Source organism: Nyctereutes procyonoides, unplaced genomic scaffold, assembly GCF_905146905.1.
Source record: "Nyctereutes procyonoides isolate TBG_1078 unplaced genomic scaffold, NYPRO_anot_genome, whole genome shotgun sequence".
Taxonomy (NCBI): Eukaryota; Metazoa; Chordata; class Mammalia; order Carnivora; family Canidae; genus Nyctereutes; species Nyctereutes procyonoides.
The window spans coordinates 61960371-62104549 of record NW_026575051.1 but is presented as its reverse complement, the minus strand read 5'-3'; positions in this window follow the sequence as shown (position 1 = coordinate 62104549).

Here is a 144179-nt window from a genome sequence, read left to right as displayed (position 1 = left end):
TGCTTGTCTTTGGTTCCCTCTCTTTCCCATTTATGCAAGCTGAAATCTTGATGTAGCTGTTCCTCAACTTCAACTTGCAAATGAGGACAATGGATAATGTTTTCAAATTTCCCATGGATATTAACCTTTGGGATTCAGCATAAGAAATCAGTTTTCTAGGAATTCTGAGGAATTCTACAAATCACAAGTTATTCTGTATTTCTTATTACCCTTTATGCGTTTTCAAATACAATTGAGTGACCATAATCATAAATAAGGAGTATCTTTTCTGTAAATGATATTATACTGAAAGTTTCCAAGATTTTCTGTGAAAAAAGATATAATGATAAATGCATGGTTTATTATTACTGTGTATATGTGTGGCACAATCATATATTTCAGTCATATATAGAAATAACTTCACCTGATTTTAACATTGGATCACAGAAAACATTAAAAGAAATGAATGTGAATGAATATGAATACAATACAAACTAATTGATAATCATTTAAAAATATATAGTATCACAACTAAATATTTAAATTATCTTAAATTGATATTTTCATTTTTCTTAAAGTCATATTTTAAAACACACAAAGCATTGATTAACCTGATAGTCTTGCTCTTTGTTTTGTAACAAATAATGCAGTCGTAAAAGATTTTCTTTCATTTTGTGTCAACATTGCTCAGATTGTTAAAAGTATGTCCAAAAGCATCTTTGAGTTGGTTGTTAGGGTTCACGTTTCTTCATATAAGCTCATTTACTTTTTTTTCAGTCATGAAACTTTGGTCTTCTTGGCCTGATTTTGGTTTTGTTTTGAAATCAAATTGCTTTTTCTAATTTAGATTTTAGATCAGTTTCTGACTTAATGTTGGAATATTCTATAACATTCATATCTTCTTCTTTTTGGATTTCTTCTGTTAAAATGTTTTTGAAGAACTTGGCCTATAGGGAATATTCAAACACTGTTCAATGCCAGTGAACATTATTTGAGTGGTGTTCGAGTAATATAACATTCAGATCCCCCAGCAAGACTGACAGCTCCACATTAAATCATGTGTTGAAATTGCCAATTTGAGGACTTGCTTTACTTCTAAAACTTGTTATATCTTGTAATACCATACATAAGATTTGTATAAAGTATGCCATGCATACAAACTGATTAACATTTATTTTATTTGCTAGGATGACTCACCATTAGCAGTAGGCAGAGCCAGGGACATATACTTAAAACAGGACAACCACTACCAACAAGACTGACCATAGCAACCACTTTTCCTTTGTGTTCTCTGAATCAATGAGTCTATATATTGCAAACTTTTAATTGTCTTGGAAAAATTAGTATACTTTTTCCTGTTTTCCTGATTTTCCACTTATTTTTCTCAGAATGCAGGATTTGTAAAACAAACATATTCCCCAGGATATACAAGGAAGGAATTCCCCTTGGAAAAACCAACCTAGAGGCTGGTAGAAGAACAAATAACCAGAGCTCCCAAATGATCTTGGGGAGCGGAGCTGCCTTGCAACCTCAAGTGGCTGGACAGTAACTTGAGAGGGAAAGGACTTCAGTCTTATTTAAGCCATTTTATTTTGAGGTCTCTTTGTTATAGTGGCTCAGCCCTCCCCTTAACTAGTTCAAAAACTCTAAATGGTTTATATTCAGGACCACTTGGCTAACTCCCTCTAGCTTATTCAAAAACTTAGTATAACTGAATTGAAATACATCTTAGAGATGATCTAGTGCAACCCGCTGATTTTATAGATGAGCTCTTGAGTCCAGAGACAGCAAAGTTGAATTTTTTTTGGATTAAAATAAACCATAGTTAATTTGAAAGCAATTCTGTAGATGTAAGTTAATACATAAGAATATGCAAAATGTCTTCACATGTGAATGATAAAACTGTAATTCTTTTGTAATATTTATGCTGGTACAGAGTAGTAGATGTGGCAGTCTTCTTTATCCCATTATCGTGTTGTAAGTTTTATTTCTTAATATTAGCTCAGGGTATAGAGATCTGAATGTAGAATGGAATGAGGGAAGCAAAAGTGAACTAAATTATGTGATAAGCATCTTAAATATATTATTTCATTTATCTAGGCTTCACAAAAACCTTGTGAAGTGTCATTAGACCCATTTTACAGATGAGAAACTGAAACTTAGAATGGTTAAGAAATTATCCTCAGGTTATACAATAGATGGCAAGGCTGTGATTTTGGGATAAATGGTTGGATATACAAAGTTAGGAAAATTTGGGGAAAAATATAATTTCTAACAATTACCCAGTAATTTTTCCTGATATCCTCTTGTTATCATATTGTCTGGTAAGTACACACCACAATCCCTTTCCTCACTGCAGAAGTACTGGACAAATTAACAAAGTAGAATATGAGGTGGAAGATTCTTGTTATTTTAAATATTCTGTTGTCTTTCACCTTTGGATCCTGTGAATTTTTAAAGTACACAGTTAGTAAAGAGATAAAAAATTATTTTGTGCAACCAAAGTTCAATGTAGTTTAGATGAAAATGGGAAATAGAACCATGACAAACTATGACTGAATTTTAAATCAGTATGAAACTATTATAAAGCAATATTGATATCTTGAATCCTAAGTTCTATATTAAGGTCATAGTAATGGCTTAGTGTTTTATGAGCCTGTGTGGTGTTAGCGACATCATCTCTTTAATCTTAACTTTGCCTCAAGCAAAAATAAATCTTAATGTTGTAAACTGTATGGTAACATAACTGCCTTGTTCAGTAGGGATCATTTTTCCCCTAAATGTCACTAATATCTTGCTGTGGCTTAAAAAAAAATAAAGGAAAAGAAATACCTGCTCTACTTTGTTGAAGTGGCAAATATTTCTGCTATCAAAGAGTGACTTATGGAGAGAAGCTCTTCTATTTTGGTTTTTGCACTACAGTTTTACACAATTATGATGTATTAATAAGTCAGGCTAAATGTAAGAGAACAATTCTGCATATTTAGGTCACTTAATTGCTAGATAATTAATTGATGTTAGGGTGTTGCATTTCTACATTTCATTTTTTAAATTTTTTAAAAGATTTTATTTATTTATTCATGAGAGACACAGCGAGAGAGAGGCAGAGACACAGGCAGAGGGAGAAGCAGGCTCCACGCAGGGAGCCTAACGTGGGACTCGATCCTGGGTCTCCAGGATCATGACCCGGGCTGAAGATGGCACTAAACCACTGAGCCACCTTGCCCACATTTCTACATTTTAAAGGGAAGTTTGGGACCAAGCAAATACAAGGGACAGACCAAAAAAAAAAAAAAAAAAAAAGGCTCAGTGTTCTTGAAAGAAAGTCAAAGTTGAAGGAAAATGCAGAGCGTCTAGAAGTCACAGTTTACTGGGCAATTCTAAGGCACTGGTTCCTCTGAAGCTCTGTAAGAAAAGATTTCAAACAGTTATGACCCAGAAAGTCTTAGAGATGAAAATAAAGAAATAGTTCTCAGTGTATAAAGACAAGCAAATCTTAAACCAGTAGAATTTATTAAAGAGGTGAGTTGTTGATTTACAGTTAGAATTCAATATTTCATTTGGCCCTTGATCAAAATTACATGATTTACAATTAGAAATATGTGTTACTTTCTTACAAGGCATTATGTCTTTGTGGGAAAAACTCAACTAAATGAATTCTAAATTTTATCCCTAGGTCTTCTGTGTGCATATCTGAAGAAATTCTATGCATTGGGTCTAAGCCTTTGTGAATAGACATGATTCACGGAGTGACAACTATTGAAAATGCAGGCTTAGGTGGAATTCTTCTTCCAATTAGGTAAGAGACCTTAGACCTTTCACTCTTGTGAAAAGCCATAATTGTAAAGGAAAGACATTTCTATTCTTGCTATCTTAATTGTCACATTCTTTTTGGCTTTCATCTTTTTCTCATTAGGAGCAGTTTTATTTCATTGGATTTTAATTAGAATATGATTTTTCTTAGGTTTTAAATTCTTATTTATAGTATATAGGGTAATAGTATCCTTGCTTTAAAATTTAAAATAAGGAAAATAAAAAAATTAAAATAAAATAAAATAAAATAGGGAAAATAACATTAATATTTTAATGCCAAACTAGTAAAATCCACAAAAATATGAAAATAATTAGTTGCCTATGATAATAAACCCAGACGTTTAATTATTTAACTGAAGACTTTAGAAGCACCTCACATTCCATATAATATGTGGGTAATGCCAGAGAGGCAAGCCTGGGGGGAAAATGATTATAATTCAGTATCAGAAAAGTAAATCATCTGTACTGTATCTATTCTAGAGGAAGAACATAGCTTTGTGAGAAAATCTAGGATGGAAGAGGAAGGTCAGCAAAGCTCGTAGGAAAGGGAAGTCCCAAGAACCAGATGTTGACAGTGTCTATTCATCAGTATCTTCAAGAGCGGCAGAGATAGAGGGACAGAGATATGGGCTGGGCACACAAATGAGAGAGGTGCTCTCTTCTCGTGTTGGGATCATTTCTGATGGCTCTTGAGGTTAGCCATCTTTTGCTATGTTTGTCAGAGTCCCAACAGAAATGAGATAGCACACTCAAATCTAGGTGATTCAAGGAGGCTGTATTTCCTAAGAGAATATTATAAAGTTGTAAGTAGAATGTCAGGGAATTACAAGAGATTGTGCAAGTGCCCAGAGTTAGAGTGAAATTTTCACCATCTGTTGGCTTGAAGTGTGGAGAGGAGGAAGGGGTTATCAGAACCTGGAAGGAGAGAGTTATGTGGATCAGGTTGGCTTGAGAAATGCAGTGACCTTCTGGTCAAGGGTCCCAGCCAGATAGAGGAAACCTCAGAAAAGGGAACAAGTACCCTCATCTCATTCTCCTTTCTCGCTCTGATTTCCCATTAGGCTCCCTAACCTGAAGAATGAAAGTCCAGGATCTATTGATGTAATCCACAGAGATCAGCTTATGTTAGAAGAGTAAAGGGAAAGATATTTAGTAGAATCACAGTATTGTGCTTCTATGCACACACAAAATTTTGCCAACTGTTTTGCCCCAGTTTTGCTGATACCAGGAACATAATGTTATGGGTGAAGGACATTTGCATTCTGGTCAATGGAAAGAAATGTCTTCTTCGAATATTTGTAAGAAGGTGGTATATTTTACTTATGGGTTTGAGAAGCAGTGAGTCATCTGGATGAATCTTGTCAGTTCCATAGATGTGATAAAGCTGAGGTTAGATTGCAGTGAATTTACTACGGCTTTTGTGTTCTCTCAGAAGATTAGTTATTGGGTCTTTTTAGGGGGACATTGAAATTTTAACGTGGATCCCTTCCAAAATATAATCAGATCAACTTGGTGGAACTTGCTTCGTATTTCTACTTAAAACATCTCACGCTGAATCTACTTCTGTTTTGGAATTTTTAGTATTCTTAGATCTAGGCGGTTAATAAAGCAAGTGCAAAAAAAGGTAATAAATGATATATCTTTGAACTATAGTTTCCTGAATCCATAAAACTTGAAATTACTTCATAGATTTTCCAATGTGCTTCTGAAAATTCAGAATATGAATTGACTTTTATTACCATGCTCTAAATGAGAAATTGAGTAAAGAGCCCATTTCTTCATAAAAATGATTTTATAACCTTGTACTCTGCTTTAATGACATCATTGTATATTGAAAAGTTCAGAAGACCCTTAGTGTCCTGCAACTGAAGATTCAAAGTATCACTCTCAATATTGAATTTGATTCAAATGAAAGATTTCCATCAGAGCAAAATTGTTTTTTCATTCTTTAGTTTATTTGGTTGAGAGTGGATTTTCAAGAGTTTAACACTGACTTTATATGCAAAAAAAAATATCCAAAACTTGAATCTTTAAGCTTCATAAATGTTGTGCATAATACATAGTAAAATAAAGAAAGGATTCCATAAATTTACTTGACGTTTATTGATTGCTCACCATGTGCACCACACTGTATTGGGGGCTCAGAATGCAGAGATGGAAACCACCGTCTGTTCCCTCCTAGAGGAAAAGAGAAAGACAGATGGAGTGGCAGCCACAGCACCCTGTGAGGAGAGGTCTAAGGAACGTGAGCAGAGGGATCTCTTTCTCCTCTCCTTCTGGGTTAATTTCCAAGGACATGAATGCTAGACTTTTTGTTCTAGTCCCACAGTTTCTGAGGCTCTGCTCATTTTTTTCCCCAGTCTCTTTTCTCTGTGTTTTTGAAAATGGGCAATTTCTATTGTTCCATCTTCAAGTTTGCTGATATTTTCTCTGTCATCTCCTTATTGTTGTTGAGCCCATCCACCGAGTTTTGACATTTTAGTTGCTATATTTTTCAGTCCTAAAACTTCTATTGGATTATCTTTGTATATTACATTTCTTTGTTGAAAAATTCTATTTCTTTACTGAAAACCTCCATTTTTTTTATGATGGCTACTTTAAAATCCTTGTGAAAGAATTCCAACATCTGCACCATTTAATAACTGACATCTGTTGATTGCTTTTTCTTTTTCAAGTTGAGATTTTTCTGGTTCTTGGTATGATGAGTGATTTTTTATCATATTCTGGACATTTTGAATATTATGTTGTGAAACTCTGGATCTCATTTAAATCTTGTATTTTAGGAGGACTTCTTCTGTTATCATGCAAGCAAGGGGCTGGGTCACTGCCTCATTACTTCCAGATGAGGTGGAAGTGTAGCTTCCCCATTTGGTTTTCCTTGATACCCTGGGGAGTGGGAGGGTAGGAATTAGGCATTTCTCTTTACTGTTTTGTGGCTGTGGGAGTTCAGGTTCCACATAGGTCAACACTGACATCACCCTAGCTGGGAGAAGGAGAGGGGTCTTATTACCTTTCTACACTTGACATTATGACGTGGGGCATCAATACTGCTGGAAAGTCACCTCCTTACCATCAGGTGAGAATGAAAGTCCAAGTACTCATGTGGCCTCCTGTGACGACACCATGGAGGAGAGACTCTGTTACTGCCCAATGGGAGTGAAAGTCCTAGATCCCTACTCAGCTTTCTTTCTTTCTTTCTTTCTTTCTTTCTTTCTTTCTTTCTTTCTTTCTTTCTTTCTTTCTTTCTTTTCTTTCTTTCTTTCTTTCTTTCTTTCTTTTTTCTTTCTTTTTTTTTTAAGATTGTATTTATTTATTCATGAGAGACAGAGAGAGAGAGAGAGAGAAAGAGAGAGGCAGAGACGCAGGCAGAGGGAGAAGCAGGCTCCATGCAGGGAGCCTGACGTGGGACTCGATCCCGGGTCTCCAAGATCAGGCCCCGGACTGAAGGCGGCGCTAAACCACTGAGCCACCTGGGCTGCCCCCTACTCAGCTTTCTTGGACATCACCCTGCAGGAGATGTTTGGTTTGGTGAGGGTGGAAGGCAAGGCTCCTTATTTAGTCTTACTGACAGGGGTATGGGTGGGGTTGCTGTTTTTTCCATGCTCTTTGGCTAGAGTAGGGCTGCTGTTGTCTAAATTGTCTTGATAGTCTTCCCTTTTCTGATCTTTGGCTAAGGTTTTTCTTTCTTTCTTTCTTTTTTTTTTGGTGGGGGGAGCATTTTTTGTCTGCACCATCAGTGTTTATGAGCTTCTAGCTTCTCCAGCTCTATGTCTGGGATATACGAGGCAAAAAAAAAAAAAAAAAAAACCCAGACCAAACCAAACCAAACCAAACCAAACCAGAACATCACGGAACTCACCATGGTGTCATTCCTTGGGTCCTAAGGTCCCTAGCAATCTGGTTTCTCCTTTCAGAATCTTCTTATTTCTGTTTCATATACAATGACCAGAGGTTTTAGCTGTACTATAGTGGGAGGAATAAAGAGAAGTGCCAAATGACATTGTTTTAGTTCCTGGATTTAGCTATGCCTGAAGATAACATTGGGCTTTTCAGTCACAAAAGTTAATAAATTCCTCTTTTGTTTGTTAAACCAGCTTGAATGGATTTTCTGACACTTGCCACCAAGGTTCCTTAGAGTAAGCGAAATGTCCTGGCGCAAAGAGTTGGCACATAACTAGAGCCTTCTTGCTCTGGAATACAGGTCTGTTTGGGATCAGTCCTTAAGCTGAACTACACCTCATCTTCCTCTCACATGGAATTTTTTGCAGTATCTTTTTCAACACTGCAGGTTCCAAGAATCTAAAGTTATAGTTATACTCTGGGCTTTCTTCCACCATCACTTTTATCCCATTAAATCATAAGCCAAGTAAATAAGGGTGGTGGGAAGTAGAAGGCACTACCTTAGCAGTTTGGAATTAGAATCTGTGCTTGCTTTTGTCACTAAAGATATGAGCAACCTATGACAAATCATTTATTCTCTTTGTGCCTCAGGTTCTATTTTTGTAAAATGGAAGGACCTACTCTAGATGTAAAACTTGCACTAGCTTTCAGAATTTCTGTGCCTATTAACAAGAGTGGAAGGAAGTTAGGCAAAGCATTTTACACTTGGTTTCTCTGTGATTTAGTGTAAAATACCAGAAAATTAAGGTTGACATTATTTATCGTGACTTACCTTCACATGGAATGCAAGGAAAGGTTATTGCTGTGCTAATACAATGGAAGGTGACATTTTCCGACAGAGCAGCAGTATGATCGCAGTAAAGAAAATGAGTAAACAGGAGGTATCTTGGCCACCTAAGGTCTCGATTGTGCATTGATGGCATATGAGGGTTAAGAGCTGTCAAATGCATTGCGCTTTGAGTCAAAGTTTAAAAAATTATGCCAGAGACAGTGTTCATTTAAATAATTTAATGCAGGGAGGAAAATGATCAAGACAGAGTGCTAGATAGATATTTCCAATGCTATAATTATTCATAGCAATAATAGCCTCAAAAATAGAGTAGCAGATTTTCTTTACTTTTTTGTGCTTTTGAAAAAGACTTTATTTTATTTTTTATTTTTGGAGCAGTTTTAGATGCATACAAAAAATTGAGAGGAAGGTACAGAGATTTTCCATATATCCCTACCCCCACCTATGCATGGCCTCCCCTACTATCAGCATCCCTCAGTGGGGTGGTACATTTATATAATGGATAAACCAACATTGATACATCATAATCAAAGTTCATAGTTTTACATTATGATTCATTTTGGTGTTGTACATTCTATGGATTTGGACAAATGTATAATGACGTGTATCCATTCTTACAGTATCATACAGAGTATTTTCACTGCCCTGAAAATCATCTGTGTTCCTCCTTTTCATCCCTTTCTCACCCCTTGAAACCCCTGGCAACCAGCGATATTTTGACTGTCATAGTTTTACCTTCTCCAGAATGTCATGTAGTTTGAATGATAGAGATATGGCCTTTTCCGATTGGCTTCTTTTGCTTAGTAATATGAATTTAAGTTTCCTCCATGTCTTTTCATGGCTTGATGACTTCTTTCTTTTTAGCACAGAATACTATTTCATTGTTTAGATGTACCATAGTTTATTTATCCACTCACCTACTGAAGGATATTTTGAGTTCCTTCCAAGTTTTGGCAATTATGAATAAATCTGCTATAAACACCCATGTGCAGGTTTTTGTGTGAATGTACGTTTTCACCTCATTTGGATAAATACCACGGAGTGTGATCGCTGGATCATATGGCAAGAGTATGTTTAGTATTGTAAGAATCTGCCAAACTGTCTTCCAAGGTGCCTGTACCATTTTGCATTCCCACCAGCAACGAATGGGGGTTCCTGTTGCGACACACAGCCTCATTAGCATTTGGTGTTGTTAGTGTTCTGGATTTTGGCCACTCTAATAGGTGTGTATGGTATTATTAATTTTTAAATTTTTTTTTCCTTTCGACATTTGATGTGGAGATATTTTCATATGATTATTTGCCATCTGAATATCTTCTCTGATGTCTATTAAGGTTCTTCAGCCCATTTTTAAATTGGGTTGTTTCCTTATTGTTGGGTTTTTAAGAATTCTTTGTGTATTTTGAATAGCAGTCCTTTATCAGATGTGTCATTTGCATGTTTTCTCTCAGTCTATGGCTTGTCTTATTCTCTTGGTGTGAGAGTCCTTTGGTACTTTGTTCTCTTTGGCATCAATATAAGTCTTAACTTGCTTATGTGGTCCTCTAATATGTATTGAATATGGACTCAGTGGTGGAAGGAAATGCTGGTGAAGGGATTTCAGGAGAACACAGGCTTGTTCTTTCTCTGTAACTCCTTAGGGAAGAGCCAGGTAAGTGTGAGGAAGAGAGGGGCTTGTCTGTCCACATGGCATCTCCATGTGCTGACTGGGCCAGTGCATAATTCTGCAAGCTAGGGTTTGGTCTCAAGTCAGGAGGTCAATTTTAGAATTTAGAAGAGAATGAGTTTTATTATGTTTCTTCTTCCCTTATTTCAGAGACAGCCAGAGGGAAGTTATAAAATTCATGGAATTTAAGATGAACAAAGTAGGCTTACTTTGAATTTGTGGTGAGTTATAGTAGTTATTATTGCAGTTAAACCAGTCTGTCCTAATTTATAAATTAAGTTTTTTCAAAAGAAGGAACTTATTTTTGAGTCAAGGAAAAAAGTAAAGCAGGAGTTTTTCCTTACCAAAAGAAGCCAGGGCAGTTGTATCATACCCAGGCAGCTTTGGATTGTTTTCTCAGATGCTATTCCTCGTGGTTGCCAATATGGTTGGCAAGATGCTCATTTCAGTTACAGAAGTCTTTAAACTAAACACTCACCTGTTCCTTCCCTGCCTTGTTAACAGGCTGTCATTCAAAACTGAATGGTGCAGACTGGGTTTTTTGTTTTTTTTTTTAAATTTGCAATAAAATAAAGCTGCTCATTCAAAAGAGTTAACAACAATTTAATTATTTTACATTTTGGCTTTTAAAAATAAGATTGTTTTTATGAAAATTGGTGAATTGAACAGATATGTAAATGTGACAGCTAATGCAGTGACAATTTATGTTTTAAGTTATTTTCTTCCTTATAATTATGGATTTGAGAGACAAGATTGCTAGCATCACAATTGCCAATATATTTTAGAAGGAAAGGCACAACAGAATAAGTGCTCCAAAGTGTCCTAAAATGTAGTCGGTGCCTTTTAGCTTTATTAGAATGAGTATAATATGATTTCTATTTTATTATTCATTCTCACAGATAAGTAGAGAGTCGCATGTGAATAGGAAGCCATTTTCTTGAGAAGAATTCCAGATGAATCACAGCATCCACTTCTGTTATTGTGATAGGACTCTTCATTCCTTGGACAAGCTGATTGAGTCATAATGCATGGCTGCTTCTTCTCGTTGTCATTAGGCCATCTGCAGTGCCATGAGTACCATTAAAAGTGTTTTTTGTTGTTGTTATTTGGCTTTTTTTTCCCCACAAGAAACTGAAGCAGGAATGAAGCTGATGGAGCTAATAGAGATTTGGGATTAGTGATTTTTTTTTTTTTTTAAGAAAGTCATGGGTTCGTCTAACTGAAGTTAATAATGTCTGTTGAAGTCAATGTTCTGAGACCTCAGTAGGGGCATTCAAGCTGTCTTTGATTTCAGCATTATTTGAGAGGATTTGAATTTACTTTTTTAGTTTAAGTTGATAGTAAAGGAGGTCCCTGGGTTGCCAAAGATGTTTTGGCATCTCGGTTTATTAACAAAGATGTCTGTCATCTCCTGAAATGATCTCCTACCATATCTATATGCAGTAAATTATGAAAGAGGGATGTATTATATAGATAAATGTTTGAAGGCAGAGGATCACAGAGGCCGTTCAAGGGAGGACAGAAAGTGACTTTGGACAAGACTGTAAAAAATTCTGTAGGCAGAGATCAAAGAAGTCTACTGACTATACAGAGGTTAGGATCCTTTCCCCTTAACCATATGAACCAGGACCTTGCCTATTCATTGGTGAGTCATTTGTCTCAGGAGGAGAGGGGACTCACGTGTCAATATTAACAGCTATGGGGATGAGGCAGTGCTTTCTGAGAAAGCAGAAATGAACCAAGTCAAAGCAATCGGAAGTTTTGAGGAGCAGGGGAGTCTGGTTGGCTCAGTCAGTTGAGCAGCCGATTCTTGGTTTCTGCTCAGGCATGATCTCAGGGTCACAGGATTAAGCCCCACATTGGGTTCCATACTTGGTAGAAAGTTGTTTAGGATTCTCTCTCTTCCTCTCCTCCTCTCTGCTGTCTTTCTAAAATCAATCAATAAATCTTTTTTAAAAAATTTTTTTGGGAAGCAGAGAGCAGGAAAGGACAGTTGTACCCTGTGAGCCTTACTTGAAAAGAGGAATAAAAGTATGAGCATTTGCAAGTGACTTGAATGAATTTTCTGGTTAAATTCTTTCATTATTTTTGGACCTCTCTATATGATCTGTCCTCTTACTGTAGGGTGCAAGTGCTGTATCATATTTTCTATTGATTGGACTCAATGTAGAAGAGACCTTGTCCAGCATCTCTAAGGTGATTAGGAATGCTAGATATGATCACCTGGCAATGTTCTAGGAGTTTCTTGGAGGAGATTCAGGAAATGAAACTTCTTATATGGATTATGTGTGTACATGTTTATTTTATTTCTAAATTAGAATCTATTTTCTTTCAGCAACTTCTGTCCCAAACATGGCAAGTAACAAGGTTATCATTTGATTTTCTTTCTTTTTGGGAAAAAAATTAAATGTGTAACTTAAATACCAGGGACTTATCTTAGAACGGCTTTGCAAATATATTCTTTTCTGTGCTGATAACTATGGGACAGTGTTATAAATTGTTACACTGTATTAATATGAAGAGATAAAGTGAGGTCAAAACTTGCCAGGATGACTCCATTGAAGAAAAGAGTTTGATTAAAATTTGGATAGACTAGGAACCACCTGCTTGTTCCTTAAGAGCTATTTGAACCATTTCTCCACTATCATATTTGGAAACTGGAATTTTAGACAGCCAGGGCATGGAATAGCAGAACGTCTAACTGCCCTTCACCAACTCACCCCCAGCTGAGGCCTCTTCTCTTCCATTCCTATGGATTGTTTCTGGATCCCTTCACATATTACTTACTCTTCTCTGGTAACGAGGTAAAGAGAAAAGTAATGAAAGTGAAAGTGTATATTGGTCTGGTTTTTTTTTGTATATTTTTTTTATTGGAGTTCGATTTGCCAGCATATAGCATAACACCCAGTGCTCATCCTGTCAAGTGCCCCCCTCAGTGCCCGTCACCCAGTCAGTCTGTTTGAATGAAAAACAGTTTTAAACAACATAGATTTTACTGTATCCAGATTTTTTTTTTTGCCTCAATTAGTAATGAAGTTCTAGTAGTGCACAGTTGGTTGGGCTCAAGCTATAAGATTATTCCCTCAGCTAAATATAAAATTAATCCCAGCAAGTTACATTCATGCTTCCATTTTTCCAAAGTGAAACAGAAAGGAAGCACTGGATACATCAGATATTCCAAAATCTAAATATTTTGTAATTGTTATCGATCACTAGCTCATGTTGTCTTTTTCTTCATCTATTATAATATTCAATAGGATGAAGTTTTATTATTTGAATGTGTATTATTTGACCAAAATATCTGATCTGTATATTTATATTAGCCCCCAGGTAGTTTGAAGCAGGTAGTAAATACATATGAATATATATGTTTGTGATTGGTTTTATTAAATTCCACCTATGTGTACTTCCAAGAAATTTCTTTTGCCTGTCCATCCCTAAGCATTCACTAACTGTGAGAACAGCATCTAGTAATTTATAGATATTGACATTCAGAGGTAACAGACAGGAAGTGTTAGTTCATTTAAAAAATGGAATACATTTCTAAACATCTGCTTTTTTTTAAGATTCATTCATTTATTTTAGAGAGAGAGAGAGAGAGAGCAGATGGAGGGGTAGAGGGAGAGAGAGAGAAAGAGAATCCCAAGCAGACTTTGTGCCAAGAGCCAAGCAGATGCAGGGCTCGATCTCACCACCCTGAGATCATGACCCAAGCTGGAACCAAGAGTTGGATGCTTAACTGACTGAGCCATCCAGGTGTCCCTGAAAATCTATTTTCTTAAGAAAAAGTCTAAAACAGGAATTGCAAATACATATACTCCAGAAGCCATGAATATAATGTGAATATATTCTAATGTTTTATAGTAATGGCAATGCAATGAATATTTTACTTTTCTCTTAGTTCAGCTCTAAGTTAAACAATAGTACAAGCACATAAGTAACCGGGGATCCTGATCTTAGATGAGGGCAGACAGCAGTCAGGACCCAGCTGAGGTGGAAGGGGGCTACTCAGGTCTGTAATTGGTGCCACAAGGGAATGTGGGCTTAGTGTGGCCAAATGTCCCAATTTTTCAAGAGGTGTCCTAAATTTGGATTTGTGATAATTTACATATACTTTACATAATGGAACTATAAAAATAGAATAAAAAGTTTTGAACATCTCATGACAGTGCTCAAGAGGACAAACAAAACATGTCTTGAGGCCGGACTTGGCCCATGTCTGCCAGTTTGCAACCTCTGGTCTATGTGCCGGTTATATTTTATTATTTTATTTTATTTATTTTATTTTATTTTATTTTATTTTATTTTTATTTTATTTTATTATTTTATTTTATAATTTATTTATTTTTAAAGAATTTATTTATTTATTCATGAGAGACACAGAGAGAAAGAGAGGAAGAGACACAGGCAGAGGGAGAAGCAGGCTCCATGCAGGGAGCCCAATGTGGGACTCAATCCCGGGACTCCAGGATCATGCCCTGGGTCGAAGGCAGCTGCTAAACTGCTGAGCCGCCCATGGATCCCCTGTGCCAGTTATTTTAAAATTATTTCTCCTGTCCTGAGCTGCAGCCATATATAGAAATCTGCTGACTGGATGTTTTTGCTGGCATATCCCATAAATTAATATGTTCATGGGCTCCCCTGCTCTCAGCCAAGCCTACTCTACTCTCCAAACTATCACCCCTCTCTCAAGTGGTCTGTTTACTCAAAGACACAAATGTAGCATTTTTGGATACCTTCATCTTGCTCCTCCAATCAGTTGCTAGATCCTCTGAGGTCCTCCTAAATATTTCTTGATTCTATTGTTTGTCCAACCTCAATTTCTGCTTATTATCTGTCTCTGGGATTGCTATAATAGCCTCCTAATGGTCTCCTGGCTGCCTGAGTGGTCTATTGAAAATGCAAACATGACCTTGCCCTCTCTTGTTTAAATGTGTTCCAATGGCTGGCCTTCATCTCCGAGATGAAATAGATGCTCATCTCCTCAGGCTGACAAAGCCCATCTCTCCCTGCTCCCGCCTACTTCTCCAGGCTCATGTCTCACCATTGCCTGGCTTGCATCTTGTTGATATGAAACTCTTGTTTGCACCATTTTTGATCTTTAATGACTGTGCTTGGCTGTTCCCTCTTTCTGGAATTCTCTGTCCCTCTTCTTTGAATAACTCACTCTCACCTGTTCTTCAGAACTCTGCTTGGACCTCATGTCCTATAGGCCGCTTTCTCCCAGGCTCTGTGTGGGTTTGTCTCGCACCAGTTCGCACACCATTATTAAAATGAGCTGCTCATCCTCTAGGTGGAAACATCCTATACAGCAGGTAGCACATATTATTTTCTTGGATTTCTCAGTTCCCAGGAGGGTTCTTGGCCAAAGGAAAACAAACATATGATGTTTGTTAACCTGAGATGAACTGAGTGGTCCCAGGATCTTTGAGGGGAGCAACAGTAAGGTGGATGAGCATGTTCATCAGTATGCTAGGGAAATACAACTGTTGAGACAATGTGGGCACATACTGCCTCCCCACACACACTCACTCGCATGCTTACACTCACAGAAGGCTAATGTATAAGGATCAGGCAATTGATTGGTGGGTTGAAAGAATGTTAATCAGCTTTGGTTAAAAAAAAAAAAATCCCTCCCTAGCTGATTTGCTGCTTTCCTCCCTAAGACTTCAGAAAAATTGAATATAGGACCTCAAAGCACCTGGTTAGGTATTTTCTTGAGCGCAGCTGCCATGTGACTTTCAGTGGCATCCAGAGGGATCATTTTTAATTTTTAACCCTTTCCTTGGGGCAACCTGCCAAGGACCCCTGAGAGCATTACTGTGGGACTCTCTGGGATGCTGGTATCTGTTAATCCCTGTGCCTTACTCACCATCTGCTTTTTGGACAAGGCCCTGAGGATGCCCAGAAGATGCCCTTGGGAAATGTTCAGGCATGAGGATGGTAAGTAGGTTTCACCCCATGTGCCAGGCCCAACTGAATGGTGAAACTAGTGAAACACAGTGAACCCAAATCTCTGTCCATGAGGAGTCCATAGGCTAGCTGCGAAGACATACAAGGAAGCAGTTGTTATGGAACAGACGTGCCATGACAAGACAGAGAAGAAGGAAGACTCATAGCTTAAATTCTAGAGCAGCTACTCAGTGTGGTAGGAACTTGCCATAACATAAATCACCGCACTGTTTCCTCGGTCTACAAAGTCTTGCCACAAAAAGTGTCAACGGACTTCCGCTCTGTGTGTAGTGATTTAGCCAATTTACATTCAGGTGCAAGTTCCATTTCTCCAGGCATGTGAGTAATAAGGAAATACAGTTGTAGTTTCCTAGAAAACCCTTTAAGGTAAACAAGGAGGAAAATGAGAGTTTATTAGAAATACAGCCTTTGCCATCAGACAGACCCAAGTTGGTAGCCTCAGGAGAGGTACTTTGCCTCAAAGTCTTGTAAGTGGGGTAATAGTGTTTACTTTATAAATTTGTGTGAGAATCATGTGAGAAAATGTTTGTAGACCTCTAAGCACAGTAGTGGCCAAGAACACTGATCCAGCGTGTGTATGTTTTATTCCTCTTCCATGAATCAGAGATATGATCAAGCCTGCCTCTCCCTGGAGAGGTTTGAAGTTAGTTTCACCAAGTAGCTATTACATGCCAACATTGACGGAGTCCAAACACTGCTAACTGAAACGGACCCCAAAGGGTACAATTTGCCAGGTGTGGGTGCATTCTGATTTCTTGTAGAAGCTTGGCCTGATCTGTTTTCTGTGGTTGGAAAATAATGGTTTCAAACTCAGAATTCAGACTGTCAGTTCCTTAAAAGAGTTTCTCTAATTAATATTCATCCTTAGATTCATGACCATGGGACAATCAGCTTAAGCCCAATAAAATATATTTATTTTCTTAGCAGAATTTTAGTCCTATTTGCATGTACAGTAATTTCCTTCAACAACATAATTTTTGCCTTATTTCTAAAGTAATTTGTAATCCATAATTTAATAAAGTAAACCTAAGATGTAAAATAATTCTACCCACATTTAATATGTTTGAAGTGAAAATACTAAAAATAACCAATGCTGGCTCAAAAGGACTTAGTTATTGTTAATTATCTTTTGTATATATTAATCGAAGAAAACTTTGTCATGTCTACTTCTGTAGAGCAAGGGAGGGGATAGCAGTGCAGTAAGGAAAAAGGCAGTCACATTTATTGAGTGTCTACTATTTGTCAGAAAAATTCATATATGCCATCTTGTTTTATCTTTACAACCACCCTAGGTGGTTGGTTGGTGGTGTCATCTTGTTTTAAAAATCAGGAAATTCAGAGTCAATGAATTTACATAACATGGTTGTTAATTAGCGGGGTACCAAGAAGGCAGAGCCATTGTTTATTGCTTAGGTAAAGAAACAGAAGAGCTTTTTAGGATGTTGAACTGAATTCGTTCAAGAGATATTGAGTACCTCTTGCAAGAGAGGCACAAACCAGGCACTGGGAGAAGTAAAATAGATGTGTGGAACTGGTGTCAGCGGTTTGGTGAAAGAGGCCTATAACACAGACCTCAGATGCTAGCTGATGCTTCAGGAACTATCTGCTTAGTGCATCCACTGATGTTTGTTTCTGTTTGTTGATATAATCATTAGAGCAATTATTTTGGTCTTGATTGTAGGTATCATTGGTGAAGTTGAAATAATCTTAAATCTTCAAATTTCATTGCCATAAATATTTTCTATGGCACTGTGACCATGTCCATGTTATAGCACGTATCAGATATCCTCTTAGGTGGACTGTGATGTACTTGAGGTAGGCTCATGTTTCATCCATCCATAGTGCTTGGATGCCTACCCATGGCGTGACACCTGATAGGTGTTCAATAAATATTTGTTGAATGACTCAAGGTATTGCTGGAGCAAATCATTTAAAAAAAATAAGTAAGTAATTAGTCTTAACAATGTTAAGTCTAAACTAAATTCCAATTTTTTTTCTAAATTCCAATTTTAAAGCTTGTTAATTGCTTTTCTCTGCTTAGTTATTAGCTGACACATACATATATACTATCAACAATCTATAATCATTGTACAGAGTTTTTAACAATTGAAAAGACTCTGTGTTTCCTGATATATTTAATAGATTTTGGTGAGCACACTGCGTTGATTATTAGAAGTGTATTTCTTTTTTTACGAACCTTGATTTTTACATTACCATAATTTTCATCTTTGTTTCTAATATGCAGCCTATCACCAGAGTTCAAAAGAAGGCTCCTCTATTAGTATTACTAATACTCACTCTTTATATATATATATACACACACATATATATACACATATATATTTATATATATTTAAAGTTTTTAGATTTTAAATTCAAGTTCACAGATAGTGTATTATTAGTTTTAGAGGTAGAATTTAGTGATTGATCACTTGCATATAACACACGGTGCTCATTACGTCAACTGCTTCCATAATGCCCATCACCCAATTGCCCCATCCCTTCTTCCTCCACCTCCCCTCGAGCAACTCTTATTTCCTATAGTTAAGAGTCTGTTACAGTTTGTCTCCTTCTCTGTTTTTATCTTATTTTTCCTTTTCTTCCCATATGTTCATCTGTTTTGTTTCTTAAATTCCACATATGAGTGAAATTGTGTGGTAATTGTTTTTCTCTGACTTATTTTGCTTAACATAATACACTCTAGTTCCATCCACATCATTGCAAATGGCAAGATTTCTTTTGGATGGATGAGAAATGATCCTTTGTATATACCTACTACATCTTTATCTATTCATCTGTTGATGGACATCTGGGCTCTTTCCATATTTTAGCTATTGTGGACATTGCTGCTATAAACATTGGGGTGCAGCATATGCCCCTTTGAATCACTATTTTTTCTTCCTTTGGATAAATACCTAGTAGTGCAATTATTGGGCCATAGGGTAGCTCTAGTTTTGACTTTTTGAGGAACCTCCATCCTGTTTTCCAGAGTGGTGGTACCAGTTTGCATTTCCACCAACAGTATAAGAGGATTCTCCTTATTCTGCATCCTCACCAACATCTGTTGTTTCTTGACTTGTTAATTTTAGCTATTCTGACAGGTGTGAGGTGGTATCTCATTGTCATTTGATTTGTATTTCCTTGACGGTCAGTGTATTTCCTTGATGGTCAGTGATGCAGAGCATTTTTTCACGTGTTTGTTAGCCATTCATATGTCTTCTTTGGAGAAATGTCTGTTCATGTCTTCTGCCCACTTCTTGACTGGATTTTTTTTGTTTGTGTGTGTGTGTGTTAAGTTTGGTAACTTCTTTATAGATATTGGATACTAGCCCTTTCGTTGATATGTCATTTGCATGATCTTTTCCCATTCCATAGGTTGACTTTTAGTCTTGTTGATTGTTTCGTTTGCTGTTCAGAAGTTTTTTTTATCTTGATGAGGCCCCAATAGTTCATTTTTGCTTTTGTTTTCCTGGCCTCTGGAGATGTGTCTGGTAGGAAGGTGCTGTAGCTGAGGTCAAAGAGATTGCTGCCTGTGTTCTTCTCTAGGATTTTGATGGTTTCCTGTCTCATATTTTAGGTCTTTCAACCATTTTGATTTTATTTTTGTGTATAGTGTAATAAGCAAGTGTCCCAGTTTCATTCTTCTGCATCTTGCTTTCCAGTTTTCCCAACACCATTTGTTGAAGAGACTGTCTTTTTTCATTGGATAGTCTTTCCTGCTTTGTTGAAGATTAGTTGGCCATATTGTTGAGGGTCCATTTATGGGTTGTCTATTCTGTTCCATTGATGTATGTGTCTGTTTTTGTGCCGGTACCATACCATCTTGATGATTATAGCTTTTTAATAAAGCTTGAAGTCTGGAATTGTGATGCTCCCAGCTTTGGTTTTCTTTTTCAACATTACTTTGGCTATTTGAGGTCTTTTTTGGCTCCATATAAGTTTCAGAATTGTTTCTTCCAGCTCTGTGAAAAATGCTAGTGTTATTTTGATAGGGATTGCATTGAATGTATAGATTGCTTTGGGTAGCATAGACATTTTAGCAATATTTGTTTTTCCAATTCAGGTGCATGGAATGTTTTTCCATTTCTTTGTGTCTTCTTCAGTTTCTTTCATAAACATTATATGGTTTTCAGAGAATAGATATTTTACCTCTTTGGTAGGTTTATTTTTAGGTATCTTATGGTTTTTGGTGCCCTTATAAATGGGATTGATTCTTTGGTTTTTCTTTTGATTGCTTCATTATTGGTGTACAGAAATGCAGCAGACTTCTGTGTGTTGATTTTAAATCCTGCGACTTTCCTGAATTATATCAGTTCTCATGATTTTTTGGTGGAATCATTTGGGTTTTCTACATAGAATATCATGTTGTCTGTGAAAAGCAAAAGTTTGACTTCTTCCTTGCCCATCTTGATTACTTTTATTTTTTGTTGTTGTTGTTGTTGTTTGATCGCCGAGGCTAGAACTTCCAGTACTATGTTGAACAAAGTGGCGAGAGTAGACATTCTTGTGTTCCTGACCTTTAGGGGAAAGCTCTAAGTTTTTCCTCGTTGTGGATGATATTAGCTGTGGGTCTGCATATATGGCCTTTATGGTGTTGAGGTATGTTCCCTCCATTTGTACTTTGTAGAGGGTTTTTATCAAGAAAGGGTGCTGTATTTTGTCAAATGCTTTTTCTTAATTTATTGAGTGGATCTTATGGTTCTTAACCTTCCCTTTATTAATGTGGTGTATCATGTTGATTGATTTGTGGATGTTGAACCACCCTTGCAGCCCAGGAATTAATCCCACTTGGTCATGGCAAATAATCCTTTTAATGTACTGTTGTATCCTATTAGCTAGTATCTTGGTGAGAATTTTTGCATCCATGTTCATCAGGAATATTAGTCTATAATTATCCTTTTGAATCGTCTTGTCTGTTTTGAGGTCAAGGTAATCCTGGCCTCATAGAATGAGTTTGGAAATTTTCCTTCCACTTCTATATTTTGGAATAGTTTAAGAAGAATAGGTATTAAATATTCTTTAAATGTTTGGTAGTATTCCCTTGGGAAGCCATCTGGCCCTGAACTCTTATTTTTTGGTAGATTTTTGATTGCTGATTTAATTTCTTTGCTGGTTATGGGTCTGTTCAGATTTTCTATTTCTTTCTGTTTCAGTTTTGATAGTTTATATGTTTCTGGAATGCATCCATTTCTTCCAGATTGCCTAATTTGCTATCATACAATTGTTCATAATATTCTCCTATAATTTTTTGTATTTCTGCTGTGTTGGTTGTGATCTCCCCTTTCATTCATGGTTTTGTTTACTTAGGTCCTTTCTCTTTTCTTTTTGATAAAGCTGGCTAGGGGTTTATCAATCTTGTTAATTCTTTCAAGGAACTAGCTCCTAGTTTTGTTGATCTGTTCTCCTGTTCTCTTGGTTTCCATTTCATTGATTTCTGTTTTGCTCTTTGTTATTTCCCTTCTCCTACTGAATTTAGGCTTTACTTGCTGTTCTTTTTCCTGCTCTTTTAAGTATAAGGTTAGATTGTGTATTTGAGACTTCTTGCTTAACTGACTGAGCCACCCAGGTGCCCCAACCCATTCATTCCTTAGTAAAATGTTCTTTAATTTCCATGTATTTGTGGTTTTCCTAATTTTTCCTTGTAGTTGACTTCAAGTTTCATAGTATTGTGGTCTGAAAGTATGCATGGTATGATCTCAATCTTTTTGTATCAGTTGTACCTGATTTGTGATCCAATATGTGATCTGTCCTAGAGAATGTTCCATTTGCGCTTGAAAAGGATGTGTATTCTGGTCCTTTAGGATGAAATACTCTGAAGATATCTGTTAAGTCCATCTGGTCCAATGAGTCATTGAAAGCCATTGTTTCCTTGTTGATCTTCTGTTTGGAAGATTTGTCCATTGCTGTGGGTGGGGTGCTAAAATTCCCTACTATTATTATTTTATTATCACTAAGTTTCTTTAAGTTTGTTATTAATTTGTATATTTGACTGCTCTCAAGTTAGGGGCATAAATATTTATAATTGTTAGATCTTCTTGTCGGATAGGCTCCTTTATTATGATATAGTGTCCTTCTTCATCTCCTATTACAGTCTTTGGTTTAAAATCTAATTTATCTGATATAAGGATGGCTACCTACTCCAGCTTTCTTTTGCTATCCATGAACATGATAAGTGATTCTCCACTCCCTCACTTTCAATCTCGAGGTGTCTTAGGGTCTAAAATGAGTCTCTTATAAGCAGCATATTGATGAGTCTTGTTTTTTTTTTTTTAATTCTGATACCCTGTGTCTTTTGCTTGGAGCATTGAGTCCATTTATATTCAGAGTAATTATTGAAATACATGAATTTAGTGCCATGCTGTTACCTGTAAAGTCACTATTCTATAAATTATCTCTGTTTCTTTCTAGGCTTTGCTACTTTAGTCTCTATTTCCCTCTTGAAGGGTCCCCTTTAATATATCTTGTAGGGCTGGTTTAGTGCTCATGAACTCCTTTGGTTTTGTTTGTCTTGGAAACTCTTTAACTTTTCTTCTATACTGAATGACAGCCTTTCTGGATAAAGTATTCTTAGCTGCATATTTTTCCCATTTAGTTTGTTGAATATATCATGCCACTTCTTTCTGGCCTGTCAGGTCTCTGTGGATAGGTCTGCTGCCGGCCTTATGTGTCTACCCTTATAGGTTAAGGACCTTTTTTCCCTAGCTGCTTTCAGAATTCTCTTTTTATCTTTGTGTTTTGCAAGTTTCAAGATGATATGTTGTGGTTGTTGACCTTTTTTTTTTTTTTATTTTGAAGGGAGCTCTCTGTACCTCTTGGGGTTGAAGGCCTGTTTTCTTCCACTGATTAGGGAAGTTCTTAGCTGTAATTTGTTCAAATAAATCTTCTGCCCCTCTCTCCCTCTATTCCTCTTTTGAGAACTCCTTTGTTATGGATAATATTGGGTTTTATGGAATCTCTGAGTTCCCTAAGGCTGCTTTTGTGATCTAATAGTTTTATTTCCCTCTTCTTTTCATTATTTTCCATAATTTTATCTCCTATATCACCTATGCTCTCCTCTGCTTCTTCAATCCTTGTGATCATATCCAGTCTGTTTCACAGCTCAGTTACAGCATTTTTTATTTCAGCCTGACTTGTTTTTAGTCTTTTATCTCTGTAACAGGGTTTCTTTGGTGTCTTCTATGCTTTTTTCCAGTCCAGCTAGTATTCTTATGACTGTTGTTCTAAATTGATTAGATATATTGCTTATATTTGTTTTGAGCCAGTCCCTGGCTGTGGTATCTTCCTGACCTTTCTTTAGGGGAAAATTACTCCATCTTGTCATTTTGGCTAAATTTCTATCTTTTGCATGTTATGAAAGCTTGTGATGTTTCCTACACCTCAGAGTAATGTTATATTTAGAAGAGGTCATACACTGTCCAGGGCCTGGCACTGTAGGAAATGTTTCTGGTGTATACTGTGTGTACTCTACTGTTGTGTTTTGGCTGCTCTTTCCCACTGGTCAGTCTTTTGCAGAGTTCCTCCTTGCTTGCAGTGGGGAGTGTTTGGGCCTTTATCTAGGTGTGTTTTGATTTGTTGGTGGAAAACAGCCTGGAAAGAAAAAGAGAAAGAGAGGAAGTGAGAGAGTGAGAGGTGTTGTGTGTGTGTGTATGTGTGTGTGTGTGTGTGTGAGAGAGAGAGAGAGAGAGAGAGAGAGAGAGAGAGAAAGAGTATTACAAAACCCAAATGGACAATAAAAAAAAAAAAACAACTATAAGCCTGATTCCAATGAAAAAGAAAGGAAAAAAATACAGAAAAAGAAAAGAAAAAAATAGAAGCTTGATCCAAAAAAAAGAGAAGAGGAAATGGAAAACAAACAAGCAAAAAAATATAAGCCTGACTCCAAAAGAATAAGAAAAAATAAAGACTAGGAAAAAATACAGCTGGATCCTATTTCCACTAGAACTGAAGGGAACACTTTAAAGCACTGTGTGATCAGGAAACTTGGTGCTTGTAGCATGCTGCCTGTTTTGCATTTTTAGAGGAGAGGTCTGCTGCTCTGGCTCAGAGTTTGTCATGCCCCAGTCAAAACAGAAAACAAAAAACAAAACACTTGCCAGGCATAGAGGCATAAGGTTTGATGTAAGTGGCTCCCACCTCCACTGGGGCCTGCTATGTTGTTTTTTGATGTCTGATTGTGTTGGTGATGAGGTGGTGGAGTTTTGGGGGGTAGGTAAAATGGCACCATCCTACTCTCTTTTCTGGGGACAGGAGATTTCACACCCCCCCTGCCTTGTTCAGGAAACCCTCACAGAAAAATGAGGGCCCTTAGCATGCTTGACTCCCAGTTCTCCTGCATTTTTATCTTTTGCACAGCTGGGATTCAAAACTCCCAACCTCCTGCATTTTATCTTTGGCCTGTGGCTGGGATTCAAACCTGCACATCTTAAAGGAAACTGCTCTGTTTGCATCTGCCACACTGTCTCCCTCCAGCCATGGAAATCCTTCATCCAATCTTCAGATCGATTTTCTGAGTATTCCAAGTACTCTGACCTCAGTACAGCTGTGTTCAAGGGATAAGAAAAGCAGGGTCCAACTACTTCTCTACCATCTTAACTCCTTGATGATGCATATATTTAAATAGATCTTCAGAGTTTGCCTTTCTTTCCATGTACTAAATTGTGTTATAAAGATTTTAGATATACTCATTTTTTTTGTGATGGATCATATTACCTGCAAATAAAGCTAGCATACTGTTATCTGAATAATCTTTATTTAACTAAGTCTGATCTTGTTCTTTTGAAAGGAAAACTAAGATTTCGATTTCTTTCACAAGTTCTTCTGGAGTTGCTTTGACTTTTTTTTTTTTAACTTCAGAATAGCATTAGCAGCATAAGATTATATAGCTGTGCTTTGTAGGTTGCTATTTTTAATATGCCAAGGACCTAAATTCTTATTTCTTTGTAATATTGGTTTTTGCATGCTTATTACTTTTCTTTGTAGCCAACATATGCTAAGTACAGAGGCAGGTACATGAATTAGCTTATCATGATGAAGGAAAGATTAGGGAGGTTATGTTGCTAGGGAGGGACGGATCCTAAGACCAAATCTTTGTGTACCTAAATCTAGAGCATGAGGTCTTAATTTCCAGATTGTACTGTGAATGAATTCTGATAGTTACAATGTAAACAAAGGAAAGATTCTAATGTCTTAACATAAAATTTCATGGATAATTAAAACTATCAAATTTAGTGAAAAAGTAAGGATGTGGGATTATTCCAGTTGTTCAATTCCATTTGTACTTTGACTTATTTATTTATTTTACATTTGTATGGGTTCTTTTCATCTGGAAATACAGTATTTTTGGGAGATACTGAGCAAAGAACATTGGCTTTGTATCAGATGAGATGCATTCAACTGCAGAGAACATATTTGTTATAGCAAAATGGTGTAAAGAATAAAGACATTTATTATTTTCCATATGGGGAAACCTTGAGGTGAAGGGGTTCTAATGTTGGACAGCTAAATAGCTCAATAATATCAATAATCCAGGTTTTTCCATCTTTCTGCTCTGTCTTCCTCAGTATGTTGGCACTTGTTCTCAGATGACCCTTATTGCTTAAAGATGGCGGCAGCAGCTCCTAATGTCTCTATAAACTTCAAAGGCAGAAAGAATTGCTTTATCTAAAACATCTTTTTTTTTAAGAAAATAATTCCCAGAAATCCCCCATCATATCCCCTTCATGTCACTTTTGCAAGACTTTTAACAGATTTAAAACTGACCATTGAAAGTCGGTCACTAGCAGGGAGAAAGGAATTCATGACTGCTTTCTATTAATTAAAGATTATCCCTCCCATCACCCCCCACAGCTGGAAATGGGTCTAGGCTCTCCTAAGGCACATGACTACCAGAAAGTGAAAAAAAAAAAATCATGGTTCTTGACAAAGAAGAATTGTGTGTGTGTGTGGGTGGGGGGGGGGGTATGTGTTTGTGTGTATGTATGTGTATATTGGAGGTTGGGTGTGTATAGGTCTTGAGCAACAACAAATAATACCTAATTTTTTTTTTAATTTTTGAGCAGGAGGAATCAAATGAAAATTTTATTTGAAGAGAAAATCTCATATACACTGAAGTCTAATACCCAGTCTAATACCCATATTAATATGGTTGTAAGGTTCCAAATAGCTATTAGAGGCAATTTGGTTACAATGAGAACTAGAAAAAGGATGATCAGAGATTCTATTATCAGCACTTGACAATGCCGATACATTTTAAACAAAGCCCTTTGCTTTTACTTTCATTCCTGGCAAGTAACTTGTCATTGAAGTCTGTGTGCATAATCCTCTGCACACTACCTGCAGTCATGGGAAAAAATGACGGGAGGGGGTCTTTGTCATTGTCATTCACCTCTCCATTCATGAAATCACTGAATAGGGAGGCACTAATAGTTCCACCTACTTCAACTTACTATTTAGTAAGTTTTGAAATCTTTGCAAGTTTTGTCCTCTGTTACCACCAATATTGAGAGGTTGGTGTGATAGATTGAAAACCTCAAGAAAAATCTTCCAAGTATGTGGATTTAGTGTGATATTTTTCATCCTACAGATACCTGTCATTAAACTTTGCAGATAATATTATCAGTTGCATGCAGAAAGGGATATTCAATAGGAAAAAGATAGCTTTTTCTTCAGAAACTTATTATTGTCAGCAATAATTAATTACTTTTACAAACAAACTTATAGAATTAATGCAGGATGATGTACTCCAGTCACTACAGAGTACCCTGATAGAATTTTAAACATGCTTCTGATTTAAATTATGTATTAATTGGTTCAGGCACCAAGTTGAAAAGCCTGGCACTGATGATAAAACCAGGTAAGCAGTCTGATTAATGAAAGGAGCTGGGAAGAATTTGCTACAGGAGCTGAAGCACTTTGTCTAGTAGCACTAATCATTGTAATTTATTATGGGAAGCTTCTTCCATGGCCCTAAGTCATAGCTGTTATTCCTTCTGTAAGAATGTATTGACTCACATGTTTAAAAAGATTACCCAGAGGGGAGAAAAAAAACTATTTATTTTAAAATTTGAAGAAAAAAATATACTCGTTTTATTATGAAAACCAAGGATGGGGAAAATAAGATGGGTTGCTCAATGATATGTGTATCCATATTTGAAAACTTGGTTCCAATTAGAACAATAGATGCTGCCCTGGGTTACCATTGCATATAATATTAACTGTTGGAAAACATCTCACGATTCTTGTAACAACACTAAGTCTCTGTTATTCTTATATTGTAAATGAGATCATGAAGAGAATGAAGAAACCAAAAGGTGTTTAAAAGGATCTCACAGAAGACAGAACTGGAAGGAAAAGATGGACATTAGTGTTGTTTTTTATTTAATTGTGAAGATAGAGGTTATTTTTATATATATAAATTTATTTTTTATTGGTGTTCAATTTCCCAACATATAGATAGAATAACACCCAGTGCTCATCCCATCAAGTGCCCCCCTCAGTGCCCGTCACCCAGTCACCCCCACTCCCCGCCCACCTCCCCTTCCACCACCCCTAGTTCGTTTCCCAGAGTTAGGAGTCTCTCATGTTCTGTCTCCCTCTCTGATTTTTCCCACTCATTTTCTCTCTTTTCCCCTTTATTCCCTTTCACTATTTTTTATATTCCCCAAATGAATGAGACCATATAATGTTTGTCCTTCTCCGATTGACTTACTTCACTCAGCATAATACCCTCCAGTTCCATCCACGTCGAAGCAAATGGTGGGTATTTGTCATTTCTAATGGCTGAGGAATATTCCATTGTATACATAAACCACATGTGAGGATAGAGTTTGTAATGCAAACATTTTAAATATATCTTTCTGGCCCCTGAAAATTACTTTTAGTTTTTCTCTAGTCATCTGATTTAGAAATATACTTGAGCTATAACTATGAAAAAAAAATTTGCAGTTGTGTTGATAACATTTCCTAATGTATTTCATGTTTTGGCTCAGGTGGAGGAGTTGGTTGAGAAAGAGGAAGATGTTTTGTCTGATTGTACCTTTGTAGCTGTCCTAGCAGTAGAGTTGGATCCTTTTGCACCCCTCTTGTTCTGCATGCTGTCTTTCTTCTCCAGTTTGTTACACTTTCTTGTACTATTACAAGAGTTGCCAGAGTTCTGAAAGTTCCTGTCCTGTGTTCTTGAAATCCACTAGGAATCAATTCCCTGCGCTTTGCCTTCACTGGAGACAGAATCACTTTAGCTGGTGCTGCTAAGTTGCATTTAGCTGCAGGCCTCCATCATTCATTTGCAGTGAGGTCTTATAGGTAGAAGGTATAAGAATTCATAATAGTGGGATCCCTGGGTGGCGCAGTGGTTCAGCGCCTGCCTTTGGCCCAGGGGGCGATCCTGGAGACCCGGGATCAAATCCCACGTCGGGCTCCCGGTGCATGGAGCCTGCTTCTCCCTCTGCCTGTGTCTCTGCCTCTCTCTCTCTCTCACTGTGTGCCTATCATAAATAATAAATAAAAAATAAAAAAAAGAATTCATAATAGTGAGGTAACTGTTTTGGGGGAAATTCCATGTGAATGGAATGTGATATCTTAAAGGCATGGATTGGAAGTCATGAAAAAAAGACATTGCTAAAATGCTTTGAGTTAGCAAGAACAGACATTTTGTGGTGGTGATGGTGCAGCTACTGGTTGTGGGAACGGACAAGAGAAAAAGAGGGAGACATGAAAAAGAAACAGTAGCCAAGCAACTTGAGAAAATGACTAGATGGCCTCAATAATACATGCAACCGATATTCTATTTGAGATTTTTTTTTTGCACTGCTGTGATGTCAGCCTATCAGCAGAAGATCAAGAATATGCTAGATGACATCTGAGTGACATATTTATTAAATCTATATTTGAGGAGCATCTACAGTATGTCTGGTGGTGCTGGTGATCATCAGTGCTCTGATGAACTGTAACACAGGCCACACCTGCAACACAGAGGAGGAGCCCTCAGGAGAGCAGAGGGAGCTCAGGTAGTCTTGCTGGAATGGGGAATGCCTGAAGATGTAAGGTATTCTTGAAGAATGAGTATGAATTAGATATAGCTAGTGAAGAAGGAGAAGAATGTTCTCACCGAGGCATGGAGGTAAGAGAAAGTAGGTTGTTCCATAAAGCAGGAGGGTGGGGTGTACTGAATCAATCATGACCTTAATTGTGTTAGCTCAGGCTGGTGGATATATTCTTGTGTGGCCTTTCCTCTATGTGTGCCCATGGAGAGGGAGAGAGAGAGAGAGAGAGACAGAGAGAGAGAGAGAGAGAGAGACACGAGGGGGAACAGAGGTGCGTGTTTCTTACTCTTATAATACCCAAATTCTATGAGACTAGGACCTCATTTTTATGACCTCATTTAACCTTAACTACCTTCTAAAAGGCCTGTCTCCAGATACAGTCACATTGGGGATAAGGGCCTCAACATTTGCCTCTTGTGGGGATAGAACTCAGTTCGTAGCACTGATCATGTTGGATTTGATATACTTGGCCAAGGATTTCGAACTTGAAGCAAGAGTGACCTATTTTAATGGGAGTTGAATAATGATATTAAAGATAACAGCAACATCATAATTATGATTATAATAAATAACAATAGCTATGCTTTATTGAGTTCTTCCAGTGTAGTGGACTATCTTTTAACTGGTTTACATGTATTAGATTTGTGTGTGTGTGTGTGTGTGTGTGTGTGTGTGTGAATCCTCATAACTTTTGGGGTGAATAGTATTGTAATCCTGTTTTATAGGTAATGAAACTGAACCATAGAAGTTTGCCCAAGAACCTTGCCCAAGGACCGGGTTTGAATCCCAAAAAGGCCATGTTGATACTGACATTCATTTATTCATTCAGTACACATCATCTCAAGCTTTACAATGCTGCTGAGTTGCAGATAGGCCCTCATGGAATTTAAGACCAAACATTAGAGGTAGAGATAGTAGAGAAGTAAGCATACATACATGTTAGGTATGTTTATCACTGTGAAGACAAATGCAAAATGTGTAGAGTTGATTGAAAAGAAGAGAGATCAGAGGCAGGGGGACCAGTTACGAGACCATCAACGAATCACAGGTGACAGACGACCAGAATTTAGAGGAGAGCACAAGCTAGTAGAAGGGGTGTGGGTGAGCAGGGAAGGTTTGATATAGATTTGAGAAATAAAATTTGCTAATGCCATTAGGTTCTTTCCATGTAGTCCCCTGGAATCCTGGGTCAAGGATGAGGAGGAAGAGGAGACAGAACTTTGTCTGGTTCATATTTTTATTCAACTGTGATGTCAGCTGTGTCATGGAGAAAGCTTTTATCTCTAGCCTAGCTCAAATGGATTATAGTTTGATGAAGGCTTAACCACATTTCCTATTTTATTTTATTTTATTTTTTTTTTAATTTTTTTTTTTTTTATCTATTCATGACAGTCACAGAGAGAGAGAGAGGCAGAGACACAGGCAGAGGGAGAAGCAGGCTCCATGCACCGGGAGCCCGATGTGGGATTCGATCCTGGGTCTCCAGGATCGCGCCCCGGGCCAAAGGCAGGCGCCAAACCGCTGCGCCACCCAGGGATCCCACATTTCCTATTTTAATATTAAAAGTATCATCCAGGTTTCTTTGCTTTGTATACAGCTTCTCTCACTCAGTGTGTTTTACATCGTCTTCCCATCGTTAGAATAACCTGTATTTGTGGTAAATGGTCTTTATCATAAAACAAGAAGGGGACATCTGTATTCTAAATCCATTTTTGGATGTCTCATCTTCTTGTCAGCTCTTGGCATATAACATTACAGATTTCTCCAAATATAGCCAGGCTTTACTCAATATCTTGGCTCTAACAGTATTACCTGGGTCCTCACCCATGTCTGCCATCAGTAGATCAATCATGTAAGCCCTACATTCTACTAGTAAAAATGGGAAAACAAATATTCTGAAAGAAAAGGGAGCTCCACTCATCTCTATGTTTAATGCACACAGAAGGCCAAGAAGACACAAAGCTATAGCAGGGCATCCTCCTGGAGAATAAAGGAGAAGAATACAGTATGACCTTAGTCATAAATAGCCATGTCCTCCCTGAAGCTGGATGTTTCTGAGTGGACATTGGGGATGGTTATTACATGTGCTTGCATTGTAGAATTAAAGAAAGACATTAACCCCAATAGCTTTGACCCGATTCTCACTACTTAAATGATGAATCCAGAATAACAGCTCCTGTATTTACAATTAAATCCTTCTCATCAAGAGTAATGACATGGTGACTAAGTAAGGTGTGTGTGTGCGTGTGTGTGTGTGTGTGTGTGTGTGTGAGAGAGAGAGAGAGAGAGAGAGAGAGAGAGATTGAGGTGTGGAGGGTGACACATTTCTGGCCACCCTGTGTGGATGGTGTTGCACTCACCAGAGATGAGCTCTTTTGGGGAGAACTTAGGCTGTATGCATTGGGCAGTCCAGTTTTAAGTCACTGTGCAAGGTGAGCTTCCTGTAGAGAGTAGGAGGCAACTGGATGTGTAGGGCCCTGGCCCAGGAGAGGAGCTGGGACAGAGATAGATTTGGGCATTTTCGGCGTGTTAGGGAGTAGTCAGAGCTGCACTTTGGTCTCCGTGGATGAGGACTTCCGGAGCAGTGTAAGGAGTGCTGAGGGACACGTATTACAAAGGAGTGGTTGCTGATTGCCCTTGTGATCATCCTCCTCAGTGCATGAAAATATAGAGACTTGTGGGAAGTGAAGGCATAGGAGGTGAGTGACACAAAGTCACACTGATTTAGGGTTAAATTTATGGTTTGACCGTTTTAACCCCAGGCACTGATTATGTTTGCCAGAGAGTTTGAAGGTGCCCACTTTGCAAAGCCCTGTGCCTCTAGTACCTGGAGTATTAGCCAGTACGTGGCTAGTAGCAGGTGCTTCATAACTGGTTGTTAGATAAATGTTGAAAGAGAAACAACACCAGAAAAGTTAAATGACCCAACTTTTATGTTGATGCTAAAAAATCATTACAAAGAGGAACACTGTAAATAATTAAATATAAATACGATTCCTATGAGCCTTAATTAATGAGCCAGTGCTAAGTGTGGGTTCTGTTTAATCCAACTCAAGTTATGTATAAATAAATATGTCATCAGAATGTCAAAACATTTTAGACATGGAAAAGTTCTTAAAAATTCAGTCTGAATGTAATTTGGAAAAACGTTTTTTACAATTTTCTTTGCTTTTATGATATTAAAAAAAAATCAAACAAGGTGTACTGTGATATTTAGTACCAGGTGTTAATTTTATGTGCTGATGCCTTTTTAGGTTCAGTGTTGTCTGATGTATCACAGGGTTTCAAAAATGAATGAAAACTTGCCAAAACACTATCAGGCTATGTTATCTCTGTATTCCGACCACCATCTTAGCTTCAAATTGAATTCCAAACCAGTATCCTGCTCAAATGGTTCTTCTGTAAGGATACAGGCAATCAAGAGGGACCCTCTTTTGGCCTCTGCTTTTGGTTGGTAATACTTCCTCTGGGAAAGAGAAATAACTCATAGTATAATCTACTAAGTCCCACAATTTCTCGAGTATTTCAGGCTGTCCTTTCCAAAGTATAAGGTCAGGGAATAAATCACCACCACAGAATGTCATGAGCGACATCAGCCAGAGCCTTTGTGAAAAAGAACTTGGCAGCACACAGATATACAAAGGCAGACATTAAACCTAGACATAGTCATATATAACAATCATGTCAGGAAGGAAAACTTAAAATACTCATGAAATAAAAGCATTTGCTTTGTAGTGACCTTAATATTAACCTCTTTACTTTATGGGTGAATGTTGCCAGCATAAATGGAAATCTCTTTGCAAAAGTAGCGTATTTAGGGATCCCTGGGTGGCGCAGTGGTTTGGCGCTTGCCTTTGGCCCAGGGCGCGATCCTGGAGACCCGGGATCGAGTCCCACGTCGGGCTCCCTGTGCATGGAGCCTGCTTCTCCCTCTGCCTGTGTCTCTGCCTCTCTCTATCTCTCTGTGACTATCATAAATAAATAAAAATTTAAAAATTAAAAAAAAAGTAGCGTATTTAAAATTTTTGAGGAATGCAGCAATATGGAAACTTCGGGTCTATATGGTCTTTATCCTCTTAGTTCCTTGCTCAGAGAGCTTTAGGGTTCACCTGTTTTCAGTTTTAGTGAAAATTTCCCAGTCTGCAAGTTGTGGCCTTGTTCCTGGTGTGGGAATTTGCACATGTTTTTTTTGCTAGAAACATTCCCGTTAACCAGCGAATTCTGACCTTGACTTAGTATTGCCTGAAGAACTGTAGTGTCACATAGTTCTTCTAACTTTTTGATAAGTGAAAACAAATGAGGAAAGCTTGCAATACAACTTGCTTTGAATGGCCATATATTTTGAAACTTGCTAAGGCTGGTATAAAGAAGACAGAAAGCTAAATCAGCCCAGCTCAGTGTGACACTTATGAAGAAAGACTACTTGTTCCAGAAATAAAGCTAAATTTACTTATGCCAGAAAAGCCTACCTTGGGAGCAGAGTCATAAGGGCAAAACTATTTCAGAACAGGGATGGACTATTTCCAGTATCAAAGGAACTCTCTGATGTTCTTCCTTTAAAACTTAGTTCTCTTGCAATCTTACTCAGAATAAGGTTTGCAGTTTAAGGCAAGAAAAGTGGTTGTTTGAAATACATTATACTTTTTGGTTAAACTCTTCCATGAATGTAACTGGTGTGTGTGTGTGTGTGTGTGTGTGTGTGTGTGGGTGTGTGTCTTTTTATCAAGTGAGAATAAGTTCTTAAACCATTAGTTAGGTTGGGTTTTGTTTACATTATAATGGTTAATCTCATATATCATGATTTATCTGACCAATGATTCTTATTTATTTTTGAGTTGTGTTAATGCATCCCTTGGATCGAGTATTGGAATGGCAAGAATTGGTTCATTCACAAAGAAAAGTGCAGCTTTTTATATAAGATGGCTTCATAATGGATGAAAATAGAACCTGTTGAAATCCTGCTATCTTTATATAGTATTAGAAAAAGCCAAGCTTTTCTTTTCTTTTAATTATGTAGCTTCTTGGATGGAGCTCTGGGACATAAAATATTTGGAGCTTAAGAGAACACACAGCAGCTTAAGTCAGTATTGTCAAATGAATGTACAAATGAATAACAAAAAAACCCCATAATGAAAAGTTTTTCTCTTCATTTAATTCTAATATGCTATAACACAAGTGTGTTATTGGGAGTCTTTTCACATGTAATTAAACTATTGAGATACAAAACTTTTGAGTAAACTGAAGGCCACGGAAGGACAGATAAAAGAATGCTAAATCCCACAGAGCATTTTATCTGCTTCCCACTCTTCTCTCTGCAGTCTGATAATAAGATGAAAAAAATATCTAGTACTTAAAGGTCTGGTGAAAGACTGCATATAACTGAATAAACATCTTATTAATCATGGAAATAGCATTTTTATTTTCAAAATGTACTTCACGCTTTTAAAAATGCACCAGTGATTTCTAACACTTGGAAGAGAGCCATTTGCAGCCTTTCTGGGGGTTTTTGACCTGACCTGCATTGTTTAGTGAAGCCACTCTTTCTAGCAGAGTGGATATCACATCAGTTTCCTTTTTCTCTTTGCTGAATCTTTTCACAAAGTTATTTAAAGATATGTCTGTACCACCCCCAAAGTGCCAAACTGTTCCATGAATGACAATCCTCTGCCATTAGAATTGTCTTATATAATGTAATTACGTGGAGCAAGATATCTTGCAAGGTTCATCGGTGTGCTTTCTTGCACATGACCCTTTCCTTACTCTGTTGTAGGGGTTCCTATCACCCTAAGGAGAAATAGATTTCCTGCAGAGACACAAAGAGGCTATTTATAGCAGGGATAATATTTTTAATAGCCACGTCTTTTGATTTGCAAGAGATTTTGTTGGGAAAAGAAAAGGATCTTGAAAATTAAAAAATCTGAAACACAATTGATGGTCTCCAGTGCCCTGAGATTCGCTGAGCACTACATGAGATGCTCTTGTAGTTACCTCTTTATTGATGTCCCCGTGGCCTCAGAAGAATTCTGACGCAGAGGGTGAGTTCCTTGGCCCCCAAAAGGACAGCAATAGTCATGGGGAAAAAAAAGTCTCTAGTGCTTGTTCTTGGGAAGGAATCGAACATAGAGACAACTAACTCCTTTTATTTAAGTATTAACACCAGCCTTTTCCTTAGCCTTCTAAGTGTAGGGGGAAAAAATTCCCCCTACACTTAGAAGTGTATTCAGTGAGTGAATAACTCACTTCCACTGATGAAGTGGATATCATAATTATAAAAACGACAACCCGTTTAGAAGAACAGCCTTCCACTGTAAATGAACTGCCCATCTGTTCATTTTGATGAACATCACTGGTGGCCAAAGAGAAGTCAAATTAGAATCGTAGACCCACCAAAGACTTCAGACTTCACCTACTTCCACATTCTACCCTACATTAGAATCTTGGCTATTGCATACCTGACACGTGTCATTTCTCTCTCCCGGAATAGCTTCCATCCCCCATGGAGACCTCTTCATTCGTATGCCGGTCTTTACCATTGTTGACCCCTCTGGTGGCTAAGAAGATTGTCATTCTATTAAAGTTTTGCTACCAGTTTTAAACATCCTGTGTATTTTCCGTATGGAATAAAATCTAATGCATTATTGAATTGAAGGCCCTGTGGGGTTAACCATCCGGGGAGGGGAAATATTTTGGGGGGATTTTACTGGGCATCTTGGTAGAATTTTCATTTTCAATATGCTGCCTTATTAACACCTACAGATCCACCTGAAAAAGAAGCAACAGTTATTAGTGCCTTTTCAATTGATACAGAAACTAAAGCAGATAGAAGTTAAGTAACTTTCTCAGTATTACACAATCAATGGCACAGTTGGGAGAAGGTGGGAGAAAACATATTCAGTGGAGTGGGCGTTAAGAAGGGAGATTAAGGAAGTGTGTATGCCTGCGAGAGTCTGGTTAAGCAAATCACAGTGTGGCTGCATTCTGGCAATGTGGAATGTGTTTACTTGAAACATCAGGGAAAGTCCCTTATAAGAAAGACTCTTTGAATAAGTAAACTTGCATCATGGGTAGAAATTCCTAAAAAAAAGAACAGGGTGCAGAGTGGTTAGGACTCTCTTGAGGGCAGATGCAGAGAGGTTTCTGAGGGGATGGTTGGCGACATGAACCCACCAATACCAAGACTACTGGTAGCTGGACAGCCCTGCTGAGCAGAGGACCAAGTAGGTTGGGTCTTTGGGTGTTTGACAGAGGAAAGAAGTACTTGGGTTCTCTCTCCTTGTGGGTTCTGCTCTAGGACCTTGCACAGGAAGAGGGGGAAGGGCTGTCTCATTGCCCCATCTTCCCAGCAGTTGGTATAGGAAAGGGAAGGATAATTTTGTCACCCTCTAGGATTTTCAGGCATAAAGACAGAACAGCTTTATCCCTTCAACTGACTTTTGCTGGATTCCCAGTCTTGGGAAGGGGTTCCGAGCACTGGGCTTCTGGGGTCTCATGGCTGGAGTCTCAGGAGACATTGCTGCTCAGGAAAACAAATGGATTTTGGTTGTGGAGCTTTGGGGGAAGGACAGGTGGGTAGGGTCTGAGGCCCAGAGGAGAAAGTGTTGATCTAGATCTTGCCCACAGAGCATTAAATCCTAGATAAAGGTGAAGCTGGGGGCAAAGGATGGTTTGAAATGCCAAGGCCAAAGCATCAGGCAGAGAGCAAATTGAGGTCAGAGGAAAGACAAATTGAGGTCAGGGTTAAGAGAACTGGGAGATGCCCATGCAGTCAAGTTCCAGAGGCATAATAGTGAAGATGTCACAAAAAATTAGGGTGTTGTTTCAGCTGATTCGGTGGCCACGAAGAGTGTTCTTAAAGCAGTGCTTCTCAACAGGGGCACTTTGCCTCCAGGGACATTTGGTGATGTTGGGAGACACTTTTGATTGTCACCACTGAGGTGGGGGAGTGCAACTGGCATGTAGTGGGTAGAGGCCAGGGATGCTGCTAAACATCCTACAATGCACCGGGCAGCCCCACAACAGGGGATTTTTCCAACTCAAAGTATCAGTCCCAAGTTGAGAATCCCCGTCTTTAAGGCCTCAACATGCAGCCCTGCAGTTCTTTTAAGGCGAGTAGAATGTATATTTTGACGCTTAGTTTTCTCTGAAGCTTCTTGCTGACCATCCCTTTCCGGGCTGACGTGCTAGGATGGGCTAGACATTGTTCCAAGACATTGGTACCCACGTCATGCTGGCCAGAGACCACCTTGACTATCATCCCTGCTTGATTTTGGACCTGCCTCAGTTTACTTTCTGGTTTACCGGTTGTGTCTGCCTGGTCGAGCTTTGGTCAGTGGGCCACCGACTCTCCTCCTGGCCACCTGTGTAAGCTGTTAGCCTTTGCTTTACCTGTTTCTGGGATGACCATCTACTGGACAGTTTCGGTGCTGACACTGATCTGGTCCAGCCCCCTCGACAGGTGTGGAAATTGAGGTCCCTCTGCAGTGTACTTGGCCAAGGTCGAATCATCCCTCCTGGCACGTGATTCAGTTATTTCAGAACCGGGCTCTGGATTTCAGGTTTCCGCAGTATCTTCTCTCTTCACGTGTGGAAGCGCTGGGTAAGTTTTATCGCTAATTTCTTCTTGCTGTAAACTCTCAAAACTTTATTTGCCTAACTTCAGATGAAATGCTTGTATTTGGACTGTGCTGTGAAAATAGATATATATTTTAAAAGCCTTCTTGAGAAATCACTGTGGAAGATCAAACTTTCCTGTGGAGAGAAGACACTTCTATTTCCATGAGCGAGGAAGGAAGCATCATGCAGAGTGGGTAGCAAGGCATCTGGGGTTATTGATGTGCTGACTGGAGTTTGTGAAGTGCTGGAATAGCTTTCCTCACCGCTCCGGGGAGGGCCTCTCAATCCATAGCAATCTCCTGTGCATATGGTCAAGATATCACTGAGCTTTCTGATCTAGTTCTTTTCTTGGAAGGAAGGAGGAGTACAAAGGCTGCTCAGTGCTCTTAGATGAGGAAGGAGGTTTTAGGGAAGGTTAAGGTAGAAATAAAAAGATACCAGGTTTGCTACCCATGGGCAAACGCATGGGCAGGTTTAGGGTCAAGATGTCTGCTTTTGTGTTTTGGACATTTTCCCCTGGGGAGGGGGGGGAGAGAGAGAGAGAGAGAGAGAGAGAGAGAGAGAGAGAGAGAGAAGAGAAGAGAAGAGAAGAGAAGAGAAGAGAAGAGAAGAAGAGGAGAAGAGGAGAAGAGGAGAAGAGAAGGGGAAGGAAGGGGAGGGGAGGAGAGGGGAGGAGAGGGGAGGAGAGGGGAGGGAGAGGAAGAAAGGGCAAGAAAGTGTTGGAAATGGAAATGGAAAAAGGGAAATATTTGCTTTTTGCACTTAGGTCAAAAAGCTAGGGTACCAGAGAGCAGCAAAGGGCAGGGCTGAGTGTGGGGCAGGCCCTCCTTTGGATCCTGGCAATGAAGGGCACTTGATTATGTGTGGACACTCGGACGACAACTTCCACATTCTATTTAGTCCTCCAAGTTTGAGGAATTTCACTGTGCCTTTTACTAATCTCTATAAGCACAGTTTTTTTTTTTTTTTCTCTTCTTTTCTGGGTAGATACTTGACAATGTACGGGGAAGTCCTTTTTTACAAGCTTTCCTCCTCATCTCTGCATGGGCCTATTCTGTGTATACAGCATGCTCCAACTTATAAATAGCTCGGTTCCAGAAGTTGCTTTTAGATCAGGATTTCTTAACTGGACCAACGTGTTAACGGGCTCCAAGGGGCCACAGAAGTGCTTTGAGTATGAGCAAAATTTTGCGTGTATGTGCGGATCACACAGATTCTTGCCCTGGAAGTCCACCGTTTGCATGGGATTCTGAAAGGATGCTTTGACCCTCTGATATTAGAAACACTGTTTGGCAATCAGCTGTTTGGAGCTTTTAATGCCTAAGTCCGAAATGGGTTCTGCCTCAAGAAGCTTACAGCCTAGCAAGGGAGATAAGACATGCACATACATCTCTGTGAAGGTCTGACAACATGTTCTGGTCAATCTCAGGAAAAGAGACGAATTTGGGCCGTGGGCATGAAACAGCTTAACGTTTCTTCAGGAGTGTATGGGGGGTGTATAGAGGAGCAAATGAGGAGAGCGACTTTAAGGATGTCAAGGAAGGGAACCCATTTATATGTGAGCCACTTCCAAGCTGGGTATTTGTAAATCTTTTCCTTGGCGATCTGAAGATAGCCAAATTATATTTATGGCTGCAAAGGCCACTTTTTCATCAAAGATGAAAATGTGTATGAAAAAGGAAAAAAAAATAATGAGCCATACTGATTTTGTGGCTCTCTCTGCAGACCACAACCCTATCATTTGATAAGAATGCATCAAAAAGCAGGTGTTGTAGGTCACAGGACAGTGAGCGGATCTGCTCGCCGGGGTCATTTAGATGCTAAGAGGTGTGGGTTGGGGTCTCAGTGCACCTGGAACTTGGAGCTGGAAGCAGAAGGTTTGTGCCCCTTTGCCCACCCTGGTCCCGCTCTGTTCCTTGTGCACACAAGCCCGAGGTGGCATTCCCTGGCCACCAGATGGCACTCCTGCATAGACGAGCCCACCCTGATTTCTCTCCACCAGCCCTGCAAGTGAGGGCTGCTGCATCTGATAAAGGAGCTGATGAAGGAGGCAAAGAGTCAAGCACAGTCGTGTAAGAGAGACTTTCACGGAATCACATCGATGATATTTGAGGTGACAAGAAGCAGGAACTGCCTGTCTGCTTTTCACATTTACATTTTTAAAAATATGAGGAGCTTGAGGCATGACTGTCACCGAGCTGTAGGTGTGGTAGACAAATGAATACGCATAAGACTGAATTTTCAACTTCCCCCAGTGGGAATGTGGCTCTTCTTCCACATTTTCGTTTCACTTCCAGCGAACCCCTGTTTTTTCCAGGCTCCCAAGTGATCTCTGACTTACTTACGTCTTGGATTCTTTGGGCTTCCTTCCTTCTGTTCTATCATTGAGTCCAAGCATTTGTTTCTTCAGGTGATCCTCTGGCTTCCCCAGGCCTCATTCCCTTCACGGCCATCACCTCTGCATCATTTGAATGGCAGTTACATAAATTCCTCAGATACTGTTCTAGACACTATTTTAGACGAGAAAGGATTTCTCGAAGGTCCAGGGATGTGGCCTCCTACCCTTGAGTTCCAGTGCCTGTCCCCTGCTCAAGAACTGACAAGCCTGCAAGACCTCGGAGGACAGCGACAAGGGAGAAGGACTCACTTCCTGTGTGGTCAACCGACTCGAATTGACTGAAATTCTGATAATGGTTGTTGAGTTGGTCTTTCTATATTTGTGATTAGCCAATCGATTTCCTGTCACATAATCTGCTTCCCCAAAGTAACAAGTACACAATAAATATTTGTTGAATGAATGAGTTAATGAAAAGACATGATTCCAAACTCTTCCATGATGTTCACCACCATAATCCCAAATAGCCCAATAATATAGAAATCCTGCAAAGCAACAGTCTTTAAGTATTTGTGGAAAGTTCCTTAGATGGTTCTGATTGTTTCCAAGGAGGGGGGAAAAGATTAATATGACAAAAACCTATGTACCCTGCTTTTTCTTTCTTTCTTTCTTTCTTTCTTTCTTTCTTTCTTTCTTTCTTTCTTTCTTTCTTCCCTGCTTTTTCAAATGATACCATTTTGTCTTATTTGCTTCAGATATATTTAAACAATTCAGTAGGTATTTCAATCAAGTTTTTTGTGTAAAGAAAGAGTAAAATTGTTAAAAGAAGTACGTAGTGTAAAAAACAGTACCACTCCACCTTCCTTTTCATAATTTCTTGTTCTCCAGAGGTAACCACTTTCAACTATTTTAGTACTTATTTATTTGGCTTATCGTGCTACTTACTGATTTTTCAATTTTGACTCTCTGCTGTAGAAGATGAAGATCTAGCTGTTTTTCACCTCTTCAATACCTCTCCATGCAATTTTTGGGACATACTTACACAAAAAAAAATATTAGCTATTTATCTGAAATAGAAACTTAACTGGATGTCCTGTACCTGTATTTTTATTTGCTAGAAATCACATTCTTGACTTCCTAACACACATGAACCCTTCCTGTCACAAGTCCTGAATACAGTTACATCTTAATTTTATCTTGTTGATTTTTTTAATGTTTACTGAGAGGTATGCAAATACTAATCAAAGCTGAGCTAGAGAGCATATAAAATATCATTCATTTTCCTTCCCGTTTTTTATTCCCTTGGCTTAAAAATTGGCTTTATATTTGCTTATTTTTTTTTCATATCTACCACTAGTTTACCCTCAAACTTCCCCCAGTTGTGTATTTCTCATCTGAATGTGTTCAATTAATTTTGCTTCTTAAGGAAGTTTCTTCTGGCAACTTCTGCTCTGGTCTCAGCAGATTGTTCTCCAGAGCTGCTATATAACTGGCAAATTGGGGAACCTTCATCCTCTTGATCCTTACCACTACCCTCCTGGGAAGGATCTTCTGTTTTTTTGGACCCCTTATCTTTATTTTATTTTATATTTTATTTTATTTTATTTATTTTATATTATCTATTCATGAAAGACACAAAGAGAGGCAGAGACACAGACAGAGGGAGAAGCAGGCTTCTTGCAAGGAGCCCAATGTGGGACTCCATCTCCAGACCAGGATCATATCATGAGCCAAAGGCAGATGCTCAACTGCTGAGCCACCCATGCGTCCAGGGCCCTTTATCTTTATCTTTGTTTATTCCTTCACTCCGATGGGAACTCCATGAGAAAGTTTGCCTGGAAGATAGAGAGGTTGAGAATTTGCCATGTGGAAATAAATTGCTTCTATACTCACACCTTTTGGGTGAGAGTAGGCTCCTATGCTGGGAATTATTTTGTAAGTATTGTTATATTACTTTCTAATGATGTAGATGGCTAAATGCTATCTTGAAATCCCCTTCATTCTGCCCCTGGTGTTCAGAAATTTTACATGATGTGTGTGCCCTTGCGAGGGCCTGGATTCATGGTGGATATCTCAGCCTCCAGACAAAGTTAGGGAAAAAAGTTCAAACTTGGTTAACCAGTAAATAACATTCAGAACCAGTTTCCATCAGGAATGGCAATTTTTCTGCTATTACCTTTAAATGATCAACTTATGTAATTTTCTTATTATTTGATATTATGCCAAACACTTCACTTTAAAAGTACTGAAATCATCCCTAATAAAAGTCCAAAATATTTTGGAACACGTGAACACGTTACGTTTTTGCCTGCCACTGCACATACCACCCCTCATTTGAAATTTCAACCTAATTTAAATTTAAAATCAAAAGTTCTAAAAAATTAAACTAAAAGGTGCCTCAATTAATTAAGCATCTGACCCTTAATTTCAGTGCAGGTCCTGATCTCAGGGTCCTGGGATGGAGCCTTGTGTCAGGGGGGAGTCTCAGTGAGGAGTCTGCTTGAGATTCTTCTTCTCCCTCTGCCCCTGCCTTCCTCACATGCTCTTTCTCTCTCTTAAATAAATAAAATCTTATATATATATATATATATATATATATATATATATATATGTATACGTATACATACATACATTTATATATATCTAAATTAAACTTATATATAAACTTATATATATAAACATATATATAAACTTATATATATATATATATATATATATATATATATATATAAATTAAACTGAAATGATTGTTGCCTGATGTTAACTTTTGTTAAAAGCAGAAAAAAGCCCAGCCAAGTATTAGTTATGACCACCCATATTTAAAATACCTGAATCAACATAATTTTCCCGTTTTGTTTTTTAATGTTTTTTAAAGACTTTAAAAAAAAAATATGAGTGAGTGAGACAGAGTGCTTGATTGGGGGAAGGGCAGAGGGAGAGGGAGAAGCAGACTCCCCTGTGAGTAGGGAGCCTGATGTAGGATCATGACCCCCCGAGGGGAAGGCAGATGCTTAACCCACTGAGCCACCCAGGTGCCCCACAATTTTCCTGTTTTAAAAGCTCTGAAGTTGGTCAGATTTAATTTTGTGGAGAAGGGGTGCTGAAAGCCACATACACTTTGGAGCCTGGTATGGTTTTAATTTTAGTTGACCCAATCAGTGTGAGCTTAGAAAACATACTTAACTTCATTGAGTGTCACCTCTTAAATGGTTTCTTTTGGGGAAAGCAAATAAAAAATAACCATTTCCAAAGTGCCTTGTGCCTGCCACCTAATACAGACTCATGAAAAGCAGTTAGGGCCAGGTCTTCTAGTCATATGCTCTGAGTGTGGCTGTGGCGGAGGATGGGTACCAGGAAATAACAGTAAAGAAGGCACTCCAAAACCTTGCTCTTTTTCTTCTGTGAGAAAAATCTGAAGAACTTCAGAGAAATAATATATATCTTATAGCTGTCAAATATCTCATTAGAATTTTTGGGTATAATGAATGTTTAAATATTAAAAAGAACAATTTGGGAAAATCAATCATACATTATTTTTGAGAAAATTGCTTTAGTGGCACTGAGTTGATCAAAAGAACATTTTTTTTCCAAAGATTAATGGATTTTTAGATTATTGCTGAATAATATCTCCCAAAGAAAGTGAATAAACATCTATTTTCTTAACTGTGGTGCTCTTCATAGTGTTATAAATTAGAGATTAGTAATAGTTAATACTTCCATGAATTATCTCTACTGCTGAAAGTACCATGTTTCACATGTAATACGTGGCCTTTTAAAAATATACCTTATGGTTGGCAAAGGAGTAAAGAATTTCTCATTGCTCTACCGCTGAGCTTAAGTGAGGAATATCTAGCAACAGAATACTCTGATAATATGGAAAAATTTTATTTAGCAAACATCTGTCAAAAGATATTTCTATTATCAAATGAGATTTTTCTTTTCAAGACAAGACGATTTTTTTCCACCTTTATTTTTCTCCTTTTTTTAAAGATTTTAATTTATTTATTCGAGAGAGAGAGAGAGAGAGAGAGAGAGAGAGAGAGAGAGAGGCAGAGAGAGAAGCAAGCTCCATGCAGGGACTTGATCCTGGGACTTGATCCTGGGACTTGATCCTGGAACTTGATCCTGGAACTCCAGGATCATGCCCCAGGCCAAAGGCAGGCACTAAACTGCTGAGCCACCCAGGGATCCCCTCCTTTTCTCCTTCTATTGTAATCCTTTGAAATACCACTGGGATTTAACATTTGGTTAGGGAATTCTATTTTTAATTGGATTATCAAAGGAAAATATTAAAAATATGAATGATATGAAAAATTATAAGTATCTCATTTTTCATTTGTAAAGTAAAAATGAAGCAAATCTACTAGGTTCTCCATAGTAAAAAGCAGCTGTTTTTTTCTTGGACAGATTTTAGCCAGTGCCTTTTCTTTTTAAAACTTGAATTTTAGTTGAGGGCTCAGCTTTACTTTTTATTTTTTAAAGGCAACTGAAATTCCAAGCAGAATTGCTGTAGTGGGCCTGAGTTTCTTTCACATCACAGCATGGAATATTTTCCATGCCACTAATCCCCAGTAGGTGCATTTCACCCACCTTAAATGGGATATTTCTAAACATTACCATTTCAACCAAAGTTATTTGATAGATCGCTATTATTTATTGATACTGTTATAAGTCTTGCTGCCAACATAATCTTAATAAGTCATTACAAGTCCACTGGGTAAGCTATTTTTCCATTTCTTAAGCTTTAGTGCCTGTGCTGTATGGATTTGGCATTTAATAAATCACTGGAGGGCCAGCAAACACATTATATTCCTGTAGTCGAGACTGTCTAGACAAAAGTGCATGGAGAGATCTTTCCACTCTAAGTAGCGGGAGAGCATTTGTTTGCCACAAATTGGTTCTGAATCAATTGCTCAGAAACTTGGCATATCCAGGCTTACTTGGATACAGGAGGAGGGCAAGACTAAGTGCTGCATGGGGTGCTTTTCTGCCTTCTAGTTTAATTGAATAACTGAGAAGCAATGCCTAAGAAACAACACTCCTGCGGGAAAATAGCCTAGAATTTCACCCTTTTTAGATTTAGGAGTTATTATACCAGTCCGTTATATGACCTTTGTTTACAAAATGTATGAAAGGTTTCTTAAAACAATTAAGGAAGTGATACTATTAAGAGTGTATAGCAAGGAAAAAAAGAGAATATGATTTCTTTTCTGGTAAACGTATTACATATGTATATGTATGCGCATATGTATTTGTCTTCCCCATGTAGCTCTGTGTGTGTGTGTGTGCGTGTGTGTGTGTGTGTGTGTGTGTGTGTTGGGGGGGAGAGGGATAGGGAGAAGGAGGGAGGGAGAGGAGAGAGAATCTTTAGTGAGTCTTGATGATCTGGGATTATGTTAGGGCTCGATTTTGCCCTTTGAACTAGACCACTAGTAGTCTCATAACTATTGCTGTTCTTGGAAGTCAAATCAGAACCTGAGGGATTTCTGAATAATATGAGTTTCAATGTGTCTCTTGGACTGGTCGACCAGACTATGCTGTTGCTGTTATTTCTTCTATCTTAGTTATCTTTGCCTCACTATTCTTTTCTGCTGGTTGTGTAGCACCTAGAATTTCCACTTAGAGTTCCCTCTGTGATTGATTTTCGTATAGATAAGGTGTTTTGGGCAAAGAAAAAGAGTTATGAAAGTAACGCTAAGATTATTCAGGCCTCAGTGACACCAATAACATAGAATTTGTATTCAGAAACATTTGGATTACATATCCTAACCATACATTACCATAACATTTGGCCCCTTCCATGGATTTAAAACTATCTGGTTTTATCTTTACATAAAAAGAAAACTAATACTTGGCCAATATTTGGGAAGTGTTCATTTCACAGGCGACCTGTTAACGTGCACTGGTTCAGCTGTGTTAGAGTTCATTTGACTGCTTTATGTATGAATGTATTTTTCAGCTTAAACTGTCCATGTGTATGAATGCTGCTCAAATTCTGTCTTCATTCCTGCTTTTCATTCCAACATATTTGAATGTTGAAGAAGTTATTAGACAAGTAAATAAATCAGTAATATTTGAAGGATATGGTTGGGCAGCAATGACATTCAAATTTAAGTCTCAAGTTACCTGAGGGCAGAATGAATATCTCCCATCATGAACATCGTAGGTACTTCTTGAGATTTAGGTAAAATTAGCAGAAATCAGGAGTTTTATATCCTGCATAGAATAAAGCTTTTCAGTAGTGATAGTAGATTCTCTCCTGACTTCTGTAAACAGGCTTAAATACTGGTGTTTTTTGACATAATTATGTACAACTCTTGAGGTTGTGTCGTTTAGGTCTTTGACTTTAGAATGCTATCCAATCCAAATTCATAAATCCTCACATCATCTTCTAGCATTGTGATTATGCTTGTAATTGGGCACCTTTATGGTATGATCCAACGGAACTGGGGCTGCCTGTCAGACTATTTGTGTTCATGGAGTTATTAGCATTATCTGGAGACAGATTGTGTGATTATGGATATGGAGAGGTAGGACAGATATCCAGAAAGCTCTTCTTACATCCAAGTGACTACTTGACACATCTTTTTCCAAAAATATTTCTTTTGCATAAGGGTTCTAGACCTCCTCCTTGAAAGAAATTTGGCAGGCTTCATTTCTATAACATATGCAGGGATGGGCCAGGAGGAAATCTCTGAGCCTTTAGTAGGCAGAATGGGGAAAGGAGAAAAAAAATATTTCTGAAAGCATTAATTGAATAAAGAAAGGCACATTGAGGGAGTTAAAGGTCTTAGGGGAAAATTTCTCTTACCTATGACTAGTTATTATTATTTAAAACAACACTGTTGACTTGCCTTATTTTTCTATTTAGAATCCATGTTGTCCAAGGACAGAGATTTAATATTTAAGTCCATATTTCCAAGAAAGAAATATTGAGTTTTTATTCTTCATAGTCAATAGTAAAAATCAACCTCTTTCACCAATGTCAACAGGGTAAAAATTCCATAAATTAATTTTTTTCTTTCAGCCAAGAGGAGAAAATATTGAGAAACATCCTATAATAAGAAAATATTTCTTTCAGAAATAAAATTTAAGAATCTTTTGGAAAAATGTTCCTTTTTTCTCTCTTCCATATGTTTTGAGCATGTGGATGCCTGGAATAAATGCAATTTAGAGGCCATTCTGAAAAGGCAGAAAAGCCAAAGAATTCTTATGGATGATTGGCAAATCTTAAGAGTGCTAATTTAGAAGAATGCTAGTAAATAAGGATGCTTCTGTGAGTTTGAAATGCCTATCTAAGGCTTTCAGCTGCCATCTGAAGAACAGTAGAACCCTGTGAAGAACACTTTGGCCAAGTGTTGTTCATATATATCTTCCCTCTTTTTTTGTCCACATATATTAGTGCTGAGAACATGGGGGATGATTAGGTATTTGATGAATATGGATCATGTGTAGATAGTCAGTCAATTTGGAGAAATGGGAGTACCTCATAAGGTAATAATTTAAACATTTCACAGAACTTTACTGTCTTGAAAAAGATACTGTGTGAGGTAGGTGCTGAGAATTATGAAACTATATTACTCAGAAAAAGTGTTCTGAATTTTTTGGCTGTAATAATAATTTAACAATGGCTGACTATTTATATTGCTTCTTTGATACATATTGACTCATTTAATCCTCATGACACTCAATGAGGTCATGTATGGATACTATCCCTATTTTATACAGGAGGCCCAGACAAAGTGGTTTGTCCATAATTGCACATAACTCTATGTGGTCATGCTTCTTACCCAGTCAGTTTGGCTCTAAAGTCTATACATAACCCCCATCCTAATCACTGTAATCTACTCAAAGAGAAAGCAGCTCAAGTGAAGCAAGCCATAGAAAGTGTATGATATGGGGTATTAGTAAAAGGCATCTCTCAGTAATGAATGCTGGCTTTGAAGTATTTGGGGCTGGAGCTGTTAAGTGGGTACCTTCAAGGACCATGGTGGCCACACCTCATTCATCCCTCTGTCTCATCCCATCCACATGGTCTTATGTCTCTTATGTCTCACTGTATCTGCCTTATGTGCCAGCTTTTTCTCTGTGGTCCGTAGAGATAAAAAAAAAAATGGCCCCCTCCAACCAAACTCTACACTGGAACTCAAGAATTCCTCACTATCTTAAGTTTTGCTTCTGGGCTCATCCCTGATCCAGTCATCTTCTGAAAAGAAGAAGATATGAACGTTGGGGAGGATGTAGTTCTTAGAGAGTGTGCTAATAATAGGAAGACAACAAAAAACTTACTTCAGGAAGGGTATGTTCAAGCTTTTCAGGGCAGCAATCTTTCCATAAGACCCTACTGCCTGAGTGTTGTGGACAGTGGTATTACTTTTTCTCAAGCAGTCCCATTCCTGTACCTCAGAACTCTTTCTATAGGAAGATTATACATGCCTACCCTATTGAACTCAGGGTCATGTGATGTGCTTTGGCCAATGAGATGTCAGTAGGAGTGCCATGTGTCACTTCTGAGCTGAATATTTAAGAGCCAACTTGTGCCTCTCCATGCCTCTCCTTCCTCTACTATAATGTTTGATTGGTAAAGTCCCAGACAGAAGTAGTAAATATGCAATGGAGCAGAACTGCATGTACCCACGATGGACAGGTAGGCTTGAGGAAGAAATGAACTTTTGCTATTTTAAGCCCCTGAGATTTTAGAGTAGTTTGCTTTTACAATTGATCCTAACTGAAATGAATATGTCACAGCTTAAATCATAAATATCATATAAACAGCAGGCACAAATGGGGAAAAATATACTCTTACCTGATAACCCCACTGAAGTGGAGCTTTTAGTGACCACATAGTCTAATTATACCACATTGGATTATCTAGTTGGTACCTACTCCCAAGGCCCAGTTCTTAGGCAAAATGATGAAAATGTTGTTTACTTTGTATTACTCCTCCTTTCCCAAACCCTCTGCTCCCTTTGCACAGGGACCTCTACCATTTGAGAGGACATATCCAGATTGCCTTGGCCTCCTGATCTCACCTTGCCTGACTTCCAGAATGCTATCTCGTGTTCACCTCTCCATCTTTCCCCTCTTATATACTATCTTCTCTCAGGCTCAGATTCAAGATACTAGAAGTGTATTAGTCAGGGTTCTCCAGAGAAACAGACCCAAAGATCAGATTATAAGAGCTGATTTATATGGTTATGGAAGCCTAGAAGTCACACTGTGTTATCGGCAAGCTGGAGAGCTGGGAAAGTGAGTGGTAAAATTCAATTCAAGGCCAAAGGCATGAGAATCAGGAATCTGATGTCCACTGGCAGGAAAACATGGATGTCCCAGCTCAAGAAGAGAGAGAATTTACCCTTACTTCACCATTTTTTGTTCCATTTGGGTCCCCAGTGGATTAATGGATGTCTAAGATGTCAGTGGATCTACTTTATGAAGTCTGCTGAATCAAATGCTAATCTCTACCCTCACACATGCGTCCAGGAATAATGTTTTACCAGCTACTTGGGTCTCTCCTGCCTAGCCAAGTTGGCACATAAAATTGACATTCACTATAAGGCTACTTATCCTTGACATTCATTCATATTCTATCATAGCATTGTCCATTAGAAATATAATATTTACCACATTATATAGTTAAGATTTTTATATTAAAAAAACCACATTATGGGGCACCTGGGTGGCTCAGCTGGCTGGGTGTCTGCCTTTGGCTTAGGTCATGATCCCAGGATCCTGGGATTGAGCCCTGCATTGGGGCGGGTCCCTGCTCAGTGGGGAGCCTGCTTCTCCCTCTCCTCCCTGCTCACTCATGCTCTCTCTTGCTATCTCTGTTGCTCTCTCTCTCTCTAATAAATTTTTTAAAAATCTCAAAAAGTCACATTAAAAGAGTAAAAAGGTACAGGTGAAATGAATTTTGATAATATATTTTATTGAACCAAACATATAAAATATCATTTCAATATGTACTCATTTATGTATATAAATATAATTGAGTTTTTTTTCCACATTTTTTCATAGTAAGTCTTTGAGATCTGGCGTATTTTTATACTTATAGTATATCTCAATTCAGACCAGCCACATTTTGTATACTTAATTGTGATGTATGCCCAGTGGCCACAGTATTGGTCAGCACAACTCTTTAACATCCAATCCACTCATAGGCAGTTAACCGGGTGCCATTCTTCTTACCCTTCCAGGTAATATAGGATTATTTTGTAGCAATCTCCAGGAGATAATGGATGTGATTCTGTTTTTTAACCAAAAGAGTGACTAATGGTGAAGACTTTCTGACAGGATTCCAGAGGAGAAGGATCTCTGTAGTAGCTATGTATCTATTGAACATCTGGTCCTGTGGATTTTAGATCTTTCTGAGGGTGGATCTTGCCCTCTACTCTTTTTAGTCTAATACTATGACCTAGGCTTCTCTTGGTAAGTTAGAAACAGCTTGTTAGGCTTTCCTTTGATGTAGAATATATGGATTTCTAAACTTCGGATGTTGTTGGGGCTGCAATTTTATAAAAATTCCAATTGATTCTTGGTCCTGTCTGTTCAGCCAGAACCTGGAAGGTGGAATGGTCCAGGGCCTCAGTGGAGGTGGTTTCATAGGGGTGGAGATATTATAAAACAAGTTTGCAGGGAAGTAGATGGAAGCGTTCTATTTCTACCCACTTTCCTCTCCCTAATTTCCAGTTTTTTAGTTTGGAAGGTACGTTTTGTTACATTCTAGTAAAGTAAAAGGGGAGGCACGAATTAATCGTGCAATAACCTTGAGAGGGGAAAAAAAATCCAGTGCAAAAAGTGAGACAATATGAAAAGCAAAACAAAGCAGTGCTGAAATAATTCTCTAATGACTTCTCCAAAGCAAATTTAAACCTTTATGCAAAGGAGTAATTTAAATGATTCATAGTAAAAGTCGAGCAAATTTATCCAATCATCAGTCAGTATGCCAAATGATGGTGTTAGAAGAATTGCACATCAACAGGGAAAATCAAGTTATTTCACATAGCAACTGGGTTGTTATCCAAATCAAATAAGCAAAATGAGAAAAAGTTATGTCCTCCATGGCCATAAATCAACAATAGTGGGCTCTACTGCATTTTTAATTGGCAGCATCTTTCCCTTCATACATCCAAATATGGATTCAGGAAGTATCTCTTTAGCTGCCTGGGCATTTTTATAATGCTTATCATTATAAAACTGTAGAATCAAGGGAGGTAAAAGTGGGATCACATGAGACAAAAGCTTTGGTGAGGATTGTAAATTACATGCTTTAATGTCATTAAGCCATTACAAAATTCAATTTCTATGTGATTTTAAAGGCAGTTTTTAAAGTCAACTACCTACCAATTAATGCAAAAATAAATGGAGCTGTTATGAGAATTAGTCTTTAGCTTTGAAGAAGGTTTGTTTCAAATGTCAAGGATTTGTCCTAATGAATACTGGAATCCGTGAATGTTTCCCAGCAGCAAAGGAAATTTCCGAATATGAGAAAAATCACATGGTCTCCTTTCTTAAAAGCAGTTGTATGTGATGTATGTGATAGAGTTAGAAGCACTTAATCTTTTCAATATTTGCTTTGAAAATTGGATGAAATCCATACCACTGATAAAACAATCTTTCTCTGGGCATTGGGTAGTGCCCAGCAGAGACCCAGGTACCTCCTTACAGGAGAAAGCTAAGACCCTGACAACCCAGAGGATGTAGTATAGAGTTTGGGTTCACACTACTGCCTGAGACATGGAGCTGTGGCGGTGGCCCGTCCGCTACCCACGTGCCTAGGTGGCCAGAGAAGGCCTTCTGTTTTGGAAGGAGGTAAAACTGTTAAGTTCCTTTATTCAGCTGACTCCTCAACCTGAGCTTGCACATACCAGCTATTAAGTCTCTGACCTAAGGATTCCGTCTTAGCCACTGCCTTAGTGTAAAGTAAAAAAGGAAGTAATCCTGATTTGAAAATATAACACATTCCAAATGAGCAGAAAATGAAATGAGATATTTTTCCTGCAGCGTGCACAAATGCAGACCCTTAGTGGGATGGAGAGAATTAGAGAAGGTGGGTGTATAGAAGTCCGCAGGAGAAGTGATGGGGCTACGCAGAGAGCCTTTCAGCCTGAGGGGCGTCCACTGCACAGTAGAAGCGAGTGTGGCACTGCAGTAAGTTTTTAGAGATCTCAGAATTCCAGATGTTTATGTGGAAATTGCCCAATTTTTAAGTGTTGGCAACAAATTCATATTAAAAAAAACCAAACAAAATGAAATAAAAGAAACCCTTTGCGTGTGTCAAACAAGACTAGCCGGTGAGGCAGGTGCAACTAGCTAGCCTTCAAATTGCAATCTCTGTTTTACTACTTTGAAAAATCCCTGTATTTAAATAGAAAGAAAAGCTCCGTGATCACAATTTTCTTTTTGAGAAGAGTTTATTGTCTTAAAGTAGGCCTTAATTACGCATCTGTTTTTATTTTACACAAGCCTTGTTCTGGGTCCATTTTACTTTGGATTGAGTATTTTCTGAGCTGTGAAATACTCTCAGAATCCTCAGTCACTTATGTTCTGCTCTGAATGTAGATTTTATCATAAAGCTATCTTAAATCCCTTTTCCCTTCAGCCATCTCCCACGTAGTTTTTAAAGCTCATCAATATAAATGTTTGTATCTGTCTTATTTGTTTCTCATGTTTAGAAGGGGGAAAAGATTGATTACAAGGATCATAAAAGTAATGATGCGTTTAATGAAAGCATGTATTTTATAGATAAAATAAACTTTAAAAAATAACTTGAAGCTGATATCCAAATTAATGGAATGAAATGACCTTCAGAAAGCAATTTCTTTATACTCAGGTCATTTGAGCCCTTTTCCTGTTTTTATTCATTTATTTTTAATTTGATTTTTGCATTCTGGTTTTGACTTTATCCTACCCTCTGGATTCTCTATAAAACTTAATTTCTGATGAGACTTCTAAAATTCTAAGTTTTATCATAGTTATAATATTTTTTAACTGTATAAATGGCTTGTTGCTAAGGATAAATTCATCAGCATTTCCTTCATAAAAAATGTGTTTATAGTCCCCAAAATAGGCCAGGCAGTGTTCTGGGCACCAAATTTCCTGCTTTCATGTAGATTACATTTCAGTGGTGGGAAGCCAATAATAAATAAATAGAATTGGTTTTAGTTAAATCTAGTCTGGAAAATGGAAACAAGTCTGGACTTTTGAACATGGGGAACTTAACTTTGGAAGATTTTTTGTATTGCTGCTGGAATAGCTGAGAAGCCAAGCAGGATGTTGAGGAAACCCAAAGATCAGCAACAGTAAGAAGCTGTTACCATCCTGAGGCCTGGACGTGGAGGATGTGGAGCTTCCACAGCTGGACGACATGCAATCAATATGAGAGACCAAATTAACTATGCAATGAGCCATATGGAAAATAAAATTCAGAGACACCTTCCTAGATAAATATTTGGGGAAGATTAGAGATAGAGAGAGACAGTGAAAACTAAGTAAATGAAAAAAAGAGATAATTTTGTGGTTAAGAAAAAAACATAGAGTTGTATGAAAGAGGAAATAGAATCATAAGACATCTGTCTAATATTGTTCAGCAATGAACACTGATGATTGAGGAAAATGATTTGGAGAGGAGTGGGAGTAAAGAGCTCAATCCTCATTAGCCACAAAGAGAATTAATACATGTTGTGTAAACCAGGGCACAGGTTAGCATTATTATTAAGAAAGAGGGAGATCAGTAGTGTAAAGTGCCTGACGAATTGAAAGTTGCTGCCCTGTGGTGTGGGAGACCAGGGAGTGGGGCAGCCAGGGGTTTTGTTTTAAGCCTTTACCATTTGCATGTGTATTTTCTTTTGAATAAAATAATAATTCTTACTCCTCTCCTTAAATGTATTTAAAAATATCAGAAAGTAGCCTAAAGAGAGACAACTGATACTGAATTTGGTTGACAATTCTCTTATGACACTTTATTTTTATCTCACTTAACCGTTTCTTGTGGATTTGTCTTCTTTTCTCTATGAGACCTGAGGTTCTCACACTTCTGTTTTCCTGAATTGCCACTCACAACAGTGGAAAATAACTCTTTTTAGATCATTTATTATGGAAAGTCTTAATTTTATTTTTATCCCTGTGGCACCCAGTAGGCACTCATTTTTTTTTTGCTAAATTTAATTGAATAAATTTAATTGAATAATGAATGCTCTTTAATTGGTTTTAGAATCTAGAGTAAAAAAATCCCTTTTAATTAGATGCTGTAATTTTCACTAAACAAGGAGATTGATGATATGTTTTAGACTCTTTAGCTCTTTCTTTCTTTGTCTTGTCTAAGACAAAGGCCATCTGAACATACTATTTCATTTCATAGGTGAATTGATTTAGTGGTCGGGGTGCATTTGGTACCTAAACTTCCTGGGGCCCATGAAAGTTCACAGTGAGTTGTATGATGATTGTTTTATAGTGGAAGTAGATGATTGATAATGCCTGCCCTCAACTTCTCCAGGAAAAGGTAATATTTTTCATGCTTTGTATTGTCAGACTCTAGGGCTTTTTTTTTTTACTCTAGGGCTTTAAAGACAAATTTGTTTGAGTGCCTGAGCAGATCTCATGCTCCTTCCTGAAGGCAGTTCGATGCTGCTGGCAGGTACATTCATAGCTGTTCATTAGGACAAGGATGTGTTACTCTAAATAATATCCATATTGTCTGGGCAGTCTGTGGGCAGATCCTTGCCATTTGGTAAAGAGTTGCACCCTTTGGAATTGCATATTTATTCATTTGCTATATAAACATTTGTGCGTTTTTTTATGTGCTTGACATTGTGCTAGGTGCTGGGGTAATGGAGTAGGAAGCCAAGTGTGCTCATATCAAGTAAAGAAAATAAACGGTGTATGAGAAGCACTATAATAGAAGCATCACAAAGAATGCTTGAAGAACATAATTTCTATTCCAAAAAACTGAATCTCTTATAATAGAATTTCAGGTTTCACGTACCTCCTGACAAGGTGGGAAAGATATTTTGGGTAAAGAAGCCTTCAAATCACACCTCCATTTCTGGTGCTTATTTTTTGTTTTGTTTTTAATTCTTTATTTAAATTCAGTGTAGTTAACATATACTGTATTATTAGTTTCAGGGGTAGACTGTAGTGATTCTTCAGTTGCATATAACACCCAGTGCTCAATCACACCAGATGCCCTCCTTAATGCCTATCACCCAATTACCCCATCCCCCCACCCATCACCCCTCTAGTAACCCTCAGTTTGTTTCCTAGAGTTCAGGGTCTCTTATGGTTTGCTTCTTTCTGTATTTTCATCTTATTTTATTTTTCCTTTCATTCCCTTATGTTCATCTGTTTTGTTTCTTAAATTTCACATGTGAGTGAAATCATATGGTATTTGTCTTTCCCTGATTATTTCCCTTGGCAGAATACCCTATAGTTCCATCGACATCATTGCAAATAGCAAGATTTCATTCATTTTGATGGATGAGTAATATTCCGTTGTATATAATATATGTGTATTGTGTAATATACAATATGTAATACCAGATATATATTATATATAATATATACATATATCTCCCACATCTTCTTTATTCATCTGTTGAGGGACATCTGGGCCTTTTCCATATTTTGGCTATTATGAACTAAAAATTCCTGTGACAAATTTATTCAGATTTCAGATTCCTATTTAGCAGGAAAGTATCTGGTCCATAGTAGGTTTCCACTAAATTTTTGTTGAAGGAGTGAGCGAATTAACGAGTTAATATTGTGCATACTGTGTGCCAGAGTTTGTGCTAGATGCTTCATTCCTTTGGCAACAAACTTGTATGTTGTAGAAGCTATTAATAAAATAAAGCTCTGAAAATATTTCTGCTTTTTAAAACTTTTTTGCAAAAAAAGCCATAATTGTTTCCTTATGGTCAATTCACAGGCACAACTACATACCCTCTTTCATCATTTTCCTTCTCCCCCCCCCACACACATTTGCACCTGTACGTGCACACATGTGTGCACACACACACCGCTTTCCTTACTTGACCTTATTTCCTTTTGGGGAAATACATGGAGTATAAGTAATAAAAGGATTAGAGGGATTTAACTTGTACATTGCTATCTTTAATTTTGCTCTGTTCATTGTGATAAGGGATTGGTCTAGGAACAACTTTTCAGCCTTTTAAAGCACATAACTTCAGTAAGTAACACTGAAACACATAAATAGTTCTGAAACCGATACTAATTTGGTCTTTTTAATATGAAAGAAATGCTGTTATTGGCCATGAGTATTGCTATTATTGCTCTTATTTCAACAATAAAAATGGCATCATACATGCCGTTAGGTTGTAATTCTCGACCAATACTTAATTGTTTTACCCTGCCTATCTCATAAATAGAAACAGGGTGATCATAAAATATGTAGAGTCATTAAGTACAGCAATATCCAATAGTATTCCAAATTAAACTCAACCAATTAAATCTTTTTGCCCTTCATATTCAAGTCTACTGAGCATAGAAGCTGGGTTTTCATGTACATAGATACATAGAAGCTTTATAGTATTCATCCCTCCTGTCTGAACCTCTCTCCCTTGAATAGTTTTCTTTCAATTTTGTTTATTCAAATTTAGTTGCCTCAGTTCTAAAATATTCTTAAGTGCCTTTAGTTGAGCAGATGGTTCCCTAAATACAAGACTAGTAAATTTCACTGTACCTGTGAAACAATAAATCTGCCGTAAGTCAGGCATGGTGGCACATTTGAGATTGGAAAAATGTTGGATCCTGAGGTGCTTTTCTGAAGCAACTTGGTTTTCACACGAGGCAGACACTTTCATCTTTTCAAAGTACATGATGGTCCTAGCATACCTTAATAAACCTCTAGGGAATTCACAGGGGCTGTTTTACAATGCAAAGCTGAAAAACAAAAACAGAGGATTTTAAAGCATCTTTCTTCACGATCTGTAAGACAGATAGTTTTAAAGAACCACAAATATATATTAGTAATCTTTCCAGAATTTTAAGCTTTGGGATTTGGAGGCAGCCTCAAATACTTTGGTCTTTATCCTCAATTGCATTATATGACAAGCTTAAAAATGCAAGCAATATTATTTGTCTTGAAAAATACTGCCCTATATATTGGGAGTGCAGAAGGGTAGGAGAGGATTTCGGACAAAAGGGTAGCCCTTTCCTACTGGGGATTGATTTTGAAATCTGAAGTTCACAAATGAAAGCGTGTGCCACAAAAGCTACTTACGGTTTCAAAATATTGGCAATTTTCAGGGTTAAATAAGCCAATAAGGAAAACCTTGAAGAAAATTTATCTTTGTCCAATCTGTCCCCCAGGAAAATCAAGATAACTGCTTTTCCTTTATTTTATTGGGTTCAAGCAACCATGTGAAAAGCTATGTAATCACCAAGTAAATATTGACCGTATAATTATAGAGTAAATATTATTTTGTGACACTATAAGTAGCAGATAGTTATTTCTGCCTCCTGAACTACTCTCTTCTGGTCATGTCCTAACATTGAAAATTAAATGATAATTATGTTTCTAATGTCTTTCAATACTCTTGAATTTTCTACCTGTTAGTGGAGTTATGAAGATGGTAATGTTTTCTAAATCGCTGCTATTTTATGTGTCAACCTAATGTGGTTCTCTATGTAACATTTTACAGGAATATCCAAAATAATACTCTTTATAGTGTTTTATAATTCTGAGAGGACTTTCACACATACTTTCTATAAGTAAGAATAAATAGATTATTCTTCTGGATTTAAAACCCCTAAAGTTCAGAAATATTACCAGAGTTGTTTGAGTTCATGCAGTGGAACCTGCTGAATGGGGGCTGATGCATTTTTCTGATTCTTTGGCCAGAGCTGTTTTTGCTTATTTATGTTCCCTCTGCAACAACCATTAACTACTGCGGGTCTGAGGCTGAGGATCTGCTACAGCTACAGCTACAGTGTAGTTTATGGGGCTGAAGGAGAGGGCAGGGGAATTGGTAGGTTAGTGCCAAGCCTATTGCAAAAACCCAGAGTTCAGGGCAAAGTACCTGGAATAGAATGGAATATTGTGTGTGAGAGATGGTTCATAGGATGGTTTATGTACATTTGTCATTCTGATTGGCCCATGTCAGTAGGATTATTAACTCTAAATGATCAACATCAGCCAAATAGGGGCTTACTTACCTCATGTAGTTAGAAGCCTGGAGGTCTAGAGTGCGAGGCAGTGTAGTACTTTAACAGTGCAGTAAAGGGATCAAGGTCCTTCTCACTTCCAGTTACATCATCTTTTTTTTTTTTAAAGATTTTATTTATTTATTTATGAGAGACACAGAGAGGGAGAGAGAGAGAGAGGCAGAGACATAGGCAGAGGGAGAAGCAGGCTCCCTGCAGGGAGCCCAATGTGGGACTCGATCCTGGGACTCCAGGACCACGCCCTGGGCCAAAGGCAGGTGCTCAACCGCTGAGCCACCCAGGAGTCCCCCAGTTACACCATCTTTTGTGATGCTGGAGAAAGTTTGGTGCCGCAGTTTTTACTACTGAGACCCACCCCCTTCCAGCCATTGCTTATAATAAGTACAGTTCAGGGTGTAGAAGATTTTGCTTTTTTTCACACATGCAGGACTTGGCATCATGGGACTCTCGATGGAGTTAGATTGCAGGCGTCAAGCAGGAAGCCCCTCCTTCAACCAAGTGGTAATTCCTTCCATTTATATTTACAGACTGGTGGCCTTACTCTGGTTCACCCTCCCTTTCAGGACGTGGCTGAAAATAGGAAGGAGTCAGCCAATGCCAACCTGATGGAGAATTTCCTCCATCTCTTCTAACACCATCTCGGCTGCTGCCTGCTGTGAATTCTGCATCCAGCAGGTGACTAGTGTGACCAAATGTCTCACCAACGCATTTTAAAGGCCAGCAGCTTCCCAGTTCTCAGTGAGCCAATTTCATAATTCTCACTTTCACTCACCAGATTCTGTGTTATTCAGAATTGAGATGACTGAATGACATACACGTGACCAGTGTGCTACAAGGAACCAGGCTCACATGCAGGTAAAAAGAACAATAAGGCAAAAGAGACCACACTGCTGCCATTTTATCTGTCAGAACTGAGATCCTCTAGGGCTTCTAAGAAAGTGAAGGTGAGAAGACGAAAGGAGGTGAGAATGGAAGCTGGATACCTAGTGCCTGCCCCAGACATCTAGAATCTGAATCTCTTTCTCATATTTCCAGTGTTCCTCGTGGCTCAGATGCGGGACGTGAGCGCCACCAATCAGATCCATTCACATAAGACATTATTAGGCTGAACATCAGTGACATAAAGAGATGAGGATCCTGCAGATCCTTTCCGGTAAGAGTGATGGTGACAGGCGTGGAACTAAGAGAGTGATTTGTGCCCATTTCCCAGACACATCAGACAGAAGCAGCAGTTTCTGCAAGCAGGGTCCAGGCCCAGCACTCTTGGAGTCTGTGACGTGAGCTATTGCCATGTGCCTTGAGAGGGTGGCGGTTGCATCCCGCTAGGGTAGGTGCAGTAGCACAGTTTGGGGCATTGTTTCTGGCTCTCTGGTGTCATTCTCCGGCATTCTGAGCATTCTGTGAGTTGGCCGACATCACTCAATGAACTTTGATTCTGCTTAAATGAATCAGAGTTGATTCAACTGTTTGCAATTTAGCACTCTGGGAAACGGACTAGTATGGCTTGACGGCTGCTAGAATTTTAGGGGACCAAGGACAGAGAGGAGTAAAACATGACTCTTCTTCTAAGACTGGGTTACTAAAAACAAATAAAAAAAAAACTCAAAAAAAAACCCCACCCCCACATGATTAAATTAAGTTAGAGTAGTGAGTAACATGGGGCAGAAGTTGTTAAGCTAAGCATGACATGTGTGGGACATCCCACTGAAAAAAATCTAGCAGGTTGATGATGATAAGTGTCAAAAGCTTGTGAGAGAAGACAGAGCTAAGTATATGAGTGATCGGAGCTAGACCAGATCCCAAAAATTGGGGCTGGGTTAGAAGGTTGGTGAGAACAACAAAGTAGACTTAGGTTTAAATGACCTCTACTTTGATTTTTTTTTTAATTGAAAAGCAAATAAACAAAGGCTATATGAGATAGGACAGAGGGAAATGAGTAGGTTTGAGTCAGATGCCTCCATATTTCCTTTTGGAGATGAGTCCATAATTGAGTGGTCAGTGGAGTCCTCATAGAAAGCAAAATCTTCTGGGTCAGAGAGGGCCATACCAGTGGACGTAGTTTTTATGCTGTTAGACCAGTAGGAATCACATGCCAGGGTCTACCCACCACCGTACAAAGCAATCCCGGCCATGCCACAGTGATATACTTTCATGTCCTGTTTCTTACTGCATCTTTGGGCCTACGGCAGGCCTGGCTCAGGTCCACTGGAGCAGTCTAAGCATTTTGTTCAGCTGAAATAAACAGATAGTCTGACACTAGAAGATAAGGCTGTGGTAATCAGCTTAGGACCTTGTTGAGGCATTAAACATCGATTAATTATGAAGAGCACAAGGGCCAGAGCAAAGAGCATCTCTATTAAGCTGGCAGGGTCTGTGAGTCTTGGACAGCAAAAAAGAGATAGTTGCAGTGACCTTAGGCCTTAATTGTTGGGGATCGTAGTTTTTCACTGATTCACTAGTGGCGTATCTAACAGCATTGCTAGAATTTGCTGAGATAAATACTGCATTTAAATATAATGCTAGGTATAAAATATGAAAGAGGGCAGCTAAGAGCACATTCCGAGTTGTCCAGTTGGGAGATGGGGTCAGCGTATGTATGGCAACATTTTGGGGTGAAATGTCTAGAGTCAGTAGCATAAAGCTGCTGCTTACATGTAATATTTGTATGCTCTCTGGAGATGATATTGGTTTTTAGGATAATTGCTTGCATCTTTCAGATCAGGAGAGTAAGTTTGAATCGGGTTTTACATTTTGATAGTGGGTATGGAAAAGCTTGGCTAACTATCTACAGTCTATGTTCGATCCAGACTGTACTTTCCAGACTCCCTTGCAGTGGGTGTGGACATGTGTACAAGTATATGGGCCATTTCCTGTCCCAACCCAGGGAACCTCTTGGGCATGTACCTCTGTACTTGTGGAGGGAGCCTGGCCCCTAAATCACTACAAGGAGGAATGCTGTTTGCTGGCCAAGAACATCTGTATTGGGCAGTGGGTAGAAATAAATTCTTTTTTTTTTTTTTAAGATTTAAAAAAAAATTTATTCATGAAAAAGAGAGAAAGAGAGAGAGAGAGAGAGAGAGAGAGAGAGAGAGAGAGAGAGAGACACAGGCAGAGGGAGAAGCAGGCTCCATGCAGGGAGCCCGACGTGGGACTTGATCCCAGGTCTCCAGGATCACACCCTGGGCTGAAGGTGGGGGTTAAACCACTGGGCAACCCAGGGATCCCCTAGAAATAAATTCTTATGTTGAGCTGTGGAGATGTTTGGGTTTATGTGTAAGCCTAACCAATGCAGACTGTTAGAAAAATATCAACAATCTCAGGCTTTTTTTGTGTGTTTACCTTGACTCTGTGAAGTCCAGTCCATGTTTAGTAAATCACAGAGCTCTAGTGACACATCCAATTAATCACCACAAGTTCTTCTTGTCAGAACTATTTACATTCTCCTCTGACTGTTGGACTCCATTTCTCTGTAAAGTCTTATATTCTACATCTTCAGATCCATTGGTTACTTGGGTTTAATTTTGGAATGGAAGAGAAAAATATGGACTAGTCATTTAATTGGGAGAGTTAATCACCCATGTAATGCTTTTAACTACAAGTTTATTCAGGGGATATACATAGCGCAAAAGGATAAAGTCCAGTGGCTAGGCTGAGGCAGAGGTTATCAGCACTACCTTTCCACCTAGCTGTCATCACATCATACAGATCTGCCCTAAAATGTATCTGGTAGTACATGTTTTGCAAATACTTCTTGAAAATATGACTTTGAACTCTGGGCTTCCCAAACTCAGTTGTAGAGAACTAGTGGTAGAAGTTCATCTATTCTGCTAAACAAAGTGCTGACTTTGTTTTCCTGTAAACTTTTCCTGTAAAGAGCCAGATAGTCAATATTTTAGGGCCAGTCTGTGTTGCAACTATGGAACTCTGCTCAACTCTTGAAAAGAGCCACAGACAATAGGTCAACAAATGGGCGTGGCTGTGTTCTAGAAATTTTTCTTTCTGAAAATAAGTGGTGGGCCTTCATTTATGAACACCTGTACTATATGTCCAAATCTTATATCTTGATTAAACCAAACCATTAAGGAGCTTGTACCAGAAGGCATGTCTTTGGTCCCTTTGGAATCAGGTTCACTGAACCTGATATTTTTTGCTTTGATATTATATTCTCAGCTTGACCTAAGGGACATTGTAAGAAGCAGTTGTCTGGTCTGGATATCATATTTCTTGTCCTTGGTTATAGGGAGTTTACCACAGGATGCAGCACCCCCTTTAGAGTGCTCTGCAGGAGAAAAGAAGTGACTTCCCTGAGGCCCTGGAAGTTCCTACCTATGGACAAAGTAAATTTTAGTTAAACATGATTATCTTTTTGCTTTGGTAGCAAATAACCTAAAAAAGATGCAGTCTTCCATCAATCATATATGCCACCTATGTACCAATGCCACCCTTACCTTTATCTTGAGTATCTACCACCTGCAATGATATAGGTGCTAAGGTACGGTGGAGGACAAAGTAGCTGTGGCCTCTACCCTCATAGAGCACATGTTCTCCCTAACTTTATTTTCCTTTCCCTCTGTTTAAACAACATACTTATTTTTAAAAATCCTACCGGATTTTTACATGTTTTTATGAGCTGCCTGACATCCTTATTTGGAGTGAGGTCAGATATATAAAGATAAACAGACAGATGTCAGAGAATGGGATTTGCAGAGATTGATTGCCCTGTTCCCTAGCATCTATCATATCTCTGTGCTAGCCCTTCTGTAACCTGTGAGTCTGAGTCTTAAAGCTTTATAATCCGCATAAAAAATAGTTTATGGCACAACTCTTCTATCATTCAGGAGTTAACTATTGCATTTGTTCTGAAGATATTGTTAAAAATCATATAAGATCCTCATGACACTTGCTCAATAGGCCCAGTCTTTGGTTCTGAGCTCAGTAATTGTATGCTGAATTCTTGTGTGCTGAATTCTTGCTATAAGAGCCAGGATATTGATGCTTACATGGAATGTTTATCACAGTAAATAAAGAGAGGAGGCTACTGACAAGGCAGTTCCAGACTTTGTTAATTTGGATTAAGGTCTCTGAATTTGGAATCCCTAAAACTCTGAAGAGGCTATAAATGGCCCCGTCTATATTATATGCATAATTTTATACTGTAATGTATATGGAAATTATTTTCTGGAGAGAGTGTCCATGGTTTCGATTGGCATTCTCAAGGACATCAGTTTAAGATGGCCTAAAGGGTTTACATCAGCACTTTTCAAATGATCTATGCCCAAGTGCCAGTTTCTTTTTTTTCTTTTTTCAAGAATGTGTAACCTAAGTAGATCACCATTAAAAAATATGATAAAAATAAATTACTAGAAAAATTAAATGCTGGATGCTGCAACAGTGTCAAAGTGCTATATAAGTTTCTAAATGCCTGCCTTTAGTTTCTGTAACTGGCAATTATTGAATATATAAATTGAAGAAGGGATTCAAGGATTAAACTGAGAGTTTCAGCTTTGGCAGCTGGAGAGCTAGTGATGAAAAGGTACGGTACAGAAAAGAAGCAAGTTAGGGTAGCAGAATAATGAGTTTAGTTGGGATCTACTAGGTCCAAAGTATCTGCATGACACTCACGTGGCTATTTCCACAGTCCCAGTAATTTTTGCAATGTATTAGAAACTCAGGCTATCGATATACTTACCTGAAGTCATCAGTATTGATTGAAGCAGATGATATTACTTAATACAGTGATGCATTAAGAAAGGATGTAAAGTGAGGAGAAAAGATTAAGGGTGGTACCCATGGAATACCAGTATTTCAGGAATTGGCAGAAAATTACCTGGAAATGAAATGGAGAAGTTCAGAGATGTAGGAGGACAATGTTTGGAATACTGCAGAAATTAAAAAATAGAGTTTCCAGAAAAGAAATGTAAGATTCGGGATCCCTGGGTGGCTCAGTGGTTTGGCGCCTGCCTTTGGCCCAGGGCGCGATCCTGGAGACCTGGGATCGAATCCCACGTCGGGCTCCCGGCATGGAGCCTGCTTCTCCCTCTGCCTGTGTCTTCTGCCTCTCTCTCTCTCTCTCTCTGTCTATCATAAAAAAAATGTAAGATTCTACGTAGATGTCCGGTAAGATATCCAAGAAGAAGCCATTGGATTTAGATATTGTTACATTGATTGATAGAGTTGTTGAGAAGTGTCCGGGTAAGGGAAAAACTGAATACAGAAATTTGAGGAGTGAGAGGTGAGCAAATGGGGTTGGGGTAAAGAAAGCAAAACACCTTTCCAGAAAGTTGAATGGTTTTGTACAGTGTAGGTAGAGAAAGGAAGAAAGAAAATATGAGACTTTCTTGAGGAAAGGCAGTTATACAGAGAAGAAGCAATGGAAGGGAGGATGAGAAGAAGGGAGCGAGGGCATTTGACACCTCATGTGGCAAACACTAGGGGAGAAGGTGAGAATCACAGGTAACCTAGGTCAGCCTTGGAAAGTTAATGTCAGTACTCGTCTTCCAAGTTGGCCTATAGATGGCCACATTTTTACCTGTTGAATTATTGGCTGTTCTCGATAGGACTGTTACCTGATCAGCTGGTATCATATCATCCTCATATTTTCACCGAGAGCTAAAACTGAGATGTAGTACTCATTGTGGAAGGAGGCACCGGATCGGACATTTGAATCTTCCTAGCCCTTAGTTCTGCTTCAGCCTCATCTCTTTTGTTCATGACATGAACTTCTAACTCATTATGAGTGCTTAGGAACAGTGGTTATTTTCAAAACTAAATTGATTCACCCCTGTTGTAGTTTAATATAGAAGCAGGTTATGGTGAGATTTGGCAATTTGGTCTTTGTGAGAATGCATACCCTTTTAGTCTCGGAAAACATTGTGTAATTATTTTCTACAGGACTGACTTCCTGGGCACTTTTTAGTCTTGATAATTTATTTTCAGCCCCTACAATTCCAGGAGAAATAATTCTTCCTATTTAAAGATAAACCTTAACATCAACTGGTACCCAGTTCGGTCTAATGTATTCTCTAAGAGACATTAAAAATAATCAATGTGAGTACTGGGAAGGGGCTAATAGAAGAAGGATAGAGTAGCCCACTGTTTCAAACTATTTGCATCATTTTTGGCATATCTATTGACAGCATTCACTGATGAAGCCAAAGATGGAATGGCTCGGAGCCTACGCTGCTTTTAGGCTCTGGCTAAAGCACAGTCTTTAAATTCATGCTCCAAAGTACAATTACCAACAGTGAATTTATACATCATAAAGATGGGGGGAGAGCAGAAAAAGGCTTTCAAAAGACAGCTCTAACATTAGAGACGTGGTTTATCTATGTTACTCTGGGAAACCCTGATTCGTATCATGTTGAGCAAACTCCCTGCTATAGGAGGGGGCACTTAATCTCACCTCTGCCTCCAGTTTCAACTTAGCTCAAGGAAGCAGATCTCCTTTTACTGTGACTATTCCTCAAAGAACCAAAATACTGCTTTTTGTTGTTGTTGTTGGGGTGGGGGAGGTGTAAGGGGCTTGGGGTAGACCTGATAAGTCTATTCTCCTAAGACCATTTCTCTGTACTCCGAAATTCTGTATTCTAAACCACAGAGGAAAAGACAGTGATGCACACCATGCTGGTGCCTAACAAAAATATTGACCAAACAGAAAAATTTCCCTACAGTCAAACTGAGCTATAATGGCAGGGCTTTTTACTTCTCCCAGGAAGGAGTAAAAACATAATTGGTCCCTGTAATACAGTAACCGGTTCGTTCATTCTTTGTTCAGTAGATGTTTATTTGAGAGATGTGTCTCAGAGTATTAGCTGACTTTGGGATAAAGTCTGAGAATAGATTAATTTCTAAACAAACCTCAATAAATACGTCCACAAAAGAAACATAGGAGGAGTAAAAACAATGCAATTAGGAGGAGTACCTGATATCAGTACATTTAGGTATGACTATTTACAAGGAATAATTATGTTAGAACATGTCTTGGGTTATTTTCCTCAAGGGCATCTGTGAAAAAGGAACATTTCCGAATTAGAATTTCTGTCATGGAGTAGAAATAAGAAGTAAGAACATGTTTTCGAATATGCAGTAAAAAGATCCAGCTCCTCTAAAGACCTGACACTGACATTCATCTTAGTACATAAAAGAGAAAATACGCTGAGGATGGGACATGCAGAAGCTATAACAACAGCTGGAGAGGTGACTGATTCTAACGGATTGCGGTGTGTGACATCAGTGCTCCACTGAATTTAGCGGGAAAGTAATTCACAGAATTAAGACAGCTGCATTAGTGTTGTGTTCTCTTATTAAAAAAATGTCAACAGCTCACAGAATACAGGAAAATACCAGGGACTTTATTTTGCAGGAAGCCAGTGTCATATCTGCACAAGTAACATCACGAAAATGACTTGCATTAGGGAATATGAGCAGCACAGGTTGCTACATTAGTTTGAGTTATTTTGCCAGTCCCTAAAAAGGTAATATCCCATTTGAGTGACAAGCAAAGGAATTCAAAAGGATAACAAGCATTGTTTTTGTTGTTTATGGTTGTAGTTACTTGTTTTTTTTTATTAGCTGTATTAATCATCTAAGGCAGTTTTTAAACACTTATTTCGGATACCATTTTGTATGACTGTAAATCTAGATTCTTTTATCCATTCATGGGTTTTAAACATCGTATTCTGTGTGTCAGACAACCTGCTCAAAGAGAAAAATGTAACCTGTACTTCCACTACACATGAAGATGGGACGATATGTAAACAGCAGTTGATGCAATTGTAAGAACTTGTATTTAAATTTAATTTCTTTCTGCAAGTGCAGTTAGTATTATTTTTTTCCCCCTGGTCTCTGATATACTATTTTTGAGGGAGGAAAAAAAAATGTTTTTGCTACCATGGCAACAGTATCCTTTTGCTTTCCATCACAAACCATAGTTTCTGAGTATAACTAGGAAATTGAAATGTGGGTAGCTCGGAATGATAAGGCCAAGCGTGGTAAGCGTTCATCTAAATGAATATTTGTGTCATTGTTCTTGCGCTCACGGTAAGATTGGAACTTTCAAGGTCAACATATTTGTTCATAGTTTTCACAGCGGCACTCGTAAAAGATTATTGCCACTTACTGGGCAACTACTCTTTTCACTAAATGTCTTATTAGCATGATTTTCCGAAGACGATAGGAAATTAAAACACTCCATAGTACAGTTTATTTTATAGTGTTGAGGAAATGTAATACAAAGAAAGGGCACACATTCTAGTGAGTTTTAGGAAAGAAATGGTCTGCAACTTGACCCGGAATACGTGTGTGGGGGGCGGGGGGAGGGAGCACAGCAAAGGCTTAGAGAGAAGCTGATGGAGCTCATTCTGTTATTTGTTTCAGAGGTGATTCTGAAATGGTGCTTCTCCCTGTGATGCCCTTGCAATAACAATATTCTTTTTATTTTTCTTGATCTTTCACAGCCTGTGGATATTTCAGCTTGCAAGGTAAAATATGTTTTTGCTCCATGGCCAGCTTTTCAAATCCTCGTTGGCTCTGCTGTGACACTAGATAAAAACAACACAGCCTTCGTTGCCTCTTGGCTCTGCCTCACACCTCCTCTTCCTTCAGCTTTTCCTTAATCTCTGTCTACATTGACTTTAGATCTGGAACCTCTTTGCCTAAACCCCATTTGGATGGGCAATCATATTCCCAACTGGCTAGCCACTCCCGACTTGGCACTCTCCTCAAGTAATTGCATTTGGAGGACACATGCCACGCCTACCAGAGGCAATCTTGGAAACACTGCAGTATCCTGTTCAGGCCTTGGGGACACCACCCTGCTGGGCTCTGCTGGGCTCCCTGGGCTTCAGCTCGTCCACAGAGAAGCATAGAGAAATGTGTTTATGGGCCACAGACTGACCCGGACCTCCCAGCAGATTTGCTTTCTTAAGTACATGACCGTATATTTTTCTGCCCTGTCAAGGATACATCTTACTACATTTGGCAAATTCAAGGCTGCTTCACACGTAAAACTGATGAACCAGGAGTAAACTGGAATTTGCTTCCTTGTCCTTCACTATAGTCAGGGTTCAGAATAATCATTCAGTTCCACCTTAGCATGAATACATGTCTGGGAAGATGTTTGCTGTTCTTAACCATTGAATTGATTCTCTGTGTCAGATTTACAGGAGTGCAGGATGCTGGTTCGAGCATTTTGGTCATATGGCAACAGGAACTGGCTCTTTACCTGGCTGTTTAAATGGGCCTAATTAAAGCCACAGGAGAGGCTTTGTAGTGTCATAATACACTCAGCTTTGGGTCATACCAAAGTTTTAATTGCCACCTCTGTCACTTTACTAGGTGTATCACTTTGGGTAAATTATTAAGCTCCTTTAAAATGGAGATATAACACTTATGCTGGGCTAATCTGAAATGCAGAGTGCATCAACTACATTAGAGCAGCACCTACTGCAGAGGACATACTCATTACATTACTTTCTTCTCTCTAATAGGATTGAAAGGGGCGTGTATGGGGCTGCAAATTAATTGTGTATTGGTATGCTTCTTTTCTCTGTCAGAGTATCTTCTGCTTAAGAAACTTTTCTTTATCCCAGACAGGGCTTTGCGTGTACAGAATGACCATATGTCATTGGTTTGACTTAAAAAAAAAAAATGGAAACAAATTGATTCTTAATTTTCACATAATTACTTAGGCAGCTGTGAAATCTAAAAAAAAAAAAATGTGACATCATATCTTGAAAAAATGAACAGAATGAGGACCTTGGATTCCTCCTCCATTGGCCTAATAACTCTTCAGGCCGAATAGGGCATGTCCGAGGATGTAAAATGGCTGGCCTATGGCGCGGCCAATCCATTCCTTTCAGTCTTCTAAGAATTGATGTGAGTTGCAGCCAGATCAATTTGGCTGTGGCGATTGGTATCGATTGTGTAGACGGGCAAAAAGAATGGATTTGCCATGTCACAGAATAGTTCATTTGCCTCTTGTTGATACTATAGTAGTCTGGGAAAAATTGCACAGTGGTGAGAGTCAGGAAAGAGGCCTCTTCTGACCCTTTCTTATCTTCACCTTGCCCTGTGTGACTGACTGCCAGTTAGACAGCTCCATGTAGATGCCCCCATGAAGCTTTTGAACATGTTCCTGGACTCATCTTCTCTCTAAAATTACTTCCTACTTGTTGTCAGGGGTCCTACCAAATAAGCGTGAACGCTCAATATTTTCTTTCATTTCCCTCTTTCTTTTCCTCCTTTCCATCCTCCATCCCCCACTCTATTCATGCATCAACTTCATTTCTTACTTAGGAGTACACATCAAATCCTTACCCAGGTTTTCTATACCCTTTGCCAGCTTCGTTGTCTGTTCTGGAAAAATATTTATTCTACTTGCAGTCCTGCTGGATACTGTAGCCTGTTTTTTTTTTTTTTTTTTGAATGCTGCTTTGATTATTTCATTCTCTGCCTTAGAATCTTCCCCAGCTCTGTATACATTCCAGCCTGTTGTAGTGCCTTTAAGAAACTCTCACGTTTGGGTGACTGCAAAAAATGAACATTTCACCTTCTGTACCTTCTTGGCAGGCTTGGTGCTACAGAGATAGAGAGCAGTCCATCAAAATGCATTTTTCTCCTTTAAAGCCTAGAGTTGTCACTGAGAAGTGACAATCTAGGCAGGAGCTACATTTCCCAGTGTCTGCTTAAATCCAGGTATGGCCATTATCTAGTATTTACCAGTGCGTGTGAGCAGAAGTGGTGTATGTCTGTTTCATGCCAAGGTACTTGAGAAGTGGGTGGATCTTCTCCAGACTCTCTCTTTCCCTCTGTTGGCTGGATAAAAAGACTCTGAAGCTTTGGGGGACAGTGAGACTCCAAGATGAAATGACCCTACATACCTGAATTATGTGTGGAGAAAGACATCAACCAGGAATATCTTCATTGAACTGTTACACGAGCAGGAAATAAATACAGTGGTTTTATACCACTGAAATTTGGGGCTCCCTATTGCCATGTCTTTCCATCTTCCTAGAAAACCCTGTTCATCCTTTTCTACTAATCTCAGTTTTACCACATTCATAAATTCAAGCTTCACTGCTATTAAGCCTTTCTTAATTATCACAAGCCAATTTGCTTTCTCTATTCTTTGAATTTCTTCATTGCTTATTTTCCACAGTGCTATTTGGTTTTTCTATGGTAATTATCTTTTCTTTTGTTCTTTCAATTATGGAAGCAAAGTTTACTATGTTCCAATTGCTAGTAGAGCCAAAGTTGAAAAATGTCTATGTCCTATTTCCTTAAATTTAGAGTGAAGGCAATGAATATGTCTTCTATATTACTGCATTCTTCAAAGTGCCTGGCATGTAGGATATTATTATTTGATGTTGTTTGGGTTTTATTTCTCAGACTTCAGATTTTTTTTTTTTTTTTTTAGAATAAGCATGGTAATTTAATCTAGAACATTGAGCACCTAAATGACTGGACTCTAAGGCTGTGATGTGCAAATCAGTGAAGGTGATGACTCTCAGGTTGAAGAGGAGAAAGGCTAATTTAAATCACTTTGGTGGTGCAGACGTGGTAAATTCCCAGAATTCCAATCAAAAGATCCATCTTTTGATTGGAATTCTGGGTGAATTTTTACCTAAAGCCTACATGGCTAAGGAACAGTGAAGATATGGCACTCCCCATCCTCATGAAAAGGATTCCATTCCTTAATAACAAAAGATCCATATTTTTTCTCCTTAGGTGGCTATGTACATTAAAATCTGAATAGGAAAGTTGAGTTTTTCTCACTTAGACTTGTAAAATATCAAATTGTTCCCCAACTGTTATTAAAAATAAAATAGGAGGTAAGAAACTAGAGAATGTTGAGAATTAATGGTTGCTGTGTTTCCTAGTGGTTTAATGATATTTGGATACCAGTGCCCTCCCATCAAAATAACTAAATAATGACTCATATTTCCTCTTTATCTTTAATATCACTTCTTCTTTCTTTTTCCTTTTAATACATTTTTGCAGTTTTACTTTGTGGTTGGCTGGCATTGAAGAATAATTTCCTTTTCTTAAAAGGAACAATCTGAACTTTTGCAGCATAAATGCTAAATATGTTAGAAAAAGATGCTGCAATTTAATAATGCAGAGGCTCTGCCAAACAATGCAAGATTGAACAATGGTCTAGTTTGAATTTGGATAAACTGCATCTCCAGGTAGAACATTCTTTATTACAGAAATGTCAGAACGATATATTTACAATAAAATTAACTAGTGGAAAAAGTAGAATCTAAAATAAACACAGCCTCAGTGTAGTCAAACTGGTTTAGAATTCTAATAAAAATGGTCAGAAATGAGACAAGCTTGATCGATTGTTAGTGCATTAGAGTCACAAATAAACTTTAATTCCTCATATTATCTTTTTAATCAGGATAACCGCAGCATGGTGGGTTGTAGGAAAGTCATTTTGAAGTGGTATGACCAAGAGTTTGTGATAGTATAATAATCTAATAAGGAATAAGATGGAAAGATGTTTGAAAGGACAGCTAGCTGAATGCCTAAGAATTAGATGCATTCTAAAATGAGATTTATCTATGATGCAATAAGATGTGTTCCAAACAAAAAAAGGAAAATTAAATTTGGGGAGGAGGACATTTTTTTTTTCTCTGAAATATGCCTGGCTCAATTTAGTTTATGGAATGGTTTTATCAGAACAGCAAAATTCTCAAAATATTGTTTACACAGAATTTTTCTGGGCTGGAGCCATATTGAATAAAATTGCTTTCTATTTAACTTGTGTAAAACTAAAATTCAGCAAATTTAATTTTTGAAAATAAATTACAAAACAGTGGAAGAACAATTGCTACTGAGTTTAAGAAACGGAATGCCAGAAGTATCCCTGCCAAATTATAAACTCCTAGAAAAATGACAGGTATAGAAAAGAGTATGGTTGCTGCTGGTAGGATCTGAAACATCATTGTGATTTAGTGGAAAATTACTGCCTTTTGGTAGGAAACAAGCCAATGTCCTTAACTGATGCTTATAAAAATGAACCAATCTGCTCTGCTCTGAAGGAAAAATAATAATTATTCATATCCAAAGCAGTATGTTGAAAATGTAGATTTATCTCCTTATATGTTTTCTGTAACTTTTTTTACGAGATGGTGACATTTGCTTCATCTTCTAATATTTACAACCTAATTACTATATAAGGCACTAAGAGAGTTCAGAATAAAAGACTCAGTCAACTGCAATTTTTCTTGTTTAACCTGATCTCCAGTACCAACTACCAGAAGGGTGGGCCTACCATCCACTCCTGGTCAGTTTCTGTCCCGGTAGGGGCAATTTCCATTCTATGCTTGGGCATTCTCTAAAGCCTCTTTTCTTTTCAAAATCACATATGTTTAAACATTAATGCTTCAGCCCTTGCATCATGACTCTAACATGACTCCTGGGGTCTTAGTTAATGTGAAAAGAGCCAATCTTGAAAACCTCAGGAATCCTATTCAGTGTGAACATAAAATTATTCCAAGATTTAAATGTCACTAAAATATTCCACAATAAATACTTATTATTTGGTCAAGGCTTTTCAAACACTTGTTTTTTAAAACCAAATTCTGTATTACTCAGGGTTTAACCACAGCAGCAGACTATATAAGTCTGTATGTGTATACACAACATATATCCAGATATTATATATAAATACTGTATATGTGTGTTTGTGTGTGTATGTGTATATATGTGCATATATGTATATACATATATACATTACTTATATACATAAAATGCTAAAATTTTATATATATGTATATACTTAAAATTCATATATATATAAAATATTATATATATACATACATATATATATATATACACACACACACACATGCACACACACACATTTGTTACAGGGAACTGGTTGACAAGATGGTGGGACTGGTTAAACAGTTTCTGTGAGGTCATTGTCTCCACATCTGATGTTGGGGCTCAAAGTCCACAGGGTGAGCAGTTTGGAAGGGAAGATCACAAACATAAGCTGGAATCCTTTTGACTGTTCTTGTTGCCTGTTACCCTAGTGATGAGTGGGTCCTGCAGAAGCTGGGCTTTGTCATGGAGTTAAACCCATACACCTGATCCAGGAGTCAAAGAAGCTGAAGGAGGATCCAGGGAAGGATCCCCTGTTGCTGTGCACCAACCAGGTGAGCCACAGGTCAGCAGTGATGTGCACGTTAGCTCCACAAGGGCTGCCTGGTGTCTTCTCTCCCTTCATTCACCCAGGTAGCTCAACTGGAGAACTCTCTAGTAAATCCCTTCATAAAGAGCTAAAATACCAGAATGAGGAAACTGGTCCTTGACCACGCAAAGAGGAATGTGAGTTATTACTATAAAGGAATGTAATGGTGTGTTGTTTATGTTCTTAACGTGACATTTATTGGCATATCATGATGGTAGATTTTAGTATTCAGCTCACATCTTTTGCATAGCTCATGTGGAATATTCTTCATTTAGAGAATGCAGTTTTGCATTATTATATCATTATTGTTATACCTGTTGTTCTCCTTGGAATCTCACCTGTATATTTTATCAGTGACTAAAGCATATGATTTCTAGCATATTCCTATGCCTTTTTTTTTTGATAAGTGGAGTGTGAAATACCTGACAAAAATTACAAGTCAGTAGTGGAAATAGATTAATCACACACACACACACAAAATCGCAGTTGCCTTTTGTAATATGGCTTAAATTGAGTGGCTGGGATTCAGAAGAAAATAAAGAAGCAAATAGAATTATGAAAAGTGGATGGAATTGATTTTTTTTTAAGCAAAAGGAATTGTGAGGAAAGACACAGCCCCACTGATGTAAATGCAGCTTCCAGTAAATCTCATTTCTCTTAGCTGTAATTATGAAAATCCTCTTGAGCATTTCAGTATGTTGTGAGCTGCTTTGCTGTTTTTCACAACAGAGACAATTTCAGTTATCTTAGAAATCTGGAGCTGCCTTCAGCCTGAAGCCCAGAAGACTCGGCTGGTTCTGTGCTCAGGGTCAATTGTTGCTTAAACTACTTTTAGAGTCTATTCAACATGACAAGCAGATCAATCTTTTCAATTCAGAACAGATGAAATTCTACATTTTAGAAAGCATTGCCTGGAGAGTATGAATTCAATAGATGTTTTTTTAGGACCATTTGGTGTTTCTTTCAGCTATTTTACTAGGGCTTTTCTAAATGCAGAATGCTAAACTCATTTGGATCTTTTAAGCAGGCTTAGTTCTCTCAATATATACATATTATTCCAGAGTACAGGGAATTAATCTTAGAACATCATCTTGTAGTGTAACCAAGTATTGACACTGATTTTAAGTAGTTTGTGTAGAATAAGGATATTAACATTCCAGTTGTACTGATACCTTATTCTTTAAGCTTACAAATCAAATGCTGAGGTATGCATGAATGAAAATGCTAAGGAAGAAATGTACAATTTCTAGTCTCGAGCAAGTGAGATAGATGGAAACTCACGTTATGTACCAATTAGACTTACATTACAATCAAAATGCTTTCATATTTGAGTCACAGTTAATTATATTCAAAAATATATTGGTATATGGGGCGCTCGGGTGGCTCAGTGGTTGAGCATCTGCCTTCGGCCCAGGGCGTGACCCTGGGTCCCGGGATCGAGTCCCGCATCGGGTTCCCTGCGAGGAGCCTGCTTCTCCCTCTGCCTGGGTCTCTGCCTCTCTCTCTCTCTCTCTCTCTTTCTCTCTGTGTCTCTCATGAATAAATAAATAAAATCTTTAAAAAAACATATTTGTATAAAGGCAAATGTATCTTTACTGAAAGTAGAAGACAAATAGGCAGCAGCAGCACAAATGACACCTACAGCGTGTCATTTGACACATTTCACATTTCACCTGTGAAAACAAAATCTTGATTTTTGTCTTTATGTAGTTAAACTAATAACTCATCCTACTTAACACAGGAATTCATGGAAACTTTTGAATTTTTTTGTTATACTTCCTGAAATTGTTTTTAATTGATTTTTTATTTTTATTTTTTTTTTGTTTTTTGGTTGACTAATGGAATACACTCACCTGTTTTTAGCCTGAAATCGGGGCTATGACAAGTATTAAAAGGATGCCCCCAAATGGGTGTAATGAGATAGATTTAGAGAGGCAGCAGAGGGCACTGGCCTGCAGTCCCGGACAGAAGAATCCTTGGATTAGAAACTTCCCTTTTCTGTATTTAAAGATAAGAGGATGATATTGAAAAGTATAAATTATTCCAATAGGAATTCCTTAATGATGTCAGTAGTGCCTTCCGGCAAAACATTCTAAAGTAAAGCTGAGTCTCTCCAGGTTCTCTATTTGTCCAAATGCTAAATCCGTGATTCTGGCATTAATATTTTAGGGAAACAATAATTGAACAAAACAGCTTCGATACATGAAGAGAGATGGAAAAGAGTTCCGGCTGGGGCACACATTTTTAGGTACTGTAGTGAATTTTTGTGATACACGCTTTGTACTTCTTTTTGAACACCTCTGGTTTTAACATCAGTTACGTTGATTGGGACGCCCACTGGACATTTTGATGTTTTTGTTAGAAGTGCTAGTGTTGCTTGCCATCCATTTATCGAAAGTGTCATTAGGATAGGTTTAAATTACACACCTACCATAACCCCCCTTCCCAAGGAGAGATCAGAGATGGGCTGCAGGCCTGGCTTCTAGCAGGAGAGAATGCTCCCAACGGTTCTCATACTCTGCATTTCGATTGGTTGATGATTTGGCTTCTTAGGCTGCTGAGGCTGCAAAAGGAGTGAGGAGAACTAACCAGCCACTAAATTTTGAAACGCCGATGAGGTCAGAGAAGCCGGGGTTATTATCATCTCTCAGCGAGCACATAAAGCATTAAACTTTTTTTCAGTCTCATTTCTGCGACAGAGATTTTGACAAGAACATAAAATAAAAACCTCACAAATTCAGGCTGCTGACGATGATTATAACATGACCAGGGAATGGTATAAATGTCAACATTTCTTGAATCAATTTGAAGATTGTGATCTTGCAGACCTCCACAGACACTGCAAATGATTACGGTAGAATTTCCCCATTTGTGGTTGTATTATTGGAAGAGGTGAAGGGATTTCAATATCACACCTGACAAAAAAGGACTGTGAACTCACCACCACGTTCTGAAGGGTAAAAGATTTTCACAGAATTATAAGGCTTGTTTCTGAATTCTCTTGCAAAATACATAAAATGAGTGCAATAATTTCCAAAGATCTATGTTTAAAAATATGTTGGCTCAAATTAACCTCATGGTTTTCAATGATTAAAAAAAAACCAACACCTTACTAAATCTTTCCGTAGCAGTTACATATGTTATTTGAAATTTATGGTTAGCCTCTTTTTACTAACAGCTTTTCATGGAGTTATTTTTGGTCAGAGAATAATGTCTTTGTGCAAAATATCTATGCTTCTTTGGTTATTGCAACCAAGTAGACTCTTTTTAACTCTGTGATAGAATCACTAGATTGGTAAAATTCAGCATTTTGGGTGAAACTTGTACCAAATAGAAATTAAACAGAACCTTAAATAGGTGTGAAAAAGCGGAGAGTGTACATGATCTTAAATATCTACCTCTTATATATATATTTTTTAAGATTTTACTTATTTATTCATGAGAGACCTAGAGAGAGAGAGAGAGTGAGAGAGAGGCAGAGACACAGAGGGAGAAGCAGGCTCCATGCAGGGAGCCCAATGTCGGACTTGATCCTGGGACTCCAGGATCAAGCCCTGGACCAAAGGCAGGTGCTAAACCGCTGAGCCACCCAGGGATCCCCTCCACCTCTTATTCAAAATTTCTTAAAAGGAAGCATTAAAAAACAAAACAAAACTGTACCTTCCTGATTCCAGAGTGTTCATTTGAAGAGGCCAAGGAGCCACTAGGTGTTGCTCTAAGACAGCTTCCTGTGACAAACCAACGAACTGCTTTACGGGCTTCAGATTTCATCGGTCATTATAATTTCCTTAAAAATGTGAAGATTAAATCTGAGGCTTAGAAAATTAGCTTTAAATAGTACCATGATCATCTATTAAAATATGTAGTGCATACACGCATGTGTACCTTCCCCACCCCTCTGAAATGCCTTGTAAATGAAAATCAAATATAAAATCCTATGTAATACCAATAGTACCATTCATTCAATACCAAAATAATCAGTTTATGTGTGACAAATACAACTATCTTTTTCATATACTTCAGCTGTCCCCAACGGTTGATTCTGTTTTGTTTTTTTTTTTAATATATATTTTTAAAGGTTCTATGTATTTATTCATGAGAGACACAGAGAGAGGCAGAGACACAGGCAGAGGGAGAAGCAGGTTCCATGCTAGGAGCCCGATGTGGGACTCAAACCCGGGAATCTGGGATCAGGCCCTGAGCCAAAGGCAGATGCTCAACCACTGAGCCACCCAGGCATCCCAATTTGGTTGTTAATTACTGACATTTCTGAACTGTAGACTGATTCTAGCATCAGGAAAATGGAACTGTTGTTTTAGCCAAGGCTTTTTACCTTATCAAGCAGGTTTCTCAAAAGGACTTTTGGATCTGGGTAATGTGACACCCAACCCCCCTCACCGCACCACCTCAACCTAATAATCCAGTAATCCATCCCGTATTCTGTGACATTTGACTCACATGGGAAATGAATTTGCTTGGTTCATTGATGTTTCTCCATAGTTGAAAGCTACTCTATGCTCTGGCTTGGCAAATTTATACTGATCATTCAAAAGCCAGGACTAGAATATTGGAAATATTGCAGTATAAAAATGAGATGAGCTAGAAGAATTTTGGGAAATATACTGAATAATATCAGGTTTCTGCACAGAATTTTCTGTGGCTCTGCATTTTATAGGGCTCTATAGTTTTGTGAAGGAAAAAAAGGACAGAAATACTATCCTGGTAAACAGAACAGGGATATAGCATAAAAATGACCAGTAACTGTCTCTTTGAGCCCAAATCATTCATGATTTCTCATCTTTTAATTAATATGAAGGAATATAAAAAATTAAACTACAGTGAATTAGAATTTTGCTTCCATTCCTTTTTTTTTTTTTTTTTTGCAACAAAGGCCTTGGTAGGCTGTTTTCCAAGGGAGGTAATAAAGATCTTCTCTACACTATTTTTGATTCAGCATCTTTGGCTAAGATCAACCATTGAATCAATGCATCAAGGATTTAATCTTGTTCTTGCCAGGGAAATAGGTTTGTTGATCTAATACCTTTCATATCATCAATGATTATGACATATCATCTATTAATATAGTTTTCCTAAATAATTATAAAATAGTTTGCAACTGCAAAAATGTCACAGCTTGTAAACAGTGTCATTTTTTTTTTTGGCCATCTTGTATGTACAGTTACCTCTGAGTAAAATATTTAGACTGAATTTGTATATACCAACCTCATTAATATATTTGGAGTGAAAACCATTAACAAAAATGCACAAGTTCTTGTTTATCTTGGAATTTGCCTGTGATGGATACTTTTTTTAAAAGAGGAAGTCTGTTGCAGCAATGGAGTCATTAAGGAAATGACTTCTAGGGCCACAGAACGTGGGTTTGAATCCCCATCTCTGCCATTTTCAAGCAGATTAACCTCTTAGAGGCTTCAGTTTCTCAGCCGTTAAATTGGGAACACTATAGCACTCATGGTGCTGTTTTAAGAATTACAAGAAATAAAACATATTAAGAACCTGGCTTGGTTTTTGTGTGATGGAAAATGTCCAATAAACATTCCATTGTACTCTTTCTGCCCACTTTTGTATTTGGTCTCAAGGAGAGTCACTGTGTTCTCCAGAGGTGATTCTTACAAATCTCTGAAATTTATCTCCCTTAAAGCACCAAATATCTTTTCTACTTTACTCCTTAATATGGAAACTTCAAAAAATGCAGTGCATATTTTACAGAGTACGCTGACGGAATATACTCAGTGTGCTTTAACCATTTCTGGATAGCTCAGGGCCAACGATGGAGACGAATGATCTTATTTATCTTGCTTTAGTGAGATTATCTCCCAGGCATCAATGCACAGTGAGGGGTCTTTGCCTTTTCCACTGGGCCAAACCATGTTGCTGTGCTTTTCAGATTCCTATATTCGCTTTGCAATGCTTTTGAAAAATCTTTCCTTCTATGTGGATTATAATTGAAGATCAGAGACTGAGAAGAGAAAGGAGACAATGTAGATAGCACATAATATATCCTTGGGGAAACGATTCCTCTGTTTGGGAGGCAGAAACTGAGATCTGGTGAAGGGGGCTCATGGAGCTAGGGCTGTATCTCCCCTGCTGGGTTCTGCTGTGCTCTGGCAAGATCTCATCATTGGCAGCACTAGGGTTTCTTACTCTTGTGGACTGGAGGAGGGGGAGATAGCTTTGGGCGTCCACCACTTAACTACCTACAGCTCAGTATGTTGATGTTAGTCCTGAGAGCTTCTCACACTGAATACACCTACATGTTGCATATCTCTGGAGTTATCATGGGTGACTTGGAGTTAGGTGTCAACACTTTCAGCTGTTATTTCATTTTTGCTATCAGGGTGATAAGATGGGACTGTAGCACCTTCAGCTCACCTCCCCACATCCTTCTAGTTTGCCACCATGCCAGAAACCCTACTGGGTTAGAATATTCTCCAAACAAAAGCTAATACTTGGAGACCACACAGAAAAACAGTATGAGTTTAGTGCGCAAGTTCTCATCTGTTTTTAGTGTTGCTCCGAGGTATTTTTTGCTCACCTTATAGTTGCTGGCTGACTTCTGGAGGACACAGATTTGGTAGGTGCTACCTCTGTGTCAGTGAAGTGTTCCATCTTCTTTTCTTGCTGGATCAACTGTGAGACCGGACACGCCATGCACTAGATGAGAAGACATTGCCATTGCCTAGAACTGCTACCCCTCTGTTGTAAACTCCAGCATTCCATTTTTTGAGCCTAACCTCCATCACTCACTATTTCAATTCCATTCCTCCTCTCCACCTCTTCTCAAACTTCACTGAACTCCCAGGACTTTGACCCTCTAATTTTTCTCCATCAGCAGCTTCTTCTGTTTTTATTACCTTTTCTAGCCAGAGTAGAGGACACAATCCCATTGCTATAATTGCATTATTAAAATTTTATTTTACTCTGTCATCTATCCCCTTTGTGCTTCTCTTTGACTCACTTAAAATATTTTACCTGTGTAGAATGCAGTTTTCTTTCTTTCTTTCTTTTTTCTTTTTTTCTTTCTCTCTCTCTTTCTTTCTACAACTTGGCTATTGAGCAGTATGGAGGTAGGAGGCAGAGGTGCAGGAACCACTTCTAACAGATCTGGACAACTCTATAGATTTGGGACAGTGAGGACAATAAGACCTCCACAAGGACAATCAATTCCCTTATGTGTTGCTAGTCATCAACTTGCCATTCCCCATGGTGCTGTCATACAAACTGTCAGTGCTCTTGTTAGGCACCATGTCCTCCCATATCTTCTTCACTTCTAGTGAACATTTCACTTCCTCCTTCCCAGAAGTTGTGGAGGTTATCATAAACTTTTCGACTTCTTGAGCACTGCCATCTATTTTCTTTGTTTCCATCTTTTCTATGAGTTTAGTGGCAATGACCAATCTGTCCTATGTGCAAGCTCAATTTTTTAAAACATTCCACATATAGGTGAGAACGTATAGTATTTGTATATCTCTCTCTGACTTATTTCACTTAACAGAATGCCCTCCAAGATTATCCATGTTGTTACAAATGGCAGCAGTTCCTTCCTTTTTTAGGGCTGAATTATATTCCATTGAGTATGTATGTGTAAATATATATATATTTGTGATATATTATATATATATATATTTGAATGGATAAATAAAAAGTGATAATAAAGAAAAAAGTGATATATCTGTCTGTTCATCTGTTGATGGATTCTTAAGCTGTTTCCATGCCTTGGCTATTGTTCACCCACAGTGAACACAGGGATGCAGATATCTCTTTGAAATACTGATTTCATTTTATTTAGGTATATACCCAGATGTGAAATTGCTAGATGTTATGGTAGCTCTGTTAATTTTTTTTAAAGATTATTTACTTATTTATTTATTCATGAGAGACACAGAAAGAGACACAGAGACACAGGCAGAGGGAGAAGCAGGCTCCATGCAGGGAGCCCGATGTAGGACACAATCCCTGGACCCAGGATCATGCCCTGAGCCAAAGGCAGATGCTCAACTGCTGAGCTACCCAGGCATCCCTCTATTAAAATTTTTAAAAGAACCTCCATCTGTTTTCCATAGTGACTGAACCAATTGACATTCCCACCAACAGTGCACAAGGGTTTCTTTTCTTCACATCCTTGCTAACACTTGTTATCCTTATTTTTTGATATGTCCATTCTAGCAGGTGTGGTGTAATATTCTATTGTGGTATTAATTTGCATTTCCCTGATGATTAGTTATATTGAACACATTTTCAGGTACTTGTTGGCAATTTCTAGTCTTCTTTGGGGAAATGTCTATTCAGGTCTTTTGCCCATTTTTAAATTGAATGGCGAGAATGATGATGATGGTGATGATGATTGCTATTGAGTTGTGTCAGTTCATTATATATTTATAATATTAACCCTGTATTATAGGTATGGTTTGCAAATAATTTCTCCCATTTCATTGGTTGCCTTTTTATTTTGTTGATTATATCCTTTGCTATGCAGGAGCTTGTTAGTTTGAGGTAGTCTCACTTGCTTATTTTTGCTTTCATTTTTTTTGTACTTTAGATGTCATACCCAAAAAATTATTGCCAAGACCAACGAGAGGAGTTTTTCTTGTATGTTTTCTTCTAAAGTTTTATAATTTTGAGTTTACACTTAAGTTCTAAATTTTGAGTTAATTTTTATGAGTAGTGTAAGATATAGGTCCAATTTTATTCATTCACATGTGAATTCAATTTTCTTTGCATCATTTATTGAAGAGACTACTCTTTCCTCATTTAGTATTCTTTGCTCCCTTGTCACATATTAGCTGAGCATATACACATGGCTTCATTTCTGGCTGGCAGTTCTGTTCTGCTGGTCTGTGTGTCTGTCTTTATGCCAGTACCATACTCTTTAGATGACTATAGCTTTATCGTATTGCTTGCAATCAGGAAGTATGGTGCCTCCTGCTTTGTTTTTCTTGCACAGGATTTCTTTGGCTATTTGGGATCTTCATGCCTTTGGATTGGAGAATTGAAACCATTTACATTAAAGTGGTTGTTGATAGGTGAAAACCTATTAATGTCATTTTATTTTCTGTTTTGTATTTCCCTTATTCCTTTCTTCCTCTTTTGCTGTCTTTCTTTCTGAATTGATTCTTTCCATAGTGGTATGCTTTGATTTTCTTATTTTCATCTTTTGTGTACCTTCTATAGGTTTTTGCTTTTTGGTTATCATTAGGTTTGTATAAAACATCTTACAGACGTAACAACATATTTTAAGCTGATAACAACTTAACTTGGATTGCATCCAAAACTTTACCCTTTTATTCCCTTTCCCCTGTATTTCATGTTTTTGCCATCACAGTTTACCACTTTTTATATTGTGTATCTGTTATTGAATTATTGTAGCTCTAGTTATTTTTAATACTTTTCTCCTTTAAAGTTTTACACTAGAGTTAGTGATTAACAAACCACTATTTTATAGCTGAAAGTGTTGGGAAAGTAGTCTGTCCTCCTAGTACTCACTTCTTTGTTTTACCCAACTGGATTACATTTCTAAGTTAGTGAAATTCCTTTCTTCCAGGTGATCAGTAATCTCCTAGTTTCAAATTCTAGCGAAAACTCAATCAAATCTTACTTCATTCTCTGATAGCACCAGTATACATTGCTGATCTCCTTATTGATACATTTCTTGTTAGCTAGACTCCTGCATGCAACCCTGCTTCCACATTCCACATACTGGAAGCATCCCCTGTTCAACTCATCCAACCTAAAGGGTTCTCTTCATCTCTTCCCTTCTCCTCTACTCCCCACCTACCTAAATATGTTCTTCCTTTCTGTCTGTTTTGGGAAATGACATTACTGTCTATCTATTTACTTGGGTCAAAAACCACTTTTCCCTCACTCTACCTTAAATCAGTTACAATTCCTACATTTTTGTGAACTTCCCTCAAGCCTGTTCCTTTATCCTTATTTCCACTTTTATGTCTATTGCTTTAGCCTAGGTCTGTTTATTTTCTTGCCTGGGTTACTTAACTATATTACAGATATTGCACTCAGAGGGTGTTGACTTGGGTTTCCTAGCTATGTAAAAGCAAGTGGGTCATCACTCTTTGAGACTCAAGTTCCTCATCTGCAAAATAGGCTTAATAATGTGTACATAGGGAATTTTTTGGTGACCATTAGATAAGGTAAGGTATCAGGCAGTGTGGATTAGCTGTGGAGGATTATACCTCCACTAGCTGCTGTATTCCCTAGACTGACCTAGCTTTCTAGAAGTGTACTTACTATACTGGGTCTTTGCTTTTATAAGTGCTTGCTGCCAGTATTGTCAGGAGAGGGTGTAGGTATATACAGATGTAAGGGGGTGAGAATAGTTATCTGGTTCAGATAAAATGCCATTCTCTTAACACACAGACCTACAGATGTGCTCATGTCTGTCCCATGACGTTATGCAGTCAATAACCATGTCAACTATACTTTTATTTACAATGATATGTAGCATAAAAAGGACCTCCACAATCCCTTTCTTATTTTTCACAAAAGTAGTTCCTTTACTTTTTTCATTAGCTTACCAAGGAACAAATGTGCATTGGTAGAGATCAATAAAATCAATTAATTAGGCAGCCCTTTTAAACAACAATGGAAATAAGAGTCAGGAGCTGTGTGAATGCCTTATCTTGGGAAGGACAATGCTCAGCACTTGCTCATGTACTAAAAGCACAGTCACACAGGTCAGTATTATGTTTGCTGAAAGGATGAATGGTTATTTTACTGAATGGATGCTGCAGCTCTTGTGTCAGGTTTTATATACCTAATTTAATTGTTGCCAGTGGCAACAGTGGGATCCATGTCAACTACTGATGCCATTTATGCTACTGAAGCAAAGTCTGTGCCAGTGTTTCCATTAGTAATCTCTGTGTTTAAAAGGATACTGATTGAGTAAAGAAACAAATGGAAGGAGAGAAGCTTTAAGAATTCTGAAGACATGTAGATAGGGCCACTCCTGGCCAAAAAGTTAAAGACTGTGCATTAATTTGTTCATTCATTCAACAAGTATTTACTGAACATCTACTATGTCCTTGTCAATGTGCAGTGTATACATGGTTAATAAGTCATAGTGCTAGGCTTTCATGAAGTTTAGAGTGGAACACAAATGATAGGTAGATAACAAACAAGCAGATATATAATTACTGATTGTGGTTAAGTACGATAAGGAGCATAAACAATGCTGTAAAAGATTTGAACTAAATGGTGTATACATAGAGTCAGAGAAACCCTCTCTTATAAGGATAGTGATGTTCAAACTAAAATTTGAAGGATAAAAAGTTGTTGCCAGGGTGGAGCAAGTTGTAGGCAGAAAGACCTGCATGTGTAAATTTCCTAAGACTAGAAGGGGGTTTGGAGTGTCCAGAGGTAACAGCAAGTTGACTGACTTGGCAGGGTTGATTGTTCATTTTGGTCATCATGAATTTATAGTGAAGCTAACATGTCCAGTTTTTTTTTTCTTTAGTGTCAATCAACTATACAGGTGTAGGTGTGGACAAGTTAGACAATTTGGCTCATTCAGAGTTGTGTGTGTGTGTGTGTGATGATTTATAGAGAGAGAGGTGAGAGAAGTACAAAGAAGTGCAGTGGGATACTTTGCAAATCAATCTTAGGATCTAAAATGAAGAACAGAAGACAGGAGGGATTGTATGTCCAGAGAGTAAGGAGTAAGGAAAGTAAGTTGATGGTCTATAGCTAGAGAGGTAAAACAATATCCAAGGGGTGACAGTAAGAATGAGTATTTAAGGCCTAGAGGAAGAGCATTTTGGTAATGAGTAATTGTGAATATGGGGGTGGGTTTAAGATAAAGACCTTCCACTTAGAGGGATCGAAGTGCTGTGGTGTCTTCAGAAGTCTGCTTATGTTGTTAGTTTTATTACCTCTAGATTTGTCTTCATCGTTTTATGTGCCTGTATATTTTACTATTGATATTGGCCACTCCTCACTCCCTAATACACAGTTTCCTCTGAATCTATCTTTTCAAAGCTTAAAACCCTTTTGGAAAAAAAATCCATTTTCATTAAAACCTACTTGCTTCTCTACTCCATTTTCTGGATCCTTTCCAGCTGATATGTTAGTTAACAAGAAAAACAAATTCAGTTAAGATTAATTTGGGATGATAGTTTAATTTGTTGTTCCAGATAACATATTTGCATTTTAGTAGAAGCTTTTAATAACAAATAGAAAAGAGTATCTAATATAGAAATTCAAGCTAGAGAGAAAAATATTGTGGTGCGGAACTTTTTTTTTTTTTGTCTTTATGTAAAAGCTTGGGGATAGTCATTTAATTTACTTATATGTGGGATTAATCCTGAAGATGACCAATGTGAGAGTATTTTTTTTTTCCTAAGGTATAACAGAATTGGAGACATATGACTTGCTGTAGTGTGAAGTGAACCTAGAAACTTAATCCCATTTCTAAATTTTAGAGGTAGAGAAAATAGGCCTAGAAAACAAAATTCGTTGCCTCACCTAGTTAATTACTCAGCTGGATAGCTACTCAAACCCCAATCTGTACTATACTATATATACACTCTAATTCTTATCTTCCAGAGACATTAAAATTGAATCTTCTCAAATAGGTAGAAGAATGTCCTGTTATAAAAGTCAAATGGAGGTCCTACAGTCTTCTAAGATACCCTGTACAATGTTTAGGAACGTTTAATAACAGGAAATTATCCATTACAATTCAGCATAGGGTAGTGGAAAGAATTGTGATTTTGAAATAAGACATGAATTGTGGTTGTAGCTGTGGTAGGCAGTCTCTAAGATGTCCCTCAACTCTCTCTGCTTTGCCATATTCATGCCTTTGTGTAACCCCTTCTCCTTGAGCATGAGCTGAACATAGTGACTTGCTTTTAATGAAGAGTATATAGCAAAAATGGAGGAATATCCCTTCTAATCTTAGGTTATAAAAAACTGTGGCTTCCATGTAGGGAACTCTGTTTGCTCTCTCTTGGGTCATGTTGTCTGGGGAAAGCAAACTGCCATTTTGTGAGATAGCAGCCTGTGTGACTAGGAATCAAGATCTACCAGCAACAATATGAGTGGATTTGGAAGTGGACCACTCTCCTCTCCTCCCCCTCACTGGCCCCTTGTTCAGTTGAGCCTTCAAATATAATTGTTGGTCTTTGCTGGTAGTTTGGCTAAACTGCAGCTCCGTGAGATACCTTGATCCAGAGGTACCCAGACAAATTGTGATCCTTTTCCTCACCTACAGAAACTGTGGGATAATAAATGTTTATTTTAGTAGCATACTTTTGTGCTAGTCCTTGCCTTTCTGGGGCTTAATTTCTTCCAGTGCATATTCAACGGTTGAACCAAGTGATCTTTGAAGTTACGTATGTACAGATTGCTATTAGTCATCTGAATTCCTTGTGTGTTAGCATAAGCCAATTCTATCTAATTGTATCTTCGATAGTGATGAAGAATAATCAGCCATAATTTTCGAGAAGTAGCCCTTCAAATATTAAAACTATAAGAAAGCTTGTAGTCTCCCTTCTAATCCAACATGTGAAAATAATATGAAACCTTTGATGTGTAAAGATTTGATTTTATCTTATTAATCTCTAATGGTAAATGTATTTATTTCTTTAAACAATAGCACTACTCTGTTAAATGCTGTATCACCTAAATCTTATTCTTTATAAAATCCTAGAAGAAAGGACACATAGATGCATTTTTGTCTATATAACTTGACAGGGGCCTGATAAAGCTTTAATTTCCAGGAAGTAAATGTCATGATTGGTTCTTATTTGTCAAAACAGTCACAAAGACTCAGACTATTTACCCTGGGTAAATTGACAGCCCTGATGATTGTATCAGAAATGTGTTTCCAGTATCCGTTTGGACAAGGCATATTGGATGTAGGGATGACTGTGTAGTCAAAAATATTTTCTCTAAACATGCAACAGAAGTCTTTCTGCTGGGCACCTATTAGGTGGCCAATATGTTGTTATTGATTCATTGATCTGGGTTTTAGCATATGTTTTCCCAATGGAACAGAAACTACTCCGTTGGTACGCTAGAGGAATGAGGCCAATTAGCCCTCAGAGAATCCTGGACTCCATTCATTTGTGATAATCCTATAGAGCAACTCATTAAAAATAATACGAGTGCTATGCAAAACCTTCCCTGGGTATGGCTCTCTGTTTCTCAATATGTTGTATTTGAATCAGAGCCCTTATTTTGCCCACATTGTATGCTACTGCCTCTCTTGTGAAGCCAAAGAAATGCGTTTGTTTGGTTTGATTTGGGACGTGTGCGTGTTAGGGCGCTTACTGTGTGGCCGGGTGGATGATTTCCCGAGGAATGAATGTGGGGTCTTATACTAACTTTGCCACTTCTTTGTGTCATTAAGCTGTAGAAGTCAGCAAGGAATGGGCCCCACATTGTAAACAAGTGTTTATAATCATTAATGCCAAAATGGTCTCAAAACAGATACTTGGAAGCCAAAAATATGGAAGCAGCACGCACACTGTTCTTTACTTTCTGTCTTGCCAGTTGCCCTCGTTTCCCATTTTTCTGACATGTATTAAAGATGCTAGAACTTAGCCACTAAGGTTCTGAATCTCTTCGGTTACCCACCAGCGTGTTTCAGCCTAATCAGGGAGGGGGGTGCACCTACCCTTGTCCTTGACGGAGACCGCGTAAGGAGAATGCTGGGCCTGTGCTGGGATAGCTGGGCCAGTGATGAGGTGACCTGCGGCTCAGGGCTCAGGCAAGACCACCAACTGCTTTCAGCCAGGTCAGTGACCAGCTGTCAGCTGGGGACGGCCTCCTGTCAGTGCCAGCCTGGGGGAGCTTCAAAGTGCTGACCTGGAGGAGAAAGGGCAGGGCTCCTCTGGAGCTCACTCCATTTGCATTGTACAGACAGAGAGGGAGGTGACTTTGGGAGGCGGCCCTCCTCACTTAGACCTCCCACAAAGAAGCAGATGCATCGAAAGGGGTGGAAGCCTGGGGTGAGGCCGGAATTCTCCTTCTTTGTTGATTCATGGCCTGATTTTTTATGCTGCTTTAAATGCAGAGGCTTTCCTTTATTAGGACATGTGCTTTAGATGAGGCTTAATGCTGCATCTCACTGTTTTTTTTTTTTTTTTAAACTTGTTCTCAGGAATCCTTCAACCTGATGTTAGCTTATTTGCAAATAAGGAAATAAATAACTTAGGTTTCTTTGCAGGGCTAGAAAGTGGCTTTTAATCCTGTAATGTTTTCCTCAGTCATCACCAAGCTTAGTGAAGAGAACAGCCTTGAAAACAGAAAGCTTTGCAGTGATTCCACAGCAGTGTGTGCCGGGGGGAGAGAGAGAGAGAGAGAGAGAGAGAGAGAGAGAGAGAGAGAGAGAGAGAGGAGAGAGAGGAGAGTCTGAGAGCATCATAAAAACCAGGAGAGAGGCGCTCCATAAATATGCGGGTAGTTATTTATTACAAAATAAATTATGTATTGACATGAGGAATTACACCATAATTTTCTGTTTGAGATGGTACCAAAGTAAATTGGTTTCTATCTAAAAGGTCACATGGAATGTTGGCTTTGTGTTCCTGTCATGACATTTGCCTTATTGGCATTCAGGAGCATTCCCTCTGCTTCATGCAATCACTGTCTCCTTTCACTGTGTTTACAGATAATCCAGCAACTTTGCAGGCCAAATGGTTTTCTGAATATGAGCCCACAAAGCATTGAATCAGACAGCCTCCTGCTTGGAGTTTTCAGCACAGTTCAGCCATAAGGCAAACATCAATAATTGCTTTAGAAGGAAAAGTGACAGGAAATTGTTCATAATTTGCCATCACAATAATTAAGAGTGGCTAGCACTATTGCAACCACTATTTAATTTCCCCTTCTTTAAAATTAACTCTGTTATTGTCACCACCTGCTCGGCAGTGAGACCGATTAACACTATTTGTCTGAGGGCTCTGGTTCCTAGGAACACATCATTCACTCACCTCCATGTGGAACCAACTATGCATCTTGATCCAAGCTGTTTTACATTTACAGTGAGGACATGTGTGAGTCTTAAAAGAGTAGCCTAGTTGCTCAACTGCTGTTTAACAGGCCTCTCATGAAATATCCTGAACTGTGTATGGCTTAGAACAAATAATCAAATGCCTTACGGTCAGGGGGGAAAGAAAAGGAAAGTAGAAAGTGTCTTAACCATTGTTCAGTGGTTTTCATGCCTGATTTGGTAGGTAAAGGTTATCAGAAAAGTCAGTTCAAGTGTGCTTAGAAACCTTAATGATACCTCTCAACTCCCTTGGCAGGCATCTCATGAAGGGGAGCAGGTTATTAGAGGCCAAAATTAGAAATCCCATCTTTGGTAAATGAACTGATTAGTGTCATCCTGTGTCTGAGCTGCCCACGGCTAGCAAGGCTAGAGTTTCTGTCCTGGGTGTCATTCTTCAAGCACCTTCTCAGGACTCCAAAGTCACAAGGCTCTCTGTACTCTTTCCCTGGCTCAGCACATCCTGCCCTTTACCTGCACTAATTTGTGTGTTGATTTCCTCTCTTTTATCAGGCACGAAGCCCTTTGAGGTCAGAGTTTTGAACGCTCACAGTCCCTATCATGTAGCATAAAATAGTTGCTGAATAAATATTTGTTGACCAACAGACTAAGAAGAGATGAATGATTGGCAGTACTCAATAGAAGTTGGGGGAGAAAAATCTCTTCACCGTAGGTCCAGTGGCCTCTTGTTAACCGTCCCAACCCAGAAGCACCCTGGCTACTGAATAGCAAATTAGATTCTGTTAACAGAAAAAAAAGAAGCTGATTACTCTTAGGTGAAAGTTTTGCCAAAATCTTTATTAATTCAGCATAACGTGTTGAGTGCCTAGCCTATGCCAGGCGCTGTTTTAGGCACTCGAGACTTATTGATGGGCCAAACAGTTCATGTTGCGGTGGAGTTTATATTCTGGTGCAGGAAGCCAGGCAATTAATAATAACAGTAATAAGTAAATCATGTATTATGCTGGAAGGTGACCTATGCAGTGAAAATAGTGAAGCAGGGTAAATGAGGTTGAGGTCCTAGGGGTGTTAGGCATGGGTGGGTTTCAATTTTAAATAGGTTTGGCAGAGGAAGCCTCATTGGGATGACATTTGGGAAAAACTGGAAGTTAGTGTAGGAGTTATTATGTGGCTCTTAGAAGAGGAACATTCAAGATATAGGAACTGCCAGAGCAAAAGCCCTAAGTTGGGAACATGCCTGGAGTGTTGTGTGTGGAGGACACAGAGGCAGATTAGAACAAACCACAGGGGTGTAGTAGGAGATGAGGTCAGAGAGGCAACAGAACACCTGATCAAGGGCTTGGTAGACCATTGTAAAGCCTTTGGCCTTTACTCTGAGTGACAGGGTTAATTTAATTCACTCCCTCCTTTGTACTTGGAACTCCCATTTCCCATTTGTACTTATATCTATTTCAGCAAGTAACACATCATGTTAAACTGTTTGTGTCTTTTTCCCTTGCTAGACTCTCAGGTTCTAAATGCATTTTTAAAATCTCATTCTTCTCTGTATCTGGACCAGAAGAATGAATGCACATTATAAACGCTCCATTATTGTTTGTTGAATTGAATTATGACAACACACAAGTCACAGGAGTGGGGATTGCACAATAGTATAAAAGATCACAGATAGTTTCTGGGGCAAAAGAGTTGGTGTAAGAATGCATCATACACTTCTCAGCTATCGGCTAGTGTTTTTCTGCTCAAGACTTCTGTTCTTTTTCCTTGTGTGCAGTTTTCTCACCACCGTCTCATGGCTGCTTCCAAAGAATCAGCTGCAATGCTGAAGTTGATAGTATCTTTCTCTCTAGGGAAACTTTGGTGGTTAAGCTACTGGCCTCATGAACTAGGGCTCTGGAGCTCAGCCTCAGATGCACATTGGAATCCCTGAGGAGCCTTTATAAAGTATGGTGCCCCATCACAGAGCAGTTGTGCCAGTTCTGAGGGTGGGGTTCACACAGAGGTATATTTTAAAAGCCCCCAGGTGATCCTGATGTCCAGCCAGAGGAGAGATCTATTGTATTGATCTGGAACTGTTCCAAGACTTTCTTTTTTTAATTTTTTTTATTTATTTATGATAGTCACAGAGAGAGAGAGAGAGAGAGAGAGAGAGAGAGAGAGGGGCAGAGACACAGGCAGAGGGAGAAGCAGGCTCCATGCACCGGGAGCCCGATGTGGGATTCGATCCCGGGTCTCCAGGATCACGCCCCGGGCCAAAGGCAGGCGCCAAACCACTGCGCCACCCAGGGATCCCTGTTCCAAGACTTTCAGAAGTGGCCCATGTTCTTTAGGAACATTAGAGCTACAACAAAGGGAATATAAAAATTTGATCGATTCCCCAAACCCATCAATTCTTTGTAGTGGCATGGCTCTTGCATCATGGTGGCAGCTCAAGGGTGTGTTATTACATCTACCTGTTTGTACAGGTGCAGGTGTGGTGGTGAGAGGGGAGAGCTTTGAAGGTTGTCTGTTCTCTAGGATAGGAGCCAGTTCCTGGCTCTTCTCTTAGAAGAACACATATCTGGTCTGTCAAGGTGTACTTGCATTCTGGGAAGCAGTGGTGCTGGCTACATATCCTCATGGACAAATGAAAGAACCTTGTACCCCAACTTGGTTCCCATCACAGGTGAGTACTGTTCCACCATGGCTTACCACAGTCTAGTCTAAAGGTTGTGAAAGCATGCTTATGACCTCCAACTTAGGCAACCTATGCATTATCCAATCACCTTGGGCTTGGGTGTCAAATGCTGGCTACTCAGCGGTAGCTGATCCTTAGTAGCCTGTGTGAGCACTGACGGTGCTTACTGCACGCCATGGTTATGTATACATTTCCTTTCCACAGAGTGTTTAGGCTGGACTTTTGACATACAGGGAAAGATCCTGCCTTCTTAATATAATTATCTTCCCGACTGTTCTCAGTACCAGAACAGGGCCATGCACCATCAGGCTCTGTGAATGTGTGATGAATTTCATTCTTTAATATCTTCATGTTTGCCTTTTAGTATGCGTCACTAAATATTCTTGAAGTATCTACCAGGTACTGTCCTACATTTTGGGAGCACAGGGTAGGTAGATATGGTATTCTTCTTTCAGCTCACATTCTAGATAAGGAAATGGACATAGAAATACAAGATCAGAACTTAATACCGGAGCTCAACAGACATGGAGAATGACAGGAAGTAGAGGGTGGGTCTTATAAGCTATGGGTGCTATGAAAGGTGAGGATTTGGGAAAATGCATTAGGGTTCAGAGAGCAAATATGTTTCTAAAGTAGAGGGAGTGGAGAGGATGGTGGTGGAGGTGAGGCTGGAGGCATAGACTGGGATCAGATTGTAAAACATTTTCATGCCAAGGTATTTTGGACTTGATTCTGAAAAGGCAAGGTGATACAAATGAAAAAAAGATGGAAATATACTCCACCTTTGTAATCTGAAAAATATGATTAAATTCTGACTCTGCTAGTTATTAGTTATATAATATTGTGCTAACGATTAGAAATAGTTTATTCTCTATTTATTCATCTATAAACCTTATAATACCTACCTCGCAGGCTTAGTTTGAGGACTAAATGAGATAATGTTCATGAAAATTGAGGGCAGCCATATGGTAGATTCTAGAGCTGTGGCATCTAACTACTCAATTAAAATTAAGTAAAATAAACAGATTATTTTTGAGATGCACTAGCCACTGTCAAGTGTTCAATGCCATATGTGGCTAGTGGCTATCGTATTGGAAAGCACTGATGTAGGACATTTGCATGATTGCAGAACATTATATTGGGCAGTGCTACTCTATAGAGATTTCCATTGCCTTTCTGGAAGCATCAGGCTTCTAACTGATATAGTTGATGTGTTGATAGTATGTGATGTTATGGAAGTATCAGGCTCCTAACTGATGTGTTGATAGTATGTGGTATTGTGTTCTAAAGAAGTTTTTCTTTAAAATAAAGCTTGGAAGTGTGCTCAGATCAAGATTGGATTTCTCTCTGAGAGGCCAGTCAGAAGCTCACACACAAACCTGTGCTAACTTGCAGCTGCTGCCCCCAGATCTCTCTTGCACTCCTTCTGCCCACCCTGCCTCTAGGCTTGGATTTATACTTAGTTCTCTTGGAAATGGCCACAGTGACAAGCAAACTGCTCTGGAGCTGAGGCACAAGTTTCCCTGGGGACTTATTTCGGGACCTAAACAGCATTCTCTATGGGACTGCCTTTAGGATCGACTCATGCCATTTCAAATAACAGCTTAATTCATCCTGTTCCCTTAGTAAGGTTTTGTAGCCCAGAACATCAGGGATGATGGCCATTTCTGGTGACAGGTAGACACTTGCACTGAACTCTCAATTCACTTCAACTTAAGCCACTTGCCCAGAAAGAGTGTATTAACTTCCAGCTTCTACTTTGGTTTTGCTCAGGGAATGAGCCAAAGTTATAAGCACAGGTTCTTTTCCCACACGGAACAGTTATTTTCAGGATTAAAAAAATTTGGAGGGACCATTGAGAGAATGGAATGTAAATTAACAAAAATTAGTTAAAGCTTTCCTTAATCACCTTGGGAAAAACAGGTTCTTGCTGACAATTGTATCGTGGTGCTATATGATCACATAATTTATTTTGTACGCATAATTGACTTTTACTTGAGAAGCAAGAAAGCCCATGTGGAAATGTTAAAAAGGAGTCAAGTGAGAGACCAGCTAGGAGAAATTAAATCCATCAGTGTGTAAATGTAATAAGGTGAAAGGAATTTGGCATTTATTGAGGGGTATATGCAAATACAGTGAGTTGCTGGAAGGGATATTCTCTGGGGCCTGCAATGACTCAGGGAATTTTGAAGAATTGGCAGAGGTTCAGCTGGTCGTGAAAGGTGGTTGGGATTATGGTGAGAAGTGGGGAGGGATTTCAGACAGGGAAGATGTGTCAAGTTGTAGAGATGGAAATGCAACAACTGTCTTCTTTAGTGGTAAGTGACCAGACCGTTCTGACCAAATACACATGTATTATATGGATGAGAAATAACTGAAAAGTAAGGGTAGCAACGTCAAAGCAAGAATTTGAATAATAAAGCAATAATTAGGTAAGTTTTCTTACTGCACTTTTTTAAAAAAATATTTTATTTATTTATTCTTGAGAGAGAAGCAGGCTCCGTGCAGGGAGCCCAACATGGGACTCGATCCCGGGGCCCCAGGATCAGGCCCTGGGCCAGAGGCAGTGCTAAACCACTGAGCCACCCGGGCCGCCCCTCTTACTGCACTTTTTTGAGTCAGTCAATGAGCTAAAACATTTTCAACATATGTTATTTAATTAGACTTTGTAACAGTCCAATGAGGTGGGTATTATTACTCCCATTTTACAGATGAGGCAACACATATTTAGAGAGGTTAAGTAGTCTCCCCAAGGTGTTAGGAGACAGTCCTCCATGCATCTTTTGCATCTCTGTACATCTTTGGAGCATGGCTGCTGGCTGCCTCTGTTCTGGACTAACTTTTCATGGATATTTGCATAGCTAACAGCTTTGAAAGATAGAGCCAGTATCTCCTTCTGGAGCAGGGAGTAGGTTTATTTATTGTCTGGTGCAATAAAAACAATGTCTCCCTCTGGGGCAAAGGTTGAGGAAGTTTACTGCCCATTTTACTTTTTTATTTTATTTATTTTATTTTATTTTTATTTATTTATTTATTTATTTTTTTTACTGCCCATTTTAAAAGACTTGGGTTCTCTGAACTAAGGGTTCCTTTCCTGGAATCCTGGAATGCCATGTGTAAGAGTCACATCTTGATCCTTTCACATTGCCCTGTGGGAACTGAGACTCTACGAGGTGGAATGAGTGGTGACATTTTTGGCTACGGAGTACTATTTCTCTGAGTAGTTTCTTTTTAATTACATTTATTTGTTTTTAATTATATTTACATTTATTATTTATTGATCTTCTTGTCTCTGACCCAGGAATTTTGTGTCTTCTTCCAGAAACTATGAAACTGTGGCAGACTAAATTGTTAGCATACAAGTAGGGTAAATTCTCAGAGTATTCACAGGCGTTGACCTGAATATCTGGTAAATAGTGAAATGAAACTTAGAAGTCAACCAACTCAGGGGTGCCTGGGTATCTCAGTCAGTTAAGCATCTGACTCTTGATTTTGGCTCAGGTCATGATCTATTCAGCATTGGGCTCTGTGCTCAGTGTGGGGTCTGCTTGAGATTCTCTTTCCCTCTCCCTCTGTCCCTACCCTCTGTACAGGTGTGCGCGCACTTTCTCTCTCAAATAAATAAATAAATAAACAAATAAATAAATATTTTTTTCAAAAAAAGAAATCAGCCAACTCTTAGGTTGTAAGGGCTTGTGCTAGAGTGGTTTGAAAGGAGGAAATAGTTGCCCAAAGCAGAAAGGAAGAAACAAGATTGGTGAGAATATTTTGGGATGGGGTATGGGGCCAGAGGTAGTCAGAAAGTATAAAAGGTCAAAGAGATATTAAAATTCTAAGCTTGATCAGATGAAGGCAAACAGTTAATAAAGTGAGGAGGAACTTTATTATTGGAGGAAGAGGGGCAGGTTGTTTTCTGCTTTTAGAGTTTTACGTCTCTCAAGTTAAGAGCTGGATACTGAAAAATTCTCTGCACAGGATCTAGCAGAGGCAGCTTGCAAAAACCCTAACAACTAGACCTCCCTTCTTCTCACCTTATTTCAATTTTGGCAGTTAAAGCTACTGAGAGAATCTGGGAGGTAGCTGATTACTGATGGCATCTCTGTGGGTGAGGGTGTGGCGTGGGAGGAAGGGGAGCAAGTTGCTGGGGCAATGGCCCAGTTATTTCTGAGGCCATTTCAGATATCCTCATGCTGGCTGCAGACTGTGTCTCTTAGAGTAAAGCTTGGCTTCTAAGCACACTGTTTGGCAAAAACACCACTGCAGTTGTGCTAGGTGACTGCTTTTGCCCTCTTACTCTTTTCTTAGATGGACTTTTTAATAAAAGCTCAAAATGTCATCTACTGCTCCTGCAGTGTCACTTATGGTGGCAAAAATTTAGATATTTAGATATTTTCTTCCTTTATTGCCTATATAATAATTTTTCAAAGAAGCAATGACAAACAGAATAAAAGAAAGGCAAATATATGCCACCTCTTTATATATTATTATCTCCTGACCCCTCTGTCTTCACTAATCGTTCAGAAAATTGTATCAGGTTGTCTTTTTTTTATTTTTATTTTATTTATTTATGATAGGCACACAATGAGAGAGAGAGAGAGAGAGAGAGAGAGAGAGAGAGAGAGAGAGAGAGGCAGAGACACAGGCAGAGGGAGAAGCAGGCTCCATGCACCAGGAGCCCGACGTGGGACTCGATTCCGGGTCTCCAGGATCACGCCCTGGGCCAAAGGCAGGCGCTAAACCGCTGCGCCACCCAGGGATCCCTCAGGTTGTCTTTTTAAATTAAGAAGGAATCTTCTAGAAGAATCCAAGTTGGTAGGAACTGAGCAGCACAGTTGCAAGGCTTAGTGTATTGTATTCATTTTGGGAAAATAAAATTTCCCAGTGTTTCCTATTTCTGAATCAGTTGTCAGTGTTTGCTGAACTTTATCTACTGCTCCACATTCCCTTAGTGAGTGGCAAATTATGCAATGACACGATTATGTTGCTCTCCTTCCCAGGAAGTCCATGGAGACAACACTTCATGTCTCTCTGTCTGGAGCCCAAGTGTCTTGGGAACAGAGTAGTACCATTCAGTGGTAAAAAAGATTTTAATCTTTAAAAAAGGTGGCATGATCTTTATTAGATGATGTTAGGAGTTGTAGATTAGTCAGCCATGAATGTACTGTGTAGGCATGAACCATTTCTTTTTCTTTCTTTCTCTGTTTTTTTTTTTTGTATGTATCATTTTTAACATCTTCTGTGTCTATGGATAACAGGTTCTCAGGTGAAGTGCTGAGTATGTCACTGAAAGCCCAGTAGAGTTAAGTGTGCAAAGTCAGTCTGAACATATGCTGTAATGGATTTGACCTCGTAGAGCACTACAAAGAGAAATTGCAGATAACCATCTGAACTGACTTCTGAAGCTTGTAGTTCTGACTCCCAAGACACAGAGAGAAAAGTGAGACCAAACAGATTGGAACGAACAACTCGGAGATAGCAGGATGTAATTGAGCCTGATTCTAAAAGTAAATAAAGCTACATTAAAAATGATTTATTCTCTAACACTTTTTAAAATATTCTTTCTTTGTTTCCCAAGAATGTATGTGAAGTACAATAGTTTGCTGTACACAGTCTACTTTTTTTGATCATACTGATGCCTGTTAAAGTGAATATTTAATCAATATATAAACATCTATCTATTATCTATCTATCATCTATCTATCTATGTATCTATGTATCTATCTATCTATCTATCTATCTATCATCTATCTATCTATCTAAAATAAGAAATCACTGGAACCTTAGACTGTAAGCAGGTGACAGTTCCATACAGGTAACCTAATCTTATCCACTACCCAGGGAAAAAGTAGCTTTAACAACAGTGATTTAGGGGATCCCTGGGTGGCTCAGTGGTTTAGCGCCTGCCTTCGGCCCAGGGCATGATCCTGGAGTCCCAGGATTGAGTCCCACATCAGGCTCCCTACATGGAGCCTGCTTCTCCCTCTGCCTGTGTTTCTGCCTCCCTCTCTCTCTCTCTCTGTGTATCTCATGAATAGATAAATTAAATCTTAAAAAAAAAAAACAAGCAGTGATTTAGGCTAGGACTTGAATGCTTAGTAATTTAGGTTTGGGCATCTCAGCAATAACTCAAAGATAAGGTGTTTAGGGGCATAAAATTGCAGATATATGAAATATTATAGCAAACAAAATTTTTTTGCCATTTTTGTCACAAACACACCATTGATAGCATATACACTTCTTTTACTATGGAGATCAGTTTGTTTGCAGTCTGTTTGATGTAATATAATTAGTAACTAGTATTTGTTATGCTACTACCTGGGCTTAAGGTTAAAACATGTGGCCATGAGACATCTCTAAGCTGTGTGGCTCACCTGGAGTTCAGATCTGCGACGTTGATATTCTGTTACCTAGACCCATAAAGAACATGCTCTGATCAGCTAGGCCACAGGGATTTTGCAAAGGTCCTCAAATATATAAACACAAACATACACCCAGAAGCTTCCATATTTGGATTGTTATTCAAACTGTGCTAGAAAATGGAATCTAGAAATCATATGAACTATATGATTTCAGATTTTGCTATTTTTACATATTGTTTACAAGCATAAACACATTCTTTTTTTTTAAGATTTTATTTATTTATTCATGAGAGACACAGAGAGAGAGGCAGAGACACAGGGAGAGGGAGAAGCAGGCTCCCTATGGGGGGGCCTTATGTGGGACTCGATCCCAGAACCCTGGGATCATGCCCTGAGCCGAAGGCAGATGCTCAACTGCTGAGCCACACGGGTGTCCCACAAGCATAAACACATTCTATATAATAAGGAACAATGGGAATATCAGGACAAAAGTTTCAGGGACCACTGAGTTGTGCCAAACAAGGCAGAGATATATTAATTATATTGATTGAACTTCAAGTGACAGTGGCCTTTGACTTTTTTTCTTTCATTTAGAATTGTTTTCTTTTTTTAGTAGTGGAATAGCTAGGTTTCCATGTGAAACAATTTGGGAACATTTGCTACCTACAGCAATGTTGCAGCAACACATTCTTATAAGTGTCAAATGATATGCTAGCGATTATGGCTCCTATGCTGAACAGTTATTTCTAAACAATGCTTGCAAAATACTCTACTGTGTAATTCGTTGGTGTAGTTACAAACCTGCTGATGGCACCCTTCAGAAAAATGTTTCTTTACAATTAACTCCCATGGTGATGACAGAGCAAGATGACTTCTAAGTTGTCTTTCTTGTATTGTGCTCCTCTTTTCTGCGTCTTGGGTCTTTCCCTCCTGTTTTGAGTCTCAGACCAGTATAAATATAAGATCATGTCCGAAGTATGATAGCTATCATGAGACACAGTAGCATATATGCAAAATGTTGAGCCTTAAGCCACCAGGTTTGCATTTTGATTCATAAATAATGTAGTGCCAGAGTGCTGAGCATGCTGTTGTATAGACCTGAACTTGCTCTTGGTAAAATAAACAGATAAATAAATGGTAACTTGGAATAAAGGGAATGTTTAATATAACTGCCAACAGAAATATTCAGTGCTATAAAACAACCGGTGTGAAGGCAAACATATTTACAAACACATTCACATTACGTGGATAGTTTTTTTTGTGTTTCTCACTCCAGTTTTGGAGACTCAGAGCAAAGAACAGACAGTCTGTAGAGAAGCATCTCAAAATGATGGTTTGTGTTTGTCCTTTTTTTGCATATCTGAGAACAAAGCAACTCAGCTCCAATTGTTATCATTTTGCTGGTCTTTAAAAGTACTTGTCCTTGTTTTGTGGAGCACACCAAGCTGAGCACAGCAGCCTGTGTGACACTGTGCTGTGGGGTGCGAAGTCGAAGCCATTGAAAGCTGAATTTCCCCAGTGTGTCTCGGTGGCAGAAGCCCTTGTGTTAAATGTGTGTGTGCTGTTCCACTGAGAAAATTCAATGTTCAACAGCTCTCCGAATTTCTCATTTCATACCTATGGAGAAGAGGCTCAGTGGCTGCCTGTTGAGTTTCATTGTGAAGTACATACAGATGGCCTAGTTCAAGGTTCTTTAAAAGGCACACAGGGCAAGACATTTCTACTTATTTTTCCCATCTTTGTGCATTTCTTCCCTTTTGAAAAGTATATTTTGTATCATTAGTCAAAGATGATATTACTGTAATTTTAATGTAGGTAGAGTGCACGAAAACTAACATTTCTTCTGCAGAAATGGACATTAGGGCTGCCCACGCCAGATAGGCAAGCAGTGTATCTACAGTAACTTAGTATATGCTTTCTAGTCTCTTCTAGGTAAATGTTGAATCTGGTTAACATCTAAGCCTAATGAGAATACTAGGCAGTCAGAAAGTTGCCAATTGCAATGTAGCTTTTTCTGAATGCTAAGTTTGTCTAGACTGACTGAATTTTCTTGAAGACATTGTTAGTGAGTGCCTCTGTCTGGTAAATCTAAATAGAGGAATTATCTGGAAAATAACTATATTTAAATAATGTACACAGTATTTTTAAATTCTTCAATGCATTAAGGAAAGTCTTTGGAATAATTAGTTTATATTTCATAGCACATTTGTTAAGTGAATAACTATTGAATGGAAAGCATCTCTGCAACTTCATAGGCAGTTTTTGGCATATGATTTATTTTGCCATAATTATACCCGTGTCCAGCCTTATAGCTGTCAGGATATTGCTTTCAATAGATTTTTTAGCTGGTAGATTAAAATGAATTTCTTTTGTCATTAGGCAGAAAAATGTTCTCTCATGGACGCAGAGAAACTGTATGTAGAATGATGTTCAAGAAGGAGTGAATGGGCATGCATTATAGGACAGACAAGTGGAATTTGGAAGGCAACTTGTGAATGTAAACTATGAGTACTACTTGAATCATTTTCATTTGCTTGAAAAGAAAATCATGACAACTATGACAGAATTGAAAAGGAAAGTGAATGTACAAATACTGTAAAAGTAGGTACAAATCTTAAATGGAGAACCATCAGTGTTGAAATACAAAGTAACTTCACTGAGTGTGTCCCCTTTCTGAAAATCAGCTTTAATTTCATATGTACTTATTAAAAATGAAAAAAAAATAGAACAGGAAAGGGAAAAAGACAGTTTAGGCTTTGACCAGAGTTGTTGACTCAAACATAAAACAGACATACTTCTTGGTCTAGATTGTGATAAATAAATTAGTAGTTTGATGAATACTTGTGAGTTCAGTAAAGTGATGTTTTTGCATTGTTCAGACAATGCATCCTATTTAAGTAGGAAATGTAGACAAGTTGTTATGTGTTATATGATAAATGATATCACAAATATAAGACATTAAACTTTTCCCTCTTTTTTGGAGGAGAATGTTCAAAATACAAAATTGATGAGAATCAGATCCTGACATGGAAAAGAAATGTAATTTGAAAGGAATTTCTTCTCCAGTGGGGTTGAGATTTGGGTATATTCACATAGAAATTTCCCAGTTGCAGAGTGTCTAACCACTATATTAGTCATCAGTTAAGAAGTGAATGATAACATACTAGTAAGTTGTAAAGGTAAGATTTGTTAAGAAGAAAGAAAAAAACAGCACTTCAAGTGACATTGATATTGGAAAAATGTCCCTACAAAGACTGAATGACATTTGCTTAAGAAAAAAAAAAAGAAGGTACGGGACTCAAGGAAAAGAAAAATGCATAATAAAAATGCAGGATGCCTGGCTAAGAATGAGCATCACAGAAAAATAACTGGATGTTATAGTTGACAAAAAATTTGTTGAGATATATAAATAAATATGTTTGACTCCTAATGGATTGACCTGATTATTGTCAAATAATTAAATAGATTTATGAATATAACTACAAATTATAGTCATTATGGTGGTGCTGTTGTCAGAAAAAAAAATGCCAACATATTCCTAGGTTCAGTAAAGAATAGATACAAAAAGGATGAGCTAGAAAAAAAATCTTTCAACATCTGTCAGATAGTTACTAAGGTATTATGCTACATCTTGTTTCTTGTGCTTTTAAAGTTATGCAGACAAAGAAGAGTAAGTTTTTAAAAGAATTTCATTGTTTAAGGTTGGAAGAGGGTCAAGTGAATTAGAATTGTTAAGTGATGTAAAGTTTTTATGAGGAAAATATGTGGTAATTGTTTCTAACATTCGTAAGCTGAACTACTCGTTAGTCAATGGCACACTTATGGAGGCCTCCTTCATACACTGGTACTTTGCCATCAGTTGTATGAGGTCCAGAAAAGTCTTAGCAGTTCCTGTTGTAAGGAACTTGCAGTATTATGGAGGACCAATACAAAGGAATTATATACTTAAAAAAAAAAAACAACAACTAGCTAACTATAGCTGTGTGTTATTGAGTATAAGAAGATCTGAATTTAAGAGAAGGGATATCAGTGTGGTTTGTTGGAGGGACTGTTAAGAATTGCTTGGGTTTGCAAATAACAAGATTTGGAGAGAGCAGAGTAACAAGAGAACATTTTGTCAAGAGATGCAAGGTGGGGAGAGAAATAAGTAAAGGCAGAGAAGCAAAGAGAGATGGCAGGAGTGCAAAATGTTTGGGTTGGTTCCAACCTGATAGAGACAGAGTTCTTAATTTTGAAAATTTCCTCTTGGTTTCCTTGGAGATCAACATATCATACAGTCAACAAACATAAGTGTTTAGCGATGTTGGAAGTTTACAGGAAGCAACCCCTGGGCTCAGTATTTCAGAATCAGAAATGACTTTAAATACCATGACTCAACTCCTCATTTTATATATTGGTCTGAGAGAGATTAAGTTCGTTGATGATGGTCACGCAATTTGTCAGCCCTATGGTAAAGACTAAAAGCCAGATCTCCTAACCTAGGCTGGTGTTCTTTTTTCTAAATCCTGCTGGCCTTTCTTGTATAAAATGAAAAGACAACTTTCATCTTGTTTTTTGTACTTGTTTGATCATGTTTGAACAAAAGTGAGGTTTCATGGTTACAAACCTTGGAAAAAGTTTCTGATGAAATTGCAAGCAATTGCTCATCATGGCTGTTCATGCATTTGATCCATTGAGGTTGCTCAGGGGTGAAAAGTTCCCGTGTTGTTAGTGATGATCTTTCTCAAACAGTCTGAAGGCTGTCATCAGAGCAAAGAAAAATGACTGTTAGATTTTCTTTATTGATACACATTGACCTTTTAACCTTACTGATTGACAAAGTCGCTGAAGGTATGCTCTTTCCTGTATGGCCCCCAGCCCTGGCTCCTGGCTTCATTCCTTAATTGTGTCAAGGGTGCTCTGCATGCTGCTGCAGCTGCCATTTTTTTTTTTTGCCAGCTGGCAGAGCGCTTGTCTGTCCATTAATGTTTTAGAAAATGATTAATAAGCTCCCACAACCCACACTGATAAAAGAGGAGGTCCAAACCATTCATAAATGTATAGAGATGAAATGCCTAGTGACCTCCTCTGGTCCAGTAGCCCCATGGGCACCCACCCACAGCTGAAAGGTAAAATGAATTTTTCTCATGACAGTGTAGAAATCTTGAAAGTATAAAAGAAAATGCAAAATTAAATGTCACATCAATGTGTGCACTTCTAATTTTAATGATTTTTTTTACAATTCAAATCAAGGCTAGGAGATATAATGGACTGCCTTCTAAGGTTTTTGAGCAGGTTTAATTTCTATTTATGTTAATAAAGTCAAACATTATGCTGGGATGCATTCCCTCTTCAGCCTGTCCATCTGTTATATGACCAGAATGACCTTCCTTGTTTCTTCTTCATTTGTACAGTTTTTTTTTTCCCCTTGGTTGAATCAAAAAAAAAAAAAAAAAAAAAAGAATAAAATAGCCTTCTGCCTTCTTTCATTTAAAGTGACTAATGAACAACTTTAATTTTATATACATAGGAGAGCGAATTCTTCTTCCCCTAACACACACCATATCCTTAATTGATACTGCAGACCACCTAGGGCATTAAGTACGTAGTATGAAAAGAGATGAAAAGGAAAGGTCATCATTATGAAAAAATAATCACAAAGCGCGTGGATTCAGGAATAATTTTTAAAATATTCTAAAACTTCAAGAGAATGGAGTAGTCATATTTTTTTAAATGTCTGCAAGATACTGTTTTCTTTTTAATGAGATAAAGGAGTTTGAAATCTTTTACTCCTCAACAATTTAAAAGGGCTGCTATTTTTTATTTTATTCGCTTCAATTGACTGAATCAGTTGGCTGCTTTGTATTCTCTGTGGGTGCGATGACAGCTATCATTTGATTCAGTGAAAAACAAAAGCCATTAAATAGATGGAATCATGTACAAATTACCAATTAAATGATTGAGCATCTTATTTTTGAAATGATTGATTTTGTATCTTTCTTATTCTGTTTAGGGGTTTCTCTAGAAAGGGTCAGAATGGTCTTGAGTGGAAGAAAAGTCGGGCTGAGTATTTGGGTTCTATTTCTGATGCTTTTTCTGGTTTTCTGAGCGATCTTGGCTAAATTTCTAGTACCTCAAGTTTTCTCTCTGTAAAGTAAAAAGTCAGCTAAAAGTATATGTGGCAAAGGTTTTGCAACTTAAAATGTTGAATACGTTTAATTCATTGGCATTACATGTATCTGAATTATGTTCATTTTCAGAAGGTTTTGTCTTTTGAATTATTACTTTTCCTTCAAGGCCACACAAGGTCATATAATAATGCTTTTTTGCTTCCTCTTATTTTTTTCATCCACTTTGCTTCCTGTGTTTTACATTATTTTTAGTTGTTGAAACTATGAGGATTCATTCTCTATGAATGTTCTACTGCTTATGTGACCCTTGTTCTCTTCATCAGCTAAGGATAACCACCAGCATCCTCAAAGACGGCTTTTAATCTCTTTTGACTGACGTTGATGTGTTTTAACTTAAAATTTTGTCTTTAAGATACCATTATTTACTATGCATTTGGATTTTTTTTTTTTTTTTTGGTGGATATCCAGCAAATCCAACTAAAGTGTATGGGTTCAGTTGTGGAAAGGGAGTATGTTTTTTAGTGAATTTGAACATCTCAAAATTGTATTAGACATTATGAGTTAAACAAAATACACTATAGAATTCACAGAGGAGAACTGATTTTTTTATGCAGTTGTGAAATCAGGCTGCTCTGGAAGATCTAGAAGTCAGAGGCAAATCTAGAGGTCCTGGTTCTTTTGTAACCCATGAACAGTAGTTACAGTGGCTTTGCTTATGGTGCCAACTCAATACTTACTGTCTTTCCTCCTCTGTTAGGCTGTCTTTGATCTATTCTGTAACAGCATTAAAGCTGAGTGTATTGCCAGACCCATGTAGAAGAGAGGCAATAAGGAGCAATAGGGAAATTAAATAGAGATTTATCCTCATGTCAGCTCTTGGCTAAAATTGTGGCTGTCCTGAGTCAACTTAGTATTTTTATTTGTGAAGGGCTGTTATACAGACATTCTTTTATGTGTTCTTCTATTTGTTTATTAAGTAAAAAAATTTATCGTCGACTTACTACAAATAAATCACTGTTCAAAGTGCTAGGAAAACAGTCATGAAAAGGGAAGCATAATTGCCATCTGACAAGACTGTCCTTATTCTTGTTACTTTGCATGTAAGTCATGGGGATTAGGGAGATGATGGGAATATTAGTTGCAGGGGTAATTTTTTCCAAAGGTCCTATGGAAGTACCCATTTAGTATATTTTATTCATTCCCACAATCTTGGGAATATATTAAATTTTTCTTATTTGATCATATTATTAATCACAGAATTCTGGAGCATCAAACATACTAAAGTTTGAAATTTCAGTTTGTTATATGGAATTACATATATTATTTCTGTTCTGTTCATTTTGGGGAGAATAAATTGATTTTCATTGCCACAGGGGGGTTGTAAACAATAGTGAAAGAAGTTTTCTGGAAATGGATAAAAAAGAAACCGTTTTCTTGAATTTTTCTGATGCATTTAGAATCTGCTATAAGGTTGCATTTTAATGATTTATAAAGTTTTCTTGTGAATTACTAATTCGTTTATCTACTGATAGTAATTTTTCTGGCACTGTTGAGACATAATTGATATAAAAAATTGTGTAAGTTTAAAGTACATAACATGTTAATTTGACACACTTAAATAGTGCAATATGATTACCACTGTAGTGTTAGCTAACACCATCAAGTCACATAATTACCATTTCTTCCTTGTCTTGAGAACACTTAAGACCTAATCTTTTAGCATTAAATATGGTATTGTTAGCTATAATTACAAAGCTGAGCATTACATCCTCAGAACTTATTTATCTTTTAACTGGAAGTTTGTACTCTGGCCAGCATCTTCCCATTTCCTTCTCCCCCTCCCCAGAGCCTGGTATCTACCATTTGATTATGTTTTTACAGTTCAGTTTTTAGATTCCATGTGTACGTGATATCCTACAGTATTTGTCTTTCACTATCCAACTTATTTCACTTTGCATAATGCCCTCAAGGTCTATGTATGTTGTCTCAAATGATAGGATTTCCTTCTTTCCCATGACTGAATAATATTCCATTGCATACATATATTTTCTTTGTTCATTCATCCATTGACAGATACTTAGATTGTTTTCAGATCTTGCTTATTGTGAATAATGTTGCAGTGAACGTGGGTGTGTCGATATCTTTTTGATATTCTATTTTCATTTCCTTGGCATATATACCCAAAAGTGGAATTGCTGGATCATCTGGTAGTTCTACTTTTTTTTTAATAAATTAATTTTTTATTGGTGTTCAATTTACCAACATACAGAATAACACCCAGTGCTCATCCCGTCAAGTGTCCCCCTCAGTGCCCGTCACCCATTCACCCCCACCCCCCGCCCTCCTCCCCTTCCACCACCCCTAGTTCATTTCCCAGAGTTAGAAGTCTTTATGTTCTGTCTCCCTTTCTGATATTTCCCACACATTTCTTCTCCCTTCCCTTATATTCCCTTTCACTATTATTTATATTCCCCAAATGAATGAGAACATACACTGTTTGTCCTTCTCCGATTGACTTACTTCACTCAGCATAATACCCTCCAGTTCCATCCACGTTGAAGCAAAAGGTGGGTATTTTTCGTTTCTAATGGCTGAGTAATATTCCATTGTATACATAGACCACATCTTCTTTATCCATTCATCTTTCGATGCACACCGAGGCTCCTTCCACAGTTTGGCTATTGTGGACATGGCTGCTAGAAACATCGGGGTGCAGGTGTCCCGGCGTTTCCTTGCATCTGAATCTTTGGGGTAAATCCCCAACAGTGCAGTTGCTGGGTCGTAGGGCAGGTCTATTTTTAGCTCTTTGAGGAACCTCCACACGGTTTTCCAGAGTGGCTGCACCAGTTCACATTCCCACCAACAGTGTAAAAGGGTTCCCCTATCTCCGCATCCTCTCCAACATTTGTTGTTTCCTGCCTTGTTAATTTTCCCCATTCTCACTGGTGTGAGGTGGGATCTCATTGTGGTTTTGATTTGTATTTCCCTGATGGCAAGTGATGCAGAGCATTTTCTCATGTGCATGTTGGCCATGTCTATGTCTTCCTCTGTGAGATTTCTCTTCATGTCTTTTGCCCATTTCATGATTGGATTGTTTGTTTCTTTGGTGTTGAGTTTAATAAGTTCTTTATAGATTTTGGAAACTAGCCCTTTATCTGATATGTTATTTGCAAATCTCTTCTCCCACTCTGTAGGTTGTCTTTTAGTTTTGTTGACTGTATCCTTTGCTGTGCAAAAGCTTCTTATCTTGATGAAGTCCCAATAGTTCATTTTTGCTTTTGTTTCTTTTGCCTTCATGGATGTATCTTGCAAGAAGTTACTGTGGCCAAGTTCAAAAAGGGTGTTGCCTGTGTTCTCCTCTGGGATTTTGATGGAATCTTGTCTCACATCTAGATCTTTCATCCATTTTGAGTTTATCTTTGTGTATGGTGCAAGAGAGTGGTCTAGTTTCATTCTTCTGCATGTGGATGTCCAGTTTTCCCAGCACCATTTATTGAAGAGACTGTCTTTCTTCCAGTGGATCGTGTTTCCTCCTTTATCGAATATTAGTTGACCATAAAGTTCAGGGTCCACTTCTGGGTTCTCTATTCTGTTCCATTGATCTATGTGTCTGTTTTTGTGCCAGTACCACACTGTCTTGATGACCACAGCTTTGTAGTACAACCTGAAATCTGGCATTGTGATGCCCCCAGATATGGTTTTCTTTTTTAAAATTCCCCTGGCTGTTTGGGGTCTTTTCTGATTCCACACAAATCTTAAAATAATTTGTTCTAACTCTCTGAAGAAAGTCCATGGTATTTTGATAGGGATTGCATTAAACGTGTAAATTGCCCTGGGTAACATTGACATTTTCACAATATTAATTCTGCCAATCCATGAGCATGGAATATTTTTCCATCTCTTTGTGTCTTCCTCAATTTCTTTCAGAAGTGTTCTATAGTTTTTAGGGTATAGATCCTTTACCTCTTTGGTTAGGTTTATTCCTAGGTATCTTATGCTTTTGGGTGCAATTGTAAATGGGATTGACTCCTTAATTTCTCTTCTTCAGTCTCATTGTTAGTGTATAGGAATGCCATTGATTTCTGGGCATTGATTTTGTATCCTGCCACGCTACCAAATTGCTGTATGAGTTCTAGCAATCTTGGGGTGGAGGCTTTTGGGTTTTCTATGTACAGTATCATGTCATCGGCGAAGAGGGAGAGTTTGACTACTTCTTTGCCAATTTGAATGCCTTTAATGTCTTTTTGTTGTCTGATTGCTGAGGCTAGGACTTCCAATACTATGTTGAATAGCAGTGGTGAGAGTGGACATCCCTGTCTTGTTCCTGATCTTAGGGGAAAGGTGCCCAGCGCTTCCCCATTGAGAATGATATTTGCTGTGGGCTTTTCGTAGATGGCTTTTAAGATGTCGAGGAAAGTTCCCTCTATCCCTACACTCTGAAGAGTTTTGATCAGGAATGGATGCTGTATTTTGTCAAATGCTTTCTCTGCATCTAATGAGAGGATCATATGGTTCTTGGTTTTTCTCTTGCTGATATGATGAATCACATTGATTGTTTTACGAGTGTTGAACCAGCCTTGCGTCCCAGGGATAAATCCTACTTGGTCATGGTGAATAATTTTCTTAATGTGTTGTTGGATCCTATTGGCTAGTATCTTGTTGAGAATTTTTGCATCCATGTTCATCAGGGATATTGGTCTGTAATTCTCCTTTTTGGTGGGGTCTTTGTCTGGTTTTGGAATTAAGGTGATGCTGGCCTCATAGAATGAATTTGGAAGTACTCCATCTCTTTCTATCTTTCCAAACAGCTTTAGTAGAATAGGTATGGTTTCTTCTTTAAACGTTTGATAGAATTCCCCTGGGAAGCCATCTGGCCCTGGACTCTTGTGTCTTGGGAGGTTTTTGATGACTTCTTCAATTTCCTCCCTGGTTATTGGCCTGTTCAGGTTTTCTATTTCTTCCTGTTCCAGTTTTGGTAGTTTGTGGCTTTCCAGGAATGCGTCCATTTCTTCTAAATTGCCTCATTTATTGGCATAGAGCTGTTCATAATATGTTTTTAAAATCGTTTGTATTTCCTTGGTGTTGGTAGTGATCTCTCCTTTCTCATTCATGATTTTATTAATTTGAGTCTTCTCTCTCTTCTTTTTAATAAGGTTGGCTAATGGTTTATCTATCTTATTAATTTTTTCAAAGAACAAACTCCTGGTTCTGTTGATCTGTTCCACAGTTCTTCTGGTCTCGATTTCGTTGAGTTCTGCTCGAATTTTAATTAACTCTCTTCTTCTGCTGGGCGTAGGGTCCATTTGCTGTTTTTTCTCTAGCTCCTTTATGTGTAAGGTTAGCTTTTGTATTTGAGTTCTTTCCAGTTTTTGAATGGATGCTTGTATTGCGATGTATTTCCCCCTCAGGACTGCTTTTGCTGCATCCCAAAGATTTTGAACAGTTGTATCTTCATTCTCATTAGTTTCCATGAATCTTTTTAATTCTTCCTTAATTTCCTGGTTGACCCTTTCATCTTTTAGCAGGATGGTCCTTAACCTCCACGTGTTTGAGGTCCTTCCAAACTTCTTCTTGTGATTGAGTTCTAATTTCAAGGCGTTATGGTCTGAGAATATGCAGGGGACGATCCCAATCTTTTGGTATCGGTTCAGACCCGATTTGTGACCCAGTATGTGGTCTATTCTGGAGAAAGTTCCATGTGCACTTGAGAAGAATGTGTATTCAGTTGAGTTTGGATGTAAAGTTCTGTAGATATCTGTGAAATCTATCTGGTCCAGTGTATCATTTAAAGCTCTCGTTTCTTTGGAGATGTGTGCTTAGAAGACCTATCGAGGGTAGAAAGAGCTAGATTGAAGTCACCAAGTATAAGTGTATTATTATCTAAGTATTTCTTCACTTTGGTTATTAATTGGTTTAAATATTTGGCAGCTCCCACATTCGGGGCATATATATTGAGGATTGTTAAGTCCTCTTGTTGGATAGATCCTTTAAGTATGAGATAGTGTCCCTCTTCATCTCTCACTATAGTCTTCGGGGTAAATTTTAGTTTATCTGATATAAGGATGGCTACCCCTGCTTTCTTTTGAGGACCATTTGAATGGTAAATGGTTCTCCAACCTTTTATTTTCAGGTTGTAGGTGTCCTTCTGTCTAAAATGAGTCTCTTGTAGACAGCAAATAGATGGGTCCTGCTTTTTTATCCAGTCTGAAACCCTGCGCCTTTTGATGGGGTCATTAAGCCCATTCACGTTCAGAGTTACTATTGACAGATATGAGTTTAGTGTCATCATGATATCTATTCAGTCCTTGTTTTTGTGGATTGTTCCACTGAACTTCTTCTTAAAGGGGAATTTTAAGAGTCCCCCTTAAAATTTCTTGCAGAGCTGGTTTGGAGGTCACATATTCTTTCAGTTCCTGCCTGTCTTGGAAGCTCTTTATCTCTCCTTCCATTTTGAATGAGAGCCTTGCTGGATAAAGTATTCTTGGTTGCATGTTCTTCTCATTTAGGACCCTGAATATATCCTGCCAGCCCTTTCTGGCCTGCCACGTCTCTGTGGAGAGGTCTGCTGTTACCCTAATATTCCTCCCCATGAAAGTCAGGGACTTCTTGTCTCTTGCTGCTTTAAGGATCTTCTCTTTATCTTTGGAATTTGCAAGCTTCACTATTAAATGTCGAGGTGTTGAACGGTTTTTATTGATTTTAGGGGGGATCTCTCTATTTCCTGGATCTGAATGCCTGTTTCCCTTCCAGATTGGGAAAGTTTTCAGCTAGGATTTGTTCAAATACATATTCTGGCCCTCTGTCCCTTTCGGCGCCCTCGGGAACCCCAATTAAACGTAGGTTTTTCTTCCTTAGGCTGTCATTTATTTGCCTTAATCTGTCTTCATGGTCCCTTAATTGATTGTCTCTTTTTTCCTCAGTTTCCCTCTTTGCCATTAACTTGTCTTCTATGTCACTCACTCGTTCTTCCACCTCGTTAACCCTCGTCGTTAGGACTTCTAGTTTGGATTGCATCTCATTCAATTGATTTTTAATTTCTGCCTGATTGGATCTAAATTCTGCAGTCATGAAGTCTCGTGAGTCCTTAATGCTTTTTTCTAGAGCCACCAGTAGCTGTATAATAGTGCTTCTGAATTGGCTTTCTGACATTGAAGTGTAATCCAGATTTTGTAACTCTGTGGGAGAGAGGGCTGTTTCTGATTCTTTCTTTTGAGGTGAGGTTTTCCTTCTAGTCATTTTGCTCAGTGCAGAGTGGCCAAAAACAAGTTGTATTGGAACACGGGGGAGTATCACTGGTCCGTCCAGCTGGTCTTCTGGGGGAGGGGCCTGCTGTGCTGATTCTCAGGTGTTAGCACTTGGGGGAGCTGCTCTGCCCCTGCCTGCTGCCGGGCTCAGCGGGGGTTGTTTACCCCGTGAGGCCCCAGGAGGAACAGCCGCAGTTGCTATGGCAACTCTGGAAGCCTGGATTCAGCCTCCGCAGGAACTACGGGGCTCGGGCTCTCGGTTCTCAGTCCGCAGGGCCTGGAGGCTCCGGGGCGGGGCCGCTGATCTGCTCAGCTCGGGGCAGGAGCGTCCTCGCTGTCCTGGGCCCTCCCGGCCTCTGCCTGTCCCGGGGGAGGCCGGATCCTGGGCTGTGTCCCGGCGCCCTGTGCTCCGGGGCCTGCGCTGTTGGATTCGCGCTCCCGCCCCGCAGCCCCCTCCGCGGAGCCGCCGCCCGAGCCCCTCCGAGCTGCTCCGGTCGGTCCCGCCGTGCGCGCTGCAGCCCTTAGGGAGCTCGGAGCACTCCCCTGCGCTCGCAGGTGCCTGTTAGTGTCCCCGGGAGCCCGAGGGCATCCCCGCCCTCCTGGGTCCTGCTCCAACTCCCTGCGAGCCCCTTTCCGCCCGGGAAGGTTGGTGCAGCTCCTGCTCCTCCGGGACGGGGCTCTCCTGTCCTGGGGACACTCGCCCCGGCCTCAGCCCGGCTCCTCGCGGGGCCCCTCCCCTCGGAGGCCTTTTGTTCCTTTATTTCTTTTTCCCCGTCTTCCTACCTTGATAGAAGCGCGAACTCTTCTCACTGTAGCGTTCCAGCTGGTCTCTCTTTACATCTCAGGCCGAATTCGTAGATTTTCAGGATGATTTGAAGGTTATCTAGGTAATTTGGTGGGGACAGGTGATTTGGGGACCCTGCTCTTCCTCCGTCTTGCCCCTCCTCTCTGGTAGTTCTACTTTTAATTTTTTGAGGAACCTCCATAAAGATTTTTTTTAAAGAATTTATTTATTTATTTATTGGTTTATTTGTTTGTTTATTTATTTATTCCTGACAGAGAGAGAGAGAGGAGAGAGAGAGAGAGGAGGCAGAGGCACAGGCAGAGGGAGAAGCAGACCCTATGCAGAAGCCCGACACGGGACTCGATCCCGGGTCTTCAGGACCACGCCCTGGGACGCAGGCAGGCACTAAACTGCCCAGCCCCCCAGGGATCCCCTTCATACTGTTTTCCATAGTGACTGTACCAATTTACATTCTCACCAATATTGCATAGTTTTCTCTTTTCTGCATACCCTCACCAGAGCTTGTTCTTTTGTTTTTTTTGATGATAGCCATTCTCACAGGTGTGAGGTGATATCTCACTATGGTTTTGATTTGCATTTCCTTGATGATTAGTTATTTTGAGCAGCTTTTCGTGTACCTGGTGGCCATTATAGTTTTTCTTATATGCTACTTAAGATCCATGAAAATATGTAACAGTTATGTACATTAGGATGCATAATGAGCTACAAGTTCCCCTACTGGGGCTAATGGTCAGTGGGTATGACACTTGGGGGCTGTTCAGGTCATTTCTGGCTGTTTCTATTCTAGTTGTTTTGGGATTATATCCTACCATTTGGTAAACATGTTGCATATCTCCTCATCATCACTCAACTTTTGAACAAGGTCATTATCAATGCCCTTGAATACATCTTTTTGCTCCCTTCCCATTCCAACTCCCTTTCTCTTCCCTCTTATGGGTAACCTCCTGAGTTGTATGTATATCATCCCTTTGCTATTTAAAAAAGTTTTTTTTACATATGTATATATCTCTAAACAAAATATTATTTAGTCGTGTTGCTCTGAGTATTATAAAAATAGTGTAATACTATATACATTTATCTGTGATTTGCCATTTTTGCTTAATGTGCTATTTGAGTCCAAATGAAAAACAAAACAAAACAAAAACAAAACAAACAAAAAAACAAATGAGATGCACTGGTATGATCCTGTGAAGTAGTTCACTTTTTTCCACAGTGTCCTGCAATGACACTTCATAAATCACATTGCATGCAGCTAGAAGCCTGTTCCTGGGCTGTCTATTCTGTTTCATTGGATCAAATTTTCTTTTGAAACTCCTCATTCCAATACCACATTGTTGTAATTGTCCTTTATAATAAATGCTTATACTTAGTAGGGCAGCCAAGGACTGTAGTCTAGCATTTTGACACGGAAAATTGATCTTTACACTTGTCATTAACATGGTAGGTTTCTCCATTTACTTATATTTTCTTTTCCCATATTTAATTCCTTTCATAAATGAACTTTCTCTAAACGAGTCTGTTTTTAAATTTACACTTTATACCAGTAACACCTCAGTGTAGAGAAATGCAATTGATTTTTTATATGGATCTTCTATCTAACTTGTCAGACCCTCATCTCTAATAATTTTTCTGGAGATTCTTTTAGGTATTTTATATATGAGATTACATAATTTATGAGAATAACAATTTTGCTTATTTCTTTTCAGCACATACGTTTTTTAAAAAATCAATTCTTAAATTATAGGGGTACCTGGATGGCTCAGGTGGTTAAGTGTCTGCCTTCAGCTCAGGTTGTGATCCCAGGAGCCTGGGATCAAGCCCTGTTTTGGTCTCCCTGCTCAGCGGGGAGCCTGCTTCTTGCTCTCCCTCTGCCCCTCTCTTGTGCTCTCTCTCTCTCTCAAGTAAGTATTCTTTAAAAATTAAAAAAATGTAAATTGCATATAATAAAACTTAATTCATGCAGCACACAGTTCTATGACTTTTAGCAAATGCATAAAGTCTTCTATTTATCACCATGATCCAAATGAAGAACATTTTTGTCATCTTCCTCCAATACCCCCACCACCATGCCATGGATCTGTAGTCCTTTCCTTGCCACTCCCACAAGCCCTGGAAACTACTGATTTGTTCCTTATCCCTAAGTTTTGTCTTTTCTAGAATTTTACAGAAACGGAGTCTTATTGGATGTGAATACAAGTTATGTTTCCCTTAGGAAAATACCTATTAGTATATGTTTAACTCTATAAGAAGCAGCCAAGCTATCATCCAGTGTCTGGACTGTTTGCATTCTCACCAGTGTTCTAGTTACGTTCCATCTTCATTAGCACTTGTTTATTCTCAGCATGATTGACTGATTGATTGATTTATCTATTTAAAGAAAGCTCCAATCAATGCAGGGCTGGGATTCACAACCCCCGAGATCAAGATCTAAGCTGAGATCAAGAGTCAGTCATTTAACCAACTGAGCTACCCAAGTGCCCCAACAGCTTTTAAATTTATTTCCTTATTCTTGAGTTCTGAGAGTTTAACATTTTCTTAATACAAGTCTTTGTCAGATATGTAATTTGCAATTATTTTCTCCCAGTTCAAGGCTTTTCTCGATCCCAGGTCTCCAGGATCACACCCTGGGCCAAAGGCTCAACCGCTGAGCCACCCGGGCTGCCCTTTAAATCCCTTTTTGATACAACATTCTCAATGTTGCTGAGAAATGACTTTTTTTTTTTTTTTTAAGAGAGCTTATTGCTTAGTTCGAAGTCCTTAGTATTGAAGTCCCTTTGGCTGAAGTGTGGTGGTTGGCCTACATTGTTCCCATGTGCTCTAACCATGAGAGCTCTGCTGGACCGTGGAGCCATATAGCCTTGGCACTTAGGGAGCTAAAAAAATATAATGAAGTCTCTGTCTCCATCCATCACAAAGGAATCTTAGGGAGAGCTGCAGAGGGACCTACTTTATCAAACAACTGAAAAATAGCACATGTTTACTCTCAGCAAGGAGGATTGATTTTTACTTGTTCTGTTTTCAATTAATTTACCTAATTTAACCTTTAAAAATGTCACCTTCCCTTCCAACCTCAGTAATAAATATACTTTTTTTTTTTTTTTTTTTTTTTTTTTTTTTTTGCTGATTTAATTTTAGAAGCCTCCACATTTACTCTCAGCAGCTGCTGCCCTTTTGGGTTTAGTTGGGATAAGGAAGGAGAAAAGGGACTTGTGAAAACAAAGCTTTTAGATCATGTCTTTTCTTTTTTAACTTTTACCAGCACGAGGTTCCAGAATGTGTATAATGTATTCTCCTGGGTTGACAGTAGAACGGTAAGGTTGAGGGAGAATAATAAATCAATGTTAAGTTAATAAAACCAAACACTATAAAGAGTATCCAGCTATGGAGGACTTCCCATGTTGGAAACAAACGTTTTCAGAGGCCGTTGCTGAAGGAAATGCATGTCTTTTGCTTTGAAGTCGATAAATATTAGTGCCTGTGCACAACACCTTCACTCAGCTCCGTAGCATCGCCGGTAGACCAGTGCTTCTCAAAATTTCATGTGCATTCAGGTCACCTGGGAGTCTTGTTAAAATGCAGATGTGATTCACCATCAAGCCTGGGGTGGGGCTCGAGATTATGCATTTCTAATGAGCTCCTAGGTGATGCTGATCCCTAGGTTTGCATTTTGAGTAGCAAGGCTGTAGACATTTTGATCCTTGAAACATATAATCTTTTTAAAGGACTCTCCATGGAAAACATGGCCTATGTTTGCACATACTATACCCATATAAAGAGAAGCATTTAGCCTAATTTTTTTAAATTTTTTTTTATTTATTTATGATAGTCACACAGAGAGAGAGAGAGGCAGAGACACAGGCAGAGGGAGAAGCAGGCTCCATGCACCGGGAGCCCGACGTGGGATTCGATCCCGGGCCTCCAGGATCGCGCCCTGGGCCAAAGGCAGGCGCTAAACCGCTGTGCTACCCAGGGATCCCTAGCCTAATTTTTTTTGATGGATGGCTTGGACTATAAGAATTTATGCTAATAAGTATTTATATACAAGGAAGACAAATTGAATGATGACAGCTACAATTTATGACTAAGTCCATGCTAGGTGCTGTGGTTAGGAACTTTATATATACGACATTATTTAGTTCTCACATCCTCCAAGAGAGAATATGTAAACCAAAACAGACAACAACGGTTAATAGCTAATCAAGTGGTAGAAACTGAATTCAGATTTTGGTTGCTTGCCTCTAAAAGCTATGTTGTTAATCACTATTCTATTATAAGCCAAAGGACAGTAGTTTTGGAGTGTGTAGGTGGCTCTGTTGGCTAAGCAGCTGACTGGTTTTGGCTCAGGTCACAATCTCAGGGTTGTGAGATAGAGCCCTACATAAGGCTCCACGCTCAGTGGGGAGTCTCCTTGAGATTCTCCCTCTGTCCCTCCTCCTACTCTCTCTCTCTGTCTCTCAAAAATAAATTAAAAACACTTTAGGACAGTGATTCTAAAACATTTTAAATGAAAAAAAAATAAATATTGTTTTTTTATTCATGAGAGGCAGAGACATAGGCAGAAGGAGAGGCAGGCTCCCCAGGGGAGCCTGATATGGTACTCGATCCTAGGACTCTGGGATCATGACCTGAGCCGAAGGCAGACGCCAAACCACTGAGTCACCCAGGCATCCCTTAAGTGAAATTAAAAGACAGAAAACATGAGCTTTTCACGTCGGATACAGATTTTAAAGCCTGAGTCTCCCATTTACCACTTGTTTGACCCTGAGAAAGTTTTGCAGTTTAGTTAATTTATTTGAAATTTATGATAATACCTGCTCTGCTCTTCTCTCTGTTTTGAAGGGGTGAAGATAGAATGAGATCAGGATGTGATGTTCTTGTGAACTGTAAGACAGTGCACAGAGGTCACTTCCTCCCCTCCTCAGACACTTACTGCCCATTACATGTCAAGAAGACGCATCACTATTTAAAAGAATTATTTCTGGCCCAATCTCATTTGATACTTGCAGGTAGGGAAAGCTTATGCAAATAAGCAGGTCCCAGCACCGAATGAAGACCTGTCTAATGCAGGACACTCAGTTGGATTCTGCTCAATTGGGGCCTGTTTCCTTACCTTCCATTTGAAGAAGATAGAGCTGACAATCTTTAAATTCCTCCTCCCTAGTTCTAACAGCTGAGTTTTGAGTATCGCTTTCAAGTGATGTATTAACTTCCAATTGGTTAGGTGTCTTTACAGGTTTTGGATGATGGTGACGACAACGATGATGATTTCGCAACCTTGCCTCTGTTTCTTTGTGGATAATCACTTCTCTCAAATTCTAGTAAGGGGATTTTCCTTCTTAGAAGATGCAAGTGGATTTCTTTCTGAGTAAATGTAAAAGTAGGAAAGAACTTACAGAGATGATAAAAGAAGGTATAATTTGCAGGCTGAGAGTTGAGATCGCACTGTTTTAGACAGAGGGCTGTTTTAGGGAAATGGGACCTGCAACCTAGCTTTAGCACATATTACAAATTTTAATGTTGAGGGGAAGCAGCAGGAGCAAAGATACATGCTCTGTTTATATGGAGTCAGGGAGAAACCCCAAACCAAATAAATTCCTGAGCTCCATGGGTAGAGTTTGGAAGGAAAGGTTGGCCATGACTGAGAGAAGATCCAGAAGCCAGGTGGGTGCTATATCAGAGAAGTGAATGGGTCAGATGCCTATGAAACAGCAGGGAAAACATGAAGAAGGGGGGTGTGCTTCGTAGGCATAATAATAATAACTTCCCATCACCACTAAGTACGATGCTGCATTTTATTCTGACAGCATTTCTTTGTCACAGAAATATGAATCTCCATTTGGCAAACGAAGAAATTAAGCCTCAGAGAGGTTAATTTATTTACTTCTGAATAGAGAAATGAGAAACTCTAAATTCCAAGCATTTCTCACTGTGCCCTGTAGCCTCTTTCAAGCCACAGTAATTGGAGTACATATATTCCACAAAGCAATAAAAGTGTCCATTAAAATTATGATAAGTATATGTATTCTCCTTGTTCCAAAATCTAATTCTCACAACCTAGAAGATGTTAGGTTCAGTTCTGAAGTCTGCTCTAGGAGAACTCAAAATCCTTCTTCCTTTTCCTTCCCTTCCCTGCATCTGTGTTGATATTCTTGGGACATTGACTCTGGACTGCCTCTTACAGGGCTGGGAAGAACTGTGTCTGTCCTAGCTGAGAGAAGAGGAAGGATCATGTCTCTCAGAGTCCGTGAGGATCTTCATAGAATATTTTCCACAGTATCTAGAGTTTCTAGAGGGTGGCATTGGCAAATATGGAGCCTCTGTGGATTGGCTAAAATTGTAAAATATGTAAAAATAGTATTGGCAAAGATAATAAAAAAAGGCAGAGACTCCATAGCTATCATATAGGAAATCATTACCTTGTTGAGGATGTTGTGTTTTCTTATGCCCAAGGTAGGTCTCTTTTTCCTGGATTCTCTGTCTGGCTCTAACTTCTACAAGTTATTCAGATCTGTAGATTATTTTTACTGTGTTTACTCTGCTTTCTTGACACCCTAGCTTAAATCTGGTGAAAACCAGTAGATTTTTTTTTCTTTTTTTTTTCTTTTTTTAAGGGAGAGCTTCGAGAGTGTTAGTGTGTGTCTCACCACAATGATCTCTCTGCTCCCGGTGTTGCATTAGATTGCTGACACCCACAGGCTGGGCCTGTTTACCCCGGTGGGGGCCTGGTCTGAGGCTGGCCTGGGCTAAGAAGCAGGTCCACAGCTGCAGCCTTTGATTGCTGACCTTTTTATTGAAACTCTGTGGATGCAAGGATTTTCTATGTTTTAATGTTGTTCAAAAGGCAATGTTATATTCCGCACATTTTGAAGAGTTTAGGGAAATGATTTTCAGAAATAATCAGGAAGATAAATGAACGATAGATACTGTTTACAACTAAACTCCTTGTGATCAGGTGTCCTTTTTATGCTTGGCTGCCTTTTATTCTACATTTTGTTTTTTCCCGGGATCAGGCAAGTGTGCACCCTTCCAGAACCCTCATTTCCTGCCAGATTTTGGCCTCTAGTATAAAGGCACTGGCTCATTTGTTTGTTTTGTGTGCTCTCTCTCCCTGCATTGGACTTGGCCTTCCGGGCCACTTCCTTGCTAGCATACCCTAAATGAAAAAAAAAAAAAAGCGGCAAGTAATAAAATCCTATTTTCAAATACTGAGAACTACAAACTGAAATATTAGTATGTAGTGCTCCCTCTCAATGTGTGTATATTTCCCCAAACACGTTATCAAAGGAAATTGGCCCCAGAGTGGTAAGAAACAAACAAACAACAAACACACATATTCTAAATGGAAATTTAGCTATGTATGGAGGATTCCGAGTAATTGGTAGGAAAACCTTAGTTCTTACTTATTTATGGATCCCCGGGAGTAATGCATTGGTGTTTGAAAACCAGTATCTTCTTGAACATGTTATATAGTGCCTTTATTTGGGGGGAAAAAACTAGTTTTAGCTTTGGCTTAGTCAGTTATTTGCTTTATAATTTTTTCTATCTGTAAAAGAAAAATCACATCTCATCCATGACAGAAGTGTGTACTGCAGAGAGGGAAATTTAAATTCACTTAGACAAAGAGGCATAGGAATGACAGCAATTATTAAGGTTAGCTTTGCCTATAACACATGATTCTGGTATTGCATATTGTTCACGGGTAAGTGCTTTATAAGATTTGGATATAGAAATAACTCATCTTGACGTATCGTATAAAAACTTTGACATTCCAAAGTTTCCACCTGTTAGCAGGATATATGTTTTCAGGTTTTTTGAAAAACTTTGGTATGATACCTATTAATGTACCCCAATTAATTTTAGAATGATAAAAGGGCTACTTGCATTAAACCTTTTTTATTATTCTTTGAAATGAGATATTGATAAAATATTTCTTGTAATGGCAAAACTAAGCTATGGTGGTGACATCAGAATGGTGGCTTCCTTTGTGAGAAGGAATGGACTGGGAGGAGGCACAAGTGAACCTTCTGGTTGCCGGAGATGTTATATGTCTTGATTTAGGTGATGGCTATATGATGTGCCATATCTAAAATTCACTTGATAGTTGTCTACTTTATGTGTGTTATACCTCAGTCAAGGAAAAACAGGAGACCGGGAAAAGATGCTTTTACAGACAATGTTTAAAATATCATAAAAAGAATTAATTGGTCTGAGTAGGCAAATATCAACTTGCTCTTTTCTGCTTAGTTTCTCCCTGCCATCCAAATCCACCAACCTAACAAAAAAGTTTAATAGCAAGATCAATAGACATAACACAAACATTTTCCCAATTATAGGAGAAAGACTTTATATAATTCAATACAAATGGGTAATAAAAACTAGTAAGAAGTGTATTAATGCTCCCAAATTGAAATAGGAAAAGGGAAAACAGTGAAATTCTTTGAAAGAAGATCAGTAAACCAATGAAAAAGGTGTCCAAACCCATTAAAACTTGAAGCACTTCAAATTAGAGCAAGATAACATTATTTTAAAAATTAGTAGAGACAGTTGAGAGATTTTTACTATTTAATATTATTAGAAAGGCAGTCTTTTCACATTACCTATATATATATATATTTAAGATTTTATTTATTCATGAGATACACAGGGAGGCACAGAGACTCACATTACTTATATTTTAAAGAATTTAGAGAAATGCACTTTTCAGAGACAAAATACTTTGGAGTCTAGCTACAAGATTGGGTACCATTTTTAAAAATTTTCTGTCCAATTGTATTTCTCAGTTTGAGACACTTAAGAGTGTTAAATTCTTTCATTATAAAATATAAATATCATTTGCTATTTCATTACAGTTGTGAGCCTCCTATAATTTTTCAGAAATCCGGAAGTTGAGGGTTAGATGGTCAGTTTCTCCTGAGTTACTGGGTTCAGATGCTCTTTAACAAGATACCATAATTTGTCATCCACCAAGAAACCTCATGAAATAAGAGGTCTCAGTGCTGAATCCTGTGAATTCTCAAAATTAAGCTCTTAATTGATATACAATGGCTTGTAAAATATTCCAGGAGAGGAGCAACTTCATGGTCAGCGAATCCAGAGAAATAGATGTACATGGGACACTTTGGGGGCAGTCGATACTGGCCGTGAACTCATTCTCACCATATGTGCATCGTCTTCTGGCCTTTCCTGAACTATCTCAACTGTGTGCGCTTCCCAGAACATGGACCCAGTGTGTTCCCTCTGCTTATCAATCCTTTTCCCCTATTGCCCATGTAACAAACTAATCCTTTATGAGTCTGCTTAAATACCTGATATTTGTCTCCAGGCTTCCAGAACCCATCTGCCTGGAGCTGGGTACTCTTCCTACAGGTTCCCATAGCATTCACCACACATTGCTGTCATTATTTGCATACGAGACCTTGGGCATGAACCATGTGTTATTAGTGGACTATGTGTTATTCAAATACAGACACTTCTATTTCCAGTGCCTGGAGTTTGAATAAATTAATGCATATTTATAAAATGGGTGAGAATAATTATAATCACACAGGGAGGCAATGTGGCAGAGCAGAAAGAACTTTGAAAATGATGAGAGAGATTGGCTGCATATGTTGGTAGTTGTGTGACCTGGGAAGTCATTTAACTTCTCTGAGCATCAGTTTCCATGTGTTGCAAATGGTGCTAATAATGCATACCAATTTAAATCATGAGAATGAAATGTAGGAATTCATTTGGAGAACAGCTGTGAAACCCTGGAGTTCCTGGCACACAGTGGACATTGACTTCTTCCTTCCGTCTTCCTTCTCAACATCAGAAGGGCTTTAAGTCCCATTTTTTTCATTGGTATGAGCAAGATTAAGGAACAAGTACGCGTCTCAAGTGTTTACCTGTGGGTACATGCATACACACATAGGTATGTAGAGGCACTTTTCCATAGACTCTTTGTTATAGGGACTATTTCTACCTTGGATCCTTTGAATAGCATCTAGAAGAGGATTTTGACAGCTTTTTGGAAAGATCAGCCATTTTTTAGCTCAGTTTGGGCTACAAAATGATTTTTTTGATCATCAATAATTATTTTTTTAAAGATTTTATTTATTTATTCATGAGAGACGGGGCGGGGGGCGGGGAGACAGAGACAGAGACATAGGCAGAGGGAGAAGCAGGCTCCATGCAGAGACCCCGATGTGGGACTTGATCCTGGGACTCTAGGATCATGCCCTGAGCTGAAGGCAGACGCTTAACTGCTGAGCCACCCAGGTGTCTCCATCAATAATTATTTTGAAAATCTAGACTCTTCAGTTTTGGCTTCACATTTGCCTTTCTTACAGAACACATTGTCATAAGGATCCTGCCAATAAGGCATTCTTCATTTTAGCATTTTCATTATGCAGTCTGATTTTTTTAACCTTGAAGATTTTTAATGGAGCTCTATATAAATTTACCTCAAGGTGACATAAAATATTACTGGATCCTTTTCTATACATCCTTATCACCTAAGCAGGTAAATTATTTTTGTTGTAACCTAGGAACATATTACCCAAGTTATGTCAGCTCAGTGATCATAAGTGGTAGATGAGCTCTCTGTTCTATTTTTGGCCTTGCAATTATGCTGAATGGGAGCAGTTACTATTTGTTGCTAAGAGTTTAGTTACTAAAGACACTGGCTGCTGTGCTGAAGCTTCATGTACTTTTTGACATGGTGAAATAAGCGCATCTATTAAACATTTTCCTCATCTCCTCAGGTCACGATAAGCTTTCAGCCAGGCCATAGTATTGCTTTCAGTTGAAACATCTTTGTAGTCAAGGTCGTAAACACAGAAATATAGCTCTTTTGGATTATAAATTCTATTCTTTCTTTCATTTCTCCCCTCAGTCTGCACTTTATTTACTACTTTGTGATCTCTCATCCCCTCTCATGGCTCCCAGTAGATTCCCTGTGTTGTCATCACTTACTTCTCCTCTCTACCTGGCCTCCATGAGCAGCAGTTTTCCAGAAATTCACTCTCCCACTCCTCTCTCTTACTCTTTTTCTACCATGTCTGACTTTTTTTTTTAATAAATTTATTTTTTATTGGTGTTCAATTTGCCAACATATAGAATAACACCCAGTGCTCATCCCATCAAGTGCCCCCCATGTCTGACTTTGATTCTCCAATGCTAGTTAATTACCACTGCCCACTTTCCCTGAGAGAGAACTATTCATTCTTTCATTGATCGAGTACATATTTATATCATTCATTCCTCTTACATGCCAGTCATGGTGTCAGATGTCAGAACATGGCAGCAAATGATTTCTGCATCCTTGATGTTTAGCATTTAGCTGGAAGATTACCATGTATTTGTATGGCTACTCCAACTCTGGACCCCCACTCCACAGTCCTTTTGCTCATTGCCAAGGTTCCCTCTGGTCTTGGCTACCCAAAATAAAGTTGGTGATCAGCTTTTCCAAGGAGTTTGATGGAAATGAAGAGTGTCAGGCCCAATACTGAATCGGAATCTGCATTTTAACAGGAACCCACAGTGGTTTGTGTACACACTGAAGCTGGCCAAGTGCTTTCTGTTGGAAATCCCCAGATCAGCTGTCTTAGTACGTCTCCACCCCTTTCAGGCCCCTGTTCTGACACTCTTCCTTACTCTTAATGGAAAGTGTTCAACTGATTTTCTTGTTCAACTGACTAGATGGTTGAGACCATTTGCTATTTCTTCTTGTCTAGCTAAAGTACTCTATCATGTTGGTCTTAACACATTCTTCCCTTCGTATGGGCAAATGTTTCTCTTTTAACTCCATCTTATTACTTCTTTCCTTTTTCACAAACTTACCCATTAATACCTTTTCCTTTAGGTACATTTTCCATTTTTCCAGAAAGATTCATATTTCTCCATTTCTTTAAGACTATTGTTCTGTCTTTTGCCTTGGGACACCTTTCTTCTGTATACTGAAAAATCTCCCCTTTAAGTTTTTAAGGTATAATTCCATATCTACCTTGTTCTTCACTATGGGAGAAGCCTAGACCTCACTTCCCTAATTTTTTCACCACTTACTAACTTAACCCATTGAAATCTAGATTTTACCTCTACTGTCCTACTGAAACTAATTTGGATGTCAGAAGTGACCATCTGATTGCCTCTGTCCTTATACCCTTCCTTTCTGTGTGTGCTAACATTCAGTGATGCTGACTACACTTTTCTCATTGGAAATCTTGGGCATCTGTGAGCCACCAACTTCTCTTATTGGTTGGTTTTCCCCTTGTTCCTCTGCACACTCCTTTTTTGACTCCTGTCTGTCTCTTCTTCCTTCCAATCACTAAATATAAGCTTTAAAAATTAATGTTAATTGAGATACATTACATATAATAAAATTTACCGGTTTTAATTGCATATTTCCATGAGTTTTGACAGTGTGCATACCCAGGTAACCACCACCATGACAATCAGGTTAGAGAGCATTTCTATTGCCCCCAAAAATTCTTTTGGCCCTTTGCAGTCCATTCTTCCCTACCCCAGGCACCCCCCGATCTGTCTTCTGTTGGTATGCATTAGTTTCCTTTTCTGGAAATTTAGATAAATGGAATCATACATATTTATTCTTTATTGGTTTGGATTCTTTCAGTTGGCAAACTTTGCAATTCATCCAAATTACTATGTGTATAAGTACTTCATTCCTTTTTATGGCTAAGTGAAATTTTTCTATGCATATAGCACAATATATTTTCTTTAAATCCAAGTAGAGGTATTTTTCAGGGACTTCTTTGAATTCCCTTTCTTTCAGAACTTGTACTCTCTCATACGGCTTCTGAATCTCCACTGACAGCCTTTGCCTACATCATGGATTTTAGAATTTCATTTAAAGCTCTGTGTTTGATATCTGTTTCTGGGTTGCTAAGGAACAATTTAACCTTATAATTTCCAAACCAGGCTTCTCTCTGATCACTATATTTCTGTTAATGGTACCTTCCTTATCCTTATTGTTAACCAGGCAAAATAGTTTTTTTTTTTTTTTTTTGCGTATTGTGATGTCTTGATTTTTAAGCTCCACATGTTCTGTTTTTCAGCCTCTCGCATCCATCCTTTCCTTTTCCAATCTTCCTGCCATCATCTGATTACAGGTCTTTTTGAAACTTCTCTGTCTGCATTTCTAGCCATTCTCTTCCCAGCTGTCAGGTTTATTTTCCTAAGACAGATCTCATGATTTTCTATCCCTGCACAAGAACATCCTAGTCCTTCCCTTTTGCTTCTGGAGTAAGTCTTCATAATAAGTACCAGTAACTGAGTAACTTCTGCATGTCAGACACATTACATTAGTAATGTGTGGCTACAACTCTTGTTGAGCTGTGCCAACATGCTGGGCAAATGAAAAGACTGTAGCAGACATGCTAGAGGATTCTTGCTTCCTTTTCAGCTTCTCTCATTAAGCTATTGTCTTCCCTACTTCGTGAACCTCAACTAACAAACTACAAGGCTGACAAAAGCAGAAAAGTACTATTCTGACAGTTGTTGGGATGGGACTGCCTGCTGATCCTAAGCAAGAGGTATGAAAACCAGGACAATTTTCAACCACAAGTTCTGTAGCCCAAAGAGACAAACACTTCTATGTGAACCCAACCACAAAGACCTATAGCCTTTCTATACCCTGTGAAACTCCAACTGTGCTTGGACAGCGAAGTTACCAGGTCTTCAGGTGCTCCCTGATGCACATTAGCTGAATAGTATCATTAACTTCTATCTGAACAATTTAATCAATTTGTTTTGAAAGGCAAAATTGTCACCTGTGGTAACTTGGAAGGCAGACCACCTGACTTTATGACCCATGACTCTAGAGGAAGTGATTAGAAAAAGCAGAATGTTGGTGAGTCTTGGCTTCTTCTTAGTCCTTTTAGGACCAACGACTGCATGAGAAAAGCTCAATTCAGGCAAGGATTGGTTAGTTTGCAAGTAAAATGGAAGGTGATCAACGTTTGCTAAAAGAAACCCTTTGCCTATGGCCTACAATCTGAAATGAGTGGGACCTCGGAAATTCTGGGCCTCATGAGATTTGACCAAGCCAACTGCTTTGATCCACCCAACAGCAAGAATGAAGATTGTTGCTGAGGGATTTCTAGCTGTGAAGATCAGGTTGAGAGGATTGCTTAGCATATTGTCTCAGATGACTGTGAAGCAGCTGTCATGAAATTGAGGAAGATAAACATAGAAGCCAGTGACTAATGGATGAGAGTGCCAGGTTTAAAACTTATGATCAGAAAAGGGCTCTGGCTGTGATTATTTTTACATGGTACTGACTGGAAGCAAATAGATCAAAAAACTAGTATGTTTGGGAGAAAATTGTATCGCCAAAGTAACCAATGATGAGCCTGGACATTTTGTGATACTTCAAAATGTAACACAACTTGTGGCTTTTCTAGACTGTACCAGCAGCAAATGCACTAAGAGATGTGTAGCTCCCAAGCAGAGCATAGGCTCCAGCACCCAATTTGGATGGGGCCATGGATAAAAATGAACAAAAACATCTCTAGAGCCGAGATTGGCCAACTGCAGTTCTCAGATGAAATACCGTCTGTGACCTATTTTCTGTGGTCTATGAGCTAAATATTGTTTTACATTTTAATTTTTAATTAACTTTTTAATAAAAATTGAATTGTGTTTTATGAGGTATTACTCTTTTTACAGTTTTAAGTTTTTTATTTTTCCAACTTACTGAGATATAATTGATAAATGAATCTGTAGTATATTTAAAGTGTGCGACATGATTTTGTGAACATATACATTGTGAAATAATTACTATAACCAAGTTAATTAATGTTTATGTCATTTCACATATTTAACCTTTTTTTTTTGTCCTTTGAGAATGCTTAACATCCATTCCAGTAGCAGATTGTGAGTATAAAATATAGGATATATAGGATTGTTAACTAGAGTCACCATGTTGTATATTAGATTTTCACCACATATTCACCTTATAATTGAAAGTTGGTACTCTTTGATCAGTATCTCCTTATTTCCCACCCCATCTCCAGCCCTTGGCAACCCCCAATCTCTTCTGTTTTTATGAGTGTGATTTTTTTTTTTTTTAAGCTTCTACATGTAAGTGTTATCATACAGTGTTTGTCTTTCTGTGTCTGGCTTTTTTCATTTGGCATACTGCTCCAGTTTCAGCCAAGCTGACACAAATGGTAGGGTTTCTTTCTTTTTTAAGGCTGAATAGTATTCCTGTATATGTGTGTGTGTGCATGTGCGTGTGTATGTGTGATATTTTCTATATCCATTTGTCCATTGATGAACACTTAGGTTGTTTCCATATCTTGGCTATTGTAAATAATGCTGCAGTGAACATGGGAGTGCACCTATTTCTTTGAGATAGTGATTTCATTTCCTCTGGAAAAATACCCAGAAATGCGATTAGTGGGTCATAGGGTAGCTGTACTTTTAATTTTTGAGGAACCTCCATATTATTTTCCATAGTGGCTATACCCATTTATATCCCCACTGTTCTAGGTTTTTAAAGAATTATAAAATTTTTTAAAATAGCAATAATAACAGGAAAGAAAAAATGTGTAATACCATATATAGACCACAAACCCTAAAATGTCTATTTTATGGCCCCATAAGAAAAATTTTGGATAAACTGTATCCTAGAGGATAAAGCCAAGAATCTTGGACAATGGCCAAGATGAGTTACTCTTGAAGAACAAAAGCAAGGACAGTCAGATGGACTAATTGAGGAAATTACTTCACTGCTATTTCAGAGAGATTTCATAATTTCTATTCAAGAAGATTTGATAGTTGTTGTAATTGGTGATTTCTTACATTCTTCCCCTTTCCATATGGGAGTGACTACAGCATTTATCACATTACTTTTTGTTTGCTTTTTACATGTTGAGGAGCAGATAATATGTTAGTTGTTTCATAGGTCACTCGACTTTTAGTAGTTATATCCAGACATTGCAAGAAGACCAGGGCCTGGACTTTGAACTGGCTGCCATGTCAGAAGGGCTGCTGGGTTGTATCCCTTGAGCAGGGGTCGAGTGCATTATGTATGTGGGAAGAAGGGTGAACTTGGGATAGTTAGTTGACCACAGTGTCAATTCTCCACTTTTCCTTTTGCAAACAACTCAGTGCTTTTGCTGGGTAGATGGTCGCACAGGTAGAGAGACTGCATTTTCCAGGTAGAGACAGCGATATGACTAAGTTACAGGTTATGGGATTGAGTGGAAGTGATAGTACAACTTTAATGTTACTACTTAAAGGGAATTTTTTGCTGTGGACTCCTTTCCTCCTTCTCACAGGCTGAAAAATGGCAGACTAAAGCAAAATGGAACCCATGAATTAAGATGATGGAGTTTCCCTTTTAGTCTTGGACCCTAACTTATAGATCCCTATATGGCTGAGAAATAAACTATTTTATTTAAGCCCCTGTATTTTGAGGTCTTTATGCTACAGAATTTTAGTCTATACCCTCCATAATACAATGCTGAAGTCTTATTAACCTCAAATATTTCAACCATGAAGTTTTGTCATTTTTCCAACTCAATGTAATCTCTATCTTTTGAACTCCTTGCTCTTTTCTCACGGAACTTATACTTTGTTTTAAGGTCATATTTACAGCCTTTCTCAGTAACTAGATTCTAAGCTCTTTGGGAGGTATGGGGGTAGAGAAAGGCAATATCTACCTCATTTTTAGATTTTTAGATTCAGACACAGGGTTTGAAATATAAAAGCTATTAAATATTTGCTTAATTGAATCAATTCTTTAATTATTAATTTTCTAAGCAATATATGTTCATTAGCTGAATGGATATGGGAAACAGAAGATGATGAACCCATGTCAGAGATCTTTCAAATAACATGATATGATCATAGTGCATATTATCATATGTACCAATTAAATACCATATGTATACATGTATATATATAGTTTTTTCTTGTCAATATCTTTTCAGTTATAGATGATTTATATATCTGCTAAATATTTTGTTCTTAAGTAAATTACATTTCCTTGAGTATCCTTTAAAGAAAGACCATGAAATAAAATCATAATTATGGGCTGCTTAATAAATATTTATATTTATATATTTATATATCTTATTTTGGGGTCATGTTAAAACAGGCAGTATGTCTTTGTGGTTATGAATGTGGAATGTGGTACTAAAGAGTTCTCAGTTTGGATTCTGACTTTGTCAGTTATTAGCTGTGTGATCTTAGGAAGGAAACTTAACCTTTCTAAAGCTGTTTCCTGGTCTGTAAAGTGAGCAGAACAGCATCTATTTTATTTTTCTTTTTTAAAGATTTTATTTATTTATTCATGAGAGACACAGAAAGAAGGCAGAGACACAGGCAGAGGGAGAAGCCCTATGTGGGACTCCATCCCATGAGCCCGATGTGGGACTCAATCCCAGGACCCCGGAATCACAACCTGAGCCAAAGGCAGATGCTCAATCACTGAGCCACCCAGGCATCCCCAGCATCTATTTTCTAAGGTGTTACAATAGTTAAGCTAATGTATACAAAGCACATTTTTATTATCATAAATTCATAAGTATTTTTGTACGTATTCCTAAAAGATAAGGACTTTGCTCAAATACAAGCATAATATCGTTATCACAGTTCTCCAAATCAACAAAACATCCTAAAAATCATCAAATATCTTTTCAGAGTTCAGATTTCGTATTGTTTCAGAAGATGACATTTTCATTGTTTGCTTTGAAAAAAAAAAGTCACAAATTATAAATAGTGGAAATTTGCCAAGCGCATAATTTACAAACGCCTTAGCTCTTTTAAAATTTCAGTCCAGAAAGTGAACACATTATTTCTGTATACTTGTGGAATGAAATATTCTACATCGTATTCTCTTAGTAACTTGGGTTATGACAGTTCATCAAAATGTGTAGTGAGTTACCTGTCATAGATCACAACAAGAGATTCAGTGCTAAAATCGCTCCACAGAGTTTCTTCCTGTTTAAATAATTTAGGTGTTGCCTGCTGCATATGTAGCTTCGTCATTTCTCAATATCTTTAAAGATGACATTGTAAGATATTGTTAGTTTCTGGTGCCATCCTTCTACTGTTGGTAAGATTAAGGTTTGAAATTATTTTGAATGGAATGGATCCTATTTTGCACTTTCTGCCCTTACCCTGAGTGTATCCCTTTCCTCTGGGGGCATGTCCTGGATGCCTACTTCAGGTATAGTTCACAGGTAGGCTTGGGGGGTTGGGGAGTTGGTATATATAGAAAACAGAAGATACAGTCCCTCCTCCCTAAGAGCTATCCCCTAGCTAAGGAGAAACCATTCACATCGAAAATGGCATAAAACCAATAAAAGCATCACATTCACAACTGCAAAAGCAGAGCACAGACAGAGTTCGTAAGTTCTGATAGGGTACAGCACCCTAGAGAGATCAGAATCAGGTGCGTTTAATCGAAGAGGGCTTTTGGAATAGGTAATCTTGAGTTCAGTTTGGAAGGAGCCGATAGACATAAATTTGAGTTGAATGAAAAAGGCATTCTAGGTGAGAGGAAAGAAACAGAAGCAGAAACAAGGAGTCATCAGCGGAGATTGAGTTTAAAATGAGTGGGGCCTGGATTAATGAGTTTTTATTGCATTGGTTTGATGCTAATATAGAATGTATATTAAGGAAAACATGAGCCATGAATGCATATGACTTATGCAAATTTTAAAAAGCATCATTTCACTATTATAGAACTTTTCAAATGTCTCTGACTGCAGGAATTATTACTCTGTCGATGTTCTGGAAGCAAAGATGAGGCAGGCATAATAGCCTCTAAAATGAAACAGGCACAACATCTGGGGTAGCATATGGGTGTAGTATGGAGGAAGCTGACTGGGGCATCAGTTTAAAAAACAAATTCCAATCTATGTGTGCCAGTTGGTAGCTAATAGAATTTTCTTTGCTTATCACGGAAGTATACACCAGTAATGGAGCCGCAGACATGTTGGGCTCTGGGTGTGACTGTAACTCAAATGGAGGCAAAGGAAAAACAAATCACTCTGGGTGTCCAGAGTTAATGACTATGATTCTAATTCATGCTTCCTATTATTTATATTTTTCCGTCTATCATTCCACGGGTATACGCCGGGTACCTACTGGACTCTGCAGTTGCTCTTGTGTGAGATTTCAGTTCTGCAGCGAACAGTGTGGAGAAAGAAGTTTGTGTGCATCCATTTTTCTGGCAAGGGAGGAAATAAAAGGGGGGGCCACTGGGGATGCAAGACTTCATTTCTGGTCAGAAGTGGCATCGGTATTGGTGGTCGTGTGTTTGTGGTAGAATTAAATTCTCGGCAGGAATCTGGACGGTTGCTCTTGGCGCTCAGGGGGGCAGAGGTGGGACAGCAGCTGTCAAAGAGTGTTCTCAAAGGCTGGTTTGGGGGTCTGATTCTGAGCACTTTGCCCTCGAGGCTAGTGTTTTGGCCCTTCCAAAGACACTGTCAACCTCTCACCAACCTCTTAGTAAGTGCCTTCTCTATATTATTCACCAACTTGCAGCTAGGAATCCTGATATAGAAGAAAATGGGGAAAAACTTCAGGAACAAAGTATGGTCCTTCATGTTTTTGTTAAAGATGGATAAAGGTCTTAATTCTGTTATGAAGGCAGAGGAGGCCAGACAGCCAAGGTTAAAAGTGCAAAATGTGTTGAAGAAAGAGGTCTCAAGTACGATAGAAGTGAGTGGGGAGGGACGTTAAAGAAAGGTTGACCATTGGAGGAGGCAGGGCTGAGAGATCCAACAAGGCCTGTCTGGGCATCCAAGGGGGAATGCAGGGAAGGAGTTAACAGTAGAGGGAACGGAAGCTTTTCTTTCCTTCTTCTCTTCCTCTCTCTCTCTCTCTCTCTCTCTCCCTCTCCCTTTTCCCTTCCTCCTTTTCTTTCTTTTCTTCAAAAGAAGGCTGGGTAAGAGAAGCAATCCAGTGAAGATGCAGCGTGGGTGGTTTTGGGGGCTTTGGGAAGAGGGGAAGTTTAGGAACTTGTACTGTGGAAAGGTAATAGAAAGCTAAACAGAAATGAATTTAAAAAGTGCAGAGTGGTGACACGTTGTAACTGAGGTTCTGGAGTCTGAATGCGAAGCCTTAAAATTAGGTAACACCCCTGAGAAGTCTTGGCGGGGGGTGGGAGTCCCGAGGAGTCTGTCACCCTGCTGCGGCTCACTGGGGGGAGAGATTGGCAGTGCTGGTTCTGGGCAAGGACAAGACAGGAAGAGCAATGTTGAATATTTTCTGTTTCCCAGAAGTTGCTTTCTTATCTTCTTCCTCCATCCTCTCCTCTCAAGTGTACTCACTTAGGGTATCTTACTGTTCCCCCAGCTCATTTCCTAGTCTTTACCCCTTCTCTCCTTCACCTTCTTACCATCTCTCCTTGTTACCTCACGATGTATTTGCCTTGGGTTACTGTTGGTTTTCCTTCTTTTATTATTTCAATGCCTATTTCATGGCCTCCTCTCTAAAATTTATTTTACTTTTCTCTTTCACTTTCTCTGTTTCATTTTTTTTAAAACAGGTTATATACTTCATGTCTTATTTCTCAGCTTCCTAATCTTTCTAGTCTTCATTCTGTGACCTTTAATTTTTCTTTTTTTTTTTTCTATTTTTTTTCTCCCTTTCCTCTCCTCCCCATTTCAGCCTCTGTCCTGGTTTTATTTCCCCCCTTTCCCCAAGGGACTTCGGGTCTTCACTTTCCAGTTCTGGTTGGCTATTTCCTGCTCATTCTCTTTTTACCTACTTTTTTTGGCATCCAGACTGGTTTTATTTCTAACCCAACTCATCTGGCACAAAAGTACTCTTAGCCCACGTAGATCACAGATGAATATATGCCCCCTTCCTGTTAATAGGGCTGTTCAGGATTGGTTGGGGGCTTCGCGGATGAAACAACAGTAATAAACTACGACCCATCACTACTCAAAATTCAGTGCCTCTGGTTCTTTTTTAAGTTCTTCCATGCTTTGGTCATGTTCAAACCTCCAACAGTTCTTTATAAATCAACTCCCTTTTAATCAAATGAATCCCATGACTCCTATGAATTTGCAACCTTAATTCCTAAGTTCTTGCTGTTGTTCATTCTGTTTCTTTGCTTGGAATATTCATTTTTCTTCTCTCTTTCAGATCTTCAACACCTTGCCTCCTGTGACTGTTCTAGTTTTTTACTGATCTTTCTTGTCTCTGAATTCCTATAGCATTTGAATTCCTAAACCAAACAGTTTAACCCTAATTACATAAGGTCTTAAATATTTTCCTGTGTGTTAGTTTACTTTGACTAATCATAGAGCAAGTTCTGAGAACAGAGTTTATGTCATCTAATTCTATGCCATCTACAACATCTAGAATGGTTCTGATACATAGTAGGCATTTAATATGGTTGCTTTTTGAATTATTGCCCTCACATAGCATAATTCACATTACATTTTTAAAGCCTACTTAAAGTATAAATTTTACTCTGATATTAAATGACCAAGGGGCCTGCTATCATTTATTCCATGCACCAATGATCTGTGCAACATTTCCTCCGGTGTCTTCCTGAGCTGGCAGGAGCCAGCCATTCATTTAAATTGGCAACAGACATGGAAATGAATTTGTGTGCTGTCTTACTTGGTAATAAAACTTAAAGTGCAGTGTAATTTGTGATGGTTTGAAGCGGTAATGCAATTTTGGCAAGTCTGCTCTGTCTCTACAAGACTTACTGTTCGAAGATTTTCAAGCCAGTAGGTTATAGACTCTCCTCCTAAAAACAATTGATTAAAATTACCTTCTTTTGGATTTGATCCAGTCCTTCCTTTCTGGCAATAACTAAAGCACAGGTTACATTTTTGGTTGAAGTTTTCAGGATCAGACCAAGCTGGCCTTTTTTACAGTGCTTTTTCTGGTCTATTTTTATCACCAGATATAATACTTCTCCTCTCCTAATTTAAGAGATACAAGATAATAAAAAGTGTGTCCAATTCACACTTGAGTTTGGAATTGGAGCAGCAGAAGAAATAACCTGTGACCCAGGGGGGAAAAATGGAAATAAGAGCATAAAAACATTTCAGCTTTCTAACTTCTCTGTAGAGATAATCCTCACATTGTTGGATATGTAAATGTAAAGCAGTTGAATGTCAACATGCTAGATTTGATAGGTTTTCAGTTGCTACCTCTATCTCAAAATTTTCAAGCAGAAAGTAAATATTCCTAAATGTAATATCTCCCAGTCCAGAATTTATTTAAAAATTATGGATTCTAAAAAGATAAATTCTGAATTTATATTTGTTCCCTGGTTCTAATAAAGATTTTTGTTAAATGATTCCCAGGCTTTCTATTATGTTGGTATCTTTAGTCCTAATGATTGTTCTTAAAGTGATTTATGTCTTCAGAATTGCAAACCAAGTTTACTAGAATCCATCTTTTCTCGCTGGATAAAATATATTAGGCTCCCATGACACATTCATGTGTTCATCAAAAGGGGTAGATTTATTAGCTACCTGCATAGTCGTAACTCCCAGTGACAGAGTAGTTCTGCTAGAAGTCTCTTCTGGGAGGTTTACCAAAGAGAGAATGCAAATCTTACTTGATTTAATTGGACTCCTATAAACAGCTGTCATTATATTTCCATGGGATTTGCTTTATCAGGGAGTCTAAAAAGTCATAATTTCCATTAGGAAAAAGAACTTGGTCAACATTTTCTTTTCTCCCAGTTGAAGAGCTACTTTCCTGTTTTATGCCCTTAGCCTCTTTCCTGCCACTGTCCCTAACAAGTTCATCCTCTCAACAGTCTGTTGCACCTGGCCTACAAAGCTCCAAACATTGAACAATCCAACCATCTCAAGTCATCCTTCTTTCTCTCTCACTACTGGAGAAAATTAAACAACCACCCAAACTGGTGCGGTTTTAAACATTCCTACTGAAAACACCTGGAATCATGCTGTGAACCAGAATTACTCATGCAATCCTTAAACAGCTTCATCTTCCATTTGCTAGAATAATAATTCTAAATTTGCATCAAATTTATCAGTACCCTTAGTCTAACCCTGATGGTCTCATACTCAGTCTTTGATTTTGCCTCCTGTTTCATCGGAAAAAAAAATGCTATCAAATATGACCTGCACATACCCATCTCCATTCATGGCCATCTTCACTTCCTTCCTGCCCACCTCTAAGGACAAGTTGTTATTCCGCAAAAGCTCTCCCATCATCTCGTGCTTTACATTCTACTTTCTTCTAAGACCATGTTCTCCCAGTTAATTCCTGTCTCTAGTCAGTCTTCAACTTCTCTCTCCCTCCTGATTCACTTGCCTTGGTATGAGCAAGTCACCCTTACCCACAGTAGTCAGTAAGCCTATTCACAAATAGTGATATTTTGTATTCATTGACATTATTATATGGTTGCATTTCCCTTTTTTTTGGAAGCCAAGTATGGCCATATGAGTTGCTTTGGCTAATAACAGGTGATGAGTTTCACTGATGGCTAGAAGTTCCTAGGAGCCAACGTGATCAAGCCTCCACTTTCCTGCAACTCTTAAGTGACTATAACATCAGATTCTTGATAATCTGCATGTGACATGTCCCCTATAGGGGAAATATATCTTCAGAGTTTTGGGCTTTTAATTATTACAGTATAACTTAACCTACCTTGACAGTTTTCTTTCTTAAAAGCAACCTTCCCTGAGCCTCTGCTTACATTCTCTTATGCTACATTTATTCTACCCTTAACAACAAATTTTCTTAAAGGAAACTTACTTTATTACCTTTTTCACTTCTCTTTGATTCCTTAGCCTAGTACATTTTTTTCTGAGCCCACCAATTCATCAGAGTTATTTTTGCTAAACTTGCCAATGACTCCTTAATTTTCAGATGCAGTGGATCATTTTTATTACCTTACTTGACATTGTAGCATGTAGCACTATGACCTTTAGAAATGTTCCATGATACTATTCACTTCTCATTTTCTTCCTCTTGTCCCTCAACCTCTTGCTTTTCATTTGGCCTCTCTTACCATTTGCTGCTCAAATGTTGGTATTCTTCAGTATTTGTTTTTTTCTCCCTCTATGCTCTGGCATCTCTCTTTTCTTACAAATTCCACTGATTACAAATTCCACTTTTTCAGTCAAGACTCCAACTATATACACAGTAGAGATACTATTGTGCAATATTAAACTAAGATATATATATTTTTTCTAAGATATTTTTTAAAAGAGTTTATGACAACTTACTTTTTTGTAGTCTATTGGGAAAAAAAGGGTTGGTGCTTGGTGTGTTTGCATGAAAATGGGCTTGAAAGAAAGAATGGACTTGCTGATTTCTTTAGCCCCTTCCTACTTCTCACCACTCCCAATTTAACTCATAAAATGTTAAACATAAAGGACTAAAATCACTGAGTTCTCACTCTGTTATAGCAAATATACCCTATCCATTCTTAAGTAAGAGGCTGTGCTGAGAAGGAAGATTAGAGGCATTACTTTGTTTTTTAAACAAACAAAGATTGTTTTCTACAAAACAAAGACGTTTTTAGAACTTCTGTTCCTGTGGGCTTATTGAGCAAGAAAGGGCAAAAGAGGAGAAGTAAGCAAGATTGTCAGATGTCCATGTTCAAGTCTCCCCACCCCAGGCTAGGCTTCAAATAAAAGAGAAGATCAGCCATAAACTAACCTCATCCCAGTTGGAAATTTAGGAAAAGATTGCTATGTAAAATAGACCTCCAACAGGGTCAGAGCCTTCATATAGGCAGGCAGAGCCCTGTGATCAAACAGGGAGAAGATTCTTTTTTTTTTTTTTTCCCCTGCTGAACTTTCCTTGGTGCAAACAGAATTGAGAGCTGGGGCCTGCCCTGGGGCCCACTATGGTGGGTCCATAGCAGAAGCTGGGAGTGGATCATTGTGAGCATAAAAGGCAAGATGGAGAACAGGGACATGATATAAAGGCATCTATAGCCATGAAGTGACAATGAGATCCTACATTGGCAGAGAGGTGCCACTAGGCTGTGGCTAACCAAGAAAAGTCCAGACAAGAAATGGATTACATAGATGACAGATGTCAGCAGAAGGTATACAGAACTTGGCCAACCATACTTCGGAGCATAGCTGTATGGCTTTTGTTGTCTACACCATGAAAATTCAGAGAATGCCATACAGTTCTGGGGACCACCATCAGTCTCCTACCATGAGGTCACATGAACACTCCACTCCTACACCCATGATGCCATTTTAAAGGGGTTACGGGAGCCAGCTAAAAATATAAGAACCTAGGCAAATAAACGTAAAGTGTTAATTAAATTAGTGATTGGAAAATACTTAAAATCAGATGGGCCATGGAGTTGTACCCAACTTTCCCCTTAGTAAATGGGACTTGTAAATAAGGCCAGTTGAACTACAGACCAAATCAAGAAACTGCATTTTATATGTTCATTCAAGTTATAATTGAGTTAAATTTGTTATCCTTACACACATACACACATGCACACATGCACATGTCTATTCTGTAATGTGCTCAATAATTCAATTGTTTTTACCTAGAAGTCTCACTGTCAATTTACATTTAAGGTATCCCAAATCCTGCCTCCTCCCCCTCAAAATCTGCCCCATTTTAGCAGTTCTCCTGTCTCAGTTAATGGCATCGCAAATACAAATGCCAAACCAGGACCTGTTGGTTTTCTATAATCTCTCCTACTCATTCTCCCTATGTGCACATCACCATTTCTATAAATCTAATCTCATGTCCACCTCTAATTTCATAGTGCTCACTAGGAAATACAGTGGTGTTTGTAGAACTAGGGAAATAGATATTATTTCTTCACAGAAATGGAAATGGTGACCCGTGTTTTGGAGAAAGTGTTATAGGTTTAAAAATAGTAGATCTGGGATCCCTGGGTGGCACAGCGGTTTGGCGCCTGCCTTTGGCCCAGGGCGCGATCCTGGAGACCCAGGATCGAATCCCACATCAGGCTCCCGGTGCACGGAGCCTGCTTCTCCCTCTGCCTATGTCTCTGCGCCTCTCTCTATCTCTCTCCCTCTGTGACTATCATAAATAAATAAAAATAAAAAAATAAAAAAAATAAAAAAAAGAGTATTTAAAAAAAATAGTAGATCTCCCTAAGGTCCATTCCACGAAGAACAGAAAAACACTGGACCCTTAGAGATAAATATGCAATAAAAGTATATAAACAGCACACATGCAGATCATACATACCAACTTTTAGGTAGTGGCTAACTCTGAGGATGGAAGTTGGGAACTGCAAGATTCTAGTCCTTAATGAATAGGAGAAAATTGAATGTGGCACAGTATTTGCTTATGTTAAATCTGCATGATGATAAGGTTGTTTATTATATTAACTAATGTATAATTCATCATACCAGAATATTTCACAAATAAAAATATTAAAATATTGATTCTGAATAATGGCAAACATAAAGATAATTACCTACAATTATTGTTAAACAGTGATTTCAATACTTATCACAACAGTTGGTTGACAGGTGTTAAATAAAAATTTGTGAAATGAATAAAAAAATAAGGCCTTCATAGGATGGGAATGGTGTGGGATAAGGAGAGGGAACTGCCTTTCCTGAGACAGTTTGATAGGTTAGAAAGGGCAAGGGTATCAGTGTCATGTAGACCAGAGTTTGAAATTCAGTTGTATCCATTACTATGTGTGTGACTTCAGAAAAATTATTTAAACTCTATAAGCCTTATAAGGGTCACAGTAACTATCCCTACTACATAGGATTCCTCACTAAACATTAATATATTTCCCATCACTTTTATGAGGTTTGCCAATTTCCCAATCAAAAAGAAATTAGAACGTTTTGCTAGAATAGCTGTTCTGGCAAAGGATTTTTATTGGGGAAAGTATACTTTATATGTAAGTCTCTATATATTCTGTTATATTTGGGAATAGGGCTAGGAGAAGTCCCAAGGTATGGACTTAAGTTTCTCCCTTAGGTCTTATATTGAGCTAAGAATATAATGATTTTTTCTTAGCACTTTTCTCATCTGAAGCTTCCAAGTGGCCAGGAAGGCCTTGACCCCCTAGAGAAGAGATGCTGGAATTTGCAGTATGTATTTTAATGCTGAAGTTAATTTTATAGTCACTTAGAATTTCTATTACATATGGGTCTCACTAATCTTAATTAGTTCCTCTGCTTTCTTTGTAATGTCCTGGATAGGATTCTTCTTCTAAGTACTGACATAGAGTTTGGTCAGGGTGGACCCAAATGAGAATGCCATCTGCTTTGATTTCCAAGAGGGCTGACTAGGTAGGTAGCTTCTATCCCAGAACCAAGCCTCAGTAAGTCAAGTCATTGCCTTTCTGGGGTCCACAGGTTGCAATAATATGTCAGAGTTCAAATTTCTCTTTCAAATCCCAAGAACACAATATTGTATGTGTGAACTTACTTGCTTTCACATCTCCTCAGCAATGTACTAAGTCAAGTAATATTTAGATAGTTAAATTCCTAAAATCAAATGAAGAAATTCACCCATCCTTAGACCAGCCTAAGAGTCTGTATCTTCGACTGTATCAAAATTGAAAGCCCTTCAGGAATGCAGGAAAAAGCAAGGAGATGTTGATTCTCATTTAGCTTGATAGTGTTAGTGCCCAGTACAGGGCTTGACTGAGTTTTCAATATGCAGTGATTTAAATGCATGAATATGGAGACAGAGCTGAAACAGTGTGGGTAGGAATATACCAACATCAGAACACAGAGAATGAGCGAGAAAGTTTTCCTTCTGCAGATACGTGCAGAAATGGGAATCCTTGATGTTGTGCTAATTGAGTAAGCATGTGTGTTCAGGAGTATGGAAAAAAGTGGACTCTGGTAAGATACCAGAGAACAACTGAAAATATTTACAGAATTCTGCTTCAAGCATGGCTTACAGTTATTGACCTCTAGATAATCATGTAGCATTCACTAATCTCATGATCATAATGATTGACACATAATGATTATACATGTGGAAAATTCCTGAAACACTCAAAAAGTTCTTTGGTTTTGTTGATTAAAACAAATCTACTGTTACATCCTCCACACTTTCTACTGAAAATAGACTATAGTGGTCTGTATCATTTCCTCAGAGTTCCTAGAAGAATAAACAACAGTGAGAGAGGCAGCCCTGGTGGCCCAGCGGTTTAGCGCTGCCTTCAGCCCAGGGCGTGATCCTGGAGACCCGGGATGGAGTTCCATGTCAGGCTCCCTGCATGGGGCCTGCTTCTCCCTCTGTGTCTCTGCCTCTCTCTCTTTCTCTCTTTCTCTCTCTGTGTGTCTCTAATAAATAAATAAAATCTAAAAAAAAAAAAAAACAACAACAGTGAGAATATTTCTAAGATAAGTGAGAAAAAAAAAAACAAACAAACTTGAAAGCAAGCACCAAAAGACTTACAGTGGTTTCGTGTTAGAATCCTAGTGAATTCAGGGCAGATGGCTTTCCCAGGGGAATTCTATCAAACGTTTAAAGAAGGAAAATCATACCTATTCTACGAAAGCTGTTTGGAAAGATAAAAGATGGAGTACTTTCCAAACTCCATTTTATAGGCCAGCATCACCTTAATTCCCAAAACCAACAAAGACCCCACCAAAAAGAGAATATACAGACAATATCCCTGATGAACATGATGCAACAATTCTCAACAAGATCACTACCAATATGATTCCAACAACACATTAAGAAAAAAATTCACCATGAACAAGTAGGATTTATCCCCCGGATGCAAGGCAGGTTCAACCCTCGTAAAACATCAATGTGATTCATCATATCAGCAAGAAAAACAAGAACCATATGATTCCACTCATAGAATGCAGAGAAAGCATTTGACAAAATACAGCATCCATTCCTGAATTAAAACTCATCAGATTGTAGGGCATAGAGGGAACTTTCCTCGATATCTTAAAAGCCATCTACGAAAGCCCCACACAAATTATCATTCCAATGGAAGCACTGGAGCCTTTCCCCTAAGATCAGGAACCAGACAGGATGCCACTCTCACCACCGCTATTCAACATATATTGAATCCGAGCCTCACAATCAACAACAAAAAAACATTAAAGAGCAATTCAATTGCAAAGAAGAAGTCAAACGCACCTCCTATCTCCGATGACATGATACTCAACATAGAAAACCCAAAGCCACCACCCCAAGATTGCTAAACTCATACAGCTATTTGTAGCGTGGCAGATACAAATTCATTGCCCCAGAAATCAATGGCATCCTATACACTAACATGAAGACTGAAGAAAGAGAAATTAAGATCAAGCCCATTCAATTGCACCCAAAAGCAAAAAGAGTTACCTAGGAAAAAACCTAACCAAGAGGTAAAGACTAATACCCTAAAAACTAATAGAACACTTCTGAAAGAAATTGAGGAAGACACAAAGAGATGAAAAATAATCCATGCCTCATGATTGGCTAGAAGTAATATTGTGAAAATGTCAATGCTACCCAGGGCAATATACACTACAATGCAATCCCTATCAAAATACCAAGGAACTTATTTTCAGATACCTAGACAAATTATTTAAGATTTGTGTGGAAATCAGAAAAGACCTCCTAATACCAGGTGAATTTAAAAAAGAAAACCATTAGTTGGGGGCATCACAATGCCCCAGATTTCAGGGTTGTACCTAACAAACTGGTCATCAAGACAGAGTGGAACTGGCACAAAAACAGACACATAGACCAAAGGAAACAAAAGGAGATATATCCAGAATGACCCTGGAACTTTATGGTCAACTAATAATCGACAAAGAGGAAAGACGATCCACTGGAAGAAAGACAGTCTCTCAATAAATGGTGCTGGGAAAACTGGACATCCCCACATGCAGAAGAAAGAAACTAGACCACTCTCTTGCACCATACACAAAGATAAACTCAAAATGGATGAAATATTTAGAATTGATACCAAGACTCCATCAAAATCCTAGAGGAAACACAGGCAACACCCATTTTGGAACTTGGCCCCAGTAAACTCTTGCAAGAATACATCCACGAAAACAAAAGAAACAAAAGCAAAAATAACTATTGGACTATCATCAAGATAAGACGCATTTTGCACAGCAAAGGAATACAGTCAACAAAACTCAAAGACAACCTCCAGAATGGGAGAAGATAAATTTGCAAATAACATAACAGATAAAGGGCTATTTCCAAAATCAAAAAAGAAATATTAAACTCAACAGCAAAGAAACAAACAATCCAATCAAGAAATGGGCAACAAGACATGAAGAAAATCTCACAGAGAAGACAAAGACATGGCCAACATGCACATGAGAAAATGCTCTGCATCAACTTGCCATCAGGGAAATACAAATCAAAACCACCATGAGATACCACCTCACACACACCAGTGATAATGGGAAAATAAACAAGGCAGGAAACAACAATGTTTGGAGAGGAAGCGGAGAAAAGGGAACCCTCTTACACTGTTGGTGGGAATGTGAACTGGGTGCAGCCACCTGGATAACGTGGTGGAGGATCATCAAAGAAAATAAAAATAAACCTGCCCACGACCCAGCAATTCACTGTTAGTGATTACCCCAAGGATTCAGATGCAATGAAACGCCGGGGCACCTGCACCCCGATTTTCTAGCAGCCCTGTCCACAATAGCAAACTGAGGAAGGAGCCTCGGTGCCATCGAAAGATGAATGGATAAAGAAGATGTGTTTATGTATACAATGGAATCTTACTACAGCCAACAAAACAACAAATACCCACCATTTTGCTTCAACGTGGAATTGGAACTCGGAGTATAAAAATGCTGAGTGAGTAAGTCAATCGGAGAAGGACAAAACAGTGTATGTTTCTCACTTATTGGGGAATATGAATATAGTGAAGGGAATATAAGGGAGGGAGAAGAAATGTGTGGGAGATATCAAAAGGGACACAGAACATAAATACTTCTGAACTCTGTGAAATGAACTAGGGGTGGTGGAAGGAGGAGGGCGGGGTGGTGGGGTGAATGGGTGACGGGCACTGAGGGGTCACTTGACGTGATAATCACTGGGTTGTTTATTCTGTAATTGTAAATTAACACCAATAAAAATTATTTTATAAAAAAAAAAAAAAAAAAAAAGAATCCTAGTTATTTTCCTTTTTTCTTTTCATAATCCTGAATAACGTATTACTCTAAAGTAATATGAGGGCACTTGGGTGGCTCAGTGGTTGAGCATCTGCTTTTGGCCCAAGGCGTGGTCCCAGTGTCCTGGGATCGAGTCCTGCATTGGGTTCCCCACAGGGAGCCTGCTTCTCCCTCTGCCTACGTCTCTGCTTCTCTCTGTGTCTCTCATGAGTAAGTGAATAAAATCTTTAAAAAAGTAATATTTTAATAATAAGAAAAATAAGTGCATTTAAAAATCCTCCAAGATGGTCCTAATCAGGGCTCCTGAATGCCATGGTATATTTTTTGCAGCTCTACAATCTGATCCAGGAGAGTGTGCACTGAGTATCTTGCAGATGGTGAGAGAAATCTGCTTTGGAAAGAGGGGAAGACCTTGCTGAACTGGGTGCCCCCATAGAGAACCCCTAGCTGTTTCACATTCTTCTTCTGTGC